At 33.7% G+C, this 125,278-nt stretch overlaps 12 protein-coding genes and 4 pseudogenes across 18 annotated transcripts; 12 read left to right on the top strand and 4 right to left on the bottom strand.

Annotated features, from left to right (window-relative positions):
- Positions 1-1,272: 1,272 nt before the first annotated feature.
- LOC145562931 (UDP-Glycosyltransferase superfamily protein) lies at positions 1,273-2,082 on the top strand. Its single transcript, XM_081623347.1, has one exon. The coding sequence runs from the start codon at positions 1,273-1,275 to the stop codon at positions 2,080-2,082; it is 810 nt and encodes a 269-aa protein (XP_081479473.1).
- A 610-nt stretch (positions 2,083-2,692) lies between these two features.
- Positions 2,693-3,241, top strand: LOC145562930 (gallate 1-beta-glucosyltransferase pseudogene; annotated as a pseudogene).
- Positions 3,242-9,031: 5,790 nt separating this feature from the next.
- On the top strand, positions 9,032-11,451 carry LOC145563066 (cytochrome P450 81Q32-like). Its single transcript, XM_081623475.1, has 2 exons — positions 9,032-10,036; positions 10,647-11,451. Exons 1-2 carry the CDS (start codon positions 9,137-9,139, stop codon positions 11,250-11,252), a joined length of 1,506 nt encoding a protein of 501 aa, XP_081479601.1. The 5' UTR covers positions 9,032-9,136; the 3' UTR covers positions 11,253-11,451.
- Positions 11,452-30,486: 19,035 nt separating this feature from the next.
- On the bottom strand, positions 30,487-31,242 carry LOC145562929 (uncharacterized). Its single transcript, XM_081623345.1, has one exon. The coding sequence runs from the start codon at positions 31,240-31,242 to the stop codon at positions 30,487-30,489; it is 756 nt and encodes a 251-aa protein (XP_081479471.1).
- Positions 31,243-42,648: 11,406 nt separating this feature from the next.
- LOC145561899 (WD40 repeat-containing protein HOS15-like) lies at positions 42,649-53,804 on the top strand. Its single transcript, XM_081622026.1, has 14 exons — positions 42,649-42,810; positions 45,666-45,811; positions 45,905-46,661; positions 48,335-48,429; positions 48,538-48,584; positions 49,022-49,166; positions 49,473-49,536; positions 50,008-50,166; positions 50,266-50,387; positions 50,919-50,993; positions 51,699-51,752; positions 51,852-51,925; positions 52,594-52,668; positions 53,346-53,804. The coding sequence occupies exons 1-14, from the start codon at positions 42,750-42,752 to the stop codon at positions 53,563-53,565; spliced, it is 2,094 nt and encodes a 697-aa protein (XP_081478152.1). The 5' UTR covers positions 42,649-42,749; the 3' UTR covers positions 53,566-53,804.
- A 107-nt stretch (positions 53,805-53,911) lies between these two features.
- Positions 53,912-56,033, bottom strand: LOC145561901 (pentatricopeptide repeat-containing protein ELI1, chloroplastic-like). The gene has a single exon (XM_081622027.1). The coding sequence runs from the start codon at positions 56,031-56,033 to the stop codon at positions 54,132-54,134; it is 1,902 nt and encodes a 633-aa protein (XP_081478153.1). The 3' UTR covers positions 53,912-54,131.
- A 6,410-nt stretch (positions 56,034-62,443) lies between these two features.
- Positions 62,444-63,169, top strand: LOC145563065 (zinc finger protein 7-like). The gene has a single exon (XM_081623474.1). It carries the CDS (start codon positions 62,555-62,557, stop codon positions 63,095-63,097), a length of 543 nt encoding a protein of 180 aa, XP_081479600.1. The 5' UTR covers positions 62,444-62,554; the 3' UTR covers positions 63,098-63,169.
- A 7,224-nt stretch (positions 63,170-70,393) lies between these two features.
- On the top strand, positions 70,394-75,099 carry LOC145561898 (putative indole-3-acetic acid-amido synthetase GH3.1). The gene is made up of 4 exons (XM_081622025.1): positions 70,394-70,817; positions 71,284-71,385; positions 73,455-74,243; positions 74,374-75,099. The coding sequence occupies exons 1-4, from the start codon at positions 70,534-70,536 to the stop codon at positions 74,939-74,941; spliced, it is 1,743 nt and encodes a 580-aa protein (XP_081478151.1). The 5' UTR covers positions 70,394-70,533; the 3' UTR covers positions 74,942-75,099.
- Positions 75,100-76,540: 1,441 nt separating this feature from the next.
- LOC145563064 (putative indole-3-acetic acid-amido synthetase GH3.1) lies at positions 76,541-79,311 on the top strand (annotated as a pseudogene). The gene is made up of 4 exons (XR_014094503.1): positions 76,541-76,960; positions 77,536-77,637; positions 77,761-78,548; positions 78,640-79,311. The product of XR_014094503.1 is annotated as a putative indole-3-acetic acid-amido synthetase GH3.1 (transcript).
- A 1,849-nt stretch (positions 79,312-81,160) lies between these two features.
- On the top strand, positions 81,161-83,814 carry LOC145563063 (putative indole-3-acetic acid-amido synthetase GH3.1; annotated as a pseudogene). Its single transcript, XR_014094502.1, has 4 exons — positions 81,161-81,481; positions 81,981-82,082; positions 82,314-83,102; positions 83,232-83,814. The product of XR_014094502.1 is annotated as a putative indole-3-acetic acid-amido synthetase GH3.1 (transcript).
- A 1,624-nt stretch (positions 83,815-85,438) lies between these two features.
- LOC145563062 (uncharacterized) lies at positions 85,439-89,804 on the top strand. Of its 3 annotated transcripts, none has more exons than XR_014094501.1 (6): positions 85,439-85,839; positions 87,819-87,886; positions 88,720-88,845; positions 89,053-89,123; positions 89,232-89,541; positions 89,695-89,804. XR_014094501.1 is itself a non-coding variant. In XM_081623472.1 (6 exons), the coding sequence occupies exons 3-6, from the start codon at positions 88,843-88,845 to the stop codon at positions 89,780-89,782; spliced, it is 486 nt and encodes a 161-aa protein (XP_081479598.1). In that variant the 5' UTR covers positions 85,451-85,839; positions 87,819-87,886; positions 88,720-88,842; the 3' UTR covers positions 89,783-89,804. The 3 variants fall into 3 exon arrangements, 1 of the variants encoding a protein (XP_081479598.1); XM_081623472.1 differs by having other exon boundaries at positions 85,451-85,839; positions 88,720-88,859; XR_014094500.1 differs by lacking the exon at positions 88,720-88,845 and having other exon boundaries at positions 85,448-85,839.
- Positions 89,805-92,921: 3,117 nt separating this feature from the next.
- Positions 92,922-97,523, top strand: LOC145561897 (metal transporter Nramp3-like). The gene is made up of 4 exons (XM_081622024.1): positions 92,922-93,565; positions 95,320-95,456; positions 95,568-96,220; positions 96,695-97,523. Exons 1-4 carry the CDS (start codon positions 93,045-93,047, stop codon positions 96,914-96,916), a joined length of 1,533 nt encoding a protein of 510 aa, XP_081478150.1. The 5' UTR covers positions 92,922-93,044; the 3' UTR covers positions 96,917-97,523.
- Positions 97,524-98,481: 958 nt separating this feature from the next.
- Positions 98,482-113,585, top strand: LOC145562927 (uncharacterized; annotated as a pseudogene). The gene is made up of 6 exons (XR_014094473.1): positions 98,482-98,705; positions 100,104-101,153; positions 101,365-101,525; positions 101,637-102,137; positions 111,914-112,984; positions 113,196-113,585. The product of XR_014094473.1 is annotated as an uncharacterized LOC145562927 (transcript).
- Positions 103,560-109,922, top strand: LOC145561896 (aspartic proteinase 36-like). The gene is made up of 12 exons (XM_081622023.1): positions 103,560-104,066; positions 104,155-104,275; positions 105,755-106,182; positions 106,274-106,430; positions 107,103-107,185; positions 107,275-107,371; positions 107,590-107,662; positions 107,786-108,025; positions 108,197-108,321; positions 108,639-108,740; positions 108,826-108,923; positions 109,522-109,922. Exons 1-12 carry the CDS (start codon positions 103,798-103,800, stop codon positions 109,697-109,699), a joined length of 1,971 nt encoding a protein of 656 aa, XP_081478149.1. The 5' UTR covers positions 103,560-103,797; the 3' UTR covers positions 109,700-109,922.
- Positions 113,586-115,393: 1,808 nt separating the features above from the next.
- LOC145563061 (peamaclein-like) lies at positions 115,394-116,698 on the bottom strand. The gene is made up of 2 exons (XM_081623471.1): positions 116,418-116,698; positions 115,394-115,775 (listed from the first exon to the last, which is right to left on the bottom strand). The coding sequence occupies exons 1-2, from the start codon at positions 116,518-116,520 to the stop codon at positions 115,591-115,593; spliced, it is 288 nt and encodes a 95-aa protein (XP_081479597.1). The 5' UTR covers positions 116,521-116,698; the 3' UTR covers positions 115,394-115,590.
- Positions 116,699-118,921: 2,223 nt separating this feature from the next.
- LOC145563059 (protein DWD HYPERSENSITIVE TO UV-B 1-like) lies at positions 118,922-124,831 on the bottom strand. 2 transcript variants are annotated; one of them, XM_081623470.1, is made up of 10 exons: positions 124,701-124,831; positions 123,624-123,690; positions 122,778-123,031; positions 121,946-122,384; positions 121,206-121,850; positions 120,357-120,743; positions 119,956-120,150; positions 119,550-119,606; positions 119,351-119,413; positions 118,922-119,256 (listed from the first exon to the last, which is right to left on the bottom strand). In XM_081623470.1, exons 1-10 carry the CDS (start codon positions 124,718-124,720, stop codon positions 119,173-119,175), a joined length of 2,211 nt encoding a protein of 736 aa, XP_081479596.1. In that variant the 5' UTR covers positions 124,721-124,831; the 3' UTR covers positions 118,922-119,172. The 2 variants fall into 2 exon arrangements, with proteins under 2 accessions (XP_081479596.1, XP_081479595.1); XM_081623469.1 differs by having other exon boundaries at positions 120,303-120,743; positions 124,701-124,830.
- Positions 124,832-125,278: the final 447 nt, after the last annotated feature.

Below are 125,278 nucleotides of genomic sequence, written 5' to 3'. Positions count from 1 at the left end.
TCCCCTGGCCGTCGTGTCCCCTTCACCGCCCTTGTTCAATTTCGATCTAGGGTTTTTTTCGGGGATGAGGAAGGTTTTGCGAGGGGGGGGGGGACCGCCGGAGAAGGGAGGCGCAGGGTGAGGGAGGTGGGGCGACTGGTTTGGTGGTGGGAACGTTGGAGAGTGAATGTCACAAGTGGTTGTGTGGTGGTGGTGTGGTGGTGGGACTGGTGGGACTCATTCCCTTTGTTTTTAAAACAAACAACACCCCAAATTTTAGGTATTTTCATTCCATTCCTTCTCTTTCCCTTTATTCATTCCATTCCGATTACCCCGTGCGAACCAAACGGCCCCTTAATCTATTCCTCACTTCTTTTTTTTTCTCTTTTTTGGTGTCCTTAGTGACAAAGATACAAAAGGATGATCTATAGAAGTGATCCTACACAAGTGTGGTCATTCTATTTATTAATGATTATGGAAAAGTATCTTTTTTATTTCCAATTATATTAGAAGATAATTTCTGAAATTGATTCAATCTGTTTCCTTTAGACCTTTAGTTCAATTATCATTTAACTCATGTTAGCATAACATGACAACATATGTAACTCATGTTAGCACTATCCACATATGTATAGACTATGGTGTGGCAAAATTATCTAACTTAACAACTTGTAACAAACTCATGAATTTTTTACAAAATAAATGAAATAAATTATGCATATATTATGGTATATTTTTTTTTGATACAATGATGTAGATGACTAGACAGAATTTGATCCAATCTTAAATAACTTGAAAGTTTACATCCACACTATGGCATATATGAATATATGATATATGTTGCTCTAAGGTTTAGATATAAATGGTAAATTAAGTACAAATTTTTTTCCTACATAAAATCCTATCAAAATTTATTATTTGATACCTTAATAGTCTTGATACATGATATTTTGATTTTATAGTTTGGATACGTAATTTATTTTGTCCAATTATTTCATATATAATTTTGGTATAATTCTTTAATACCAAATCTCTTAGAATTAAATGTGATATGTTACCCTTGTTATTCATATATACATAGTAACATATCCCCTGATTAAATAAAATTATATGAATTATTACCTCAGTTCACATGCAAAGCAAGGTGCATTTTTCCTAACATGTTTTCCTAAGCAAAGGATCACTAATGTCATTACTAGTATATAATTTCAAGTAGTCCCCAACTTGCTTCTATACTAAACCACCTTGCTTTAGTCCTCTCATTGTTGTTTTATGTTGTTATTTGAGAAAAAAATGGTTCATATCCATGATACTCATGTTTTAATGGTTTCCTTGTTCTACCATGGTCACATAAACCCCATGGTTCGCTTTGCCAAACTCCTCACATCAAGAGGTATCCATGTAACCATAGCCACAACTAACCATGCTCGAGACCAAATTTTAAATGGGCTAGCCAAACAAAACAATTTCATCGATTTTGAGTTTTTTGATGATGGCCTTGATGCTGAACTTGATCGTGACAAGAATTTGGGTATCCTCCTAGAAGAGTACCTTCCAAGGGACGGGGTGAAAAATTTTTCAAATCTCATTTATGCTCTTGAAGGCAAAGGTAAAAAATTTGAGTGCATCATTGTCAATTGTTTCGTGCCATGGGTTACAAATGTTGCAATCATGCACAACATTCCTTGTGCCATGTTATGGGTTCAATCTTGTGCAACATATGGCATATACTATCATTATTTTCACCAAAAATTATCTCAAGTATTTGCATTAAATGATCCAAATCATGTTTTCACAATACCCGGATTACCATTACTTAAGGCAGCAGACCTTCCAACCTTTGTCCTTCCCTCAAGCCCTCCCCATTTCCTAAACGTTGTCATGACAACCATAAGTATCCTTGATCGATTTCAATGGATATTTGGAAGTTCTTTTTGTGATATAGAAGAAACTTTGGTGCATTCCATGATGCAATTAAAACCCATTCTGCCCATTGGTCCTTTGGTGTCACCGTACATGCTAAATGTTGGAGAAGCGCTAGAGCATGAGGAAGAAAACGACTTGTGCCTAGATTGGCTGGATAAGCAAGGTATTGATATATAGCTGAGTATTGTTTTTCAATCATGCAGTTAATTTATTATTGCCCCATTTTTTTTTTACTCTTATAGTCCTTATTTATTTGTTGACACTTATTTTTATTTTATGAGATGGCCTCATTGCCCAATAGTTGCAACAAACCTCATTATTGATAAGAGGGTTTTTTTTTTTTTTTTTCCAGTTATTCACCCCAAAAAATTTCTCTTATCTTTTTACTTTTGTCAAACCTATGTGTCAAAAAGTATTTGCAACAAGTATATACATCGGGACAAAACCAAGCAAACTTGGTGGAGTTGTTAGGAAACTCACTTTGTAACTTTGAGACTTTGAGGCCACGAGTTTGAATCTCACCAACCACATTTGTTTGGAAGTAAGGAGATTGCCCAAATCCAGATACTATACTACTCAGTATGTATATACTTCGCAAAATAAAGATTTTGATTTTATATGATTAGGACCATGATATGTGCAAAATTTGATGTGACTAATCAACTAATCACGTTATGTTATTTTATGTTATCGGCTCTTATTTACGTTGGGGATACGCTTATATAACTTTAGAAAATTATTAGGCGCATCATCGGTGATATACGTTGCTTTGGGGAGTATATCCATCATGTCACAAAGTGAGACAGAAGCACTAGCAATGGCCTTGGAGAGTGATAGCAATAGGCGATTTTTATGGGTGAGGAAGGAAGGCGAAAATGGTTGGGGAGGAAAAACAGGAGAGCTTCCAAAAGGATTTCTAGAGAATACCAAAGATAGAGGACTAATAGTTCCGTGGTGTCGTCAAGATAAAGTGTTAATGCACCCGGCTATCAAGTGTTTTCTGACTCATTGTGGATGGAACTCGACATTAGAAACTATCTCAGCAGGTGTTCCGGTTATAGCTTACCCCGATTGGACCGACCAACCAACAAATGCTAAACTTCTAGTAGATGTGTTTAAGGTGGGCGTAAGGATGAAGAAGATTAAGGACGGCGAGCTTGGGAAAGACGAGATTGAAAGGTGTATTGTAGAGGTGACCACAGGACCAAGGGCGTTAGCTATGAAGGAACAAGCCAATAAGTGGAAGGTGGCGGCTAAGAAAGCAACATCAAGTGGTGGTTCCTCCAACATGAATATTGAGAATTTCATCGATGCAATTAGAGGCAAATTTGTCTAGTACAAGTGTAGGATCCATTTTTGTGCTGTTTATTTCTTTTGCAATTTCCTTTTCAAAGTTTGTGTTCAATATAAGTACTCTAGAATGCATGTAGCAAATAAAAAATGTAAGACATTAGACTTTATTTTCTGTAAATGCAAGAAATTCGACTTTATCTATTATGTTATGTTATGGTGTATGTTATTATTTTTATTTTTCAGTTTTCATGTGTGTAGACATTGATAAATTTGATATAAGTTTTCATATGTCAAAACAATTACTTGCATTTTACATTAGTTTATAAACATAAATAGATTTTAGGTAAATATAAACTAAGCTACTACTATGATTATCATAATCATCATAGACTATGCTAGAATTAATTAAATCCTAGAAAAATTTGCAAGGTACAACAATCTTCAACATTTACAATTTCAATTAGAACAAAACATACGAAGTACATAATGAAGCTCACTTAGATTAGAAAGAAAGCTGAGAAAAAAAAAATGGATGAACGTTAGTTTTATGTGACACTATATCCCTATCATTTGTGAGACATTAAAGGTTATTCTATACGATGTAAAAGTTACTTCTCAATAAAGTAAAGTCACGTTGCTCTCACAAAAAATTGCATGATAATTGTATATGAACTTGCCTCGTACAATTCACAAATCGAGACATTATTGTCGAAAATTGGAGGGATAACTAGCACTAGGTGTCGCAATTAGTGTGGTAGTCTTAACAGCAAAGATTAAAATGGGAGACAAATCATTGTGCAACATCAGACCTATGTCCAGCCATTTCAGCAAGGTGCAAAAGCATGAAATTACATAAAGAACAACTTATGTTCCAATCCAAGGAAACAGTGGATATCCATGTGTAAAAAAAAATAAAGTATGATTGGTAAAAAAAGCCAAAAAAACCACATTCAAAAACCCTTATATAAACCTCTTTAAGATTAATTCTTATAATATGTCATAAACCTTGTTTCTAGCTTTTTTAACAACAGAAAGTTCTGATAATAAGCTAGGGATCGGAGATGAAGTATAACTTCAAGAGTAACATTATTTCTACTGCCTATGTTATAGCAATGTTGTTAATTGCAAGCTCAATCGACCTGGTTGTAGCATACGAGGAAACTGGGAATCGGAGCAATAATGTCGTCGAAATATCTAAACCTATGGTTAAGGTTATGGTGGTTAATCCTTCAACCTCGGCTCAACGGACGGCTCGATCGTGGTCTACTTCAAGAGGTCGAATGTTTACATTTTCTTCTGGACCTAGTAGAGAAGGTTCGGGTCATTAGTAACTACCTTTCATACAAGTGTCTAATTTTTCTAGTTATTTTTTTCATTGTTGTGTTTGATGAGAACCTAAATGTAAAATAATGTTAATTTGCTATAAATGTAATTCCACTAAACATCCTCGTTTGACATTATTATCATGCATTTTGCTAATTACCAATTGTTTGATATTCATGGTTTGTTGTTATGTTTAGCTTTTTTTCTTTTTCCGCACAAAACATGCAATTTTTCTTCTTCACGTATTAAACTTTTTGGCTATACCCTTTTTCTAAGGTTTCGTGGCTTAATTAAAGCGTTCGGCCATTATGCATGCATTAAGATTTGATTGTTTTTTATTATATGCATCTTTCTACTTTCGTGGGGTTTTATCCTACTTTAATGTGGTTGTTAGACCATTTAAACCAATATCACAATCACTTTATAATACTTTGTATATAATACGTACTTTAATTGAGCTTTTGAAAAGTTCGATAAAAAAAATACAAAATCTAATCTATATCGATAATAGAGTACTTACAACTTTTTTAATTAATGTTCCATGGCAACAATAAAAATGAAGCCATTGTAACTATTTTAAATCTTGACCCTTAAAATTTTAAAGATAAATCTAGTTCATCTATTTAATTGTTTGACATAAAAATATAACCGAAAAAAACTATTTGTATTTCTTACACAAAATATGGTTTTCTGCCATTTATAGTTTCTCTACCTGCAGGACATCTCCATCGATCAAATATGCATAAACACAGATAATTATGTAATTAGAATTAATAAAGCATAATTGGATTTTTCCCCACCCAAATTGAACATTCATCGTTATCAAGCATCATCCCGCCTTAAAAAATAAATCACCCAACTCCCATCATCCCATGTAGTACATGTGACTATGTAAGGAATGGTAATCTATTGTCATAAGATAGTATTCGCAAATGAATGAATGATAAAGCCAGCGAACTAGATCTTAGCCCTATTTGTTTTTTCTGGGAAAATCTTGAAAAAAGATGCAATTGCTAAGAAGAAGGGAGCAAAGCAATGTACAGAGTAAGATAGAATGATGGAAACTAAAAGAACGTGCAGCAGTTTTTTTTTGTCAAACTATTTTTTTTTTTTAAACCACAAAGTCATCCAATTAAAGGTTTGGATTAGTCAAAAATTAATAAATGGTTAAGATTTGATCTAATATAATAACTACAATTTTATTGTAGCCATTTGAAAACTATCCCATAAGATATATTAATAAGGAGTACTAAATAGTTATTAGAAATATCATACGTAACAAGATCAAGATTGAAGAATTTAAAATGAGTAATTTGGGCCCCAATTACTTTCTTCAATTTTTGATACTTTGATCTAAAAATAATATCTCAAACATACTTTATTATTTGGTCCAAAAATCTATAACTTTATACTAAAGGCGAAACCATGAATGACACATGTCATCTCCTGGTTAAAAATTTTCCCTCCAAAAGTTTTTTTATTTTTATTTATTTTTTTATTTTTTGGCCAAAGCTTTTTAGAGAAGTTTTTAATACAAACTATTCAATAATATTTCACTTCCTATTTTATAAGTATAAGATCTCCTGGAACCGGGAGGGAGCTCTAACCACTTGAGCTACCCCTCACTCGCATTCTCTCTGTTTTCTTTAGTGTGATCAATTTTTTAAAAATTTTTTATAATTACAGAACTTTTATCCTATTTTGCAATTAGGTTTAATTTTTTATAATTTGCTAAATTAATGATAAGTATTAAGTTTTAAAATTACCGTGTATGGCACGGGACTTAACCTAGTAATATTCTATACTTGAACAATAAGCGTAATCGAAAAAAAAAAACAAACAGATTGAAGGATGCAGTTGCACAAGTCTATGATGGTTCCTCAAGGCATCTCTGTGTAATCATACAACTATACAAGTAATACTTGTCTATTATTTTTATTTTTAATTAAAATTATTTTATCATCTCTCGCTTGCCAACCCTATCTGGAAATTTGCATTTCTATTTACAAAATTAATGAATCCCTACCTTATCCATCCATCCATACCTTATAAAAAAGTATAAGATTACTCTTATGAATAGTGTGTTGCCAATTATACCCTTAAAAATGTGTATTTACATATACACCCTCATTAATACATTCGAGTTTGTTATAATCAATAGTGTTTGGACAATAATACTCTCTAAAATGTTTATTTACTTATTTAACCTCATTAATGATAATTATCTTCTTTTTTTTTTTAACTGTTAAAAATAGTGTGAGGATATTTATACCCCTAAACATATTTGCTTACATATTTTCTCTCAATAATACTGCTAATAACTAAAGTTGAGATGTAACGCTACACCGAAAGAGTTTCGGACATGGCTAGCTATGGCGCGCGTATTGCGCGTGTTTGCTGCCGTAGTTAGAAAAATAAGGGGGGTGTTAAATACCGCCATCCAAATAATCAAAACCGCCAACATTTAGTGTGAATGGACAACCATGTCCTTAGTACTTCACTACTATCTTCCCTCTTGCCACCAATCATTAATACTTTGACACCACCACCCTAATTGACGACTAACACCACCACCACCACACTGATCAGCGACGATCACCGCCGCTGCCACCCTGATCGGTGACCCACCACCTTCCCTCCTTTTTTTTAATTTTTATTTCAGGCAACCGCGGTAACCAAAACCCAAAATCAATTACCGTGTGTGGTAACTGGAGCCCAAAACCAGTTACCTCTGGTTACCATAGAATCGATTAAGGTACACGGTAACCGGAGCCCAAAATCGGTTGTCGTGCATGGTAATCGGAGCCCAAAACCGGTTACCATCCACGGTAACCGATTTTGGGCTTCGGTTACCACGCATGGTAACCGGTTTTGGGCTCCGGTTACCGCGGTTGCCTGAAATAAAAAATAAAAAAAAAACCACCACCTTCCCGCACGGCCAGGGAAGGTGGTGGGTTGTCATAGTGGGGGGTGTGGTGGGTCATCGGTCAAAAGGGGTTGTGGGTTGCCGGGAGGATGAATGGATGGTGAAGTAGTAAGGGTACGATTGTCCATTCACACCAAATGTTGGCGGTGGTAATCATTTTAATTGGCGGTGTTTAACAATCCACATTTAAAGAAGTTCATCAATCCATGTTTAGTTGTTAATTTGGCCAAGGCTAGTGTGGAAAAAAAAAAAAACAAAATCTAAAGCAAAAAAGGCGTCAATCAGTCCAGCCCAAAGAAAAGAAAGTAGCCCAGCACTAGATGAAACTCGGTCATAATTGGTAAGTTCATCATTCATCAACACCTAAATACCTAATAATCTACTAGTTGTCGTCTATACGACCAACCCAAAGTTTATAAACATATGATTGGTCAAACATAATTAAATTGACCCTGAGATTATACTTCTGCCCCTGCAAATTCCAAATCTTTCCAATGTTTGTGTGTTGTGTCTCCATTATTAAGTGTCTCTATTTTAAGCTACACAACTTTTGATTTCAATTCTTTTGCTTCCTCTCCTAGATATATTAGCCTACAAAATCTCATTAAACTTTTTGAATGAATCCCTTTAATCTAAATAATTCCCATTCATTTGGCTTATTGTGATTTGATTGATCAAGTTTTCACCGGTACTAGATGAGATTCTGAGTATACCGAGGCTCAACTTATTTTTGCTGAACTTGTTAAACTTCTTATTAGTCTATTTATTCAAAGAAAAAATATATTTTACAAATCGCCTCATAACTCATAAATTCATACATGCATAAAAAATCTCAGTTAGACAAGACTTATTTGATCTAGGCACCATAATTATTATATAATATTAAATTTTACTCCCTTTATTTCATTGAAATTGATCCATTTAATCCAAATAGCTCTTATAAAGAATAATCAACTGGGATCTATAATAATAATAATAATAATAATAATAATAATAATAATCTATACTAAAGTAATCACCGAGATGGGACACTTGGCATAATTCTGTGAAATATTTTCCCTCCAAAACGCTATTTATTGATTTTTTTATAAAAAAAAAATCTGAAATTCTTTTAATAATTATTTTTATATGTAATATATATATGAATTTAAAGTTTAGACATTAAATAAATCAAAATTTCAAAAAAAAAAAAAAATGTTACATAAGTCATTTAATTTAAATTAACTCCATTTCAATTGACTCCCATAATTTTAAATCTTATTATTATTATGAATTCGTGCATTACACGAGCCAAAACTAGTAATTCTAACGACGGAGAAACTATATTTACACGAGTCACGTGTAGATCATGCGGCAAGTTTACGATAACTGTTATGCGGACCATATAGCGCTGCATCAGCCAACATGCGCAACAACTAACATTAAGCTAAGGTAGTGTGTGTCCCACTGCCAAGCAACACCCAACCTCTTTTCTATTATTGTTTAGCCTTTGTTAGTTTGTTAATGTTAATTGTTACTCCATAGTCCATATATTTGACCATATGCAAATGGATAATATTATATCAATTCAGTCCAATAAGAAGTGAAAGCAGGTAAAATCACTGAAACTTTCAAAGGCCAAAAATTCATCACTTTGTTTGTATTGTCGTATAGCGTTGACATTATTACATACCTTCAAAAATAACATCAATGGAATACAAATGGTTATACACATTTCTATGTATATTACCATTATTTACCATACTAATCTTCAAATTCTTGTTTCAAAAAAATAGAAGATCAATTAATCTTCCTCCAAGTCCACCAAGTCTCCCATTTATAGGACATCTACACCTTATAAGAGAACCAATTTACCAATCTTTGCAAAAAATTTCACAAAAATATGGGCCTATAATTTCTCTTAAATTTGGGGTTCGCCTTGTAGTTATAATCACTTCACCATCTGCTGTAGAAGAATGTTTTTCCAAGAACGACATAATCTTGGCCGTTCGACCTTTACTTCTTGCAGGAAAGTACCTTGCCTATAATGGTAACACATTGGTTACTGCCCCTTATGGTGATCATTGGCGTAACCTTCGGAAAATTTGTTTACTCGGAGTACTTTCGACGAATTGCCTTAGAGAGTCTGTTGGGATCAGGAGCGATGAAGTCAAGCAAATGCTTAGTAAACTTTATAAAAGTTCGAGTGAAGGATATGGGAAGGTGGAGATGAAATCGATTTTTCGAGATTTGGTGTTTAATGTATTATTGAGAATGCTTGCTGGGAAAAGATACTTTGGTGAAGGTGTGAAGAATATTGAAGAGGCAAAGCGGTTTACTGATATAATTAGAGATGTTCTTGAAGTTGCTACAGCGTCAAACCCTGCAGATTTTCTACCAATAATGAGATGGATTGATTATGGTGGATATATAAAGAAGATCAAAGGGTTGGCGAAAAAGAGTGATGATTTCTTACAAGGTCTAATTGATGAGCAGAGAAAGGGGCTATCCAATACAGAAGATGAAGAAACTATGATAAGCCGTCTGCTTTCTTTGCAGAAATCAGATCCTGAGTACTACACTGATGAAACTATTAAAGGACTTATATTGGTAAGTACTTTTCTGTCACTCCTTTAAATTATTTCGATTTTACTCCCTCTGCCCAAAATTAGTTACATTGTCTCTAAGACAGTAAGATGCCACCCCTCGTAATTAAGGATTCACAGTAATTTTACTTTACTAAAGCTGAGTAGCTGCTGACTGATGTAGCTTGAAACATGTATGTCTTTATTAGATACTACTGAGATGCCAGACAGCTTACTAAATTTCTGTTCAGATACTACAAGTACTGATGGTTCATTATTTGACTGATTAATTAATTTTGTTAGTGTGGCTTACAGCTTCCTATGAGTATTGTCAGTAGATTATATCATCTGTTGCTGCTGCCTTTTGATCAATGTAACCGATTTGCAGAGTGAAAATGAGACCAATAGTGAATCTTCACAAGTTGGTCGATTAGTTAATCTTTGTTCTTCATTAATTTGCTTCATAGGATCACAAATTATACAACAAAACCACATTAAAATCTATCAGAACATATTCTTTAACACTTGGCTTAGTCTGGTTCATCTAGAAAATCTAGCAGAAGCAAGATTTATTTTTAGGATTCTGAAACTCATTCTTGCTTTTATCTATATATCCCCTTCTTTCTTGTGTGCAGGTATTGCTTGTTGCGGGGACAGACACTACATCAGCAACAATGGAGTGGGCAATGTCACTACTGCTTAACAATCCTAACGCTATGGACAAGGTTAAATCTGAAATAGACAGTCGGGTTGGACAAGATAATTTGATAAACGAGTTGGATATTTCAAGATTACCATATCTTCAAAATGTCATATTAGAGACTCTACGGATGTTTCCGGCAGTCCCACTTCTACTGCCACATATGTCATCCCAGGAGCGTCAGATAGGCGGGTTTGATGTACCGCGTGGAACCATGTTATTGGTCAATGCTTGGGCCATTCATCGAGACCCTAATGTGTGGGATGAGCCTACAAAATTCAAGCCAGAGCGTTTTCAGAATATGGATGTTGATCAGTATAAGTTGCTGCCTTTTGGCACAGGAAGGAGAGGTTGCCCTGGGGCAACATTGGGTAATCGAATCATCAGTTTGGTTTTAGGATCGTTGATTCAGTGTTACTATTGGAAAAGGATTAGTGATGAGGAAGTAGATATGAAAGAAGGAACAGGGCTTAATATGCCAAAAGCACATCCTCTTGAAGCAGTATGTAAAGCACGGACAATTCTAAGCAAAATCCTTTGATCTCCCTATTTAATTCAATTGGCTATACATGCAAAGCTCATACAATCAATACTGTCAAACTATGATTACTTTTGCCCACTTGTAAAATGTAACTAGTGGGTAGCCCGGGCGTTGTCCCGGGTTACTACTTTTAATTACTTGCAACAGCTAATTTTTAAGAGCATCTAATAGTTTGTATGTAGTATGTCTCTTCAATACTTTGTACTATAATATTATTTATTGTGCAAGGTTAAAGCATAATTGATAGTTAGGGCCTGTTCATATTTACTTAATTTCAGTTCAGTTCAGTTCAGTTCAGCTCCAATCAGTTCAGTTCAGTTCCAATCAGTTCAGTTCAGTTCAGTTCAGTTCAGTTCCAATCAGTTCAGTTCAGTTCAGTTTAGCTCTTAATTTCCCTCTCACATAAAATATTCATTTCAGCTTAATTCAGTTCAGTTCAGTTCCAATCAGTTCAGTTCAGTTCCAATCAGTTCAGTTCCAATCAGTTCAGTTCAGTTCAGTTCAGCTCAGTTCAGTAAATACGAACAGGCCCTTAGCCTAAATGGTTAAGTAATAACCTTTCTTCTAAGAGGTTAAGTGTTCAAACCTTCTCATCCATACATTCTTTTTAACATAGTTGAGACAACATGAAGTATTGTTGGTAGTGCTTGTTGTAAGTTGTAACACAAGGGCATAATGTTTGAATACTCATATGACAATTTTTTCTAATTGTAAGAAATAGACTGTTCACATTTACTTAATTTCAGTTCAGGCAAATTAGTCTGTTCACATTTACTTAATTTCAAACATTTCGATTAAAAAAATTGAATGAAGTGTGTTGAATCAATCCTCATTTAGTTGTTTTTTAAACTAAGGCCAATGTGGAAAGAAAAAAAAAAAAAAAAAAAAAAAACAGTAAAGCGTCAATCAGTCCAGCCCAAAGAAAAGAAAGTAGTCCAGCTCTAGATGAAACACGGTTTGTACATATATGATTGGTCAAACATAATTAAATTGATCCTGAGATTATACTTGTACCTGCAAATTTCACATAAATATTTCAAAAAAACAAAAAAGCAAATAAAATCGTTTTACTACAAAGTTGCAACAATTACAACCAAAATATTTAAAATATCCATCAAATTAAATAAAGTTAAAAGTATACACTAATCTCTTTGTTGAGAAACTAGAATTCTCAACGGTTAAATTAATAACTCCATCTTCCGGTACCCGAAACACCTCCTTAAACATATTGCCGGGAAAATGACCCTCATTTATCAACTTTCTCCTAGATAAAATGACCGAAAAAGAATCGGCATTCCGGGGTACAAAATCGGCGGTGAAAGTCACCTGCCACCCCGTCATAACATACACTCGTAAGGCTACCGTCGAATCCTACAATCACCACATTATTGTAATTTAGATTTTATTAGATTATATTAATGTATAATATATTAAATTACAAATTTTACAATAATTGTATAAGTGAGTAGTGTATAATTACCCTTGCACACTGAATTTGGACGGTTTTTATCTTCGCATGCGGCACATCCACATTTCCCGAATGTGGAATAAAATGATTATCTTCCACCATATAGCTTAGATGGATACGACTCAGGCCCTGTTCTTTTGAGCTTCTAGACAGAGCAGAGCAGATTTCAGCAAAGCAGAGCAGAGCAGAGCAGATTGAAGCAAAGCAGAGCCGAGCAGAGCAGAGCAGATTTCATTATTATTATTATTATTATTATTATTACTAATATTATTATTATTATTACTATTATTATTATTACTACTACTATTACTATTACTATTATTATTATTATTATTATTACTACTACTACTACTACTACTATTACTATTATTATAATCATTAAATTTTATTATTAAATATTAATTATTATTAATAATATTAATATTATTAAATATTAATTATATTATTATTATTTTTATTATTATTAAATATTAATTATATTATTGTTATTATTAAATATTAATTATTATTATTAAATATTAATTATTATTATTAAATATTAATTTTTAATATTATTATTATTAAATATTGATTATTATTAAATATTAATTATATATTATTGTTATTAAATATTAATTATATATTATTATTAAATATTAATTATTATTATTAAATATTATTTATTTATTATTATTATTAAATATTAATTATTATTATCATTAAGTATTAATTATTTATTATTATTATTAAATATACATTATTATTATAATAATTCAATATTAAGTATTAATTTTAAGCAAAGCAGAGCAGGGCAGGGCAGAGCATAGCATAGCAGTGCAGATTGAAGCAGAGCAGAGCAGATTTCAGCAGAGCAGAGCAAAGCAGAGCAGATTTTAACAGAGCAGAGCAGAGCAAAGCAGAGCAGATTTTAACAGAGCAGAGCAGAGCAGAGCAAAGCAGCTCTAAAGAACGGGGCCTCACTTGTTCATTATGAACAAGTTGTGGGTAATGTAGCAGCCTAATAACACCAAAGTATATCATTACTATCAAATTAGCGCAACATTGCATTTTACTTAGATTAAAAATGACGAAGTATCTTTCCGCTATCAACTAATTGTTCCTAACATAGAAATTAATTATTCCTAATTTCCTCTTCATTTTTTTAACATAAAAATTAATTGTTACATTAATTTTGAATTTCCTCATTATTTTTTTTAACATAGAAATTAATTGTTCCTAAGTTCCTCGTCATTTTTTTACGAGATTGAATTTAAGTTAAAAATCAATTTTTAACACTAAATAGTACAGAGTATCAATTAAATTTTAAACACATACTTGGACAAATTCTTATATGCATACTTTGGAGTTACTTAGATAAAAAATAACGAAATACGGAGTATCTTTTTAACATAGAAATTAATTGTTCCTAACGTAGAAATTAATTGTTCCTAATTACCTCATCATTTTTTAAACATAGAAATTAATTATTCCTAAGTTCCTCGTCATTTTTTTTTTTTGACAAAGATCGAATTTAAGTTAAAAATCAGTTTTTAACACTAAATAATACGGAGAACGAGTTAACTACACAAACAGGCCCTATCTTTTTAGTTTTTTCACTGTTTAGATACTAAGATTTTTTTTTCACCATTTGGATATTCAACTCAATTTTCCAGTCAAAATAAATTAAATTACCTTAAAAAAAACTTAATCCCTTTAGTTAAAAAGATAAGGCCTTTGGTTAACATTAATTATTGAATTACAACTCATCATGTGCACGCAAAACAATGGAAGAGCATAGATTACATGGCATAGGAAATAGAAAATCATACTTCTGATAAAATTTGTGCAATTGCTAGAAAATGTATAGAAAAATATTTCTTACAGTAATTTCATATACCTTTGGCTTCTGATGTACATGGTTGCAAAATTCTTTTGAAATTAGAATACTTATTTTTATATTTGTATAGGAGTTTTTTTTTATTTGTAATAGGAATTTCCCAATTTACAGATATTTTTCTTTGTAATTTTAATTAGAAGTGGTGCAACTTTTTTTTTTTCATGCAAAACGAAGCAACAAGCTAATTAACAATCAAATTTATCAAACTTAATCTAATTTTTAAAAAGCTAAATAAACCATACGAGTAGTAGAATTAAACTAAATCATTGGATCAACTGATAAATATGTAATTCTACACAAAAATTAAAACAAAAAATAAAACACATAATTCTGAATGCAATATGCATGTAAAGCAAACCCAGTTCATAAATTTGGGAAATAATTTATACATTAGATTACAAAATAAAATATGTAATAAGGACCCAGAAATCTAAATGCATAGTAAATCAAACCCATTTCACCGAATTTCTAAACTCCATTTCCTTGCAAATTTTAAATCGAAGCAAAACACAGAAAATAAACAATCCTAACCAAATTAAACTAACCTAATCCAATTAATTTAGCAACGACAAAGGTGAAGGACTTATGCTACTACTTATTAATATCAGTAGGTAGAGTTAGAAGAGAGAGAAGAAATGTTTGTAAGAGAATTAGAGCTAGCCATGTTTCTGAAGAAAGAAGAGTTTTTTTTTTTTTAAAAAAAAAATTTAATGATTTGCTATGGACAACGGTGAGTTTAAGTGTGGTTAATTTGATGAACATTTGGTTGAGTACTCAAATGGTGGAAAAAAAAAAAAAATAATACTCAAAAGGTGAAAAAACCAAGAAGATAGGGCCCTTTTATTAGCTTAACTCAAATAGTACATAGTATCAATTAAATTTTAAATACATACCTAAACAAATGCTTGTATGCATTCTTTGTAGTTGTAAAATTTTTGCCCTTCCCATTCCAGTGAGTGATTAACCAATCACCGCATCCACCAATGAAAACCTTACAAAAAGAAAATTAAAAAACAGTACAAACACAATTTATTCCAAAAAAATTAAAGTAATATTCTTTTTAAAAATTGAATATACCTCATCTAAAAGAGTGTTTGGATAATATAATTTGGTTTAGTTGATAGCATCCAACAATTGTTTCTTTTTCAGAAGAGAAGTTCTTTTCTTTTGTTTTGAAAAATCAAATACAATTACCAAATTTGGCTGGTAATTCTCAGAAGAAGTTAAAATTTTACGGACAACTCTTTCAAAACATGAAAACCAATTTTGTTGAATAGAAAGTAGAGTTGCTTCATTATCAAGTAATCGATCAAAGTCGATATAACAACTCGATTTTTCAAATATACTAAAAATATTCCCGCAATAACCCTCTCCCACATTCCCCGTTAAATTTTTCTCTCCCCTCCATTGCATTGTTTTTAAAAAAATTTGAACAGCTAATAGACAATTAAAATCAGAAAAATGTAGCAATTTATTCAAAACAAAATCAGATTTGATAGAATTTTCATCAAAAATATCAACACCCCAAAATTCAACTACTTGATCATCTTCAAAACCTTTACGTAACTCAGATCTGAATTGTGCTAATTGATCACTCGATTCACCACCACTACCTTGTGGATTTTCAGACATTTCAACCTTTGTGTCACAAAAAAATAAAGGTTATTTTAGAGTGAACTTTTTCGAGTTACGGTGAAGAAGAGATGAGGAAAAGGGTTTTTTTTCAAGAAATTACGGTGAAGAAGGAATGAGGAGGAGAGGGGTTTTTTTTCAGAGCAAAACTAGACAGAGAATGGTCAAGGTGAGAAGAATTGAGGAGAAGGAAAGGGTTTCTTTTTCAGAGTAAAGAGAGCAAATGCAAGCCTTTATATTTATAGGAAGAAAAAATAAAACAAGTGATAGACTTATTACAATTTAACGTACGAGTACTTTATTGCACATATGGACTTCACCACTAAGCTACAAGTTCATTAACAAACATTTAATGAAACAAAAATTATTTATACAAATAGCCTTTTTATTGACCACTAAGCTACAATTTCAACTTCACATTGCACAAAGTTAACCTTTTGTTGTCTTTGTTAATTGTTACTGTATTTACCTTATTATAAGTTTGTGACGATATGGCATCATCACGTAACTCATAAATAGTTAAAAACGCTTGTCCCAACTCACGTAGACATGAAAATTGAGGAATCTCATTCGTATATTATTACAAACAATGATATGGTGTATTATGTACGAAGTATGTTTTTATCATAGATTTTTTTTTTTAGGAAATTAATTGTTCCTAAATGTTTCTATTTACAAATTTCCTCGTCATTTACCATTAAAGACTAATGAATGTTACATCTATTTCTCTTTTATTCTTTATTGGGCCTCTTTAACCCCTGATTAACTCTAACATTCAAAATAGGCATTTTTAGCACGGAATTGAGGTAATTTTGATAATATGTTGTCATTTTTTTTTTATCTCAAACTGGATTTTTATGAGCTACTCCGTAGAATAACTCCAAAAATCAATATCGAGCAATTTTCTCATCAGCATGCAAATAATAAAGATTTTTAGTTCACATAATTAGATTTAACATAAATTATTAATTGGACTCCACCTAAAAATAATGAAAATTAAACTTTTAAAGAGTTAAGCTTAAAGGAATGACCTCACTTTTTACATTTTTCACTTTTAAGGACCTCCTACTTATTTTTTCACCTTTAAGGACCTGTGGTTAGTTTTCCGGTTAGTTAACCCACCTGAGCTCCAACCAAAAAGTGAAGTCCTTCAAATTGAAAACTTAAGTCCTTCAAATACAAATGTTAAGTCCTTGGAGCATTTAAATTCATCAAAAACTTAATACTTTGGTTTCAATATATTGTAACTTTCAAGTTAATAATCCATGCGTGATTGAAATTAATCGAAATTAATCATATTTGACTCAAATTTTCAGCTGATTAATTTGCATTATTTTTTTTTTGAGATAGAAAAATCAATTACAAATAAAAAAAATTAGTACTAAGCAACACTCTCAAATATACACACAGATCCATCAAAACAACACTCAATTCAATCCAAAATTAACCTCAAAGTAATAACACGAATTTAAAAAATAAAATCTAATTTTCAAAATCAAAGAAAGAAACAGAATGTTAACCCATTACTAATTGAATCAAATTAAATAACAAAAACATAAACTAAAAAAAAAAATACAAATTTGAGTTTTAGATCCTAAAAACAAAATCAAAATTGAATAACAAAAACAAAAACAAACCTCAAAATCGATCGAAGAAACCAAATTATGGAAAACAGAATACAAAAATTTCGACCTAAATTAAGATCGGATAAATAAAGCTTGAACTAAATTCTACCAGTTATTGATTGAAGAAGAACAACAAGGACCTCGACGACTACGCCTTTGAAAGTATTTATAAATCGAAAATTATAAATAAAAATAAAAAAAATCCGAGGAACAAAAAAAATAAACAGAGGAGAAGGGATTTAATTTGTAATTATATACCATACAACCTTTAAAAAATCATCAACGAACTTGAATCATACCACTACGACACTACTTATAATTAATTTTTTTTCAATTAGTTTACAAACGGTCGAAAGAATTGCAAAGTTATTAATGAAGATTGAAGAATCAAAGACGGGCAATAAATTCTGCTACCCATAAATAAAGCAATGAAAGATTGAAAGTTAAAATGAAAAACAAAGTTGTGAATTAAAAATAAATAAATAAATAATAATTAAAAAATAAAAAAATAATAATAAAAAAAAAACAGAGGAGAAGGGGTTTAGGAAGAGGAGGAAGAAATAGTGAGGAAGAAAAACGTGGGGTATATGTGTTCAATTAAGCAAGGCTTAACTCAACTTGGGTTAATTGTTGTTAATTGTTATCGAAAAGTAAATATTAGGTTCTTAAAGGTGGAAAAAAAAAAAAAAAAAAAAAAAGTAAGAGATCCTTAACCGTAAAAAATATGAAAAGTGAGGTTATTCTTTTATGTTTAACTCAACTTTTAAAGCTTTGAAAGTAACTTACGACTGTGGACTTGTTGTAACTTGTAAGGTTAATCACAATTCACAATATTGAAAGCTACAAATTAAAACCTAGGCATTATTAATGATTTTCTCATAGAGAGAGGTTCTAGGCTTCTAGCTTGTGTATGTTGCTTTAATAAATGTGGAATACGAAAAAAGTTTTTTTTTTTTTTATTTTTTTTATGGGCATTTACTCCGTATTACTGCAAAGATTATATTTATAGTTTTTTTTTGGTTAAAGAGGAAAAAAAAAAAAAAAAAACTAGCGATTTGCACTTGACCACTGTGCTACAATTTTAGGTGCTTTAGTTAATTGCACATTTGCACTCGACCACTGTGCTACCAATTTCATTAACTCATAATACTCCTTCATTCTGATCTATTTTTCGGTCTTATTTTTTCTTCGCATTGTACAATGTCAACTTACTGTTGTCTTTATTTATTTATTTTTTTTTTTAAATAACTTATTGTTCTCTTTGTTATTGACCAATTGTGAGTTTGCGACGAATCACGTCACTCATAATACCCCTAAGTTTTACTAAAATACAATTGTTTCTGGAAACAGAATACTCCTCGGGGTTAGGGTAATAATATCAAGATATCCTAAGGTTAAGTCCAATAATTGTCCAAACGTCCTTCGGCTCCGCCTTGCTGTCCGAGAACTCGGCTTGCAAAAGAGAAAAGGTTAACTGCCCTAGGGGTGTGACCCGGAAAAGCCCCTCCGATGCTTAAGTCAACGAATGTACTTTCTAGAGAGAGAGAGAGTACTTTAGAGAGAGAAAGTAGAGAGAGAGAGTACTTTAGAGAGAGAAAGTAGAGAGAAAGAGAGTACTTTAGAGAGAGAAAGTAGAGATAGAAGGTTAGAGAATTAGAAAAAAGTTACCATCATTAGTGATTGGAGAGCTATTTATAGATGTACTTTCAGGTGGCAGAAGTTGTACTTAGTTGGATAGATTAAGGGTAAATCTGTACTTTGCTCTGATTAATGATGGGCTGGATCATGAAGGGGTATTTTCGTAATTCCAGATCAATGGACTTAAGACAATGGACTTGGCCCAAACAACAATATATACCATTAAGGACTAATAAACATTATTTTTTACTCGTTTTTTTTTTTTTTTAATATCCTTTAACCAACCTATTAACCCTATTTAACCCGAGATAAACATTGGCACACTAATAGAGGCCTTTTTTGAGTTTTTCCAAAGAACCCAATGATTGTTCCTACCAAAACATAACCAAGTAATTTTTGGCCATGCAAATCGAGAGGATTTTATGTTTGTCACAAGATTTTATGTTGATCATTAGATTTAATATGAATTTTCTAATCAACTTTTACTTTTAGATATGACCAAACTTTAATGTCATTAAATTCGTATTAGTATGATAATTTGTGGAGCTATTTTAATTTGTACGTAGAACTTGGATTAATTCCCTATTCATAAGAATGGAACCTTTTTTTTTTTTTTTTTTTTTTTTTTTTTTTTTTTTTGAAAGAGAATGGAGCCTGAGAACAATTATTCTCCATGATTCAAAAATAAGATTGCACAATAAATTAAAAAAAAAAAAAATTTGCACAAGAAAGCCGATGAGATAATATACGAGACTCAATAATGGAGTGTAATAAAAGCTAAACTTTGCTTGGAGAAGAAAGAGCAGTACTCCATAGTGTAGGATAATTGATCTTCTGCAGATATTGAAGATTTTTAAGACCAAAAGTTGCTTTACTTTTGCATGCTACAGTTGGAGTACTAAATGTCTTTGTTCTGGTTAGTTTCTTGGACTTTGTAAGTTTGTATACAACTATACATGGTCTTTGACTGAATTGGCTTTTTGCATAAGAAATGTTGTAGCTATAAATTTGCTATTTCTTGGTTGAGAAAATTTGAGATGCAATTACTAATGGAGATCAATAGTTAGGTACCAAGTTGTCCCCAATTTTATTACAGTTTACAGTACGTGTTTGTTCATGAAAGCTATTATGCATGCTTTACAAGCTAAAATAATTAGTTCACCTTTGAGAATAATGTACCTAATTTATACTGATAATCTGAAATTAGTAACTTTGAGATTGTTTGCTACTTTGCTAGCACTTTGTGAAATTAGTACATTACTCCGTAATAAAGTTGATCTAAAGTCTAAACAATGTCGGGAAATAGAGTATAAAAATTGTGCTTTACAAAATAAGCTAAGGAGTAAAAATACTACTCGTAAAATAAAAAAATAGTTGAATTGGATTGTGAATAAATAAATTGTGCTTTACAAAATAAGCTAAGGAGTAAAAATACTACTCCTGGAACACCTGTCCCCCTATTTTCTAATTTTTTGTTTTAGTTTGTACAGATAAAATAATAAGGTTTAATAAATTACATATTACAGATTTACTTTGCTTCACAAGGTAAAGATGGTATAGACAAGGGGTGAGCATGGGACGGGTACCCGTACCGTTAGTACTAACGGTTTGGGTACCCGATAACCAAAATCCCTAAAAGTGATATCCATAACCCGAACCGATAAGTTGGGTCCGGGTACCCGGATTTTTGGATCGGTTATCGGGTACCCAATAATATATCCAATAATGATAATTAAACTTAATTATGTAGTTATTATGATATAGTTTACCACTAATTAACAACAATATCTTATGATTTTGACCAAATTATTAATAATATTACTAATCATTTATATTATAGAGTAATTATGAAGTAAAGTAAGAGTTTAGATTTTTAAAAAATAGATTTAAGTAGGGAAAAAAAGCAAAAAAATGCTTATCGAATCGGATCGGGTAACCATTAATTTTAAAATGATACCCAATAATCATACCCGATAACAAATTATCGGAACGGGTACCCGAACCGTTATGGTTATCGGATCGGGTATCCTAATTTTTGGAACGGTTACAGATCGATTTTTCGGGTTTTCGGTTTTTCGGGTGGTTTTGCCAGCCCTAGGTCAATGGTTATAGTGAATAAAATTTTAACTCCCTCCTCACTTAGACCCAGGTTCGAGCCTTAACACTCATGTTTTATAAACCTTGTTTTTTTCTACAATGTAATCCAAACCCTTTCATATCTATTAATAATTTGTTTAAATATTATATATTTTATTTTATGATAAGATAATTGATTAAAATTTATTCATGAGTTGGGTAATTTTCGTTATATTAAATGGAACTTTTAACAAATTTTTTGTCATATAGGAATAATTGTCATATATGAAGTATATGCAATTTCAATATTAAACAATAATTTATGTGACCAACTTTTCTCTTGAGCTATGAGATTTTAGTCAAATTATTAAACATTCGATATTTATCCCCCTGAATTAAAATTTTGGACTAATGAACGTTATTTTTGTTTGTCAATATACGAGTATATCCTTTAACCAACTACCAACCTATGAAGCCTATATAACCCATAATTAACGTTGGCACACAAATAAAGGCCTTTTTGGCATGTAAACGAGGTGTTGTTAATTTCTTTTTTTTTTTTTTTTTTTTCTCAAATTTGATCTCAATTTAGATTTACAGGGACCAAGCTTTACAAACTACGGAGTACAATAGAAAGAACCCAATGACTGATCCTACCAAAACCATAAGCGATTAAAATTGTTCAATATGCAAATCGAGAAGATTTTCGGTTCACAAGATTATTAGATTTGATATGAATTTTCTTATCATATTTGATTTTAAGATTTGACCAAACTTTAAGGTCATTAGATTTGAATTAGTATGAGCTTTTAGAATGTGACATATTCATAATGTTTAAGTTACGGGAATATAAAAATTAATGTGCGTGTTTTTGAGTTACATTTCGAAATCAATACTACATCACATAGTACGAGTACCATTTTATAAACGAAAATGATTAATTAAGGTCACAAGTTGTGGCAAAATAAATATAAATTCTTCGTATTATAAGAGTTCTACTCCGTATAAATTATCATCTAATGCCACATCACGCTCGTAAGTAAGATCCAAAACCATACTCCAATCCGTACTTGTGTAGTACTCAAAAGAATGGTTATCCTCAATTATATTCACAAATAGACTAATCGAGTTTAGCAGACCAGTGTATGTACTAACTACGAGTACAATAGTGCTTAATACAATCACACCGTTCCCACGCCAAATACCACATATTAATGTTTTTTCACACCATAAAAGAGTAGAATACCAGTTAGCAGAATAAGTACCAACATTATGATGCTATTTTTGTTATGCAAAGAAAGGATAAAATTAAGTCAGCCAAAGAAGTTGAGTCTAAGAAAGTATGTCCTGCAACATACCCCATATTGTACATTATGTTGGAGCTTGGAGTTCCAAACTTCCAATGCTATTTTTGAAACTCTTTTTTTTTTTTAAAAAAAAAAAAAAAAAAAAAAAAAAAATCTTAGATAAAATTAGTGGTTTCAAACTTTCAATAGCTGTATTTCATTATTTAGTTGTTTTTTTTTTCTTTTTCGTTTTGGTCTTGATTTGTTTGATTGTCTAGATTTCAATTCATATGCTCGAATTTTTGCTTGAAACGATATGCTCGTATTGATCGAGTTTTTCACAAATAAAAAACAAACGAAATAAATAAATAAATATAGAATTGATTGAACTTATTCACAAATCAAGACCAAAACGAAATAAATAAATATAGAACTAGTTTTACTCCTTAGCTTATTTCGTAAAGCATAATTTTTGTACTCCGTACTCTTTTTTTCGACGTTGTTTAGATCAACTTTATCAACGTACTAATTCACAAAGAACTAGCAAACAATCTCAATATCTCAAAGTTGCTATTTTCAGATTATTAGTATAAATTAGGTACATTCTTAAAGGTGAACTAACTATTTTAGCTAGTAAAGCATGTATAAGAGCTTTCATGAACAAACACGTACTCAACATTTCGTATGCAAAAAGCCAATTCAGACAAAGACCATGCATAGTTGTATACAAAGTCCAAGAAACTAACCAAAACAAAGATATTTAGTACGCTTATAAGAAAAATGTAGTTGCACAGGAGTACTCCGTACTATTTTGACAAAAATTCACAAAAAACAAAAGACAAGAGTCTTGCTTGGTAAATTTCTTGGGATGTTTCTAAAATTAATACGAGTACATCATAAAGCATTAACACTTAATCAAAGACCTTTTACTTTTTTTATAACAAGAACTGCTACCATAGTTAACCACAGAACTAACCCAATTCCATGCCCTAATCCACCTTTAAAGTGCCGAATGACCGTATCTTTCCATAAAGCCTGCTGCTGCGGGAGCGGTACATGTTCCGACCAATCTTCATTTTGTCGCTCTGGAGGCCTACCATCTTCAATAGTGAAACCATCATCAACGCAAGTGACTGGTATCGTGAGCCAATGGTGAATAGATAAAATCAACACTGTGAGTAGTGCAGTGAGGAATACCCATAAAATTCTTAAATGCTTTTTTTTTTTTTTTTTTTTTTTTATGGCTGATTCCCAAGACGATCGTACTCAGAATGATGTGTGAACAAACATGTAATCAAAATGGGGGAGCACCGCCATGTGTAAACAGAAGAATTCAAAAGTGAAGCAGATTGTGGTTTTGAAAGCCCACCAATCTAAATTCTCATCCCCCAAGGCTACCATCAACGGCGCAAACCACGGGTATATAAGCTAATACTGTAGCACCAAGAGCCATGACTACGGGTATAGGTTGGGCTCTCACATAACGGAATGTCCTAATTTGAGGCCCCAAAATTAACACACCCAGATGCATGATGGTGAAAACGATAACAAGAATTATGAAGTATATGTCGCCACTTCGTGCCTACAATTTACTCCAAATCAGGACACTCCGTGAATCAAGAGCAACACACAATAATTTGACTTCGCTTATTATGTCATTAATGATTAATCTATCTGTCATTACTGATAGAGTATAAAACATATTCATGGGCCTTAACCATAAGCTTAAGCTTTTGGTTGAGTTGGTCCACTAACATGGTGTCAGAGCCAGCGTGACACAAAGGTCACGAGTTCAAATCTCATCCACCCCTCCTTTAAAGTGGAATTAATTCGCACCAGGTATGGGTGGGCCTGTGTTGCATCCACATTTCAAGCCCAAATGGCTTTTCATGTGAGGGGGAGTGATAGAGTATAAAACATATTCATGGGCCTCAACCATCAGCTTAAGCTTTTGGTTGAGATGGTCCACTAACAATTACTTCTAAGATGATACAAATTTATACCACAACGGACATATCACATATGTACAAATAAGATTAACCCTAACAAGGTGGGCTATTAATTTTAGTTAATTTGTTAGAGCTTAATTTAAATTCAACATAAATAACTCCAAATCACCAAAAAATACTTTTCTTGTGTAAGAAGAATAAGATATTTAGGGCAATAATATACTCCGTATTAATACAGTACTGTATGATTTTTTGTTTTCAATCTCCATATTTAATTCATACAAGTTTTTTTTTTTTTTTTTTTTTTGAAACAAATTCATACAGGTATTTTTTATTTCAAAAAAAAAACATTCATACAGGTATTTAGTTTAACTATACTACTCCGTAAATGCTATAGTAGTACTGTAAATATTTGAACAAAACCTTTTGCATGCACCCGGTTTACAATAATTTTATTGTACATCGAACATTTTGCGAAAAGTGACCCTTTTTTCTTATAAAAGTGACCCTTTTTTTTACAAAAGTGACCCATATTTTTATAAAAGTGACCCTTTTTCAGAAAAGTTACCCTTTTTTCACAAAAGTGACCCTTTTTTTTTTTACAAAAGTGACCTATATTTTCACAAAAGTTACCCTTTTTTTTCACAAAAGTGACCCTTTTTTTTTTTACAAAAGTTACCCTTTTTTTCACAAAAACAGAGTATCAAAATCAAAAAAATAAACACAAAATGCAAAAGTTTTTTGTTCTATATCAGTCATCACCTCTCACTTTCGAAGTCTACTAAACCTTTTGTTTTTGAAGTTGCAATTTCAGTGCAATACAACTACATAAGTCCAGAAGCCAACTTGATTTCACAAAACACAAAATCAAAAACACCCACCGCCAAACCACCAACCGGAATCCCACCCACTCACCCAGCCAACCCAAAACCCCATTAACCCCATTAACCCCATTAATATTTTTTGATTTGAGCTTGTTTTTGTTTCAATTTTTGGATCATTTTTGGGATTTGATGAATGAATTTGATTGTTTTTTTTTTTTTTTTTTTTGTGTTGGATGTTGATTCGGATTTTGTGTAGTTGTGTTCATAGGAAGCGATATTAGAATTTGGGGGAAAGATAGTTGTAGTTGTTAGTGGATTGATTTGAAGGAAGAGAGAGAAAGAAAGTGTGAAAACCCACCAAACCCGACACTGGGTTCGACGCGAAATCGGGGCAGGGATTGAAGTTCGACACGAATCAGGGGATGGAGGAGGTCAGCGACGCCGGAATCGGGGGATGGGGGAGGTCAGCGGCGCTGGAATCCGACAGGGTTGGTGGTTTGGTGGTGGGTGTTTTTCTCGGTGATGAAGTTGCCCACCCCGATTTACACTAATTTAGTGTAAACCGGGTGTTTTTAAGAGTTTGTGATATTTGAAAGAGAGAAAAAAAAATACTGTACCTCTTTAATATTAGGAAATCTATGAAAGTTGAACCTCTTAGTAAATGAAAGACACCATAAGGCACCAACGGCAAATCCCATAGCAATTAATGCCCAAACTCTAGCAAATCGTTTCTTCTGTAGCACCCTCTTAAATGCTTCAAAACCACCCAATTTTTGTTTTTCCTTCCTAAATTCTCCAATACCATTTATTATTGACGTCCAACCCTTGTCAATAATGATGGTGCTCATAAAAACCCATAAATGAACAAAGAAATCCCATAAATGAACTAAGAAATTCCATATATGAGATAAGAAATTCATTTATGAAGTAGAAGACTTTGAAATCGTGCTCAGAGAGAGACTACTATGAAAATGGAGGTATATTTGGTGAATGAAGGTGAAGACTAATAAGTAATGACCGGCTATATAATGTCACTTTGATAATTTTGCTTCAAGAACAAAATTATATGATCTCAAGTAAATCTGAGATTGAATGTAAAAAGAAAACCAGAAGAAAACAGAGAGAATTTGGGAGAAAATTTAGATGATTTTATTGATTGTTTGATATTCTTACAACAAAAAATACAGCTATAAACAATATATATAGCAAGTAAGAAGATTCCAGAAAAGAGAATAACAGAATTATGTGTATATAGTAACAGAATTCTGACGTGGCTAACTAACTTAGTATAATAATACTATCACTCAACACCCCCTCCTCAAGCGAAAACTAGGATGGAGAAACCATCCCGAGCTTGACAGACAGAAAATGGTGCTGAGCAGCACCCAAAGGCTTGGTGAAGATATCTGCTAATTGCTTCTGAGAGCTGACATGATGTGTGATAATAAAACCAGCCACCACATTTTCCCTAACATAGTAACAATCCAACTTCAGATGCTTCACTTTGTCATGGAAAACAGGATTCTTAGCAATATGCTGAGCTGCCTTGTTATCACAAAACAAAGGTATAGGATAATGAATAGGAACCTCCAAATCATCCAAAATACCAGTAATCCAAGCAAGTTCATCAGTAGTCTTGCTCATACTTCTAAGTTCAGCTTCAGTAGAGCTTTTGGAAACCACAGTTTGCTTCTTGGTTTTCCAAGAAACCAAACAATCACCAATGAAAACAGCAAAACCAGTGAGAGATCGACCTGAATACTCACAAGTCCCCCAATCAGCATCACAATATGTTGATAAACCAAGAGAAAAAGAAGAAGAATAAAACAGACCATGATCAATAGTAGTCTTTAAGTATCTGAGGACATGTTGTGCAGTAAGAAAATGAGAAACTCTAGGATCCCCAAGAAACTGACTGAGCTGTTGAACAGCATAAGAAATGTCAGGCCTAGTCATGTTAAGGTATAACAACTTCCCAATGATTCTTCTATACATCTCAGGATCATCAAATTTGTCACCATCATCAGTACTCAAATGTAGACCCTTAGGAAGAGGAAAACTAGCATCCTTGCAGTTTTCCATATGAGTATTCTTGAGTAAATCAAGAATATATTTTCTCTGATTAAGTAAAATACCAGATTCAGACCTGGTCACCTCAATTCCCAAAAAATACTTCATAGGACCCAAATCCTTGATAGTAAATTGCTGATGCAGAGCTGCCTTAACAGAATCAATAGTAGACAAGGAATTACCAGCCACCAATAAGTCATCAACATAAGCAACAATGACTGTAAAAGACACTTCAGTCTTCATGATAAACATGGAATTATCATTCTGAGATTGAGTAAAACCATAATGCTTCAGAAAAGAGGTTAACTCCAGATTCCATTGTCTACTAGCCTGCTTCAACCCATAAAGAGATCTCCTAAGTTTGCAAACCTGTCCTGGTCCAGCTTTTGTATAACCAGGAGGTGGAAGCATGTATAATTCTTCATCAATAAAACCATGAAGAAATGCATTATTTATATCCAACTGATGCAAATGCAAGCCACAAACAGCAGCCAAACCCATGATCAATCTGACAGTAGTAAACTTAGCAACTCGACTAAAAGTATGCTTATAGTCCTTGCCCTTAATTTGTCTGTCTCCTCGAGCAACCAATCTGCCCTTGCACCTTTCTAAATCACCATTAGGCAAAAATTTGGCTTTATAGACCCACTTACAGCCAATAGCCTTTTTACCCTTGGGCAAATCAACAACATCCCAGGTTTCATTCTTCTCAAGAGCTTCAAGCTCCTTATTCATAGATTCTACCCATCTAGGATCTTTAGAAGCTTGATTATAAGTAGCAGGCTCAACAATAGTTAAAACTTTAGCCAAACTAACAGAATGCTCAGAAGATTCACCAAAAAGAACAGCAGAATTCTCAGAAACAGCAGCAGAAACAGAATGAATATTTGGAATTTTCACCACAAAATCTTTGAACTTATTTGGAAAAGACCTGAGTCTTGTAGAGGTTCTAGACACAACAGGTATGTCAAGAACAGTATCAGAAGGAGAACTAGTAGTAGAATCATTTGAGAGATTAAGAGGAAGAATAGAAGAATGTTGTAAGGGAGAAGAAACAGGAAAAGAATGAGAATTAGAAGAAGAATTTGATGTGATAGTGACAGGAGAATGATTTTGTGGAGAAGAATTATGTGAAAAATTTTCACCGGGAATAAAATCAGGAAGAGAATCATGTAAAGCAGGATTCACCAAAGGAATAGGATCAAGATCCTTCAAGTTATCACAACTACCATCCTTAAAAGGAAATTTGTCCTCAAAAAAATGTACATCCCTGCTTAAAATCACCTTATGAGTGCCCAAGTCATACAACTTATAACCTTTTTGAGCAAAAGGATATCCTAGAAAAACACATTTCTTAGCCCTAGCATCAAACTTATCCCCAGATTTATAGGCTGCATAACACAAACAACCCAAAACCCTTAAATGAGTATACTCTGGAGGTTTCTTCATAAGCATTTCATAAGGAGTTTTCCACCCCAAAACTGAACTAGGCATCAAGTTGATGAGATAAGTAGCTGCCAGAAAACAATCACCCCAAAATTTCTTAGGTAAACCAGCATGAAACCTAATAGCCCTAGCACACTCAGCAAGATGTTTATGCTTTCTTTCCACCCTTCCATTCTGCTGAGGATTTTCAGGGATGCTTTTCTGATGTACAATGCCTTTAGAAGCAAACAACAAACTACATTGTTGTTGAAAAATTTCAGTACCATTATCACTTCTGAGATTTTTAACACAAACACCAAAATGATTCTCAATATAGGCCAAAAAATGAGAAACAATATCAAGAACTTGAGTTTTATTATGAACCAAATGAGTCCAAGTGGTTCTAGAGAAATCATCTACAATAGTGAGCATATAAGTTGCTCCACCAATAGCTGGTTGCCTATATGGACCCCAGAGATCAATGTGAACCAAAACAAAAGGATCACAAGCATGAGAAGTAGAAATAGGAAAAGGAAGTTTATGCATCTTGCCAAGAATGCAAGATTCACAATGAAAATTCTATATTACTGTCATCAACAAAAGGAATAGACAGTCTAGGAATATTATAAACAGACATATGACCTAACCTAGCATGTAAAACACTAAGGCTAGGATGATTATTTTGAACAATAGAAGCAGAATGTGAAGAATTTGTAGAAGAAATAGCTGACACTGGAGAAAATCTGTATAATCCACCATGTCTGAAACCAACTGCCTTGATCAGACTAGTTGTAGAGTCCTGAAAGAACATTTAGCTCTCTCAAAATTAGCAGTCAAATTGTTATTGTCTAACAATTTTCCTACTGACAGCAAATTATGTTTGAATTGAGGGATGAACAGGACATTAGACAGAACAATATCATAATTAAGTCTGACAGATCCCATATGTGTCACCAAACTAACAGAACCATCTGGCAACCCAACCTTAATAGGTATCTCCAACATATAAGATGAATCAAACATATTTTGATCACAAATAATATGATCAGTAGCACCTGTGTCTATAATCCGGTCATTTTTCAATAAAATAGTGGATATAGAATCAACATTAGAAGCAGATAGTATACCTGCAAAATTGACATTATGATCTGTAAGAACAGATTCCTTGCCTTTCCAAGCTTTCATAACCTCCTTGCAAACAGCATTGACCAAATCAGCATCAACACCAGATGAATTCTCAGCATAATCTAAGGGAGTATCAGCATAAGGATCAGAAATATCTTGAACATTAGCTGCCAAACGACCTCCAGAAGACCTAGCAGCTTGCTTATTTTTCATGTTTGTCCACCATTCTGGAAAACCATGTTACTTGAAGCATCCTTCAATAGTATGACCATTTCTCTTACAGTAATCACACTTCCTATCATGCTTATCAGTCTTATGATCATCAAACCTAGGTTTCTTGAACTCCTTTCTACCAGAATTCACAGAAGAAGAATGAGATTGCTGAGAGTACCTCATTGAATTAAAGGCACTAATCTGAGTAGTATCAGCAGATTTCTCATTCAATTTATTCTGCCTCTCAACTTGAAGCAAAATATAGTAAGCTCTATTAACTGTAGGCAAAACATCCATACTAAGAATATTAGTCTTAGTACCATCAAATTTGCCATTCAATCCAGCTAACAACTGAATCAATTTCTGCTTCTGATCTGCAGCAAGAACTTTCTTCAACAAACCACAAGTACATGCAGCAAGTGCACCACAATCACAATCAGGAAATCCTTCAAGCAATTGGATCTCATCCCAAACTCTTTTCATTTTCGAGTAATATTCAGTAACAGAATCATCTCCTTGTTCTAATGACATGATTTTCTTGTGTAAATCAAAGAGTAATGGAGCATTAGATTGACCATACCTCTCAAGAATTTCTTCATACAGTTGGTGTGCAGACTGTTGAAGAATGAAGCTCTCAGAGATATGCTTATCCATGGAGTTAATCAGCCATGATTGTACCATGTAATCATTTCTAATCCACTTCTGTAAATCATCAGAATCAGATGCAGGCCTCAAACAGGTTCCATCAATGAAGCAGAGTTTGTTCTTCGCACCAAGTGCCATACGAATCAATCGATTCCAGGTCAAAAATTATCGCCATTAAAACGATGAAGACTCAAGCTCTGTTCTAGATTATCGCCATTAGAGAGGTAGTATTTGTCATTATAACCAGAAACAGAAGATTGAACTGCTTCGTTTTCAGCCGCCATTGATGAAACAAAGAAAAAACTTCAAGAAAATCGAATTCGATCGAAAAATTGCGGAAAACAGAACTAATCAATCAACAAGTGATCGATTAAAGCAAAAGAAATCGATTCCTATTGCTCTGATACCATGATAATTTTGCTTCAAGAACAAAATTATATGATCTCAAGTAAATCTGAGATTGAATGTAAGAAGAAAACCAGAAGAAAACAGAGAGAATTTGGGAGAAAATTTAGATGATTTTATTGATTGTTTGATATTCTTACAACAGAAAATACAGCTATAAATAATATATATAGCAAGTAAGAAGATTCCAGAAAAGAGAATAACAAAATTCTGTGTATATAGTAACAGAATTCTGACGTGGCTAACTAACTTAGTATAATAATACTATCACTCAACACACTTGTCAAGTTGTCAGTGGACAGTTGTTTGTTTTGCTTTTTTACTACTCTGTTTTGCTTTTTTATTACTCATATAAGAGTTGCAGAGTTAAACTTTTAAAACATTGATGAAAGTGCATTGTTACACTAAATAAGGCAAGGCATTTTTAATGAATACCAAAAGCTAGTTTGAAAAGATGAAAAAAAAAAGCATCAATTAAGGATTATCGCTATTTTTTGATTTAAAGAAACAAAAAATAACAGTGACTTTTGATAAACATTTAGGGGTCGTTTGGTTGACAAGGGAAATAATTTCCCATAGGAATTGACAAATTATGGGAATTAACTTCTCACATTAGAAATCCCATGAATTGTTTGAAAGTTGTTTGTTATTCATGGAGGAATTTGCAAATCATGGGAATTTCAAGTTACCAAGGGGGCACTTGGTAATTTAATTCCCATGTTTTGTAGGAATTGAAAATTCCCATGAATTTGAAATTCCCACATTTTTATGTTTTGTGGTCAACCAAACAAAGCCTCAATATTTAAATTCCCATGATTTTCTATTTCTCCCATTTCTTTTGTTCAACCAAACAACACCTTAATTTAATCAAAAAAATTAGTTGTACAAATTTAACCCTTGGCCTTGAATAGTATTAGTGGAAATGTGGAAGTATTTGTACATTTGTACTCCACAGTCCATACTCGGGCAGTCGGACCTAAGCAATCAATATTCAATAATTAATGAGTTTATCACTGTAACGATGACCTAAAGTCTTAGGGCCTATTCTGATTTACTAATTGAGCCGAATTGAATTGAATATTTTATGGGAGGATGATATTAAGAACTGAACATAAGCTGAAGATAACAGACCCTTAAACTAATAAAACTAGGGGTGAGTATGGGACGGGTACCCGATAACCAAAATCCTTAAAAGTGATATCCATAACCCAAACTGATAAGTTCAGGTACCCGGACTTCGGGTATCCGTATTTTCAGATCGGTTATCGAATACACAATAAGATATCCAATAATGATAATTAAACTTAATTATGTAGTTATTATGATATAATTTACCACTAATTAACAACAATATCATATGATTTTGACCAAATTATTAATAATATTACTAATCATTGATATTATAAAGTAATTATGTTGTAAAGTAAGAGTTTAGATTTTTAAAAAATAGATTTAAGTAGGGGAAAAAAAGCAAAAAAATGCTTATCGGATCGGATTGAATAACCGTTAATTTTAAAATGATACCAAATAGCCATACCCGATAACAAATTATCGGAACGGGTACCCAAACTGTTATAGTTATCGGACCGGGTACCCTAATTTTCGAAACGATTACGAATCGATTTTTCGAATTTTCGGATAATTTTGCTCAGCCCTAAATAAAACTATCCAATTTTGCAGTATTAAGGACCTCAATTAGTGGTTTTAGAATGAGTCACTAATAAGATGTTTGTGAGTAAATACTAAGGAGTATTCCACATACATAATAATTAAGGATATACATATTAGGAGTATTATGATATACTCCCTTCATTTCTTTTTCTATTTTTACCATGTATCTATATTAAGGGCCTGTTCTGATTTAATGAATTGAGCTGAACTAAGCTGAACTGAACTTATTGGAGCTAAACTGAACTGAACTGAATATTTTATGAGAGGAGGAAATTAGGAACTAGACATAACTGAACTGATTGGAGCTAAAATGAACTGAATGAAAATAAGTTGAATAGAACAGGCCCTAATTATATACTTCCTCCGTTCTTTTTTATTTGACATGTTTCCTTTATCACGCTTGCCGATGTACAACTTTAATCATCATCAATAACTTTAATTCTCTCTAAGTAAAAATTATCAAAGTTATATATTGTGATAAAACTTATTTAGACGATTCTAACAAAATCCCACATGAATATATTTTTCCTTACATATAATATACAAAAGACGGTCAAAGGTGTATTGGTGAATAGTGTAAAAGTCAAAGCGAGTCAAGTAAAAAAGAACGGGGGAAGTACTCTGGTATGAGTAAATTTCTTAAAAATAAGTATTGTACTTATTTAGAAACATTTTTCAAATTCAATGTAACAAATTCTTACGTGATGATATATTGATATCTGATCGATATGAGTGTCTTTAAGTGCTTCATTATCAAAATTAAAATGAAAACCCTACTCACATAATATATTATTTCTCTCTCTTCTGACGCAAATTAAGGGTAAGGGGAAGGTGGGTGGGCTGGCGATAGAAGGGGTTGGGCTGGGCGATGGAGTGGGGGTTAAGGTGGTCCGGTGGGGAAAGGGGAGGGGCTAGGTTGGTTATCCTCAATTTATTCAAAACAAAATACTCAAAAAGATTGGTCATCCTCAGCTACGAGTACAGTAGTGCTTAATAGTTACTGTAATACAATCACATACACCATTTATTCGCCTAATACCAGTAGGCAGTAGCAGTAGTATCCCAGTTAGCAGAAAAAGTACCAACATTACTCCGTATGAATGGTATGATAGTACTATTTTTGTTATGCAAATAAAGGATAAAATCAAGTTAGGCAACCAAAAAAGTCGAGTCTTCCCTCCAAAAAAAAAAAAAAAAAAGTTTATGAATAAAGTATCTTAAGTATGTCCTTTAATAGTTTCTCAAAAAAAGTATGTCCTTTAATAGGTTTCAAAAAAAAAAAAAAAAAAAAAAAACAAATGTATGTCCTTTAAATTGGCAATTTGGCATATTGTACATCAGTTATTAATGCCATTATACTCCAAATTTAGGAAAAATACACTTTATTGATCCTAACTTTAACCAATTTACTTTTAATATTGCTCTACTCACTAATGCTGCTCTAGTGTCTTTGTTTTATTCTACTCCATACAATTTAATTTATCAGTATAGATTTATTTTATTGAATTGAATTAATTTTTACTGAATTGGATTTATTTTTATTGAATTTAAATTATTTTTACTAAATATGTTATTTAAGGTGAAGTGAATAGGTAATTTTTTTTTTTAAAGAAGTGAATAGGTACTTACAAGAACAAATTAAAATGCAAAATTTTAATAAAGTTGAGTAATAATTAAATCATACTTTGTTTCATGATTCAACATTTATATTTCACTTATTAATATGCAAAAACTATAAAAGTTTCATATTTGAAAAAAATTCATTAAACAAAATCTAACAAAATAGATCAGATGCTTCAGTTATCAAATATCCAATATTAATTAAAATTAATTATGACTATTTTCTTAATTTCACTATTTTATCATCGCTAAATTAAAATGTACAACATTTTTATTAAAATTTAATAAAATATATTAAGAATATTATAAATTTATAATAAGTTAATAACACATGATTATTTTCTTATGGAAATTTTAAAATTTTATACATCATATATTTTTCTATTTTCAGCTTTTATATTTTGGATATCGATTCATCAGATATCAAAAATCTATCTGAAATTTGGAAAATCAAAATCCGATTTTGTATCCGATTTTTCAAATTGGATATTCGATCCGAATTAAAGATTTGAATCGGATATCCAAAAATTCAAATCAGTTGCGGATCAGATTTTCGAATAGGTTTGTACAGACATACTCAATACTCTCTTGTACAATATTTATGGACCGACATTTGCTAATGAAGTGGGAGGCAATTAAACAATTTCAATAATTTACATGAGTACTGAGTAGTGTTGAAATCAAAACGTGTCTATTACTCGTATAAGTTGTATTATTAAGAAAAAGTATAAATTCAAACCTTGTACTATACTAAAAGAAATTAAAAAAATAAAATAAAAAGAGAAATACGGTAAGTACTCTATTAGCTCCGCTTCTACTCCGAATTTTTATTCTTCTACCAAAAAAGTAGTTACATTTATCTCTAAATTTTAGGCTTTTAAATTTTAATCAGGAGATAAATTGCATTCGTATCCCTTCTATATTCTAGGACCCTTAGGTTAACAAAGTTGTTCATAGTTACATTAGGATTGAAAACTAAGTTATATAGGGTTTAATTTGGAGCATATATAGCTTCAATCTGTCATTCTTAGGTTAACAAAACTGTTCATAGTTTCCATTCTCTATCATCATGGTAGGCTTGGTAGCACCTATACGTCGTGTTGCGGATGCGGAGGACACCACTGACGACGGGCCTTATGTTTATGCTTGGTCTGAGCGAAATGTTGACTATAACATTAATACTTGTTCAATGCCTGGTGCTAAATACTTATGCTATGGTATTATGTACGGTATTCCTGCTGCACTTGGTTTCTTGTTGATCTTTCTTGTATGTGAAGATATCATATGGAGTAGAGTTCAAGGGAATATAGTAAACGGTGTGAAAATTAATACGAGTAGTATTATTAATAATAAGGTGAAGCAGAGTGATATATTGTTAGTGCATTGCGCCCATAGATTCAACGAAACAAAAGTACGTGATCTTGGCTGGAATGAAGTGTTACCCTCTACCACATATAAATTTTTATTTCACTTAGATGATAACATTTATATGTCCGACTTCATTAGGTGTGACATGAAATGGAATGGAGAGCCAAATGTTAGTGCCACCGTAATTTGGAACCTCAATTGTTATAATGAAGTCTATTTTGGATGGTCTTCTGCAGGTGATACAACTTACTTTAACAATCTCAATGTCAAATACAAACTTGTTAGAGCTAAGTTAGCCAGAAAATTCTAATCCTATCTACTTTATTTTAAGATAATGTTAGGACTTTTTTTTTTTTTTTTAATTATTTTTTTATGTTTTTTTTTGTTTAAAAAATTGTTATTGCTTTATCATATATTAGTATGTACTCCGTTCAAAAAAAAATATTACTAGTATGTAATTTTTTATTTATTTTTTTTTATTTCGACTATCCTATACGTACTCAAATAATCTACTTATAAGTGGATCTCAACCATCAAGTAGGAATATGTTTTATGGAGTATGTTCTATCATATTGCTCTACTCACTCTGCTACGCAAGTGTCTTTGTTTGAGTAGCAATTCTATAGATGTATGATTATATACTTGAAAATTCTATTTATCCTTTGATCCGGTTTTTAAGATATGGTCTCGTGTTAGGTGTGATCAAGTTCATGGTCAATGCCTCTCTATATTCCCAACTTTGTGAAAATCTTTATGAATAAACTATTAATATGCCCCTGAAAGCAATCAAATTATGTATTTGGTGAAGATACAGGACACAAATTATTGTTAAGTGGTTAGATAAATTTTAATAATGGTACTTAAAAAAAAAGTTTAGAACGGATTAGCTCTTGACAACAAACTACTCCAAACATTAGTGAGTTTCAATGATTTTTGTGGAGCCCTACTTCAGATGTTAAACCCTGATTTTTCACCATCTATTTTAAATTAAGTACTCCGTGATTGTCATTCCAACATAGTTGTTGAACACTTGAACATGTTCGCTGCCGCACTGGCCTATTGAATTGACAATGAACCATATACTCCGACACTCCGTAGTAGAGTAATAATTTGACGCTGAACGCAACCGTTGTTAGCTGGGGGAGTAAAAGTTAACTCAAGCTTTGTTCAAATTAAAGTAGTCTCTGTTAGTTGAAGCATTCTGTTTTTAATACAGTCTCTGTTTTGTCCATACATTTTTTGACAAATTTGGGGTAAAGAGTTAATAGAATGACAACCTTTCTTTTCATCAATCGATAGAGGACAAGTCTTGTATGTGGTCAACTACACAGTGTGGTCACGTTGATTATAAGAGTAATCTTCATTTACATATAGGAAAAATACACTTTATTAATCTCAACTTTGTCCAATTTACTTTGAATAAACCCAACTATCGATTATTCTACAATAATCCCAACTTTTACCTTCGTTTTCTTCCAACAATCCCAAAAACCGGTTATCTGCTAAAATGGTTTTTTTTTTAAAAAATAATGTAAATGACACGTGTCATACTATGATTGGTCCAATTAAATAAAAACAAAAAATTTTAAACTACTAGAGTCGCCCTGTTTACCATTTTTGGTAAGCAGTCTTGATTCCAGGTGTGGAGTTGTTCGTGCGCATACTAGAGTCGGGATTGGGATCACATAGTTAGGAGTTAATTTTATTTATGTGTGGACAAGTTTTTATTGGATTATTTTGAAATAATATTATGGTTATTCATATTTTTATTAATAAAAGTTGTTATTTTTCCGCTGCAATTTGAGTAATTAAATAAGCCTTACGTTTTCACGTGGCGATAATATGCCCAAGTCTATCTCTACGATATTTGTATACATATAAATATAGCACTTATGTAGAGGGAGATTTGGGGGTATTACAACCACCCCTTGTCGCACCGTCGCAAGCCGCAACCACTCCCTTCAACGACCTCGAATTTCAGTTTAGATTTCACTCCCCTCCTCCTCCCCTCTCTCTCTTCCCTAACCACCACCACCAACGACTTCGACGCCCTTGACGAAGATCTCATTCATCGACGCCTACGAATACACCGACAACGTTGCCTCTCCCCTACAAACCCGAATATCACGAACACGCCCAAACTCAAACACGGGGTTGGGGGTGGTTTTAAGGGCAAGAGTTTAGGATTTTAGCCGGTTTTGGTGGTAGGTGTTAGTGGACCATTTGCAACCAAAAGTTTAAGATGATGGTTGACGCCCATGAATATGTTTTATACTCTATCACACCCCCTCACACAAAAGCCCGTTGGGCTAGAATTGTGGATGCAGCATGGGCCCTCCTCATACCATGCGTTTAATATTCCACTTAAAAGTGAGGGGTGGATGAGATTCGAACCCGTAACCTTTGTGTCACGCTGGCTTTGATACCATGTTAGTGGACCATTTGCAACCAATCAAAAGTTTAAGCTAATGGTTGATGCCCATGAATATGTTTTATACTCTATTAGTAGGGATGGGGGATGGGGTTGTTTCCGGTTGGGTGGTCAGGGAAGGGGGTGGTTTGGGGAGTGTGGCTGCGCGGTAGTGGGTAGGAGGTGGCGGTTGGGGCTGGACAACTGGGCTGAGTTATTAGTTTATTTTTCCTTTTTTTTTAAAATTTTTGTATTTTTAACATTTTTTAAAAAAATATTTGTTTTGGACCACTTACATGCTAACACGTGTCCAACAACCTACAATAAAAAGTTGTTGATTTTTGTTGACCAGTTTGGGATTGCTGAGAAGAAAACAGAGGTGAAATTTGGGATTATTGCAAAATAATCGATAGTTGGGATTATTTAAAGTAAATTGGACAAAGTTGGGATTAATAAAGTGTATTTTTCATATGAAATATATGAGTAACCTCATTTTTTCATAAGAGTAACCCAATATTGTCCATAAAAGTAACTCAAATTCATTATACAAGTAAAATCAAGTAGTTTAGAAATAAGTAACCCCGTTTGTTCATTCGAGTAACCCCTATTCTTTTGTTTTAAAAAATGAAAGAATAATTCCACTTATTTCAGAGAGTAACCTCGTTTTCTAATTTAAGTAACCTACATACGTTAAGGTAACCCCATTTATTCATCACCGTAACCCCTTATTACTTAAATAATTGCCTTATATGTGACTAGTTTTGTGCCCAGGTTGTTTATTGAATTTTAAGATAAATTTTTAATCTATATGTCAAATTTTAAAATATATCATTGATACAAAATTAGTTAGGAATTGATGTGTTTTTTTGACGATTTAAACTATATAGTAGACATGTAATGACTAATAATAATAATATTGGTGAAAAATATTTCTTGACCCGTAACCTGAAATAATGACCCTGTCCGAAATGACTTGTGACCAAACCTGATTGACAGGTCTACACACAATAATAAAATTATATTAGATTGTGAAGTATATATTATTTAAATTGATTAAAATATATTATAAATAATGGATGTGGTGCGTTTTGAACTAATTCATTCGCTTCAAAAAATATTATGATACAAAAAATAAATTTATATGATAATTTATGGGAGTTATAATCTAATTATTTTTTGAATAAAATAATAATTCAATTTGTACATATGAAATATTGGTACTTTATCGAAAATAAAACTCTAAATTAACAATTTTATCCTAAAATTCTATCCAAATTTGATTGAAAATAGAATTATAAACTAATTTTTTTATCCTACAAATTGAATTCTATATAACTCTATCCCACGTGGCTCGACACTTGGAGAAAAGTTGAAACGCCAAGTGTCGTTGTCTCGTCGCCTGGCTAAAAGTTTAGCTTTATATATTAGTTATATGATTATGTGAAGTGGTCACATCATGTGGCTAGCCACATATATAACTTTGTGTTTGATAAAGTATTTATACAAAACAACAATATTTCTAAAAGATATGGTATACTATCATAATTATATATCCTAAAATTATATTCACTAAATAATATCTTAACATAAATAATCATAAATATTCTTTCAAAAAAAAAAAAAAGAATATCCTAAATATATTATTCTCCTAATGATATTTACGGAAAATATATCACACATGTATTTTCTGAAATTTCATATTTTTAGCATTTTTCGATAAATAATATAGACCAATTTATATATAATTATATATTTTTCACCTGAATTTGGACTCGATATAACAAGAAAGCAATCTATAAATATTACTACAGTAGAAACCGCTGACATCATATTGTCCACGTGGCAGCTTTATAAGAAAATTTTTCCCGCCTAAATAAAACTTGATGTCATTATATTTTCTTTGGATTTAAATTTCAAATTTAATTTCTCATCCTCTCAATTTATCTATATTCTTTAATTTATTTATTTTTCTTCTATCACCAACTATTGATATCTAATGCATCTTTCCCCTATGCTTCATGGAACAAAATACTTTGATGTACATATTTATTTTTTCTATTTTCCTTTATGTATTTCAAGTTTAAAATCATATTTGCTTAATTAAAATCGTATAGTACAAATCTAACTTTTTTTGTATATGCTCTAATTTTCATATTCGGTTTGTTCTTCTTCAAATTTAATTTTATAAAATTGGCATTTACAACTAATGGTTATGTCTCTATAATTTTTCTAATACGAGATAAAAATGTATAAAATATATACTCTATATATCTAAGAAATCCGTGCATCGCACGGGACTAATCTAGTAACTATCCTAAAAAATACCCCATAACTAATTATCATACAATAAAATAAACAGTTATTTAATTTGCCAAAAACCTTGTACCATATTGATCAATTTCATATCGGCATGTTCTAATTGATTAGTTTAACCCAAAACGGTGAGGAAAAAAAGATTAAAAACCTTAAAAAATCGTTAAAAAACGTAAAATTTCAAACATTAGTCTGTCCAGCTAGACTCTTCTCCGTGTTATTGAATTTATATTGAAAAATGCTGGGGAAGGTGGTTTTCAGATTTTCCCAAGAAACCCCTAGTATTTCTTTTGTTACTCCTAAGCCCCACCATTTTTCAAGTATGTCATTTTTTTTGCCTTTTCCCTCGAGCTTAAATAAATTGACCTTTGTTTCAATAAAAGGCCACTTCAAAAACAAATCACATAATCTATTAGCTAATACTAAAACAAAATGTTGTTGACATTATTCCTTCCGCAAATTGTACACATGTCACTCTAATGTAAATTTTTTTTTTCTCGCCAACTTACTATGATGATGTCATTAGTGTTTATTTTATATTTTTTTACTTATACTTTTGTTTTTTTTATCTAATAAACCTTTCATATGCTTTATCCTTTGTCCCTGTCGAGTCCTTTTTTTACAAGTATATTAATGTTTCAATGTTTAAAAGTGTTTATTGTGATTTTTTTGCTTTTTGTATATTTTACAAGTAATATGCTACAGTATAAATTACTTGCCATGTATATATACAACAAATTAACGGAGTAGAAAACTTTCCGTATTATACACAAATCTCAGAATGTGTTTGTTAAAAGCGTGCATCGTACGAAAACTAAACTAGTATACAAATATATATGAGTATAGAACACAAACAAAATTATCGAAGATGGTAGCACATATACTACCAACGATGAACAAACCAAGCCGTAGCGATGTTGTAGTAGATCCACAACAGCTGCTCCAATTCACTCATGAGGTTAGAGCCCAATTTGATTCCATGGCTACAAAAAGGCCCATCAAGCCCATCCGAAGTGAGCCCGATCCTGATGCCTCTGCGGCCCATCAACCTCACTCCAAGAGTCCGAGCCCATTCCAAGAAACTCCTCTCCCTTAAATCCGAACAGGGCGAACATCATCAAGTTCTAATGAGCCCATGAGCAAACTCACATACAATTAAAAGTGTTGTCCCACATTAAAAGTGTTAAAAAGTATTGTTTTACATTGAAAATCCATATATTTATTTCATTACATTTTATTTGTTAAGTCTTTTGCATCAATAATAATTTTAACATCTTTGGCATGAGTATATATTAAAATTCTATCTAATTTGTTTCCTTTAAAAATATATTTAGTAATACTACTCAAAACGCACGGGACTTAACCTAATAAATGTATATTTACAAAAACTTCTTGATTATTATTTACTAAAATACCATGTGGATGAGAGTGAGGGGTATCTCATGGTTAGAGCTTTCCTCCTGATTCCAGAGATTCTGAGATCGATTCTCACCCTCACTCTTGTGGCTCTCTAAACACCGAAAAAAAAAAACCATGTAGATGTAGTCATATACTCATATCTTATAAATCAACTTGTATTTTCTCGTAAAACCGGTGAATCCGTGACCGTATTTACCTTCTGCATTACGCCTCGAACCATTTGCGGCCCGTTTCTCTAACTAATTAACGGGCCCACTTAAAATTTACCATATACCAAAAATGGGTAAAAAAAAAACCTTCAACAGCGCACAGCATCAAATAATCTCTGAACTCCGTAACTTCCTTTCCTGTAAATCAGCAGCTCTCTCACTCTCTCTTTCTCTCTCTTCACGGAATTCATGGCTGCCTAATTCCACCAGTCACCGGTGAATTCGCAACGATGTCTTCCATATCTTCCGGTGAATTAAACTTCCTCATTTTTCGTTATCTTCAAGAATCAGGTATGTTTACCTTTTCTCTTCCCATCCTTTTTTTTCTATTTATTTTGAAAAATTATTTCAATAATCTTAATTTTTCAATTTAAGCGACCAATTTATGCGGTTGATTTTCGGTTTTTGAAATGTTTTTTAGTCAAATTATTGCCGAATTTCAGTAATTCGAAGATTTTGATTGTGTTTGTGAGTATTCCTGTTTGCATTTTTGTTGATTTTATTATTTTGTGTTTGAATCGAGGATTTGTGAGTAATTAGGGTTTTGATTGGTTTTATATAGGCTAGAATTAAATTCTGGAATTGTATTGTTGATGATTTCTTCAGATTTGTGGTTTATGATTTTGGTGCTTACTTGTTAGGTTAATTATTTGTTAGAGTGAATTTTCTGCAAATTTACATGATAATTGATAGTTTAGAGACATGCATGTTTAAGATTAATTTATGAGATGCAAATCCTGAAGCTTTTGTCTGTAATTTAGGGTTGTGACTTGTGAGTGAGGGAACTGTAGGAGTGTAGAGTGGATTTAACTGCCGTGGAAAGTGAGTGGTCAACTTTGAGGAAATTGAATTTTGCCGTGGAATTTTACGAGATAAAACGAGCAATCTACGTGGAGTAGATTTTTTTTTGGATTGGGAAACTTAGGGCCTGTTCATATTTACTTAATTTCAGTTCAGTTCAGTTCAGCTCCAATCAGTTCAGTTCAGTTCCAATCAGTTCAGTTCAGTTCAGCTCTTAATTTCCCTCTCACATAAAATATTCATTTCAGCTCAATTCAGTTCAGTTCAGTTCCAATCAGTTCAGCTCCAATCAGTTCAGCTCAGCTCAGTTCAGTAAATATGAATAGGCCCTTAATTGACAATTTATTGAATCCGGTAATATTGATGTACGATTGGTTCAGCTTTAATTTGAGACACTTCTCGAGATCAGACAACTGGAATGGTATAGGTATGAAGTAATGGGAGCTATAAGTAAATTGTTGGAGAATCATGTGTGACCGTTGAAGTGTTGATTCATCTAGTTTGATATATTCTCAATTTTGTAGGATATAGAAGCTGTTGTGGCTCATTAAATCTCCTAAGAAAACCTGTCTACTTGAGTGCTTGTTGCTTAATGGCAAGACTCAATCCCACAAAGCTGTATTGCGCTAGAATGACCACAATTATTTAGTTAAGATTACTAGAGGGTACCTCATCTGCTTAAGGCAACCTCCTAGTGAAGGTCCATAATTAATTTTGTACAATGTGCTCTAGAATTTTAAGAACCAACAATCCAAGCTTATATTTTCCTCTCTACTACTTGCCTATCTTATCATTATTGTTTTTATCAGAACCTTATAGACTTGTAGATTATTGTTTCCTGAGAATCGAAAACCAGGAAGATTTTTACGGCCCAACTATCATGTGTAATGTTGTAGATATCTAGGGTATTTGAATTATTGGTAATTTCTTTGTTTTTTGGATGGAATCTTTGCTGTCTTGCACCATTTCTTCATCATTAATATAGAATGCTTCAGTATTGAGTTACACATTACCTATTTGGCCTTGCTCATGTTCATCGACTGAAGAGGACTGTAAAGTCTATGGGATTCTTTAAAGGTTTTTAGCTTTTTACTAGTCACGATGTTAATTACAATGCTTTTGTCAAAATAAATAAAAAAAAAAATAATAATAAAATTACAATGCTGATGATGAGAGATGTGCCTCTTTTGGTAGTTTCTATTGTTAATTAATGGCTTGATGCATTTTATACTTTTTTTCACAACATGCCTTGCTCAGATTGCCTCATTGTTTTTTTCAAATGTGCTCAACTTAGATGGCATGCGATGATCTTTTCCATTTATTGAGGGTGATTTATTTCATTAAAACTGTTGTTAATTGTTTTTTGGAGCTATTTTGGCATTCAGGTTAATTACCTTATGATAGAGATCAGTAGTAATTGAGTGCCTCCTTTTTTTGTGCGAAATTAGAAGACTGGTTGTGAAATATGGGGAATATTGTAATGGGTCATATTTAAGAGTCTTGGCCATAGAGTTAGCTTAAATTATAAATTTAATGGGTGGAATTAATGCTTTTGGTTTCAACATTGTTAGGAGACCAAAATGGTGTTTTTATAGGTAAGATTGCTGTGATCTCTTTATGGATTGGTCAAGATTGATTGCTTTTCTATTATTTGATCATGATTGAACCAAACTTGAATTGTACATCTCATTCTCAGTCTCGATATTTAAAGTTATATTTTCTCTTGCCCACTTAATAAGTCTAGTCTCTTTTGTGTGTTTATGCCTTCCCTGTAAGTTTTATAACTCGCTATGTTGCTTCTTTTAATGACGTTTACCCATCTAATTTAGATCAACTTTTGCTCAATAAGATATTTTAAGCTGTATATGCTCTTGCCCCTTTCTTAGTCCTTTGTCTTTATTATGTTTAAATGCTTTTCCAAGTGATATAACTCTCCATGTTGCTTCTTTTTAATAAAGTTTACCCTTCTACTTTATATCCACTTCTGTTCACTAAGATATTGTTCACTAAGATATTTCTAGACCTTGCCAATGATGATTTTAGTTTTTTCTTGTAATCAGAGCTTCAATTGTTAGGAATAGTAGGTTGTTATATACTTTGATTGATTCTTTTTGAGTGATAAATGGTGATATAAATTAGAGGACTCCCTTTACTTTGAAAGGAAATGCTTTACTCTTCATGTTTGTTACTAGTTTATGTATTGCTTTATTCTTAATTGAGCATTTCATGTTTAAATGTGCTCGTGACCAAAGATATGGAAGAATTGGGACCATATGTTTATATTCTAGTGATGTATAAGATAACAACCTTGAAATATGCATTTTTTGACGTATTTCCCATCACAGGGTTTACACACTCTGCCTTTGCTTTAGGATACGAAGCAGGAATCAATAAGTGCACCATTGATGGCAATTTAGTTCCACCGGGTGCTCTGATCACCTTTGTGCAGAAAGGGCTACAATACTTGGAAATGGAAGCTAACGTGAATAATGTTAGCAAAAAATGCAACCTTCATCTTTAATGTATTGATTGTCCTTTTTATGGTTTTGATGTTGACATTGGTTGCTTTTCTTTGGTGCTGCAGAGTGATGCAGATATGGATGAAGATTTTTCATTTATACAGCCTTTGGATCTTATCACTAAGGATGTGAATGAATTGCGCCGAATGGTTAAAGAGAAGAGGAGAAGTTCAAGGAAAGATAAGGAGAAAGAATCTGAAAAGGATCGTGATAGGGAACGAAAGCGAGGAAGAGATAACAGGAGGCTTGATAGGGAAAAAGATCACGTTAAGGATGGAGAGGGTAAAGAGAAGGATGAAAAAGCTGTGAGAGAAAAGGATGAAAAAGCTGCGAGAGAAAAGGAAGAAAAAGTTTTGAGAGAAAAGGACGAAAAAGCTCTGAGAGAAAAGGATGAAAAAGCTGCGAGGGAGAAGGATGAAAAGGCTGCAAGAGAGAAGGAAGAAAAAGCTTTGAGAGAGAAGGACGAAAAAGCTGCGAGAGAGATGGTCGGAAAAGCTGCAAAAGAGAAGGAAGAAAAGTTTGGGAAAGAGAGGGAAGATAAGGCAGGGAAGGAGAAGGAAGAGAAAACTGGAAGAGACAAAGAAGAAAAGTCTGGAAAAGAGAGGGATGAAAAAGCTGTGAAGGAGAGGGAAGATAAAGCTTGGAGAGAGAAGGAAGAAAAAGCTGGGAAAGAAAAGGATGAAAAAATTGGGAAAGAAAAGGAAGAAAAAGCTATTAAGGAGGAGGAAAAGCCTAAGATACAAGATGGGCCTTCTGATAAAGAAAATGTTGAGTGTGAAGAGAAGCCTGCCATCAAAGACGAAGAGCTTGCAGTTTGTCCTGGTAATTATATTAGTGTGTTCATTATGTGCTTTGATGTGAATTCTGTTTCCTGTCCTATTTAATTCTGTATTTGAGTAGCATAGGTAAACACTCAAAGTCAACATCATTTTTGAGTCATCCGGTAGTTGGGTGGTAGAGGACATTTGGCGTTCAAGGAATTACTAGGATTAATCTTAGTCCAATTAGCCAATTAGGATAAGTCATATCATTTTAATCTAATTATATATATATTCTAGTTTTGTGGTAGGGTGATGCTCGAATTGTTGATAAATTTTAGGATGAACTTTTTGGATTGAATATTAAATTTTATCGAGTACTCTCTTAAGAGCATATAATCCCTTTGATTTTAAATTTACATGTATTAGTATCTTATTATGTTTAGGATTCAAAAATCATTATAAATTTAGGTTGGAATGTATGTAGTTAAAAAATTGTTAGTTAGAAATTAGAAAAATAATAAGTTTTTTAAAATTGAAAAAAAGTACACATAATTGGTTAAAATATATCATAAATGCATCCTATTTTAAAGCATTTTTTAAAACGAATTTTATTAGGTATGTTTTAAATTATAAATTATTTACGTATTTAAAGTATTAAAAGTTATTCGAAAATAAAACGTTAAAATAACTTTTTTATCCTAAAACATGTATCCTATATTGCTTACCTGTCATCAAACGCTGTAGCTGTGGGATCCTACTTGATTTATTAGTGACATATATGATATGATATAATATGATATTGTTAAATCCTAGTCCAGTCAATATTAGTTTATCTTTTTTTTTTTTTTTTTTTTTTTTTAAGGGCTTAAATATATCTTTTTAATCCTAGTGCAGTTAGGATACATCCACGGTTTTAGTACTCCCTTAAGAACTTGATTTACGTATATAAAAAAGAGTTTTATTCTTTTTAGTAGTCCTGATTATTTTATTTCTTATCTTATTTAGATATCTTTGTTAGATTATTCTAAAATTTATATTGGCATTAGGGTTTTAAGTTTATTTTTGTGTGATTAAGATTTATAAAGTTTAAAGCTTTGAGATAAAACCTATGGGAGTAGGTCTAGTCTGGTTTATTCTTTGGTAAGTTTGATCAAATTGTTCAGTGTTGCTCCTCTTGACTCTAAATTAATTACTTAGATTTTGTGAAGTTTCTTTGACGTAGCAAAATCATATCAATGGATGTGGACTTTATTCCGAGTAAGTAATATTTCTCTGCACCCTTATTTATTGTCATATTCAAAATAGTACCAGTGAGGGCAATATCTTGTTACAGAGTATCATGCTGTTGCCATCCATATTTTGTCTTCTTTGGTGGAGGAAACAATGAAGAAACCAATGCATATTGATACTCTTGCTGATTAGCCGTTTTTTATTTTTTTTATTTTTTTTATTTTTTATTTTTTTTTATTTTTTTTTTATTTAATGTCTCAGTTTCTTGGTAACTAAGTGTTGGAAACCAATGCAACTTAGTCAACAAATATCTGCAATTTAATGTTATAGTAGACACTAATCCTGAAGGATGTGTCGGGCTCTAGTGATATAACTGACATCCATGAACGTCTGTGCTTTGAACTTTTTGCATGTTTTGCCTGCTGTTTCCTTCAATGCTGTATATTTATGGTTAAAATATTTGTCTGACTAGTCATCTGAAGCTCATTTTGTCATGGTTTACAGATCCTGAGCCCATGGATATCTCTCCATCGTCGCCTTCTGTGGGGTGTGAAATTTCTGCATCTGACGTGACAATATTAGAGGGCCACACATCTGAGGTTTAATAGCAAACTATTTCCTTTTGCCTTTAGACAGCTACATTTTATGGTATTACTCCCTTTGTAGACCAAATATGATGAAGCTATATGGACTCATATATTGTCTAGGTTTGCGCTTGTGCATGGAGCCCTTCTGGTTCACTTCTTGCATCTGGGTGAGTACTTTTGCTACTTGATTGGTTGCTTCTAAGCTTTCTTTCAAGTGTTATATTTAATTCTTTTCTCATACTAAAATACTCCTGTTTGATTGTAATAGTGGAGCCTGCTTACCAAGCTATAATTATTAATTAACATTGCTCTAGAACTCAGACTATGTATTGCATCAAATCTTATCCATACTTAAATGTTGAGGACTTGATCTTTGAATAGTTCTCTTATGTTTTGGCTGTTTGAAGACTATACAATTGGCTGGATAGTTGTTTATAAGAAGTAATATTTGCTTCTGTAGTTTTTTTAATCAGTCAGGTGCTCTGAGTTATTTACCTTATATCTTTGTAGGCTTTAGCATATCTGCCTTATTCTACCTCTGACACTGCGGAAGGTTAAAATTTCTTCTCTTTTGATTTTGTCTCTTTATTTCTGTATTTTTTAGTTCTGGGGATTCAACGGCTCGGATTTGGACAATGCCTGAGAAAGGTTCTAGATCGCACAACGGATCCACAAATGTTGTTGTGTTGAAGCATGTTAAGGGGAAAACAAATGAGAAAAGCAAGGACGTTACTACTCTTGATTGGAATGTAAGTCGTACTAGAGCTATTTCCCAAATTGCTTAATCATGTATGCCATCTCTAGTCTTTTAGTTATGCATCATATATGTTGCTTAGTAATAATCAATAAAGTTCACAAGTTCGACACGACCTCTACGGTGGGTGAAGTAGTTTACTAATGTATGGAACAGGATCAAAATGTGTTAGTTGCCTGTTATAGTGATCTAGCTTGCAGGTCAAAAGAAAATTCCTTTCGTTACCTGCTTTTTATATGAACATAAGTTTACTGCTGCAACTTATTTGCTCTAAGTTCCTTTTCTGCTGCTTTCTTTGCAGGGGGATGGTACCCTTCTTGCTACAGGATCTTATGATGGCCAGGCAAGAATTTGGAACACAAATGGTATGTCTATATCTGGTTCTTATCTTTGCTAGCAATGCTAGGTGACTGATGGAAAAACTGGAGAGCCTATTGGTCTTTACTGGTTAACAGGCATGACCGCATGACTGCTGCCTTCCAAAGTTTCCCTTAAGCTCACTGACTACAGACTATAGTATTGGTTGTTTTTTTTTTTTTTTTTTTTTTTCTTTTCGTTTTTTTTTTTTTTTGGGGGGTTTGAATCTAAGCTTTTTGAGAGTGGCTATTAAGAAAGCAAACTGAACCATATATAATTGGAAGGATTTGTTATGGTGTGCAATGGCTAATCAGATTTCTTCTGGTCATTGATAATTGTGGGAAATTGTATCTTCTGATCAGCAGGGCTTTTTGAGAGTAAGGTAGTCATTATTAAGCTGATTAATGCATGAGATGTGTGTAGTAGATTGTTGTCTTGATACTATGGCTCCTTTTCATTTATTTTTTGTTGATGACCAGGTGACCTCAAGAGTACATTAAGTAGACACAAGGGGCCAATATTTTCCTTAAAGTGGAACAAGAAGGGCGATTATCTTCTTACTGGTAGCTGTGATAAAACAGCCATTGTGTGGGATGTGAAGGCAGAAGAGCCAAAGCAACAGTTTGAGTTTCATTCAGGTGTTTTTAAAAGGGGCTGTTATTGATTTTTCAATGGAATGATTTTAGCTTTTAAGATAGTTTTATATGTGCATTATACTCGAGCTCTGTTTTTTGTAGGTCCGACCTTGGATGTCGACTGGCGGAACAATGTTTCTTTTGCAACAAGCTCTACAGATAACATGATTTATGTATGTAAAGTCGGGGAAAGCAGCCCTGTTAAAACCTTTGCAGGTCATAAGGTTTGTTTTCTTCTTCTTTGTTATTTTTACATGCATGTCTCCTATTCTCCCATTGGCCATAGCACTTGCTGGATAAAATGGCTTAATATGTGTGAATAAGTGTTATGGATTCTTGCATACTGTCTTATTATAGCCTGGCCTATTGATAACAACTTTTGGATATTTCTCTGTTATTGTCATGCTATTTACTTTACAGTTGAGAATATGAGATTGACTACAATTCAGAATTTTGTGGGCATTTAGTTTTTTGTCCATTGTTTGTTATGTTTGAGAACTGAATGCATCAATTCAAAGTATTCTTAGTTGTATTTAGTTAAGTGACTCAAATTTCTGGTTGTTCTTTGAGTAGCTTTTTTGTGGAGGGTGGGGGATCAGGGCTTTATGGGTTTGGATGCAGCTGAGTAATGTGTTCTTTGAATACTTTGATTTCGTTTTTCCTGGTTATTATTGTTCTTTGAATGCTACATGATGTTTCAACTATTGTTAGTTTTATAGTTTTTTTCTTTTGTATATATATTTTTGCAATTTCAGGGTGAAGTTAACTGTGTGAAATGGGACCCAACTGGGACATTATTGGCCTCTTGCTCGGATGATAGCACTGCAAAGGTTTTTCTTTTTCTTGTTAGCTTTAGTTGTGTGTAATATCTGTTGCTGGCCTGATCTATTTATTATTTTCTCTGTTCTCTACGCTGATATCTTCAATACTGTGTTAGTTGATTTCCTAAGGTGTAGGAGAATAACTTCTTTTAGGTATGAAAGCTTGAATACTTTCCAAACTAAGAATAAGAGGAAATGAAAACTTGATAAATTGATCTGAAACGCTTGATGAGCAGCTACTAAGATTCTTTAATGTGATATGAAGTATTCTTATGAAATGTATGCAATCTTTTCTTTGTCCATATTCCTAACAAGAGTTTGTGACAAATTATGGTTGTGGACTTAAGGCTGCATATGGTTTTTACTTTATCAAATTTTGTCAGTAGGATTCATACTGGGTTGTCATTGACTCATTGTAGTTGACTAATAGATTGTCAGGCTTTAAGACCAAGTAGAGAAACTTAGGTATTAGATCTCCCATAATTTTCATTGTGAATTCTTTAATTTATTGAGTTATATTTATAGTAATGATTTGCAAAATTAATCCCAGAAGGGATATGAACACCCTTTATCTCTCCTATTACGATGAAGTATTTCCCGTCATATTTGTGTAAATGTGGTGTGCTTTATCTTTCTCTGCGGTATTAGTTTTTCATAGGTTAATTTTCCATATTATATGCTGATTTGTAATTTTTATGTGTAATGGATGTGCAGGTATGGAGTATGAAGCATGATGTTTTTGTTCATGATTTAAGAGATCATTCAAAGGTTTGCTTTGATCTTTTCTTGATTACAAATTTAGTTTCTGCTATGGAATCTTACTAATATCGCCAATCTCAAATCTATATATTATATATTTTATTTTAGGAGATATACACTATAAGGTGGAGCCCTACAGGTTCTGGCACTAACAATCCCAATCAACAATTGGTTCTTGCCAGGTAATATTCTTCTTTACTGGCTCTAATGCAATTAATGATGTATCACGGATTGACAGGATTGTCAATTATTGTTTTGCTGTAGACTTGTAGTTATAGATCATTGTACTTTTGGCATCTTCATGGCATACATGTACTATTTATTCTCACTTATTATACTCAATTCTTAAAGAATAGCCTGTAGCTAGTATGAACAAATTCTCTCTGCTTGCATGTTGAAGGCTTATTTATTTTATATATTGTTGGTTTAAATCTTCATATTCTAACCATGCAAGTCTTGTGGTTTTACCATCTTTTGTATTGCTGTAGTATCTGGTTCCTACTTCTTGATGTAGACTTTGCTTACAGCCTACCTTGTTATTGAGGCGCCTAGCACTTGAAAGAAGCTATAGTACTCATATAATTTTTTTTAAATTTTTTTTTTTTCCATTTATCTGGAAAATGAGATTAAAAAGGAGCTAAATTCACAATACAATCATGGCTATAATTTTCTTAAGGATATCTATTGGCTGACTTTGCTAGAATGTAGGCTGACTTCTCTTATGAGTCATGACACATGTTACATTGTTACGCATACCTTGCTTAAAGAGAAGACAATTTTACCTCCCATATGCCATTCCATCTAATTTGTTTTGCTGATTTATGCACTTCTATGATTATTTTTCTTGCAGTGCATCTTTTGATTCCACTGTGAAACTATGGGATGTGGAGCTTGGAAAATTACTGCATAACTTGAATGGTCACAGGTAAGTTTATCATTTGAGAAGTTGTTGGTTTATGATTGATGGCTTTTTTGATATGATGCGGTTTGTAAACATGGATTATGTTAGGCCTCTCATTATGATGGGAGAGGAAGATATGAAAAAATGGTTTTTATTTCTTTTATTGTTTTTTATTTTCTTTTTATTTTAATAACTACTACGCCTTTTGCTCTGCTCACAGTTCATTAAAAATATAATTAAGATTTAGATAATCAGTAAATTAGCTTTTCTGTCTTGTACTTGTAGTGCATCATAAGCACTACTCTAAATGAGCAGAAATGTCAGCAAAAAAATGTTTAAAACTGAAATAGGAAACAATATGATCACATAATAAGCCTTCTAGATATATGATGATCCAGAGTCCGAACTTGCCCAGAAATGAGGCTGACTCGCTGAGTAAGAATACAAGTTACATTGGGTTGGGGATTGAAAAGGAGGGGGTCTCTGATACTGCGTCATGTGTCCTGTTGGATAAGTAGAAGAAAAGCATTATTAATCATTTTCGTAGGTTGTGGAAGGGGTGTATTGTTGAGGTTAGAAGTTTATAATCTGTATGATTCTTGGATTGTATATGATCTATTGATCTCCATCTTCGTTGTTTCATTACATATGAAGTAGCTGCTTATGTTTTTCTACGAAGCCTGATCTTGTTCCATTTACAGGGAAGCTGTATACTCACTTGCATTCAGTCCTGATGGTGAATATTTGGCTAGCGGGTCTTTGGATAGATCGTTGCATGTGTGGTCCCTGAAGGAGGGAAAGATTGTGAAGACGTACTCTGGAAACGGGGGCATATTCGAAGTATGTTGGAATAAGGAAGGCGACAAAATTGCTGCATGTTTTGCCAATAATACTGTATGCGTTCTGGATTTCAGAATGTAGCAGTCAGGGGCACAGAACATGCATGAGAACTAGATGATGCCGAGCTTAAACGTTTTGGCTTAGCTTAGAAAGACTTGGAATTCTTTCTGTAGTTTGGGTTAGGATTAGCTGTTCATTAGTGATGTAGATTTGGTCCGCAATGTACAATTATGCTATTTGATAACCGTAATTAAATATTTAAATTACAATTGTACAGATTACACTTTATCAAATTTTATGGCCCTTCTAATTTTCTATTATTAGTCTCCAGTTGCTTTGGATCTACAGGTTATCGGCATACGCGTTTTACATGTCCTGTTTCATCCTGCCTTAGCTTTATTTGTGTCAGTAGGGAATGAGGGCTTCATGATTTTTCTAGCTGCTTGTTGCTGAAGTTTTCTTGGCTGTTTGCGTTGTTTTCTTCATCCAATTTAAAGCTTATATTTTTGCCTGTTTGCTTGGATGCTGCGTGAGGGATTGATTTTGGAGATTTGTATTTAGTATCATATTTTGGTATATACTAGTAATTTCATACATTGGACAACAACTCTGCATAATTTGAACTCTTCAAACATGGTCTTTCTTAATTACCAATAATCTCCACAAGAACACATGCCATTTTCGAAATGGTGGAATCGGTTCCTATCCCTCACAATTATCTTGCGTCCTGTAATCTTTGAGATCAACTTCGTAACTACATGACAATCTGAACATACGCGAAGGTTCTTCACAATCTTGATTGTAGTTCCTGGAGAAGTGCTAATTAAGCCAAAGGCAATAGCAAGTCTCTCACTATGAACTCCCAAAGATTGCTCTTTCTCCTCCTCCGCACCGTCACGTAGTACAGTCTCTGTCTGAGGGGAGTAACCATGATCTTTTAACCACTTATACATCTCTTCTAGCATCTTATAGATGTCTTTGCTCTTCGGATGTCTCAAATCTCCAGCAAGAAACTCATGTACCTTGTTATTTACCTCAATAGAACTACAACCAGGTTCCTTCTGTATCCCCCTCTCTTTCATCATGGCCCTCACATTGGCTACACCATCCCAGTCCCCTACTCCTGCATATATGTTCGATAGAAGAACATATGTCCCGTCACTTGCTAGGTTTCTGCTGACAAGAAACTTGGCAATTTCCTCTCCTAGAGAATTATTTCCATGTAGACGGCAAGCACCTAGCAATGTTCCCCAAAGAACAGGATCAGGATCGGCATTCATGCATTTGATAAGGTTATAAGCTTCCTCTAAATGCCCAGCACGCCCAAGAAGATTTACCATACATCCATAATGCTCGACCTTCGGTTCAAGATTGTAAGCATCCTTCATCAGAGAAAAAAACTCCTTTCCTTCAGACACCAAGCCAGCATGAGCACAAGCATTCAGGACACCGATAAAGGTGATATCAGTAGGGTGAAATCCCTTCTCGCGCAGCTCATCAAATAACTGCAATGCCTCTTGGCTAAACCCGTGCATTGCATACCCTACAAGCATCGAATTCCATACAACAACATCCTTCCCTGTTATACCATCAAACACAAGTCTCGCATCCTCCAAACTACCACATTTAGCATACATATCAACAAGAGCCGTACCCACATGAACATTAACTTGAATTCTGTTATTGACAATGTAAGAATGAACCCATCTACCCAACTCAAGTGCCCCAAGTTGCCCACAGGCAGATAATACTGATAAAACAGTTATTTCGGTAGGCTTCAATTTCGCCTTCAACATTTTCCGAAAAAGCACCAATGCATCATTAGGCCTTCCATGTTGAGCATACCCATCAATCATCACATTCCAACACACCACATCCTTCTCCACCATCCCATCAAACAGCACTCTAGCATCATCTAGATGCCCGTGCTTTGCATAACAAGTTAGCATCGTGGTCACTGCGACCAAACTTCTCTCAGGCATTGTGTCGAACAGTTGGCGTGCAGAAACCAAATCCCCACCTTTAGCATACACATCCAAAATCCCAGTTCTTACAAACAAATCCCCATCAATTCCAAACCTAATTGCTTGCGAATGGAGTAAAACCCCATCTTTAATCAAGCAAGATTTCAAAAGGGAAGAGAAAGTGAAGACATTGGGTTCAACACCTTGAGTTAACATCTGAACATATAATTCAAAAGCCTGAAGATGCAATCCGCGAGAAGAATGAGCATTGATGATGGCAGTATATAAATATACATCTGGGTTTGCAGTCTTTTTGAAGAGAGAGAAAGATCGCTCAAGATGGCCAATAGAAGAGTAAGTCTTTTGAAGCTTGAAGTTCAAAATGGGGTTGTTTTCGTGCCCGTGCCGGATAATTACGGCGTGGATTTGGAGTAAATGGGTGAGATTCCTGCATTTGTCGAGTAAAAATGCGAGTTTTTCCGGCGGTGGGCGGTGGCTTGATGGTGGAGATAGGTTGTTAGCATGGGCCGTGCGGCTGGTTAGGGGTGGTGATGATTGGGATGTGAACAGAGGAGAGGAGGACATGGCGTTTGTTACAAGTGGATTAGTTGATTTTTACCAGTTATTCAAAAATAAAGCGCCATTTGTAACGAAATATTTGAGAAAAGACTTGTTAATATGGCATATTAACCAGTCTCGTTTATATGAGGGCGCAACGGTCATTTTCACCTTCTTAGTAAGGGCAAAATTATAAATATGTGAGAGGATCGTTAACTTCCAAAATGCCGGCGTTTAAATGGGGGTTGTAATAGTACAATGATAGTGTGTTCTTCATCGTTTTTCGTCGTCCAGTTTCAGTGGAATTTTGAAGCTCACACACATGTTCAATGGAGAAGAAAGACAAATCCTACCATTTGAGGTTAACCGTACCCTTTCTTTCTCCATATTTGTTAGGGTTTTTTCGCTTAATATTGCGGCGAAGCCGCCGAAACGGCAAACGATGACAAAGAAGATGGTGGGGTGTGAGCAGAACGCGACGAAGAAGATAGTGGGGTGTGAGAGGAAGAAGATGATGTTTCTACAACGAGGTTCAATTGACTTTGTAAATACAAAATAATAGGCAGATCAAGAATTAAAAAGAATAGTTAACTTTTGTTAATAACGTGAAATTATCTGCCAACTCAGCAGCAAAATAAATTAGCAATAAAATAATAGCAGCAACCTCTCAAAATTGCAATATTGCCAATATATTAACATATTTTGTTAATATGAAATATTAACTGGGCATTGCCCGAAATATTTTGGTATCAAACTAAATTGTTGGTTGATTTAATGACAATGAGTATGGAAGGTTTGTGAGCCATTGCCAAATTCTGCTCACTTCGATTAGATAAGGCATTCATGTAGCGGGGTGAAACGGGTTAGGTCAATTCTATGCAGAGGTTACAAAAATTTCTCATTTTTATAATATGATATGACTCACGTATTTTATAAGTTTTATGGATTACGAGTACATAAATTGGCCTTTAATATGGAGTATTGTATTTGTTAATTACCCATAATCCCAATACTCCATACTAACTTAAGCTGGAGTATGAAAAATGTAATTTCGAATGCAATTAGAAAATCGCGAAATATTAAGATGTTATTTTGCTTGTTAAATTATCCCCTCCCCTCCTTTTTTTTTTGAAACAACTAATATGTCACCTTGTAACAGTCTCCGTCCATTAGATAGAGTTATGCAAATGTTTATTGATCAAGTACTTGAATAAACATCGATATCGGTATTGAATATATCCAATACGAAGTATACCACTAACATTAATATTCGGTATTTATAGGTGTGATATGATATAGTTCAACTGCTCGCACTTTCAAATATCACATAATTTATTAAATACCCAAAAAGATTTCATAGTAGAAAATTAGGAGTTTGAACCCTATTAAGCATTAAGAATTTAGGAGTTTAAACCCTATCAACTTGTCTAATTATCAACATTTTAATGTAGTTTTGACTCTATTTAGTCCGATATCACCTAATAAAGTCATTAGCAAACATTTTACCAATTTACAGTAGATTAATGAGAAAAATAATTAGGAAGGAAACTATCGAAGATAACTTTGATCTAAAATATAGTTTTGGACCTTTTGGTTAGCCCTTGACTTGGTTATTACCATATCTGATATCCCCATAAACCCTACATTTGAGTAAACCCTCCTCACTCAACTCTGAGCAAGCAATTCAGCACCCAAAACTGAAAACAAACAACAATGGCGTGGAGAAGTGGATCCTTCTCAAGGTCTTTCCTCAACGCAACCAGATCTCCTTCCATCCGCCCTTCCACCGCCTTCCGCCGCCCTCCTTCGCCTCTTCTCCCTAATTCCGCTCGCAATTCTCGCCGTCTCTCTTTCACCAACCCTAGGTACCAATTTTCCGCTCAATTTTTTCAATTCAATGCTTTTTCATTCTAATTTCTGCAAAATTTGATGAATTCCTTCATCAATTGTTCAGGAGCGTTGAAGTGTTGGGATGCGCGCAATCGTTGATGCCGATGCATTCAATGGTGGTCGATACTCGATTGACGTCTTACATTGCAGTCGACGCTAGGGCTTTTTGCGAGTTGTCTCAGGGTACCTTCTGTCGCACTTGTCAAGATCGCTAATTTTCTCTCTCCTTTCCCCTCTCTCTATTTCTCTCACACTTAGTGAGTCTCAATTTTTTGTGCTCGTTTTGCTTTTCCTTTATTGTTCATTTCAATTGCTTTTATGCTGTTGAGATTTGCTGCATTTTTGTACGGTTCCATTTTGTAGTAATTGGATTAGCTTAGATTAGATTGACATTGGATGAATTTAGATTAGAATGACATTAGGATGAACTTAGATTAGAAGGACATTGGATGAATTTAGATTAGAATGACATTGGCTGAACTTAAAATTACATTATGTTTAGAAGTTTGGGAATCGGGACTTAGTTGATGTTAAAGCTCTTTGCATCTTTGAATTTGGTGATTTATTTGTAATTTTCAGCTGTTAAGAGCAACTCCAATGGCAAGCTAATTTGACAATTAGCTTGGCATGCTACATAAGCTTTTAAGCTAATTGTCATTATAGCTACTTTGAACTCCAATGACTAGCTATTAGCTTACAATTTAAATGAATTTCACCTCCTTAATTAACTTTTTATATTTCATTTTATTGATTCTGTTTTTTATTTTCTTTGGTAAGTTTTGACAAAGCTAATTTGTTTAGCCAAACTAATTGCATTTTCTAGCTTCAATGGTCAAGGTAATACCTAGGGATTATTTAATATTGCAAGCAAGTCCCTAGCTACAACCATTGGAGTTGCTCTAAGTGAATGGGATATAAGATATATTTGGACATTATACCAGATACAATTGAAGTGTTTGGATTTGTTTAGTTGACCAAGAATATTGACAGGTTTCTGTGTGCCTTGATCTTTGATATTTCCATTACTTGTAAAAACAATTTCTTTTGGGCCAATTGGAAGACAACTTGCATTGTTTTGACTTGCTAGATGCCAAATTGCATCCAATGTCTTTATTGAGAAAGGAGTGAGAAGTCTAAGATGCAGAGGTTTTTTGGAGCTCAGGAACGACTGTATTAGGTCATGGGCGACATGGCACTGGCATGTGCATCAGTTGCACAAGATGCACTGTTTTTTAAGAGAAAAAATGCCTGTCATTATTTTCTTTTTAGATGGCACATCTGTAAGGAATTCTAGTATGAGAATAGGGAAATGAAGAACAATAATGTGATTTTTTTTTTTTAGTTATGGTCGTCACGCCTTCACATGCCCCTCATAGATCCAAAGAAAGGCTAGATGCTAAGCCTTTAGCCCTTAGCCTTTAAGTACAACTGATTACCATAAGAATGCATATCGGGGTTTGTATTTGATATAAATTAGTTTGAACTCTTGTCACTTCTTTTGTTCTCCAAGCGAGGGAGATTTGTCAAGAAAAGAATTGAGATCTTAGGTTCTTTTGCTCCCCCTCCTTTCTCTCTTGATGTGTAAGTACTGTAAGGGACAGATTTGCTTTTCTTGAAAATAGGAAGGTGTTTTTGTGTTATAGTTATTGTGATTTTTCATTTCACATTAAGTATATATGTTGTACCCAAAATACACCGATGTGTACTTGAGTCCTAGTAAGTAGTAACATAGGTAACAATAACAACGACGACAATAGCCAAAACAAAGCCTTATTCCCAAAAGGTTGGGTTTGGCCGCATAAACCCAAAACTTATCTCTCTTGGTAATCCAAGGAAATTCTTTTCCTCAATTCGCATCTACTTCATGCTTTTGCAAACCCGTAATCGTCTTGTCGTTCTTTTTTCCTCTATCCAAGTCTAAAGGTGTTAATTCGGGTGTTCGAATTAGACACTTGGGTTCGGTGAGGTTAGGTCGCATGAGGTCCACTTTTAAATTTAAGGCATGCTAAATTATTGTGTCCATACAAGTCAAAATCTGATTTTTTTTTTTTTTTTTTTTTTTTTTTTTTTGTGTCGGGTTTGGGTTGGGTCTGCCTGATTTGCTTTTGACACCTCTATACAAGTCATGTTTGGCCATGGATTTCTTTTGAGATATAACATAGGTAATAACCATTGATGTGTATTCCTTGGATATTTAGATTGTATAGTTGTAAATATTTGTTGATTGTTGTTTTTGCTAGCACTTTGTTGGATTAGGATAAGGCTTCTCTCCCTAGGGACATGGGCATTTGTTGAACTTCAAAGAACACAATACTGAATGTAGTAACCATTAAGCAACGTGGAACAAAAGAAGCATAATTTTGTATTATGAACTGAGTTACTGAACAAGAAACCTATATAGAGTTCCTTTCCAAAATAAAATAAGGTACAAGAAATGTGATGTCAGATTCTAGTGTATTTGAGCTGTGAAGATCATCTTAATTCTTAATTCTGCTGACATTCTTGTCTTCCAGATTATGTTTATAACCGTTTGACTCATGTTGTGCGCATGCACCATGCACTTTTACATTATTGTAGATGATTTTTTTCTTAATATATTTTGTTAACCTTTTAGGTACTTAAATTGCCTAGTTGGTGAAGGGGAAAAAAAAAAGGAATTCTCTCAGTTGATGGCAGTTGAATTGGTGCATGGAACACTCCAACTTGCAGTAGGCTGCTGGATTAACTATAAGTAGGTTTCATCTATACTTTCCTAGGTTCTGTTGGGAAGTTTACTTTCAATAACCTTATGAACTTGTGAAAATCAAGTTAGATTTTTCTTGAATACTTATATAAATAATCTTTTTAACATTACTTTATGTAGGTGATTTTTTTTTTTAAATTAAAATTATTGAAGGGATTGATGGTACGGAGTACCCCATTTAGTCAGTTTTTTGTTGCTTGCTTCCGCTTGCATTTATACTTTTTTACCCCATTTGTGTATACTGTGGCTCAAGATTTTTATATTCCCTCCTTCCCTCCCTTCCCATATCTGGGATGAAGATCGTTCTATGACTCTTATCACTCTGTTAGATTTATGATTAGTTCTTCAAGTAGTATTAACCTAGGAATCATATTACTTGATTACTGGAGATGCTACTGTGAGTCAGTCTTTAATTTGCTGTGATATGCAAAGGATTATTTATTTATTTATTTATTATTTTTTTTTTAAAAAAAAGAAAGGAATGGTTTTTATAGTGTCTCTTTCAGAATGAAGGGTGTGTTAAGGGATAAGAAAAAGACTCTGGAAGCTGGACTCTAGCTGCATTAGCTATGGGACACCATTTTGTGTTAATATGTTGTCTCATGTAATAATACTCGTATAAATATAGAATTTATTGTAATGTAGACCAGACACAGTGCTGACCAAGGAGCCTTAGAAACTTTGATCTTATCTTGCTACCCTGTTTGATTAGGTTAGTTATCAGATAGTTCCTTTTTGATCAAATTCAAAGAATTTATTGATCAAAACTAGAATACACAGTGGTAATTTGGGGGGCTCCAATTGGGGAAGAACCGAAGAATAGACATCCATCTTGAAGTATATGCTATGCAAGTTTTCAACTTGCTAACTTTACTAGGATGCCATACAAAATTTGAAGCACAAAAGCAGCTATAGCAATAGGAATATTCTTCTTTAAAATTGAAACACTTGTACTGTATTTTTTGAGTAATTTATGTTTTTCTGTAGGGTGAATTTCCAGTGTTTTATTATTATTATTATTATTATTATTATTATTATTATTATTATTATTATTATTATTATTATTATTATTATTATTATTATTATTATTATTATTATTATTATATTTTTATTTTTATTTATTTATTTTTTTTGGTCAATAGGAGGTCAGATTTAAAAATTAGTAATGTGTTGCATTTACTGAATGAAAATGTTAAGCGCGGTCTTTAAGGATTATGGGTCAGAATTTTAATGGAGTAATACTGAACTCTTTCTCATAAGTACAAAATGTATGAGGCAGAGCTGCAAGATGGAATAAAGAACTGCAGATGATTGGTAAACAATGCCGATATTTTCTGGCTGTGATTCCAAGTATCTTATTAGAATGAACTCAAGAATATAAGACCATAAAGATCTATTAATTTCTGTACATGTAAATGTGGGGCTGTCCAAATTATAGCAATTTGCCCTCATTCTTAACAGGCTTACAGAAACTATGGGGCAGAAGCAGGAAGCTGCTTTTGCAACACATCTTTCTCCTTGGAAAGAAGAATCTTGATCAACTGTAGTTACTCCAAAACATTTGAAAAGGTTAGGAAAAGCAGTATGAATAAATCCCACCATCCCAACTACCAAAGAATCTTATTCTTCAATAATTATAGTCCTACTTGATTTGGGATATAAAGAGGGAGTTGATGATGGAACCAAAATCCTGACACAAACCTGCTGCACTTAAAGTTGAGATAAGGTATTTTTTGATGATAATATTCAGAAAGTTATATATATATATATATATATATATATATATATATATATATATATATATATAGAAGCATCCTTTCCACTAGGATCTTTAAGATGCTTCATCTTTCCTACTCTTATTTAAGAGTACGCATGTCTAGTCCTCCCTGCAAGAAGAAAAATTGTCGGATTTAAAATGGTTTTAGAGAGGGAAGATGGTCGAAACCAAACTGTCAACAATGATCAAAACGAGATCAATGTTGAGATAGGTAATTGGTTAAGCCTAAGCTTTATTACAGCTGAGGCAGATTCAGATTGTGGTGGTACGATTAAGACTTTTAATTGCAGTTTTTGCCAAAGGAAGTTTTTTAATTCACAAGCGCTTGGTGGCCATCAGAATGCACACAAGAGAGAAAGAGATGAAGCTAGGAGGCATAGACTATTGATGAAAGAAATTAGGTCAGTGTCACCTGTTTGCAGTGTTCGAGTCGTTAGGTCACTTGGTATTCAGCCGCATTCACTCATTCAAAAGTCGGTCAGCAGACAGAGATTGATGTCGAGTGAATCTCGGTATAATGAGTTCAGCTGTGGGTTTGGAACCACATGGAGTGGTAATCTATACAGGCCTGAAGAAGATATGGCGGCGTTGGTTTGGCCTAGAAGTTTTCGGATTCCAAAACAGCAGCCTTGCAAGAAATTCATGAATCATAATGAGATTGACTTGAATCTTAGCTTATGATCATGGTTTGTTCTTCTTCAAGCTGTAGGCATAAATAGAAACTTCAATTCTGGTGCTAAGCCGTAAGTTAATGTAGTCTTTTTTTTTTTTTTTTTTTTTTTTTTTTTCCTTTTTTCAAGATGGGATGATCTCTAGAGCCAAACAAACCTAATTAACCTGACCCAAAACATGTGCCTCTTAATACTTGGTTATTCTACGCTATACTTTCTTCTAAGCAATACTGGTGATCGTACTTGAGTTTGGTTACTTTAAGATAATCTCAGGGTAAATAATAACTAGCTTAATTATTGTAGCCTTTGAGGCTTTGAACAGTTGTACTGGCTTACCTCAGTTCAGAACATTTACAGTATTCATCTTGTTACTTACCGAAATTACAAGTTTACAACTCTACCCCACCTTAATGCTTTTTTTTTTTTTTTTTTTTTTTTTTTTTTTTTTTTTTTTTTTTTTTTTTTTGTGACAAACGCTGTGGCAGCTAAGAATGTGAATTTAACTTTTAACTTTAAGGTTGTAGCAATTAAAACTATAGTGCTTATTATTGTGACCTTTGTTATGATTATGAATAGTAGATGATTTTGTTTCTCTGATTACCGACTAATCGGTTACTGGTCTAGGCAAAAGAGGTTATTCTTTAGCTTTCTTTGCATTTTGTAATTTTAGAGTTATATGTATCAAACATGTATGAGTTAGAAGAGTACTCCTTAAACTGGAATTTTTTGGTGATTTTTTTTTTTTTTTTAAAAAAATTTTAATTTATCAATTTCTCATAGAGGTGATAAGTCTTGTAACGATACCTAACTTTCTCGTGAGCCACCTAAACTAGACCTAGAAAACCACATCTTGAGTGAACTAGACATGACTTCAAGGTTTGCTCGAGACTTAAATGAGCCGATTTTTTAAGGGCATGTTATTTGATGGCTCTCTGATCAATCTTGTTACTCCGTAAATCCGTAATTTGATGGGTACGCAACAACAAGTCTTTGACAATAAATTATGTGCTTGTGCATTATGATGATGGCTCGGAACTTCAGAGTCCTTTCTGAAGGAGTAAAAGGACTTCATAGCTCAAGTTGAAGCAATAGGTTACGTATATGTGTTGTTGCCCATTTTTGGTTGTTTTGCTTCTCGAAAAAAAAAAAAAAAAACATTTTCATTCTTTTTTAAGCTGTAGTGTTTGGTGATTCGTTCATTTTTTGCTTAAATGTGTGGATTTGTCTCCTAAAAGCATGAATGAAATAGATAAACTGCCCCTACAACTTTGGTTGACAAAATATTATATTTGGTGGAATCCAGGGAAGGATCAAACTTCTTGCAATCTTGCAAAATACATGCTTTGTGAAAATTTCTTTTTAATATTCAACACCCTATTTTTTCAAGTAAGAACAAATCCCTCGAAACAAGGAAAAATTCTACAAATATCCTACTTTTTTTAATTTTGAAATGTATAGTGTGGAATATCTGCTTTCTAGTCTCTACCACCAAACAAGGAAAGAAAAACGATACAAATGAAGGAAAATTACAATCTCATACAAGATGTTATTTTTGTTTTTTCCTCCAACTAAAATAATATTTGTTGTATTTTTTGAGATTTCAAAAAAAAATAATTTTATTTCTTAACATTGAATAATATACATCTAAATTTATAGATGTGTTATCACCTGATCAAAGTTATTGAGAGAATATAAAAGACAACAATTAAGATAGAACGACCTTTATGCTAGTTCCTCGACCGGTCCAAATAATTTTTAGCCTCTATTCTACAGTGCAATTTGTCATTCAAAGCCGTAAACATCCTTGACCTAATTAAGGCTCCTCTAATTAAAAATGATAGCTGTAGCAATTGCCCATAATATAATTTGCAAAGCTAAGTAGCTTGGCAGTATTTAATTAAGAGTCTAATGGTAGATTGTATCACGTGAAACTTGTTGGAACCACAACTACATGGCTAGAGTACAAATGACAGCTTGATCGCAAAATTTAGCACTCCAAGAATGATTCGAAATGTCCTCATTTATGCAGGCATACTGAATCCAATAACCACTACTTTTTGCTCACATACCTCGTTGTACATATGTACATACCTCTTATAATAAAAATTAAAAATAATAACAAGAATTACTTGTACTATAACATTATCGATGCTTTTATAAATAAAATAATGGCTAGGTAGCCTAAATTCCCAACAAATTACATTTAGCTTCACTTTATTAGCTGGAAAATACAAGTATATACAATAAATAGTGTTCATTTTAGCTAATTAATTTTGCTTGAGTTTTGTTTATTAACTTCGAGATTTATGAGCATTGTCAGAGTATCAAGTGGTTAGGATTATGAGGGGAGAAAAAAAAAAAAAAAAAAAAAGGCAAAGCAGTAGTATGTAGAGAATGCTAGAGACAGTAGAGAGTGCTAGAGCAGTGTGTTAAGTCTGATTAAGGCTTTGTGACTGGAGTCATATTTAGGCTCATAACGATCCTTAGCACTAAAGCTTACAAGTTTAAGTACTTCAAATACTTTATACCTACTATCGAACATGTCTATACATACTTAATACAAATATAATATAGTAAGCGGGTGGATGCCAATTACTATTGGTGGTATAAAATTTGGATCGGGGTTGATAGTCAAGATCTATGATCAATCTTGTATACCAAATACATCATTTGTCATTCGTGACATTATATATACTATAAGAATGATGTGAAATTGTGGATTTTGATTCTTCCTACACAATATTTTGTCAAAACTCAAAACAACAAATCAACACCCAGGAGGCTAATGTGGTCTAAGACTATGACTTTTAAAAAAAAAAAAAATTATTATGAAGTACTCATATTATTTATATTAAAGGTTCAAATTACAAAGTAAATTGTGCATCTAGCAAAGACGCATTATTTTTTCTCTCTTAACTTTTTTTTTTTTTTTCCCTGAAGAACTTCTTAATGATATTATGATTTTTTTTCCCCCCACAAAATACTTATCAAGACAGTTGCCAAATATCATATAAAAATAAATAAATCATACAACTATATTATTAATGATTAAATAAAAATCCTATTCAGAGAAAGGCAACGCAAAGAGATTCCCCTTTTTTGATAATTGATATAACCTTCCGGTAGTAAAATCTCATCCAAGTGCTTTAACATGTTACATAATCAGCAAAAAACAACCAAGACATGCACAAGTTAATTGGACCATTTTTGTTTAGCGTCATACCTAATTAGCCAATCACTTTCACTAAATGTAATAATCATTTATAATAAAATGTCATTAGGGGCGGCTTAAGCCGAGTTAGTAGGAGACATTAAGAATAAATTAAGCTTATTTTATACTCCGTGTAGTAGATTACTATGTATATAGCTATACATTATTGTTCAATTTTTATATATCGTCTATGTATATGCCTTGACGCCTTGTAGTCTTTGGACACTACTACTTTTTACAATTCAAATGCTACATTGAGTGGTTATATGTAGTTTTAAGTTGAAAACTTGATAATATAATGTACCATATTGAAGGAATCTTTTGAAAAATGCTAGCACTAAACATAGACCACGATAATAATTCTAAGAATTTGGTAAAGTTGTCTAGGTTAGAATAGTTAGATAAACAGTCCATTTACGTGATACGAAAATGTCGAAACATGGACTTTTTTTCAACCACAAATACATGATGATAGCATGTTTCATGCTGCATGCCAGTCAACAAAGGACTTATTCATTGAAAGTTGTTACTTGCAAGAAACAATTAATCTCTGGTGAATTTGTGGATTGATCAAAGCCAAATACGAAGTACTTCATAACATACAAAAATAACTAATTGGAAAATAATTGAGGCACTGTTCTTTTGTTTAGTGATTATGATGAGGATTTATTTTAGTGATAGAGATTCAGAGATACAAGTCATATGTTTGGTAGTAAGCCAATAGCTTTTAGACTATCGATCTTTTAATGTTTAGACTATGTCAAAACACTAATAACCCACATACACATATTCGGCAATGAAGCGTGTAAGGGGAGTAATAAATGTTGTTGTAGCATTAGTGAAACATTATCGCTTTTGAGCTTTGACCTTAATCGTAACTTACATCTGACAAAAATTATATGGATAAATGACCTCTGGCACGTTGCTAATCAAGTATATATGTTGGGTTGCAGCGATGAGATTATACCATAAATTCTTCGGATTGCAGCGATGAGATTATACCTTAATCAAGTATATATGTTGGGTTGCAGCGATGATATAATGACTTCCAATAACGCATTTTGCTAATGCGTTATTGGAAGTCATTATATCATATTTACAATAGAAATATTAAACAAAAATATTCTCCTCAATAAATTCTTCGGATCTCCTCATCGAGTTTAATCAATCAAAACATAGGTTTACTAAAAAAAAAAACCTACAAATTTGCTTCTTTATGAATTCAAGTTTAAAATTCATTCATGTCATAGTACATAATTACTGTAGTAAGTAAACTCTTACATACTGCAACAACCTAACACATGCAGACCAGGGTTACAAAAAAACCTAGACTGGACATTTAAAGGCAAACACAACTTTAATAAATGATGAAGATGTTGGTTGAAAGTATGGGATGTGAAAAATAAAAGAGCTATCCACTAACAAAAATGGTCACGTTGTGTTGACAGTTTAAATGTATGATTTCGATCAGTCGGTTTCCATTTTCAGGTTCAATGTTTTTAATCTTGCATGGGTCTAATATCAACAGTATAACACATTGTGACAACTGAACTTTGTCCCAACACATTTAAACATTCTGAACGGTCTTTCAGAAATTAAAGTTTTTATTCTGCTACATGCAATTACATGCAACTTTGCTTTGCCCTTATCTATCAGTCACTCACAAAAAATAAAAAAGGTAGAAATAATTTAATTTACGTGTCTTTTTGTTTGGTATGGGAGTCGCCTGGCACAAAATAGATCATACACCTTATAAAAAAACTACCTATAGTTCTACATGCAAATGTGCAAAGTGCAATAGATGTATCACCTTATAAAAAAACATATTATAATAACATGATAAAAACACTATACGTTTCATACATCTTAGTATTTTACCCAGATATATGTAAAGCTATATACAAGTGATACAACCAGGCTTTCTACCAATTGGCATGCGGAGCAATAAGAATATAGACAATATTCGATTTTATGTATAATACATTTGAATTAAGGTTAGTTTTAATCAACTAGCTAGACTATGGAGCAATTGACAAGCATTTACATTATTTTGACATTGATTAGTAAACACTTACAATATTACTAAAAGTAAAGGTATTACAAGTAGCATTGGTTGAAAAAATATTATTGAACTTGATAATTTGTAATTAGATTATGGATAAGTTTTAAATTTTATTTGTCATTTTAAAACAATATGACTAGTTTTCACTTGTATTATTGATGCGCAAGAGAATCACTTGTAATTTTGTGTTTATATTATATTATGTATTAATGCAGATTATATGTGATGTATTTAACAAATAAATGGAATTATTATAAACGAATCTTTCAAATAGTGAGTTTGTTCTAATGATTAATCATATATGTAATTTTTTTTATCACGGAGTAAGCATATATGTAACTAAATTGAATTAATCTAAATTTTACTTAAATAACATTAGTTGAATTATTGTTACTGCTTCAGTGGTGCTATTATTGATAAGCGTTACTTTAGGTTTTAAATAATATTATGAACTTCTAAATAATGACATTCAACGTGAAATAACAATAAAACATGATCGTTTAAAGATTTTATAATAAATGCATATTCAATTCCTCGAATAAGATTAAACATATAGTCTGTACGTAAATCAAAGATGACGAATTTATAAGGCCATTATACACATTTCAATATAGTTTATTTTGTAAAGATTTTTATCATACATACATTTTAATTAATTATGTAACAATAAAATGACGAATGGATAACTTTGTACCCGTAGTATATAATTACCAAAAATGGCGAACAACTCACGTAAGAATAGAAAAGTCACAACTCAAAACAAAGGGTTGTAATGTACAAAATACACAAGAGCTGAACGTAGCAAAATGGTACATTGGTACTAATACAATGCCTGTCTTATGTGCCGTTTCCGCCGGCAGGCCATCGTTGTCGTTGGTCAGCAGCCTCTTCTGAGGTTTCCCAACTCTTATCCTTTGAAAGCTTCGTGGTCCGTTCAACTCGTATGCCCGACAAAATCAACTGACTTGACCCCTTCAATGGTCCCACATGTCCCCTTAACCTTACGCCTAGTGGGCCCTCATGCCCCCCTCTTAGCCCTACAATCTTTGCATAAAATAATATAGAGAAACAAAGATATTCATCATCTCTTCGAGAATATTATCACGGATATCGAAAAAAAAAACAAAAGTTTTGTAAATTTTAGCAGTACACTCAATGCTAAAGGTCAAGGATTTGAATTTTGGAATTTATAGAAGATTCTTATCAAGACAATTACAATTACTTAATCATGCATGCTACACAAATAGTACTGTTAACCATAAGATAATAAGGTTTTGGATCTATATTAATTTAGTCAATGAATAAATAAACATTGGATAATGACTAATGATCTTTGGTTGTTAAATTTCAAACGTAGTAGTTTTTGTTGATTCTGTAAAATCAGTAAGGGTTTGAAATTTTACACGATGAATTTTCCAAGATGTATCATGAACATTACATTAGTCAATACTCATACTATTAAAGCCAAAATTAACTTTTCTTAAGTTGCATAACATCTTAAAAGTCAGAAAAACATTTACAAACAAGCCCATATACTAATTAAGTTGTCCAAAAGACAACAACACACAAAAATGACAAAACTTGGAATTAAAAAAAACATATACTCAAAATCTATAATTACAGTTTTGTTTAATAATTTTCCTAGTACGGAGTTATTTTATTTGAAGGACGGCTAGAATAGCTTTACAAAAAAAAAAAAATTTAAACATGCAGGAAAAAAAAAAAAAAAAAAATCAATGTCATATCATTTGGGCTTATTGTTCCAAAATCTTCATTGACTACTATTATGGCAACTATTATTATGATTAATTGATTATAACTCTAATATCAACCAATCAAAAAAATTAAAAATAGATGTCACTGTAATTAAAAATGGAATTAGTACATAGGTATTTTAGTCAAGTGCCACAATTCACAAGTAACAAGTTTACTTGTCCCTCTTCCTTGTGGCAACTTTTTACGTGTACCATGACGTCTTTTATCTTACGTTATAGCCTTTTTGGCCCTATATAAACTCCTTCGCTCTTTTCATTCTCCCATACTCACTTCAACCAATATTCACAAGAACTTCCCAATTTACTTGGCTAAAAAAAAAAAAAACTCAGCTTTCAGCAATATTTTTATTACATTAAATTTCTTTTATTTTGCAACATTATTTTTACGACGATAAACAATGGCGAGAAGAGAGAAAGATTTGGCTGCGTTGCAGTTCATTGAAGAGGTGACGAGCCAATGTGAGGAGGTGCAAAGGGAGGTTTTGGCTCATATTTTGAGCCGAAACGCCGACACCGAGTACTTGAAACGATATGGGATGAAAGGGTGTGTTGATGTTGAGACATTTAAGAATAAGGTTCCAGTGGTGACGTACGAGGATATTCAGCCTGATATCCAACGTATTGCGAATGGGGATTTTTCTCCTATTCTTTGCGCTCAACCAATCACCGAATTTCTTACAAGGTAACATCCTTTAATTGATCAATAATACGGAGTATGTTTTATTCGCAACTTTTTACTACTAGTATAGAAAGTCTATGACGACAATTATCTTATGTTGTTAAAAAACTTATTTTTATTTTACACTTATTTTCTAAAATGATTGCCTAATCACAGTTCGCTAACAAAAGAAAAGAAAATTTTAATTGAGTACGTACCTTATACATACAGGAGGAGAGTATGATATATTGATACACTCATTAATGTAATGTAAAGTCAAAAAATGTGGTGATTTGACTTTCAATTCCTTTATTGAACGTAGTCAATAATTAAGAACTGATAGATTCTGGTCGAAATTGACCAACTTAAATGAAATAACCTACGGCAGAAGAAAAAAAAAAAAAAAACTGCATTAATATAATTACCAAGTAGTTGATGTTTAATTATCCAAATAATTAGTAATTAGAGATTAATTGGGCGATTATTGCAGCTCTGGAACTTCAGCAGGAGAGAGAAAATTGATGCCAACAACTGCTGAGGAGATGGATAGGAGGCAGCTGCTTTACAGCCTTCTCATGCCTGTTATGAACCAGTAAGTCCTTTTAATTTCCTCCACTACTCAAATATGGACTAATTTATTCATTCACTTAAATTTTGATTATATATATTAATATATCAGTACAACTTTATTATAAAATCATACATTTACTACTAATAGAAATTTGCTAATTCAATTTATTGCATTAATTAAAGAACACGCTTCTGAAATTAGCTAAAAATATATCCTTTTTTCTTGGAAAATTTATTGAAAACCATTTTATAAAAACCAATTTTTGTTGAAAAACATCTTGTAAATTTTTTTTTGTCAAAACACACCTGTTTTAAATTTTTTTGTTGAATCCCACCACTTTTCGGATTTTGACTATTAATTGACATTTCCGGCGTTAATTAGCATGTCCACCTCACGTGACCCACTTAACCCTATTTTTTTATTATTTTCCCCCTTTCCCTCCATTCATTCCCCCTTCGTCACTTACATATTCCGTGCAATTGTATAAAAGGCTATAAAAACCAAATTATGATGAAGAGGAGTGACGAAGAGGGGAATGAATGGAGGGAAAGGGGGGAAAATAAAAGAAAAGTGGAGTTAAGTGAGTCACTTGAGGTGCACATGTTAGTCAACACCGAAAATGAAAGTAATTATTTGGAACCCGGGGAAATGATAGGACTTAACAAAAAAAAAAATTAAAACAGATGTGCCTTGATAAAAATTTTTTTAAAACAGATGTGTTTTGACAAAAAAAAATAAAATTATAAGATGGTTTTCAACAAAATTTGGTTTTTATAAAATGGTTTTCAACAAATTTTCCTTCTTCTTTATACTTTTTCACCTTGTGTTTTCCGGAAAGAGACTACTAAATTTTACAAATAAAATGCTCTTTTACACCATACTTCAGATATATAACTGTGCTTTTTTCTTTGTTGTTTGCTTTTGTTTTTCCTTATTGTATATATTTGGTATTTTCTTTCACATATAGTTAAGTAGGACGTGATATGCCCAATAAAAGGCTATTTTGTTTTTTACCACCTCACAAAAACACGAAAATCTCTTTTACCACCTCCCAAAAAAAGTATTTTACTTTACCACCTCATAAAAAACACGAATATAGGTTTTACCACCACTTAACTGATTCCGTTTAAGAATTCGTTAAGTGGGCCCATAAAGCCACGTGTCGTGCTATTATTGGCCAAAAAAAGAAAAAAATAAAAAAAAAAGAAAAAAAAATTAAAAAACTCTAAAGCTACCCAGCCACCGCCACAGCGCCACCACCACGCCACCACCTAACCCACAACTACCCCCCGAACCTACCACTGGCGGCGCAACTCCACCCCCTCCCTCTTCCAACCCACCTGAACGCCCCCTTCCATCTCCCGCAACCGCAATCGACCCAAAAACCACCAACCCACAACCCTCAATGACCACGAATCCCCCCAAAATAGCCACGATTTCGGCCACAAATGGCCGAAATCGGCCGGTTAAGGCCACTCAGCCTTAAAACCGGCCGATTTCGGCCATTTGTGGCCGAAATCGTGACCGTATTAGGGAAGGAGGGTTTTGGGTTTGGTGGTTTTTGGGGGTGTTACGGTTGCGGGAAAGGGAGGGGGAGGGTTTAGGTGGGTTGGGGCTGGTGGTGCGACGCAGGTGGTGGTTTCGGGGAGTGCTGTGGTGAGTTGGGGGGGAAGGCGGCGGTGGCGCGGGGGTGGTGCCGCGGTGGTGGCCGGAGTAGTTTTAGGTTTTTTTTTGTTTTTTTTTTTAATTTCTCTTTTTTTTTTAACAAATAAAATGCTGACACGTGTTACTGTGGGCCACACTTAACGGAATTTTTGGATGGAAACCGTTAAGTGGTGGTAAAACCTATATTCGTGTTTTTTATGAGGTGGTAAAGTAAAATACTTTTTTTGGGAGGTGGTAAAAGAGATTTTCGTGTTTTTGTGAGGTGGTAAAAAACAAAATTTCCTATTACACACAAATTCATACTTTTGTAAGTTTGTATTAAGAATTTATATTCAATCACCATTCTGCCTTTTTATATTATATAATATAATGCAAAGTAATAATACTCTGACCATAATTATTATTTGATTAATTTGTATCAACAGATACATGCCAGGGCTAGACAAAGGAAAAGGCCTTTACTTCTTATTCATCAAGTCCGAAACAAAAACTCCAGGAGGCCTAGTGGCTCGACCAGTTCTCACAAGCTACTACAAAAGTAGCCACTTCAAGAACCGGCCTTACGATCCTTACAACGTTTATACTAGTCCTAACGAGGCGATACTTTGCCCCGACTCTTTCCAGTCCATGTACACACAAATGTTATGTGGGCTATATGAGCGCCACGAGGTGCTCCGTGTGGGAGCAGTGTTTGCATCCGGCCTCCTCCGGGCCATCCGCTTCCTCCAAGTCCATTTCCACGACCTTTGCCACGACATCACCAATGGAACCCTTAGCTCGATGATCACTAACTCGGGCCTACGAGCTTGCATGAGTAAGATCATGAGGCCCGACCCGGAACTTGCGGAATTCATTATCCATGCATGTGAGGGTGAGAATTGGGAGGGGATAATAAAAAGGATTTGGCCTAATACAAAGTACTTGGAAGTGATTGTGACGGGTGCCATGGCCCAATATATACCAACATTGGATTATTATAGTGGTGGCCTACCTAAGGCATGTACTATGTATGCTTCCTCGGAGTGTTTCTTTGGACTCAACTTGAACCCAATGTGTGCCCCCTCAGAGGTTTCCTACACTATACTACCTAATATGGCGTATTTCGAGTTCATCCCACTCGACGACAACTCGGGCTCTCGGCTTGTAAACTTGGCTGATTTAGAGGTCGGAAAGGAGTATGAGCTTGTAGTCACCACACACTCAGGATTGTACAGGTACTTGAACTTAAATCAATACTCTTAATTAGTTAATGTATTTATAAAGTAGTAATTTTTACTATTATGTTTTTTTTTTCCCAAAGTTCTAATCAGAATTTCTATTTTTCTTTTGCTACCTTACGTATAGGTACCAAGTTGGGGATGTGCTATATGTGACAGGGTTCTACAACTCAGCACCGCAATTCAAGTTTGTTAGGAGGAAGAACGTTTTACTCAGTATCGATTCGGATAAAACTGACGAGTCGGAGTTGCAAAGCGCGATTGAAAGCGCATCAGCTTTGCTCAAACCCTTCAACACAAGCGTTGTTGAGTACACAAGCTATGCGGACACCAAGTCTATACCAGGACATTATGTCCTTTATTGGGAGCTTTTAACAAAAGATCCCACAAATGGGCCAGATCACGAGGTATTGGGCCAGTGTTGTCTAGCCATTGAGGAGGCCCTTAACTCGGTCTACCGACAATGTCGGGTTTCAGATCGGTCAATTGGACCGCTTGAGATCCGAGTGGTGAAGAATGGAACATTTGAGGAGTTGATGGACTATGCAATATCAAGAGGAGCATCAATTAACCAGTACAAAGCACCTAGATGTGTGAATGTCAAGCCCATTGTTGAGTTACTGGACTCTAGAGTAGTTTCGGCCCATTTCAGCCCTTCTATGCCTCATTGGAGCCTACAAAGAGGCCCCATTTAAGCCCATTAAAATGTATCTGTTAGTTTGTTAGCGGACACTGGGCTATAGATAGCAGTATTGTAGCACGTTGTTTGACTTGTACCAGGTGACAGGTGTACATTGTGTTTAATTATCTGTTTTTACAAAAAATAAATTACTTTGTTGTTAATTTTCTTTCATTTTAAGTCTTAATATGTATCATTGTATCACTCAGAATTCCAAAAAGTCGTTACCTTAACATATTGCTTGGTACTACTTGTTTTAGCGCTATAGAATGTCCTAATTGTTATGTGCCTTAATACTAATATATTACAGAATATATCGAGAAAATACAAGTTACGGAGTAATATTTTATATAAACAAAAGTTGTTAATATAAGGGTATAAAACCATTTTCGTTAGTGATTTACGGACAAGATTGTAAATTCAGCAACATTAGAGCTTCTTGGTTGAAGGCTTGAACACTACTATATGTCTTGTTTATAAACAAAAAACAAAAATATTTTGACAGATCATGACATGAAGGCATCCCAAGTCAAAACTACGAGTACTTTTTATTCCGTTGTTGTTTAGAGACTAGAGAGAGAGCTCATACAAGTACTCCATCCGTTTTTTTTAAATGCATTACTTTGACTTTTGTACTATTCAGTATTCACATACTATGATTGACTTAATTTTTTCATTTCTATAACATAAATAAATATTATTATATAATGTATCATTTGATTAGTCATAATGTCTAGTTTTATAATACAATTTTGTTATAATTTTTACTCATAAAAAATTAAAAATATTAATGGTTAAAGTTACGTCTCGGTAAATGTGTCGATCAAAGTAATGCATTTTTTTTAAAAAGAGGAGTATTAAAAATTGCAAAAAATAAATACTTTATTTAAACATAGTAGTTTAGTACTAAGTACATTATTATATAACATCATCTATAATTATATATTAAAAAGCGTTCCTAAAACAGAATATGTTTCACGCGACCAACAAGTCTTAAGTTACAAGTCTTACCACCTTAGCCATCTATTAATTGTGTTTTTTATCCAACAAAATTATAGTTAACTTAGATAAGTTAATCTATGTCTTATTATACTATTTGTTTCCATTATATAATGATTGAGTTTGACAACTAAAAAATGTTTATAGCAAGACTTAAACTCGAAACTAACAAGTCTTTCTATCTAAACCATCAAACTAGATTAGCAAACTAAACAAATACAAACTAGCAACCCAAGGTATCACTCGCGCCACACACTAGTTTTACAATTATAACTGGGTAATAATGTATATACGTGTCACATGGCAATTTATTATTATTATTATTATTATCTTACAACATTGACAACTTATTATTAGTGGTATGCATTTGTTTATGCATGTGTGCTGACGTCCATTTAAAAAAAAAAAAAAAAGTAATAAGATGCCAATCTGCACATCACAATTAGAAAACGACCCCGCAACCAAGTGATTTCCTAATAATGTAGTAGCACACTCAATGCATGAGGTGAATTAACAATCATTAATCAAAAATGCATGGTTTTATAGATTAATATTATTAATCATCTACTCGTAACTTCAAACGTGTATCACGACTTCTTTTGCCCAGCCTATTTTGCCCTGGTCATATTACTTATGAAGTATATACAATATATAATCCTCTTTCCAATCTCCCATTTTCAACCAAAACAACAACAAGAGCTTCTAAATTAAGCTACTATCACAAACTTACAACATTTTTACTACGATTGACGATGGCGAGGAAAGAGAAAGATGTGGCTGCGTTGGAATTCATTGAGGAGGTGACGAGGAAGTGTGAAGAGGAGTAAAGGAAGGTTTTGGCTCATATTTTGAGCCAAAACGCCGACACCGAGTACTTGAAACGACATGGTATGAAGGGGTGTGTCGATGTTGAGACATTCAAGAAGAAGATTCCGGTGGTAACATACGAAGATATTCAACCTGATATTCAACGTATTGCTAATGGGGATTTTTCCCCTACTCTTTGTGTCCAACCAATCACTGAATTTCTTATTAGGTAATTCTATCTTTGAAAGGTGTCTATTATCTACACCGCTAGCCATTTGCATAAAAATCCAAACTAAGTCCAGTCCAATATCGGTAAACTCCTGCGAATTGAATTAGCAATTTGAATTGAATTGGATTTAATTTTTTAAAACACTCGGATTTTCAAATCGAATTTAAAGGGGTTTAGATTTATCCAAATAGAGTAAACCAAAACTTAGTTTTAAACTACTAGCTAGAAATCTTGAATTATACTCTGTGCAACATATATAAAGCACAGTACAATAGGCTAATTCAAATTCCTCAATTAAACTACTTTATCCAAATAGAGTAAACCAAAACTTAGTTTTATCCTCCTTAAGGCATATTTTAAAAATAAATTGTTATTCAACAACTTTAATCGGAATTTGATCGTTTTGACCCACTATTCCAACATTAACCACCTCACCACTACACCACACCACCTTTTCCGCCCAAACCACCCACCCAATCCAACCCAAAACCGCCCCTACTCACCAGCCTATGACAAAGCTATAATTACTCGCACTCAAAACTTAAACTAATTAACTTATTTGGTTATTATTGTAGCTCGGGAACTTCAGCAGGAGAGAGAAAACTGATACCAATGACTTCTGAAGAGATTGAACGGAGGTTGCTGTTTTCAAGCTTTTGCACACCTATTATGAACCAGTAAGTTGATATTCTTAATTGGTCAACGATAGCGTTTTAGGTATCGATTAACAATAATAATATGACAAAATCGAAATACTAAAACTAATATATATTTTTATTTGGTTAAATATGTATTAACAGATATATGCCAGGCCTAGACAAAGGAAAAGGCATGTACTTCCAATTCATCAAAGCAGAAACAAAAACTCCAGGAGGTCTTGTGGCTCATCCACTTCTCACATGCTACTACAAAAGTAGCTACTTTAGAAACCGGCCTTATGATCCTTATAACGTTATAACTAGCCCCCACGAGGCGGTACTTTGCCTTGACTCTTTCCAGTCCATGTACGCCCAATTGTTATGTGGCCTTTATGAACGTCATGAGGTCCTCCGTATAGGAGCTGTCTTTGCTTCTGGCCTCCTCCGGGCCATCCGTTTCCTCCAAGATCACTTCCACAACCTTTGCCATGATATCAAAACTGGCACTCTAAGCTCAACTATCACTGACTCGGACCTACGAACCTGCATGAGTAAGATCATGAGGCCCGATCCGGAGCTTGCGGAATTTATTATCAATACATGTCAAGTTGAGAATTGGGAAGGGATAATCAAAAGGATTTGGCCCAATACTAAATACTTGGAAGTGATTGTGACGGGTACAATGGCCCAATATATACCTACATTGGACTATTATAGTAATGAGTTACCTAAGGTATGTATTATGTATGCTTCCTCGGAGGTTACTTTGGGCTCAACTTGAACCCAATGTGTGCCCCCTCGGAGGTTTCCTACGCTATAATGCCTAATTTGGCATATTTCGAGTTCATCCCACTTGGGGACAACTTGGCCCCTAAACTGGTAAACTTGGCTGATGTAGAAGTTGGAAAGGAGTATGAGGTTGTAGTCACCACCCATTCAGGATTGTATAGGTAATTGATTTTAATAATTCATGTTTCTAGATGATAATGTAAATAGAAAGCTTTTGATTTATTTGTTGACTAGTTACTTCAATTTGTATAGGTACGAAGTTGGGGATGTGTTACAAGTGACAGGGTTCTATAACTCTACCCCACAATTCAAGTTCATTAGGAGGAAAAACGTGCAACTAAGTATTGACTCGGATAAGACGGATGAATCAGAGTTGCTAAATGCGATAGAGAGTGCATCAGCTTTGCTCAAACCTTTTAACACAAGAGTTGTTGAGTACACAAGCTATGCAGATACCAAAACTATACCGGGACATTACGTCATTTATTGGGAGCTTTTAACTAATGACACCACAATTGGGCTAGATCATGAGGTATTGGGCCAGTGTTGTTTAGCCATTGAGGAGGCCCTTAACTCGGTATACCGACAATGTCGGGTTGCTGACCGATCAGTTGGTTCGCTTGAGATCCGAGTAGTGAAGAATGGAACATTTGAGAAGTTGATGGACTATGCAATATCAAGAGGAGCATCTATCAACCAGTATAAAGTGCCTAGGTGTGTGAATGTCATGCCTATTGTGGAGTTGCTGGACTCTAATGTAGTTATGGCCCAATTCAGCCCATCTATGCCCCATTGGAGCCCATAAAAAGGCTCCATTTAAGCCCATTAAAATGTAACGGTTAGTTTGTTAGCGGACACTGGGCTATCAATAGCTGTATAGCACCACGTTGTTTGACTTGTATGAGTTGTACACGGTGGCCGGTAGTACATTGTGTTTAATTATCTGTTTTTTCAAAAAAAAATACTTTAGTTAATTGTATTTTTTAATTTTATTTTCAGTCGTGATAAAAAAATTCCAAGAATCTTTGGCATGATGGTTTTGAGAATTACAATCTTAGAATTCAATCTTTTAATTCCAAAAAAAAAAAAAAAAAAAAAAAAAAGTGAATAAATAAATTCAAAACATGGTTTTGTCTTTGTTAGAGAACAATTTTTTTTTTGTTCTCTAACAAAACCATGTTTTTATTGTTAGAGAACAATTAGGGTGCGTTCTATTCACCTGATTTTTACTTATCTGATCTTTTCTGATCTTATCTGATCTTATTTGAACTTATTTTAGATATAAATTAAACTTGAGTAACCCTGACTAACCCTTATCACAACTTATCTAAACTTATTTGAACTTATTTTTCCTGAACTTATCTTATCTGAACTTATCTTATCTGAACTTATCTAAACTTATTAACCCTTATATGAACTTATATGAATTTTATTAACTCTAAAATAAGTGGAAATAAGGTGAACAGAACAGGGCCTTAAACTATACGAATAGTAGTCTAGAGAAATAAATAGATAGTTAAGAGAAAAAAAAAGTATATAATTCTTATACTTCCTCGTTCTCAAAGTACTTGCAATACTTTACCTAAAAAAGAAATACTTGCAATATTATGAATTTTACATTGGTCAATTCACAAATTATTCATTACTTGTAACCTTTTTGAGAGAGAAAGGAAATAAATAATTAAACTTAATTGTAATTCTTAAAATTACAATAAAATATATTTTTTAAAATATGCATAAATTTAACAATTTTACAAAGTATTTGTTATAAGGACTAGCAACTAATTCCCTCCATTGTGTAATATCATGAAATTTTATCATACATATACTTTTCGATATTGATTATATCTCATATGGTTAATAGCTTGATTATCCATATGAACTTGTAGCTAATTAGAAACTTCTTACCACGTTGCTAACACCAAACCATATAGCACAACTCTAACCTCTGCTTTGAAAGAGTTACATGAGCCAAGATTAAAGAATATGCATACTGAACTTACCTATGCAGACCTTGAATATTTGATTTATTAGGGTGGATTTATATTTAAGCTATGATATCTTTGTAGATTTTATTAGCTTATGTATACATATATATAGTGATGTTAGTAGTCAATTTATTCATTATTGGAGATTTGGAGATAAAATAAAATATAGTTTATTTAGAATTATTGTTTAGTTGAGGAGACAAGCATTTATTATGCATTAAAAGATAAAGACAAGTAAATCTTAGTTGAGTATTGATCGGGGAAAGATGAATATGGAGTAGTCTTCATATCCTTGTGTTACTAGCAAATCAAACTGAACAACCACCGCATTACACAGTGTTAAGCCTTTCACAACTTCACGCAAGAAATGCATTAAAAGTCCTCTTTATTTTCAAATATTTCTTCCTTGTTTATGGAAAACTCATCAATTCCCTAAAACAAAAAACAAAAACCAAAAACCAAAAAAAAAGAAAAAAAAAAAAAAAAAGGGCATAAGTTTAAAAACTTGATCAATAACAAATTAAGTAGTTTAATTAACAAACATTAGTCGATTTTTCATTATAAAAAGTGAATGGAGTTTTACTTAAAAATTAGTTAGGTTATCCATAAATTGTTAAATGATTGGTCATGATACTCATGAATGTCCTCCTTATTGACTCATCACGTACGTAACTTCCAATCAACGTGTATCATGACATTGTTTTGCCTAGCTTATTCTGCGTGGCCTAGCTGGCTATATAAACTTCTCTTTCCAATCTACCATTTGCAACCCAAACAACAACAACAACAAGAGCTTCCAATTAATTGATATTATAGACAATGGCAGCGAGGATAGAAAAAGACACGGCGGTGTTGGAATTCATTGAGGAGGTGACGAGCAAGTGTGAGGAGGAGCAAAGGAAGGTTTTGGCTCATATTTTGAGCCAAAACGCCAACACTGAGTACTTGAAACGACATGGGATGAAGGGGTGTGTTGATGTTAAGACATTTAAGAACAATGTTCCAGTGGTGACATACGAGGATATTCAACCTGATATCCAACGTATTGCTAATGGGGATTTCTCCCCTATTCTTTGTGCCCAACCAATCACTGAATTTTTCACTAGGTAATTCTCTTAGAATTGTTTTTTATTTACTCTGTGTTTACATACGAAGTACTACATACGTATGTTGTACGGAGTAACTTTAACAGTTCTCAATGCTTGAATTTGTTAATTTTTGTTTTTACATTTTTTACTCTTGTTCTTTAATCTTGTGGCGTTGTGCTCATATCAAATGGTGCAATAAAAAAAAAAATAAAAAAAAAATGGAGTGAAGTATACTTTTAAACATTTTATTAAATGGAGTAAAATAGTCATTGAAGTCAAAGTTTATTACAAGTGCACTATCAGTCTATCATCTTTACCTTTATTTATTTTTGGCAAACACATTATACAATATTTTCCTTCTCACACCATATTGTTTATAATTTTTACTTGATTTTTTTTCTTACTCTTTCCGTTTAAAATACATCGCTTGAATTTTACACTATTAATATTACTATATCTTTGACTTAGTTTTTTTTACTAATATATGAGTATAATAAATACTTGGTTATTACTGCAGCTCGGGTACTTCAGCAGGAGAGAAAAAACTAATACCAATGACTTCTGAGGAGATGGAACGTCGGTTGTTGTATTCCAGCATGTTCATGCCTATTATGAACCAGTAAGTTGGTATCCTTTATTGTTTGGCAGGAACTGTAAATATTATGATTACGTCAAAATACAAGCTTAGATTAAAAAAATAATAAATAATAATAATAATAATAATAATAATAATAATAATAATAACAATAACACACACACAGTACACAACTTCATTAGGTGTGTAAACTTCGTATATAAAAAAACTTTTGATCATATATAGTTATTTATTTGGTTGAATTTGTATTAACAGATTTATGTCAGACCTTGAAAAAGGAAAAGTTCTTTACTTCAAATTCATTAGGCCGGAAACAAAAACTCCAGGAGGTCTAGTGGTTCAATCAGTTCTCACAAGCTACTACAAAAACAACTACCTTAAGAACCAACGTTATGATGACCCTTATAACATCAATACTAGCCCTCATGAGGCGATAGTTTGCCTCGACTCTTTCCAGTCTATGTACACACAAATGTTATGTGGGCTATATAATCGCCACGAGGTGCTCCGTATAGGAGCCGCCTTTGCGTCAGGCCTCCTCCGAGCCATCCGCTTCCTCCAAGTTCACTTCACTTACCTTTGTCACGACATCACCACTGGAACCCTAAGCTCGGTAATCACTAACTTGGGCATACGGGCTTGCATGAGTAAAATCATGAGGCCTGACCCGAAACTTGCGGAATTCATTATCCATGCATGTAAGGATGATAATTGGGAAGGGATAATCAAAAGGATTTGGCCAAATACAAAGTACTTAGACGTGATTGTGACGGGTTCCATGGCTCAATATATACCTACATTGGATTATTATAGTGGTGGCCTACATAAGGTAAGTAATAGGTACATTTCCTCCGAGTGTTTCTTTGGACCTAACTTAAACCCAATGTGTGCCCCATCGGAAGTGTCCTACACTATATTGCCTAACACATCATTTTTTGAGTTTATCCCACTTGATAACGCGGCTAATCAAATCGTGGACTTGGCTGACGTGGAGGTCGGAAAGGAGTATGAGATTGTAGTCACCACACAAGCAGGATTGTATAGGTATTTGTTGGTATTGATCGATACTGTTGGATAGTATACTAATAATGGTAGTCTTTTCAGGATGTTATTTTTATTTTTTTGGCAACATATTGTTTGAAATTTCTATATCTACTACTTTTGAAATTATAGGTACAAAGTTGGGGACGTGCTATACGTGACAGGGTTCCACAACTCAACTCCACAATTAAGATTTATTAGGAGGAAAAACGTTCTACTAAGTATTGACATGGATAAGACAGATGAATTCGAGTTGCAAAATGCAGTTGAGAATGCATCAACTTTGCTTAAACCTTTCAATACAAGAGTTGTTGACTACACAAGTTATGCAGACACCAAAACCATACCAGGACATTATGTCATTTATTGGGAGCTTTTAAATTATGACACTTCTACTGGGGTAGATCATGAGGTATTGGGTCAATGCGCTCTAGCAATAGAGGAAGCCCTTAACTCCGTATACCGACAGATTCGCGCTGATGACCGGTCAATTGGGCCACTTGAGATACGAGTAGTGAAGAACGGAACATTTGAGAAGTTGATGGACTATGCAATATCAAGAGGAGCATCTATTGACCAGTATAAAGTACCTAGGTGTGTGAATGTCATGCCTATTGTGAAGTTGTTGGACTCCAACGTAGTTATGGCTCAATTTAGCCCTTCTATGCCCCACTGGAGCCCATAAAAATGATCCCTTTAAGCCCATTGAAATTATGATGTTAGTGGATTGGGCTATCGGTTGCACGCGTTGTGTAACTTGTACCCAGTGTACATTGTTTTGATGGGTCATAGTCAACTCACGGCCTCATGGGAAGTTGAAAGCTGAAATACTCACTAAACACTATAAATTTCTTTGTAATGGTGTCTTATTCACATTTTCTTTGTACTTTTAGATAAAATAAAATTGATTTGTTAAAACTTGAAACCCATAACATTTTTTTTTAACAATGTATGTTATTAGATGAATCTTGAAACTATTGAAAAATCAAAACCAATACATCTATTGAGTAAAGAAATTTAGACATTTATATTGTTTGGTGTATGCATAATACATATAGCCAAAAACCTCACAATAGGATATTGGGATAGAAGTGTCCATTGTCCATACAGTGATTTAGGACATGTTCTCTTTAGATTATTATTAAAATACGGTCAAAGTTTAGTCAAATTATTAAATTAGATTATACTAGATCAGATAATAAAAAATTCAGATTAGACCAAATCAGACCTTATTAAAATCAGATATGGTTTAAATTTTGCTTAATCTTGAAGACTTGTACTTAGCCCAACATGATAAAGATGCCCAGTTATCTTTTTTATTGGCAGGCCCAAAAAATGATCCATGAGAAGTTTTATCCAATTTAATGCGCTTAGAAAGCCCAAGATGCAAATATGCCCAGCTGCTATGATTTTGTTGTTAATCCAGTCCATCAAATTTGTTAAAATATGCCTTTAAATCAATTTGATGAATCAATTTGCTCTCTACAAACGATCCAAGTAGTCCATCCAACATATTATTTGTTATTTCATATGTTTGAGCTATGATTTTCTAATTGTTCTTGTTCCAGGTATGGATCCAAGGGTTCCGGCTGGCACGAGCTGGGTTTAGTACCTGCGCAAGGCAACACACGTGAACTGCCCTCGGGAGTGGCTCGAGGAAACCCCTCTGATGCCTAAGTTAGAATGTGTTTAAAAGAGAGAAAGTGTACTTAGAGAGATAAGTGATGTAATAGAATGTTTGTCTAACCTCTTTTCCGTTGTACTTTATCCCTTATTTATAGGTGTACGATCTCCTTTGTGGAGAATTCTACTTGGTCAGCCTACTGGCTGACTCTGCCAGGCTGGTGAACCCTTCTGATTGTTCTTCCAGCGATGAGTGCGTATCCCGAGAATGGAGCCAGGAGCCTGGTGTGGGAGCTATCCCGTACAGTACTTATTTTCGAAGCCTCTTTCATCTTTGTTTCGGGAGTATTGTGCCTAATCTAATTTGTGCGAGAACAATAAAAATTCCACTCATTTGCAATTGCTAGTAAAAATGTTTCTTAATTACACAGTGAATTACATAAACATGGGTTTTAATTTGATTATTTAAAATGTTTTTCATTAATTTTTCTTGTACTGGTCACAACAATTTTTTATTTAAAGGTAAACTTAACCAAGTGCGACACTCTGACTAATTGACATTTCTCTTCAACAAAAATGAAATAGATTGTACAGCTCCGGGCTCGCCCACAATGATTGTATTTTAGTAATCTCGTATTATCGTATATGTATAATTTTTTTTTTTATTTTATTTTTTTATAATTGTATTACAGCAACATATAATGTTTTGTAGTGTCGCTATAACAACAAGAGTTGGATTGCAAAAGGTGGGACCAAGGTTGCCCTGGATAATTAAGGAGGCTCCAATTATAAGAAGCCATGTGCAAATGCAACCTACCATTCCTATGAAATACAAAATCAAATCAATTTCTTCTCTTAATAATTATTCTCTTAACCGCCCGCCATTATGCCTTGATAACATACTTGAAATTATATCAACTACCAGTCTTACCCACCTCAACTATCTTTCTTCTACACCTTTCTCTCTCTTTCTTTCTTTCTTTTTCTTTTTTTCTTTCTTTTTTTTTTTCTTCTCTTGAATCTTCATAAGTTTATCATTGTGAAAATTACACAAATTATTAACGGATTAATTTTAAGACGCTAATCTTGAGATGATTCCCCTCATCTTTTGTTTAAGGTATGTATTTTTTTTTTTTTAATTTGATTCTTCTAGTTAATCCACTTTTCTTTGTTATATTTCTTTTCTTGTAGTGGTTTTTACTTGATAATGTGACTTTACATGACCTAATTGTTCGTATCGATTATTTCATCAGTTATGTAAGTATTTGTTTGGGTGATATAAATGTATAGATACTAGAGATTTATAGGTAGCAAATACATGTGTGAATTGTAAGTGTTTAGTTGATAAGAATATACTTAATGTTCAGAAGAAGTTTGAAGCGAGATAAGTGGAAGTTCTACTACCCAAGTTCAATCAAACAATTTTATTGCACTTGTTAACGGGAAAAAAATATTAGTATGCGATATAATGCGTTATGCCAATCAAACCATAAAAATAACATTTGTATATATATTGGATAGCAGAGTTGGATTGAAATCGTTGAAATACAGTGTGTATATTTATAATTAAAAAAAAAAAGTGATTCGATTAAGGTAAAAAGTGAATGACGTAAAGTAAATTGTTATCGTAATGGAGCATACTTAATGGTCCCTAAATATACTTATTACTCTCTGTGATGATGTTTGCTTGACGTTGAAGACAGGAGCTGAAAATTAAAGCAAGATTTATGCTCCGTAAAAGAAAAGAAAAGTAAAAAAAATGGAAAATAAGCATTTTTTTTTAGGCAATTAAGGAAATATAAGCAACTGTTTTAAAAAAAATAATAATAATTGCTTTTATTTCAATCCCTAAAAGAAATGTTCATATTTCTATTTTTTTGGGCTTTAAAAATCTGGCAAGATGGACAAAATTGAGCGATTTCCTCAAATGATACTTATTTTTTTTAATAAGCATACATGTGTACATCACTTCAAAAATATTGCGTGCTCTGCTTATCTTCCATGTTTAAAGTGGTTCACAATTTTTATTTATTTATATTTTTTTTCTTCTTTTTTTTTGGGTTCAACACAAAATTTAAATCAGTTGAGCTAGTAACTTTGTCTCCTTGTTCTCAAGGAAAATTTCAAACCTCTTACTCTATCAAGGCATGTATATTGTATCCATAAGTTTTACACTTTAACGTGTTATGATTAGGGTTAATAAGAAGATGAAGAAATGCAGAAGCTAAGGTCAATTTGTAACTTTTTTCATTTTAAATTGTCTCAACTCCCATAGTAGTTAATACGGATTGCATTATTATCATTGGTAATATACACTTTACAATTTTTTTATAAAAGAGTGTTCTAGTACAGTGATTTATATGAGTTCGGAGTAAGGGTCTATTAAATTCAACTTATCTATACTTCTATATTAAAAGGCATTCCTAAAACAAAATATGTTTCACGTGTCACCTTTTTCAAGTTCGACATGTCAGTAATATGCGCCACATGTGATTATAAACATAACATGTATTAGGTTTACATCTGAAAAATGCTTATAACAAGACTTGAACTCAAGACCAACAAATTTTAAATTAAGAGTCTTACCATCTTAGCCATTTATTAATTGTGTTTTTTTATCCAACAAAATTATAGTTAACTTAGATAAGTTAATTTGTGTCTTATTATATTTCCATTATGTAATGATTGAGTTCGACAACTAAAATATGTTTAATTATAGCAAGACTTAAACTCAAAATCAATGAGTCTTACTATCTAAACAGTCGAATTTGATTAGCAAATTAAACAAGTACAAACTAGCAATCCGGGGCATCGCCTGGGCCACACACTAGTTTTTACTTATTTCAAGTCTAATAAATTTCGATAAGTTTAGTCACGAAAAATAACTTTTGTTAAGGGTTAACAATTCAAATTACAACTAAAATAACTTTTAGAAACATACCATAATATTTACGAAATATTATTCAAGTAATAAATAACATACTCCATAGGTGTACCTTGAGCAGGGCATTTATTACAAAATAATGGAGTACGTGTTTTATATTTATGATTTAACTGTAATTTTTATGATTATCTTTTTCATATGCATGTTTCCAGGACAATCCTTGGACTGTGACATTAATACGAAGCAAACATAAGAAGTTATGTGGGACTGTTCTATTGAGGTAAGCAGTCTTCTTGGCAATATGCTCGCCTCATATACTCCGTACAAATTAAGGTTTTAATTTGGGCATGTCCATAGATAAAATATCTGATAGTAAAATATCTGAGAGATTTTTCTATACAGTTCATCTAAAAGATTTTTCACATACTTCTTAACAATTACGCCATGTGAGTGATGTGACTATGAAGTATGAACCCTTCACAAGATTCGTAACCCAAAAAATTAGAGAGTTTAGGAAATTTAATTAAATAAAAAAGAATAGGAGAATTTTAAAACTTAATTTATCTACAACATTATGAATATCAAAATTCCAATGTTACTGTACATCGAGACAACTTTTACAAGTATTAAATTTATGGTAACTTTTGGGCTTTTTTTGGTTAACTTTTATCAATAAAGTATAAATATTTTTTATTTATATCAGGGTAACTTTCATTCATTACAAGGTATTCCATAACTTTTAATCATTTTAAGATAACTTTATAACAAATGTACAATATTTTTTGTATTTCATCTCTTATTTTTCTCCTTTTTAAAAAAAAAAGAGTAAACTAAATTCATTTTTCTTTCCTCGAACATCTTCATTTATGTTACCATATCCAAAGTATTTATATATTCATCTGACCATCCAGTCAAAAAAAAAAAAAAAAATCATCTGAGCATGTCAGACTGGAGGTGGGGTAATAACTTTGATAACTTTAAGACACAAATCTTTTGGTTTGTTTAGTAATTAGTATGGAGTATCCTTATCAGTTTGTAAAATAAGGTAAAAACAAAGTATAATGAATTTCATTCAACTTCGCATGCATGACCTTAAATATTATGTGAATGCAGCATACTGTTGTACACCTAACGCATCAAATAAATTTGGTGGCACGTGCACGACAACTACACACGCGCACCATGCCCATGCCCTTACCTATCGCAAGAATTGGATTTAAAAAGTACACGGCATAAATGGTACAATTATACAAGTACGGAATACTGTATTATTTTGAACTGATGTGTAATTTACAAGTATTTAGAATGAGATAAAATAAATACAACGTAAATTTATATAAACCTTTTTTTTTTTTTTTTTTTTTTGTAATCCGTATTCATGTACCCCTTCATTCCCTTTTTAATTTTTTGTTAAAGTCTCCATGACTCTCTATTTTGGATGAACAGGACTATGGCTTGTGCTACTTGCTTCGTCTATTATTTCATGATCCGATTGATTGCATATTTTGCAGTTTTAGGTAAATTAATTTGTACAATTAGGATGATTCCTGATAAACTAAATCATTAAAGTTCATACACTATTAGTTATTATTTAAAATCTAATAATTTAATTGCAATTTCGGCAGCGTTGTTGGTAATAATAACTGTTGCAGTCCTTAAGCTTATAGGAGAATGGACTAGAGATACAGAAGAAAGTGAAAGTAACCCTTTGATGTCCCAATGTAACATCAATAAGATAGTAACAACAAGCTATGGAACATATGAGCGCGATCTCGAGTCCGAAAATTGCAGCAATAATGATAACATTAGTAGCAACTCTAGCAAATGTTCAGCATTATATGATGCTAATATATGCATAATTTGCTACGACGAGCACAGAGATTGCTTCTTTGTACCTTGCGGTCATTGTGCTACTTGTTTTGCGTGTGCTCAAAGGTAATGTACACTACAAGTTCCTTATCATAGTTTTTCTTTCATTTTTGGCTTTATTGTCTCAAAGTTTTTTTTCCCCTTAAAAGATTGAACTAGTTTTGCTATGGTGGTACTGGTTGCGTCTTTGTCTAATTGTACGTTTATATACATTTGCAGGATATTTTATGAAGAGAATAGGCATTGTCCTGTATGCCGAAGATTCATTGGAAAAATTAGAAAATTGATAAGTTTTTATGATAATTGACAAATTGATTGGTGTTCATTCATTTTCAAGGTGTACACATCAGAACCTATCGTCATTTTTCAAAGAATTGTGTATATCCCTACAAAATAATTGACGTACATATATCTTTTTTAAAAGTTAAAAGTACTTATTATGTGCATTTAGATCTAGTAACCATATACTTTGTATTTATGATTTATCAGTAGTTAACTTGAAGAAGTAATGGTCGTAAACTATATGCTAATCTTTCTTCCCCTCTTTTTACGAGTGCTTGACTTGAGAAGAACAAGGCCCTTGATAAACATGGCTTAATGGCCCATACGATGGATCTCCAGGCCCAATCTCAATAAACAATAGCAGCCCAGTGCTCAAAATTTCAAATGTGTTGTAAAGCCCTTACCACAAAATTTACAGTAGTTAATGGGTGAGCTCATTGCCAAATTTAAACATTTAGTGTAATAAAAATGAACATTTTTATAGCAGAACATATTGTACAATAATTTTGTATTTTTTAATAATCAAATGTTTATTTTCCTGCAGTATAATGTTCATTTTTATAAAATAAATACGGAGTATTCATTTTCATGCCATATGATATTCATAATTATAAAAATAAATGTTTATTTTTTTTAATTAATACAAATTTTGTGTTTGTTCAGTTGTATAAAATATTCGTTTTTATAATATAGGATGTTCAATGAACATTAGCATTAATAATTTTAGCTCAATTGCATGATATCCATTCAAGAGAATAAAACAAATCAAGGTATTTAATTTGAAGCTTACAAAAATGTTGATGAATAAACAATAACATCATAGGTTCATTTTTATTTACAACTGAAATGATCAGTAATATAATAGCAAATGTACAATTTTTTTTTTTCCAGTTTCATAGTCTCTTTATTTTACTCTTATATTATAAATGTTTATTTATATATAATGCAATGTTCAAAAATAAATGTTTATTTTTTTTCTAGTAGATGTTCATTAGCTGGGCGCATAACCAAGAATTTATACAAAATTTAGGCAGTTAGGCCCAAAGCCTGGGCATAGATGATAAACCATTTGAATTTTGAAATTAAAGTCCAATAAACTTTGTGGTGGTCTCTTTGACAAACTCGTGTGAGATGAAAATGTACAACCATAAACCATAGTCATTTCTTAATCATTTGTCTATTAGAATTTAATTTGTTCATTAGAATTTTAATATGTTCATTACAATCTTTGGCACACTTAACAAGTTACAAAACTAACAACAACCTACAAAGGACAAACATGTACATTTATTTTATGGGGTCATGGACTCATGGTTTATGACAAAATCACAATTTGTAGTCGTATTATCTTCACGTTTGGATGGTGATAACGTAATAACGACTGTTGACATATAGTTTTAGCTTGCCCTACCAAATTATGGCATTAGCTCCGTACAAATGTTGAGCGTTATTCCAGATTTCTCGCTCAAATGGCGTTCTTCTCTATATATTTTATAAAATGTGCGTTAAAACTTTTGTATATTCTACTATCTATATCTTTCAAAGTTGCAACTAATATGAAACGGAGGTACTATTAATGGTGGGCTTATTATCAATAACTTTTTTCCATTTAGGTTTAATCGTTTAGATGAAATTTACATTATTGCATTTTGTAACTCTATGGACGAGGAAATGACGCTCCTTACCCCCTAGGCCCTAGCTAACCAAGAATGAGCAAGATGTGTGTAGAAGTGGGAGGTAAGTAGCGAAAGCGCGAGCCTCACACAAGCCATTGATAAGACAACGACGTAGAGCATCTTGTGTACTTGTGGTGGCCCTGCACACTTGGCGGCTTCCTTCTCCGCTCACTTTCTTTACACTTTCGTTTTCTTGGACTCAATCAAATCTTTTTATCTTTCCTCACTTCAACACAAAAATTGAACATAAGAAAAAAATAATAATAGCAGCCAATATGATTCCTGTTTTCTTAGAATTTGTCAGAACATATCTTTTTCAATATAATGAAGTTCGCTTTAGTGATTGGAGTAAAAGAAATATGCCATGGAATGAACCAAAGTGCGGTTTAAAATAAACACGCATCAGGCATCACCTTCAATTACTCCAAAGTCCAAACGAAAGGTATCAGTCGTATTTACACTTCAGTTCTTATCAAGGAATAAAGTTTGTACATATATACAAATAAATGTTATGATATTGTTGCTAGGTATCTTCAAGTTCACACCATCTATTATTCTCTGTAATGTCATTATCATTAATGATCATTGTGTATTATCATATAAAAAAATGGACTTGTATATTTGAATGTACAATAAATTTCAATTAAGTTTGGATAAATACGGATAAGATACTATTCAATTTTATTTTACACACAAATTTTTATATTTGTCAAGTGTTACTTGAGTTTCTCGGTCAGGGGTTACTTGAGTTTTCGGAGTTACCTGAGTTTCTCGGTCAGGAGTTACTCGAGTTTCCTAGGTTACTTGAGTTTTTGGGGTTACTTGAGTTTCTCGGTCAGGTGTTACTCAAGTTTTTCGGTCATGGTTACTCGAGTTTCTTGGGCAGGGTTACTCGAGTCACAATTTTTTGTATGTGGCCTGATTGAGAAATTCGAGTAATCCCTAACTGAGAAACTCGAGTAACCCCTGACTGAGTAACCCTTAACTGAGTGAACCCCTCGAGTAACCTCTATTCAAACCCCTCAAGTAACCCCTGACTGAAAAACTCAAATAACCACTGATTAAAAAACTCAGGTAAACCCTAACAAAAAAACTTGGGTAACTCCTGCCACATTGTGTGGCCTACTGCACCAAAAAATTGCTGCTTATGTATTCTATTCTTTAAGATTCTATTTTTCTTACCTCATTTTAGCTATTTGTATTAGGTTAAAAGTTAATTACTGTTTGGTAATTTTTTGTAGGCAAACGGTATAACATACTATTATATTTTTTTTGGTGTGTGTGACATGGCAATTTGCATGCCACATATGATCATATTATGACAAAACATCCACATTTCCCATGAGCTTGAGAATTTCAAATAGACTTGGTTAGTTGGTTAGTAACGCAAAATAGTCAAATAGAATATAGACCACTTCCTCAAACAAGGTCAATTTTCCACTTTCACCTTAAAAAAAAAAAAAAAAAAAAAAAAAAAAAAAAAAAAAAAAAAAGTAAAATCTGCAAAACCGGTAGTTAACTTTCTCTTCCCGCATCTATTTATTCGCCATTTCTTGATTTCTTATTATCTCAATCCTTCATCCAACCACCTTTTTCTCTCTCCCCGAAAAAATGGCTGACCCTCACGAACCACTCCTCTCCGCCGCCACAAACTCCGACGAGGGAGAATTCGAACCAACAGAAAAAGTCCACGTGGTAGGAATCAACGAAAACGACGCCGCATTAGACGACTCCAAAACGCCGCCGTTTTCATGGAAAAAACTCTGGTTATTCACTGGACCAGGGTTTCTGATGAGCATAGCATTCTTAGACCCAGGTAACTTGGAAGGTGATTTACAGGCTGGTGCTATTGCGGGCTACTCTCTTCTATGGCTACTGTTTTGGGCCACTGCTATGGGCCTCTTGATCCAGCTCCTTTCGGCCCGTCTTGGTGTTGTAACGGGCCGGCACTTGGCTGAGCTTTGTCGTGATGAATACCCGAATTGGGCCAGGTATCTGTTGTGGGTTATGGCGGAATTGGCGTTGATTGGGTCTGATATTCAGGAAGTTATTGGAAGTGCTATTGCTCTTAAGATTTTGAGTCATGGTTTTTTGCCCCTTTGGTGCGGAGTTCTCATTACTGCTTCTGACTGGTAATTTAATGCTTCATTTTATTTTCCAATCTCTATTTAGTTGTCATGTTACTAATTATATGAGTATGATATTATCAATGTGACAATTAATTTCGTACCAAGCAAATATCTTTTATTGAGTATATTTTGCTAATTCATATTTAATTTGGCTGATTTTTTTTATTTTTTTTTTATTTTTTTTCATATAATTAAAATGTTGTTGTCAAGCGAGGGTTGCATGAGTCATGACTCATGAATGAGGCATATTCCCTATTAATTTTGTTTGATGGATAAAATGATGGAAATTTTGTTTTTTACCACCTCACAAAAACACGAAAATCTCTTTTACCACTTCCCAAAAAAAGTATTTTACTTTACCACCTCATAAAAAACACGAAAATAGGTTTTACCACCACTGAACTGATTCCGTTTAGGAATCCGTTAAGTGGGCCATAAAGCCACGTGTCGTGTTATTATTGGCCAAAAAAAAGAAAAAAATTAAAAAAAAAAATTAAAAAAAAAGAAAAACCTAAAACTACCCAGCCACCACCACAGCGCCACCACCCCCTTCCCCCCAATTCACCACAACCCTCCCCGAAACCACCACCCGCGTCGCACCACCAGCCCCAACCCACCTGAACCCTCCCCCTCCCTTTCCCACAACTGCGTCGCCCCCAAAAACAACCAAACCCAAAACCCTAGATCCCCACCACGGCCATGAATCTAGCCACAAATGGCCGAAATCGGCCGGTTTTGGGGCTCAGTGGCCTTGATCGGCCGATTTCGGCCTTTTAAGGCCAAATTCGTGGTCGTTTTTAGGGGGGATGAGTTTTGGGTTTGGTGGTTTTTGGAGGCGATACGGTTGTGGGGAAGGGAGGGGGAGGATTCAGGTGGGTTGGGGCTGGTGGTGCGACGCGGGTGGTGGTTTCGGGGAGGGGTGCGGTGAGTTGGGGGGAAGGCGGCGGTGGCGCGGGGGTGGTGCTGCGGTGGTGGCTGGAGTAGTTTTAAGATTTTTTGTTTTTTTTTTTTTAATTTCTCTTTTTTTTTAACAAATAAAATGCTGACACATGTTACTGTGGGCCACACTTAACGGAATTTTTGGATGGAAACCGTTAAGTGGTGGTAAAACCTATTTTCGTGTTTTTTATGAGGTGGTAAAGTAAAATATTTTTTTTGGGAGGTGGTAAAAGAGATTTTCGTGTTTTTGTGAGGTGGTAAAAAACAAAATTTCCTAAAATGATATTCAGAATTTTACGTTTGCTATATTTAATTTGGTGGGCTAAAAGAAAGGGAATGAAAAGAAAATTAAAAATTGTCAATAATCTCATTCATATTTGGAGTACAATTGTACAAAGATATAACTGTACAATTGTTGCAAACACTGAAGGGTCAATGTAACAGTGTAATAGAATTATGTTAATCAGTTAATGCAGTTAAAATAAGTGCAGTAGAAAATCTCTGCTTTATTACCCTGTAATCGACTTTACTAGTTAAGTAGATTTTGAGTCTACTTGACTGGTTGAAACAGACTAAAACAATTCCTACTTTAGTGATAAAGTCCACTCTCACAGTCTCACTTACTAACTGTTGTGTTGAATTTGTTATACAAACTAAGGTCTCTCTAATATGCACCAAAAAATTGAAAATTTTGGCCTCAGTTTTATTGGCATGGCTTGGCTTAACGTTGGGACGTGTACACGATGCCTTAGGGGCTGATATTTCGCGCTCAATCTAGCTAGTACTTGTGTAACTTACTGTGAGTATTTCTATTGCAGTTTCATGTTTCTATTTCTTGAAAGCTATGGTGTTAGGAAGCTTGAAGCAGTGTTTGCTGTCCTTATTGCGACAATGGGTCTCTCTTTTGCATGGATGTTTGGTGACACAAAGCCTAGTGGTTCAGAGCTCCTTGTTGGTGAGCGAATTCCCCCTGGAACACCACATACCTTTTTAGCAGCGTTTAGTGACGGTGGGATATATTTCCTGTTTCTTTGCTAAACTGTCGAATGGCTTTTCATTCTTGCAGGTATTGTTGTTCCGAAGCTGAGCTCAAAAACAATTCAACAAGCTGTAGGTGTTGTGGGCTGCATTATTATGCCTCATAATGTGTTCTTGCATTCTGCCTTGGTACAATCAAGAGATATTGACAAAACCAAGCGAGGGCGGGTTCAAGAAGCTCTCAATTACTATTCAATTGAGTCCACTCTTGCCCTCATTGTCTCTTTCATCATCAACCTGTTTGTCATGACCGTTTTTGCTAAGTCATTTTATGGCACACCGGAGGCAGAGACTATAGGTCTTGTGAATGCTGGTTATTATCTGCAAGAGAAGTATGGGGGAGGGTTGTTCCCAATTCTATACATATGGGCCATTGGTTTGTTGGCCGCTGGCCAAAGCAGCACTTTAACTGGAACATATGCCGGGCAATTTATCATGGGTGGATTTTTAAACCTTCGGCTGAAGAAATGGATAAGGGCATTGATCACACGAAGTTGTGCAATCATCCCGACTATCATTGTTGCTCTTTTATTTGATACGTCTGATGACATGCTAGATGTCCTGAATGAATGGCTAAATGTGCTGCAGTCTATCCAGATACCATTTGCTGTCATTCCACTCCTTTACTTGGTTTCCAAAGAGGATGTCATGGGTGATTTTAAAATTGGTCCTGTTCTCAAGGTATGCTAAATCTAGCTTTACTCTGCTTGGCAGCCGGAATTTTGGTTTTTTATATTTCACGTGCTTTTCTGGACATATATGCTTGATTTAACTGTATAGATTTGCTATTTATGAAAACAACACACTTCACTTAAAACAATTATCCATTTTTAAATATTTGTTCTGCTACCAACAGTCATTTAACATATTCTGCAGACCCTGCTTGCTGAGGTGTCGGCGAGACCTGTGATAATTTTAGCATAAGTGAGTTAAAATTAATGAGAATGAAGTGAATCTGAGAAAATAGCATAATCATCTAATAATTACATTTATATTCTTGTTGCCATATTCTTTATATGTAAGGATCACTATAACTGTTTCTAGAGCTTTTTAAGGTTTTTATTTTTGTCTCTCAAAAAGTCAGAATCATATCAGGTGGTTCTTCATGTTTTGTTCAAAAGCTAAGCATGTATACATTTGTTTTTCTGTTTACAGACACTGGCTTGGCTTGTAGCAGCCCTGGTGATTGTGATCAATGGGTATCTGATGGTGGAATTTTTCTCCGGGGAAGCAAGAGGATTGTTGTTTGGCTCCATAGTAAGTGTTTTCACTGCTGCATATATCGCATTTGTCGTATATTTGATTTGGAGAAGTGTTACCTTCCCATCCTGGTTTAGCTCCAATAATTCGAAGAATGTTGTGACCGTTGTAAACTAATTACATGTTTACTGTGCACCACCCCCATTGATTAGCAAAGGGCCAAAATAAAAGGGGATACCAATTACCTAACAGAAGAACTAATCTACTGTCATCTCGCGTTCCATGTATGTTCATCTTCCAGGCTGAGTGTGATTCATTTTTTTAGATTTCCACCCTAATTATTATTGAAGGCCAGATTTGTACAAAGCTAAGGAGCTGGCCTACTGCATTTCTCTCTTTCTTCTATTTTTGAAGGTATGAAACCGAATTCAGGCCTTCCTTCTCTCGAGGCCTATTTGTATTTCGTTGTGCCATATGAAGTCAAGTAGAGCATATTGTTTCACCTGACACTGGTCATGCACTTCCTTACTTATTATGAGAAAAAAAAAGAGGGAGTTCTATGTTTCAGCAAATTTGTAATACAAGTAGTTTATCAGCAATATGTACAGTGAGAACAATATTATTACAATGTACTGCAACTCTGCAAGGGTTGCTGCAGGTGGTATGACCATCATTGCCAACCAGCAGATAACTCCTCTCTGTATACCTGTGGAAGTTGTTTATCTCAGAAGACTAAAGTGGAAGCAAGTGTGCTTTTTATTCACAAGCTTAGCTTCAATTTTTACTCATTATTTAGGTTCAATACTTCTCTTCTTTTTAAAGTGTGATGAATGCTGAGTAATTTGAAAATATATAGCATTTGCATATACCGAGAACTTAATCTACCGTGCTCACTTAGCATCAACGTAAAATGTAAACTCTCAACACTAGAAAATGAGAACATTTTACGGAATAATACAAAGTAATAATTTTTTTTTTTCAATTTAATCCCTTCAAGTTTGCTCCATACTATTTTTGGTTGTAAGGGATCATACAATTACTCTCATAATCTTTACATTTGGTTTCACTACTACTCTCTCTCATCAATTTTTTTTTAAAAAGAAAAAAAAAAACAACTTTTACCCTATGGAGCAAACAAAAGGGGAGAGAGAGAATACTATGCAATTATTTTTACGTCCTTTAGAATAAGTCATTTTATTCGGTCCTTACTAAACCCTAACAACAAAATATTTTCTAAAAAACAGGAATTTTTGGATCTAGTACAAGTACATGTCTCTTATGTTGAATGATAATCTACCCATCACGACCCAAAAGCAATGTGATGGCTAGGTGGCTCGTGTACAAGTACAATTGTGTCGGGCAGGGCCAAGCCAACGTGCCTTAGGTTAGAAATATGTGACTTGATGATTTGATATGAAGACATAATGTTTGTACTTGTACCGTACTTATGCTAAATTTTAAAATTAATATACTCATATATGAATGGCATATGTAAGCCTCTCGTGTTACTACGAGCTTGTGATGAGTGATGGGCCAAACCTTTTTTTTATGCTATGCTTGATAGGCCTTTATGTTCGCCCGATGCCCCGATGAGCCCGATCCATACCTAGCTCTATGCCTCTATCTACAATTGAAGCACATAAGAAATTCTTACGCCTAGACCAAGGGAAACGTGGAAGGAGGGAGAAGTATCATTTAGATATTGCACAAAGGTACAAAACTGACAAAATTAGCTTAGTTGGAGAGCGGTGGCTGTTTGGCGAGGGTTTAAACATGTTGTTCTAGTTCTACACTTCTACTGTTCGAGCGAAACGCAAAACAAACAATAACGATAGTTCGTGAATCGTGATATTTCTAGGAACCACAAACTTCTCTCTGTTTTGCCTCATCGAAAATTCAAAACCTTATCTCTCTCTATTCGCTCAACCTTGAATCTCTGCTCATTTCACTTTTCTCTTATTTCTGGGTACGATTTTCTAATTAATCCTCTTTCTTGATTTTTTATTTTTTATTTATTTATTTATTAATTTTTAAATTTTATCAGATAATCTGTTTCTGGCTTTCTGCTTAATCGCTTTGTCAAATTTGATTGTTTGAGGGAGTTTCATGGGGTTGGGTTGGATGCTAATTTGTTTAACAATGTATGAAATTAGAGAACTTTTTTGAAGAATTGAAGTAATACCTCTTTTAAATTTCAACTAAATTGAACATTAAAGTTTGTGATTCTTGTAATTTTGAAGCTTATATATGTTTTAGGTTTAACATTTCTAATGATTGTAAATTAGAAAACGAGCAAATGCTTTTGGCAATCATGAAGGTGTTGAGTTCTACAATTGATGAATGTTGGAACATGTAGGTGTAGGTTTTACAATCTGCTAAGAAACTGCTCTATCTAGAAGTTATTTTACCGCTATGTATAAATATCGTGATCGATTGGTGAGGCGAAGAGGATTTACTAGTTAATCTCTGTGATTTTTGGAATGATGCAAGTCTCAATCCAAAAATCACTAATGCACTCCTACAAAACCCCTTTAGAATTCTGTGACTTCAAGCTATTCTATTGAGATATTCATATATTGAAATTAGCCTATCATTGTATCATTTGTTGCACGGCAACAAACCTTGAACCTCCCCTTTCCTGCCTCGCCCTAAAAGAATCCCTTTTAGAGGTATGTATGGCCATGGTAGTGGTTTATCAGGTTGAATATAGAGAAACACCTTGGTAATGACTTAGTGTGAATAAGGATTGTGGAGGTGAAATTTTATTTTTCTTCCTAAAATTTTTGATGGCTAGTTTGGTAGCATAGAAATGGCCTAGGTGTTCATTTGTCTAGTTAGGCCAATATCATTATATTTTTATATTATACTTAGGGTAATTAAAATGTGATTCAAATAGGCATATAAGTGGTTAAAGAGTGGTGAAAATGAGGATAGAGATTTTTGAAGAATCAATGTTTTCTGACAATAGTTGCACCAACTTCCATTAATGATCCTTGGCTTCTTTGCACACATATAGACGATGTAGTTTAAAAAAAAGTTAGTTAATTACTTTGTTCCTCATTGTTAAAACTATATAGGCTCAACATAAAATAAACAAGTTAAACGATAGAACCATAACCTTGCCTATTTAGAGGGAATAGCGATGGTTCATGCTTTAGTGATCAAGTAGAATACAATCAACGGCCAATTAAGCCTAAATGTAGGTGTTTAGTACTCAGCTGGAAATAAATTTCTTTCTAGTTTAATGATGTGACATCTGATGAAGCAATGAAAGTTATGGTGTGTAAGGAAAATATATTTGCATTCTTGTATTTAATCTGTTCATGCATCTTGTGTTTTTATATGGATTATCTTCATATTGCAGCCCTGGCTAACGGTTACACAGAAATGGGTGATAGGGATGAAATGGTTGAGATCAATATGACATCCTCTGTTGAGTTGAGCTCATCTCTGCTAGAACAACTAGGGGAGGCATTAATTGAGCTGGAAACTCATAACGCTGCTTTCAGCACTCAGGTTCCATGGAATGATGTTGAAGCACATTTCCGTAACTTGGAGTCAAGGACAAAGAAGACATTTGAAGAACTTGAAGCCAAAGAAAAGGATTTCACAGCTAGGGAATCTCACTATCACATGCTTTTTGCTGAGAAAGAGGCAGAAGTTGTGGCTAAGGAGCAAGATTTGTTAGATCAGGTGCAGGAACTAAAAGATGCTGCTGTGGCTGCCATCACTAAAGCTAGGGAAAACCATAAGGTAAGCAGCTTTGTTGATGATGAAAATGCATCAATTGACACCCATGAACGGAAACCTCCTCATAAAATGGGGGGAAATGTTGAAGGTGTTGCTGCCGAGGTTAATCCTTGTGCAGAGCTGACACAATTTTGTGAGCAGATGGATTCCATAGGACTTTTGAAATTTGTCATGGAGAACCTAGAAAACCTTTCCTCTCTTTGGAAGGAACAGCTGTCAGTCGCACTCGGTATTGCGACTGAGCCAGCACGTTTGGTGCTTGATGCACTGGCGGGATTTTTCCCTCCCAAAGAAATGACCCAAGAAGTGGATATTAGAGATGCTGCCCTTCATGGCATGCTTCAGTCTTGTCTAATCCTTATGGAAGCCTTGTCTGCCTTTCTGTCTAAGGCTGACTGTGCCACTGATAGCTTTCTTAACCCTGAAACCCAGCAGCAGGCGAAAGTTATTGCCAATGAGTGGAAACTTAAATTGGCTGGGGAAAGCATTAATGCTGCCAATGAAAATTCATTGGAAGCAGAGGGGTTTTTGCAGCTGCTTGCAACCTTTAGAATTGCCTCTGAGTTTGATGAAGGAGAACTCTGCAAGTATTTTCTTGCAGTTGCTCATCACAGGCAGGCAACTGAGCTCTGCCGCTATCTTGGTTTGACACAAAAGATACCAGGTTGGTATTCTTTCAACCGTCCTGTCTCTGAAGATTGGACCTGATATGCGTCAATGCTCTTTATAGGTTTATTCCCCCAAGTAATGTAGTCTGTTTTGTAGGTATATGGCATATTTATTGTTTAAAGTGCCTATCTATTGTTTAACTGTTAAAAATTGCTACTCTTCAGAACTCAGAAGAGTACCCATTTGAGCTCTTAAATCTTTTGCAGGTTTGGTTGATACTCTGATAAGTAATGGGAGACAAATTGATGCAGTACATTTTATTCATGCTTTCAAGCTCTCTGAGGCTTTCCCTCCTGTTCCTCTTTTGAGAGCATATTTAAAAGAGCTAAGGAGAAACTCACAAGGAAATGGCAGTGCTGCCTTACAGGTATTAACACATTGATAAAAAGAAGTGTTTTATCATTATAGCTTATTTAGAACCATCTATGAGGTTTTCGTTGGCAGCTTCTGATTGCTGAAATTTCTGTGTCATATTCAGAATGACTACAATGCTCGAGAACTTGAAGCATTGAGGGCAGTCATTGCGTGTGTGGAACAATATAGACTTGAAGCTGACTACCCTCTTGATCCACTCCATAAAAGGGTTGCTCAGCTAGACAAATCTGTCAGAGGTGATACTAAGAGGACAGCTGAAACCGGTTATCACCAACATCAAAAAAAGCCGCGAGGTGATAGAGGATTCCAAGGCCAACGAGCTCGGGGCTTTGGTCGTGGGAGACATGGCCCACCACCAAGGGCATCGTATACGGGAGTAACTGGACGACCAGAGAGGTACAATCCTGCTTTCCCAACTCCTCATAGCTTTACCGTTACTGCTCAACTTCCTTATGCTGCTCAAGCCACTGATCAAAGGTTATATTATCCGCAAGATACCGGGCCCAGAGGCCCGTATTCTCCTGCTGCCCCTAGCTATGGCTCTAATTTGCAACCATCACACCAACCATATGCCTAAGATTCAAATGGCATTAGATCCAACTTAGTCTAGCTTTAATTGATTATCAAAGGATTTTAGGCAAGCAGTTACGTGGTGTTAGGAAGGTACATTTTGTATCAGATCACTGCTGAGCCATTACTCTAAGGGTTGTGGTTCACTGCTGCGCAAGCAGTAACGTGTTGTTAGGGGGCTACAGTTTGTGTTATTTACTTATTTTCATCTATGTTAAAAGGTTTTTACATATTGCCTTTTATATAAAAATTATACCCTCAGATTGTTATTACAGCCCCTGTATCTTCTTGTAAGTTTGCTAGTTGCAAATTCTCTCTGTTGAGTGTTCATTATTTTTTTTACAACTGAAGCATTTATATCGTGAAGTTGCAATTTCCATGTGAAAAGGAGCTTTGTGCGCAAAGGCACATGCTCTTTTACAAACTTCCTGAAATGAAGTGGGTAATAAATATTGGGGTATATCAATATATATCATCGCCTAATTTTTATTTTTTTTTTATTTTGGGGTTGTTCATTACTGGCTTCAGTTTCCACTTATTGAAAGATTTTTTGTCATTCGAACCAGAGTAATATACTAGTATCGAGTTGGAGTTTGCGATGTTATTCTACAAGGTTATATCCTAACATGCACAAATGCAAAATGTAGTGTCGGGTTGTATCTGCTTTGTGCTATTGTCTGGTGAGCCATTTTCGAGTTCATATATCAGGCTGATATGACCTAGTACCATATCTAATCGTAGAATTACTCTACATAGTAAATTATTTAACCAAGATCCTGTAACTATAGGCAATAAGTAGATATCTCCTTTAACTACTATCACTACACACTGTTATTCCCTCTAATACAACAAAAGCATGGTACTTCATTAATAATGATTGCAAAAAGGGCAAACACAATATTTAAAGTCGTGTGATAAGGTGAAAGATATCAAGAATTCAAGATGGATAAAAGTTCATAAGGCAACCAAACACTTTGTTTGATCAAAGGAAATTGAGGGAAAAGAAGGGAAAGGAAATGGAGGGATTAATTATCTTTCATTTGGATAATAAATTAAGGAAAGAAGGGAAATGGAGGGTAGAAAAATGAAAGAATTAAATTGTAAGAAATTAATTTTCCCAACAATGAAGAGATTTAGTAGGAAAACTCACCATTTTTCTCTCCCTTTCCTTACTCTTCCCTCCCTCTCCCCTTCACCTCCCTTTATTTTCTTTTCCATTATATATCCAAATACACCGAAATAGTATAATCACATAAAGTAATCTCAAAATGAAGATATCTATACTTCTATCTTCAATAAATTATTTTTTAAAATGAAAGTGTTGTAGTAGTGCTTTTTTTTTTTTTTTTATAATCCCCCAGTCAAACCTCCAAATCTTGCACTTGTACAATCATTAATTAAAAAAAGGAAAAAAAAAAACAACTACTCGTATATAAAAAAATTAAAAAAAAAAAAAATACTCGTACATATAACCCAAAAAAAAAAAAAATACAAAGTGTACTCGTATATAAAAAATGCCGCGTCAACCACCCAACTTTATACTTTAATCCGCAACCGTCCAACAAATATAAGTACATCTCTTTCTTTCTCATTTCTCTCTCCAAGTTTTGTTGAAGCTTCAACATCCTTCCAATTCCCCTGATTCAAAGTGAATCTCCCGCATTGCACTCACTCCAACACCGATTCAACTCACCATGAATCGGCGACGACTCCGATTCGCCGCCATTACCACCACCACCACCATCTTCTCCCTCCTAATCTCTCTCCTCACCTTGACATTTCCGGTTTCCTCCGCCGTCAATTCCACCTCCGACAATCTCAATCTCCGCCGTACATCGCCGCTTGTTCTGCCTCTCTCACTCTCCCGGAAAATTCCTAGCGCTAAACTCCGGCGTCTTCTTCAAGCTAAACGTTTTCCTATTAATGCTCGCATGAATCTCTTCGACGATCTCCTCTCTAATGGGTATGTATGAGTATAAATTGTGAAAATCTCCCATTTTGTTTGCTCTTCAATTTTAGGGGAAATTCAATAATTTTGGGGGTTTTTTTAGGTATTATACGACGAGATTGTATATAGGAACTCCGCCGCAAGAATTTGCGTTGATTGTAGATACAGGAAGTACTGTTACTTATGTTCCTTGTTCTGATTGTGATCAATGTGGAAATCATCAGGTATTTTACTGTTTTTTTTTTTTTTTTTTTTTTTTTTAATTTAATATTGTACTTTATTTGTTGATTATGATTATTAATTCATGAATGCGAGTGATTTGATTGGGAGGAACTTAGTAGAATTTGGATTAACTTTGTTAGTGATGGTTGGTGGATCTGAAAAGGATAGATTGATAATGTATAAATTAATCTGATTCAGTGTTTTACAAGCAATACTTTATTTATTTTTTAGTTATTATTATAATAAACGTGAAATTGAAGTTTCATTGTTCTACATTGTGTTGACACTATGTGATTATCCGGAGGCAAACCCGAAATGAATTTAAATTCGGATTATGGAGTGATGTCAGGTGTCGTTTAAGCTTGAAAGTGGACATAGTAGCTGATGGTCTAACTTGATGATTGCATACTTTGTCCATTGTGGAATTCGTCTTGATAATGATATTGAATACATGTAATGTGAGATTTATAAATTATTACTTTATACTTATTTGCATTCTACTCAATTACTCATGCAACATTTCAACAATTCCACATACAGGTTTTAATTTTAAAAGTTATCCAGCTTTTCTGCTAATTTGGTTTCCAAGAATGCAAGCTATAGTTCCATTGATATGATGATATCTTAGTGTGCAATATCTGGATGTGGATGTGGCTGTGGCTGTTGTTTTCTGGAATTTTTTAACTATTGGAGGGTGTAGACTTATGTTTGGGAAAATATGTGTAATGATCCTCTAGTTTGGAAAACGAGTTGCTTTATCTAACCGTTCTTGCAGAAAGATTGGATTTTGGGGTTGAAACTAACCAAAATTGGAGAATGGGTGTAGGCCTATGTACGGTTAAATATGGGTAATGATCTTCTAGTTGGGGAAACAAGTTGCTTTTAATGAAACTATATTACCATACTTGCCAAAAGATAGGATTTTTGGATTGAAACTATCCAGTTGTAATCTTGAAGCTTATAAAAAATATAGTCATCCTAGAGTATGGTTGTCAAAACTGGACATAATGTGCTGAGGCAAGAGGAAATTAATTTATGCATTTACTTTGTTGAATTTTAGATACTTTGCTTGAATTCATTCTGTAGGAATATATATACTATATTTTTTTTTGTCTGTTCTCATATGAATTACATGCTTGGGTGTTGCATCCTCCTAGGGTTTCTCCCTGTAATACCTGTGTGTGCTTTCCTAGTAGTATAAGATGAATTCCAGCGGACATTCGGAGTATATTATTTGTTTTCTTTCTTTTCTTATTTATTTACTTTTGTAATACATGCCTAGGTGTTGCATTCTCCAATTGTTTACTTTTTCCATCCTGCGAACTCTGTATGAAACAGAACTAGATGATTTTACTTCCTCCTGGTTCTATAAAGGGTGTGTGAGATAAATTTGTTTCCTTTCTTCTTAATTTTTTTTACCTGTTTACCACTGGTTCTTTGCTAAATTGTTTTACCTCTTTTTTCTAATTTTTTAAATGTAGGACCCAAAGTTCCAACCAGATCTTTCATCCACCTACCATCCCGTAAAATGCAATCCTGATTGTACATGTGATGCTGAGAATGCTCAGTGTGTTTATGAGAGACAGTATGCTGAAATGAGTTCTAGCAGTGGCGTTCTTGGTGAAGATATTATATCATTTGGCAACCAGAGTGAGCTTAAACCCCAGCGTGCAGTTTTTGGTTGTGAAAATGCAGAAACTGGTGACCTGTACAGTCAGCATGCTGATGGTATAATGGGTTTGGGTCGGGGTGATCTAAGCATTGTGGATCAACTTGTTGATAAAAGTGTTATTGGTGATTCCTTCTCACTTTGTTATGGCGGGATGGGTATTGGTGGTGGTGCTATGATTCTTGGCTCTTTGTCAGCCCCCTCCGACATGGTCTTCAGCCATTCTGACCCTGACCGCAGGTATGAGCTGAAAGGATTAATTAATTGTATAATACTTTATATACTTTCCTTAATATCTGACACATTTACTCTAGTTTCTGGATGCCAACAGTCCATATTACAATATTGAGCTGAAGGAATTACATATTGCTGGGAAGAAGCTGGCTATTGATCCGAAGGTTTTTGATGGTAAACATGGAACTGTTTTGGATAGCGGTACAACATATGCATATCTACCAGAAGCAGCATTTGTGGCATTTAAGCGTGCGGTTAGTTTTTTTTTTTTTCTTTTTATTACTAAGGACTTCTCTGTTAGCATATTACTATTTCTGATTCTAGATGAGATGATAAAGTAAGTTTGCAACTGTAGAATCTATTCCCCCCCCCCCCCCCCCCCCCCCCCTTCTGTTGTTATGCTTTAATTTATGTTCTATTCATATATCTTGCTTTAATTTGACTAAACCCGTTTATTACAGAGTATTATATAAAAACAAATAGTATTATGTATTTATATTTTTTTTCTACTTTGTAATAGACATGCAAGGATATCAATCATTAAAGTTCTGTGTTGGGGAAACTGAAAGTAGAAGGTAGAACAATTTAAAAAACGTAGGATTATTATTTTAAGTCATGTTTTTGTTGCAATTCGACTATATGAGCAATTAAACAAGAATGTCATAGAGCGAAAGAGAGTGAGGAGTGTCTTAGGTTTATTGATCACTCAATTACGCAAAGAATAGGTTTAGATTCTGATTTGTAATTGAATGACATAGAGAAAGTGAGGAGAAGAGTGTCTTAGGTTTATTAACTATAAATAATGCAAAGAATTGGTTTGAATTGTGATTTGGAACTATGATCCTTTTCTTAACCATGTAAGCATAGATGATGCTGTATTTTCCACAATATATGCCAATTAACTATTATGCATGTTGTTAATGCAGTTAATTAGTGAACTCCATGGCCTTAAGCAAATTCGTGGACCTGACCCCAATTATAATGATATTTGCTTTTCTGGTGCTGGAAGGTAAGTTTATACCACTGATAACTTGTACTCCGACTTAGCAGTTGTTCTGTCCCAAATTGTAAATTTCTGTCATGCTTGTGTTTCTGCAGAAAGGTTTCTGAACTATCAAAGACATTCCCTGCTGTTGATATGGTCTTTGAAAATGGTCTAAAATATTCACTATCACCGGAAAACTATTTATTTAAGGTGATTTTGGTGGCTTATTCCTTGTTTTTGTTGGCTAGTTTCTCTTTTTTTTTTTTTTTTTTTAAATAAATAAATAAAATAAAAACAAAAACTCCTGACAACTTTCAATGTTAGGCTAACTTCAGGGTTACATAGTAAGATGGGGATAGTATGACATAATTAAACTTCTGATTTATATTAGAATATATCTCATGCTCACATGTTACCTCCTTATTCAGCATTCAAAGGTGCCTGGTGCGTATTGCCTTGGAGTTTTTCAGAATGGGAAAGATCCCACAACTCTTTTAGGAGGTATTGTATGCTTAACTATTTATCTGATCTTCTAATTTAAGACTTTTTCTGGTTTTTTTCGAGTTTAGATGTTTTGTTTAATTTGTGCTAACAGTCTCGCGATGTTCTTTTGCTTAATTATAGGAATTGTTGTCCGTAATACTCTCGTGACATATGACCGTGAACACTTGAAAGTTGGATTTTGGAAGACGAATTGCTCTGAGTTATGGGAGGGTCTTCGTGTGACTGATAATTCACCCACGCCCGCACCTGCACCTGCCCCATTAAATGGGGAGGTTTCCACTCCAGGATTGTCACCAGCATCAGCATCAGCATCAGCTCCAGGACCAGCACTTAAGGGAGTGCCAAGTTATGCTATTCCAGGTACATTCACCAACTGTTCCTTCTTTTGTTGCAGTATTAGACTTGAAGAATTTTATTGCATTAGAATGACTTGTTCAATTGTCAATTTTTCACCACCTTTGTAAATTAGAGTTTTTGTTACACGCTTATATGTTTGTTGACGTCTGTTTTCATTGACTTTATTAATCTCAGGAGAGATAAAAGTTGGATTCATTACATTTGATATGTCTTTGAGCATCAAAGACTCGGACTTGAAACCTCGCATATCAGAGCTATCTGGCTTCATTGCTCAAGAGTTGGGAGTCAATACATTACAAGTAAGTTGAGCATAAAGTTGATCTTTCGATAATAATTCTATTGGAGCTAAGAAGTAATCAAAGTTTTGCGACTCCAACTTTCCCCTCTAACTATAGAATGGTTTAAGACTTCTCTTTACATCTTGAGCTCTACTCGGGAAATTCTATATGCAGTCCAATAATATCTTCTTGCTTTTCATCATGTGGGAACAGTCTTCAATGTGTCTAATAGTGGGAGTACCATAAGACATTTAATGCAAACAGCATTTCATTTTTTTTTTTTTTTTTTTTTAAAAAAAAATTTGTTTGGTAAAGAGCTCTTTTGTTGGTTTCTCCAGGTTCATTTACTAAATTTCACTTCGTCCGGAAATGGTTCCCTGATAACATGGGGAATCTATCCAGAAAGATCTGCCAAGTATATAGCAAACACAACTGCAATGGTAGGTTGTTTTTGATGAAAGATTTTAATTTTGGATTAAGCTGAATTGTTATTTCCTAATATTAATTTGATCATTATCATTGCAGCATATTATTGCCCATTTAGCAGAACATAATGTTCAACTTCCAGATACCTTTGGCAGTTATACGCTAGCTAATTGGAAGGTTAAGCCACCTATGAAACGGTAAAGTCATTATTTTAGTTTCCCTAATATCTCGAATATGTTGGTTTATATTTTTCTTGTGTATTTTTCCCCTGCATCCTTAATAATCAGTATGCATGTGTATTATTCTTTCTCTGACCATTCTGTATTTTGCGACTTAACTAGTCTGTGATTTTGTAATATCCTTATTCCATACAATTGGAGAGGTATAGTTTTTGGTCCTTTCTCTGACCATTTATGTATATTTTGTTCTTGATGTTTCAATGAAGTGCTAAGAGCATATGGCTTCGCGGGTAAAGGGGCAGGATTAGCTTCTTCTCTAGTTTCTGTTAATATTGAAGTATGCCCTTTGTCATATTTGACCTCCATGATCTCATGTGTTTACTGTTTAGTGCCATGAGTGTCAATGCAGTGAATGCTCAGAATTCAATTAAAGTTTCGTTTTATTTATTTTTTGGCTTTTGAGGTCACTGCTCAGTATGCAATTGATGATGAAAGAAAGCTATGCATGTAGTTTTTGTGGGAAAAAAAATGTTTTCTTTGTGGGGAAACTGACCTTGTTCTTTCAACCAAGTTTTGTATAATTTCTGCTCTCCTTAATTTGATTCTTTTGATGCAGGAGTTGGTGGCATCAACATTACTTGCTAGTGGTCATGGCAGTTATTGTTTCACTGATGTTGGGTATATCTGTTTATGGGATTTGGTTCATTCGGAAATGGAGGCAGCAAACAACAATACAATACAAGCCTGTTGATAGCGATACTGTTGTTCCTGAGCAAGAACTCCAGCCATTGTAAACGAATAATGAGTTGTTCTCCCATTCTTTTACTTCCAAGATTTTGTTGTTGTAGAGCAAGGTAGAATACATACAAGTTTAATACCTAATTAACGAGGGAGCTGTCCTTGATTAATGCAAAACGCCTAGAAGAGTTAAGCTATTGCCAGTCTTCATTTTGTAGATAAATTCTTAATCTCTAATAGTAATACACTAATACATGATGAAATCAATAGTTTACATTTCTTCTGCTGTTGTTAAATGACTTTTTATTAAATGCATTTCCTTTGTCCTCCCAGCTCTTAAGCATCCTGAATAGTGCGAGTACTCCGTATTACATCTCTTTGGTTTGGGTGTGTGACAAGCTCTAAATACTACTCTGTCGTACTCTATTTGTTTTTGAGCTACTTAAATGTTACCAGACCCCAAGTCGACAAGTTCATATCTTTCAATTTGTTTCTTAGTTCAATAAATGACATAGTAGTACTATTTTGAGACGGGATCACAGAAGTATTATTTGATGTGGTTTAGTGGCTTAGGATGCGGAAGAAGACCTAATAGGCGAAGTCTTTTTTTGGTGGAGAGGACTTCTAGAGAACTTAGAATTTCAATTTTTAAGAGTAGAAAGTTTTGATACTGCCTTTGTATAATGGTGATTATTATGTACTCCGTAATTGATGACGCTGCTTATTAGACCAAACACGCTCTCTGGTAATAACTTACCAGGGAAGCAATTAACTCCCAAGTCATACTGTATTTTGTACGAGTACTCCGCACCCTTATGCCAGACTCCTACAGTTTAACATTTATCACGTACTCCGTATTATGTTAGAATTAAGGTTGGTCTACTGATTGGAAACCCTTGTGACCCCTATGAGAGGAGTTTGATTCTCACCCCAAGCAAGTGGGATCCCTAATAGAGTTTTGAGCTTGATCATCATTGCATCACTTTCTTTGGTGGTAATAAAATTAAATATAATTTCACAAAATAACTATATTTCTTGATGGGTTGACTAATCGTTCAACAAATAAAAATATAATTAAGCTACCTTTGAAAAGATTCAATTATACTTCGTAAATGTTTGATTAACATAGCATATTGTATGAAAAAAAAATAGAAATTTATATAAAAGTTACCTTCGTATGATTGACAAAACCACTAAAAGTCTAAACTCTTATAACTATCTCACTTTGACTATGAAATGTAATTTCTTAATTCCAATCACAATGACGACTAACGACTAATAGTGGAGCATACGTCAACATAGTTGAAATTAGAAAATAATATTTATCAGTTTTCCTACCTTATTTTTATTCCAGCAAATCACACAATTTCCTTGGGAGTTCATTACAAAGATGGGAGAACAACCTAGAAAATTTAAGATTAGTTGTTAAGAGTTGCTTAGCTTGTTGACGTTTTCAGTCAAAGGTCTTCCCACAATAAAAGCACTTGTTATATAAACGGCAAATTTAGTACAACAACAAAAACACGGTTTAAGTATAAGTATAACTCGACGTGTTTGAAAAGTCTTATCTTTCTCTCTTCTTTTGTTTCTTCCGCCATTTTCGCTTTTTTGTTCTTCACTTTCAGGTACTTCTACTTCTTTCTTTATTTACATACTCCTGTAATGGTTGATTAATCTGAGTTAAAAGATTGTTTCTTTGATTATAATTTTGTGTTCTTGTACTTATTGTTTGCTAATTTGACATTTTTAGTTTCACTGTTTGATTGCAAATTAATTTTCTTGTTGCTCAGTTTTGTTTGAACCTTGAATTATTGATTTATTTTCGTAGTATTGGATGCTAGAAATGCGGTTATTTATGAATCTAATTAGTTTCCTAGGTCGAAAATATTCTGCGAATATTCTCTATCAATATGTATAATATGATATTTAATTTTTTGAAACTTGGATCAGTTGCATTATTTCATCTTATGTTTAAATAGTTTTCTAGGTCTCAAGTTCATCAACTTGAATTAGCAGAACTTAAGGGGGAGTTTTGGAGAAATATAACGAGTAGTTTTGAGAATTTGGGGAAAAGTTTTACACAACAATTGCAATTGCATATTCTATTTATTAGGCTTCCTGCATGATTAGTTCTTCTCGCGTGTTGTTTATTGATCATGATTCATGATAGCATATGAAAGATGGTGATATGTGTTGTTTTTGGTACAGAACATGTGCACAAGAAGAATATAGAGGCATTACACTTATAAATAAAATCCTTCAAAAATTAGTCCATCATGGTTTCATACACTGGCTTAGAACAAGATATAGCTGGAGATGTCAATCAGCAGAAATTGCACAACTCATCTGAAGCCGGCGAAATCAATGAAGTAGGCATGATGGCTAAGGATCAAGATCTTCCTGCACCAGCAACAACAGGCACTCAGCAAAAGGAAAGGAGAAGATATAATCCTAAAATTCGAGTTCAGTCTATGGGACTTTCACCCATGATTGTACCTTTGTCTGCAAGGGAAGGTCAAAATGAGGTTGCTGCAAGATTTGAGGCCCATGTTAAGGAATTAGTAGAGAATTTGAAAAGTACAACAATCGAGACTGTAAGGGAAGCCACCTCTGAGCTCCGGATTTTAGCCAAGGACTTGGATAACCAAATCTTGATAGCGAGTTGTGGGGCTATTAGCCCTTTGGTTGACCTCCTTCGTAGTTCAGACATGAAAACTCAAGAAAACGCGGTCACAGCTGTTCTGAACTTGTCTATCAGTAACAACAATAAGGTCAGCATTGTCAAAGCTGAGGTGATTGAGCCTTTGATCCATGTCCTTCAGACGGGGACCTCTGAGGCTCGAGAAAATGCAGCTGCAACTCTTTATAGTTTATCTGTTTTCGAAGAGAATAAGATTAGGATAGGGAATTCAGGAGCTATTGATGCTTTGGTGGATTTGTTAGGGAATGGAACACCCCGTGGTAGGAAGGACGCGGCCACTGCTTTGTTCTACTTGTCTACATGTACTGATAATCGGCTTACAATAGTGAGATCAGGTGCTGTAAAACATCTGATAGACTTGATGGATCCTGCAACTGGGATGGTGGACAGGGCAGTGGTTGTGTTAGCAAATCTTGCCTCGAGTCCTGAAGGAAGAAAGGCTATAGCCGAAGCAGGGGGGATATCTCTTCTTGTTGAGGCGATTGAGCTAGGTTCACCCAGGGGAAAAGAGAATGCTGCTGCAGCACTTGTGCATTTTTGTGCAGACAGTAATAGATACTGCAGAAGGGTGTTAGAAGAAGGAGCTGTGCCACCTTTAGTAATCTTGTCCATGTCCGGGACCTCAAGGGCCAAAGAAAAGGTACGACACAAATTTTTGTGCTCGTTATTTACTCCTTCCGTTCCATATCAAATTTCCACTTTCCATTTCGGGTTGTTTTGTCCATGTCCGGACCACAATGTCTAAAGACAACACTCAAAACGGCGCCTAATAATTTAAAATGGAGCGATTGTGAATTTTTGTGTATCGCGATTTGTTATTAATCAAGTATTTTTCTTTTAATGTATTGCAGGCTAACAGGGTTCTGCAGCACTTGAGAAACCTACAAGCAGCTTATAATGCCAGAGCAGGCGGATTGTATACCTGAAATTTCGCAATGTCATCTGTGGTAACTTTATTTTAATAATCAGTTGAGAAATACATAGTATAAAATTAGTTCTTCTGAATTGTTTGATCTTCTGTGAATATTGTGTAAAAGAAAAGGTATACAAAGTATTTGCCTTGATAATTAGGCAACTAACAGGATGTAAATTGTTCTGTTAGGTCAAGTTGGACAAGTAAGAGCATCTTTGACATTTCACCTCCTGTTATCTGCTTAACTGTAGTAGACAATTAGCCTTACTTCTGTAAACCTGACCTTCTAATTAGAGAATGATACGAAGTACTCCGTATTATTTTGAAATGACATTAACAAATAACAACAGTACTACAAGAAATACGTCGCTATGTAATTGTGCAAATAGAAGTAAAAATGATGTCCATGTTCGTGTGACACCAAAATATTTATTACGGAGTTTAAAGTGAAACATACCTTACATAATTACTATTACTCATAAGAAAATACTTCCCTATGTCCGTTTATAATCTAAAAAATACTAACGTAGTTACAATTATTTCCGGACAAAGGGAGGGGAGACAGAGTCGTAATTCTGTGTAATACAGAGTGATATTTAAGGGCACTTGGGGTTGCCCTTAGAGTTCATCATGTCTCTGTAGCAAGGACATTCATGTTTGTTGCCATAAGTCCCAGATGGTACACAATTACACTTAAGGCAACACTTGAGGCAAAATGTTAGACATCGGTCATGTCCTGATTTACTGCATCTCACCCCACACTTGGAGTCACAGTCCAAACCTGGCATTTCAGAATCAATTAAATTCCAGCATTCGGTCTTTTATTTCAATGGCTAGTTAGGTAAATGAGATAAATTGAAATTCTGAAATATTAATTTAGGAATCAGGTATCCCTTCATTATTTTGTTTTTTAAAAAAATAATTTGGTATTACAACTTTAACTAATACAGTAGCAAAGTAGTCAAACACTACCAAGAAAAAAACAAATAAACTTTGCTTCTTTTGAAGTTAATTTTTTTTTTTTTTTTTTTTTTGAAGGATCTTTTGAAGTTGTTGAAATGTACATCAGTACTTTTTTTTTTTTTTTTTTAATCACACTAGGCATCTCTAGCAAATATGTACATGCATTTAGATTTAGGGTTAAGTGAGAAAGATTTTATACGAAGTATGTATATTTTTTGAACTAAATGTGCATATATTGTTCATGAACAATATATGCAAACTTTTTTTTCTTACTTGTATACTTCTTTTTTCTTTTACTCGTATAGTCGTATATAATGTACAAATCTTTTTAATGGCAATTTTTTCACTTTTTATAAAATAATATATACTTCCTCCGTTTCAAATAACTGGCATCCACTAATTTATAAACCATGACTAATTGTTAGGTCTTTAACAAAATCATTGTTGAAACCTATAATATTTGCTAACTTAAAAAAAAAATAATAAATAAATAAATAAAAACTATCAAGCAAGTCACACAAGTTTTACATAGAGAACTAACTATATAGTATGGACTAGATCTTTGTTAAAAGGAAAATGCATAAAAGTAAGCATATTGTATTTGATGAAAAAGACTTCTTACTTGAGTTAGGCTTGATTGCATCAGAAATAGCCATGCATGGATGAACTAAAGAAGAGGCAAGAACGAGGAAAACAATAGACAGAGTTGCGAAAACAAGCTTCATTTTTCTTTAATTTTATGGGAATTGTAGCTTTACTTCTAATTACTATGGCCTTGATTATATAGCTGAAGAAATACTAAGAAAGCTCAATTTTATTAACACATGTTCGGCTATTTGGCAGTGCTACAGAATTTTTTTTACACAGGACACCGTATGTCGTCTGAGTTGTGACTCATGCAAATACATACAAACGCTACTAAAAGCGCTATTTTATATCGTATATAGTACACTCAAGCAATTAATTGTAGTAAGGTTTGGGCACGTAATATAGTTATGTAAGGCCATTATCGTCCTTTCATCTTTCTGTTAGTTGCCTAATTATTAGAAAATTAAGTTTGTTTGTGTAATAATAAACTTTAGATAAGATATCGGTTGTTGTTACTTATACATATTACTTACACATTATATCACCAATATGATAAGAAATTCATTAATACGCAATGGTACATATGACTAAAATGATGTTGAGAAACACCAATTCATTTATTTCGGAATTTCAAGTGAAACATGCCGTACATAATTTACTCTTAAAAGCATACTAACCTATGCCCGTACATAATTCAAAATAAATATACTATCATAGTGACAACAAATTTCAGACAAAGGAAAAGGTGACGAGCTCTAAATTTATTTATCTTGTGACAAAACTTAAGGGCACTTGGGTTTGCCCTTAGAGTTCCTCATGTCTCTGTAGCAAGGACATTGGTGTTTGTTACCATAGGTCCCTGATGGTACACAATTGCACTTCTGGCAACAAATTTGGCAGAATTTCATACAGCCTTCATGTCCTGCTTTACTGCATCTCGCACCACACATTGAGCCACAGTCCAGATCTACATTCCAAAATCAACAATACTTAAGTTTTCAGCTAATTGAAGAGAGAATATATATTCACAAATTAAACCAGTCAAGGCACTTCCTTTATATAAAACTGGCTTTTTTTTGGGTTACAACTTCAACTTAATGCTTGCAAAATACTCAAACTAGAGTATATTATTTTAAATATCATATTGTCTTATTTGAGTTCTATATAAACTAAGTAATAAAAATTAGCAAATTAGATAAACTAATTTTAAAAAAAAAAAAAAAAAAAAAAAAAAAAAAAAACACAAAACACCCTTTAGTTGTACACGTTAGATATACGGCGTAATGATATTGAGTGTGAAATAATACTTCTTAAGATTTTGTTACTATTGCTAGTCTTGAGTTCAACCTCTATTATAAACGTTTTTATTGTCATTAATACACGAGACATTTTTTTTTTTTGTCCATACAACATTACTAGAAACATAATATATATTTTCATAGAATTATCATGCTTTTAGTGTTAAGACTGTTAACTACTTGTATAAATTAAACATAATAGTGCATATAATGATGAAGATCAAATTGACTTCAAAAGTTATTATTCTAGTCTTGTCTAAGGAAATGCATACAATAATTAAGCATATAGTACTTGATAGAAAACCACTTACTAGTGTTAGGCTTGATTGCATCATTAAGAGACATGGATGGATGAACAAAAGTTGAGGCAAGAACAAGGATAACAATTGACAGAGTTGCAATAACAAGCTTCATTTTTCTTTGATGTCTTTGCAATTTTTACTTAGACTTTGATTTGGTTTCTTGAGTTGGAGTTGTAAGGCTTTATAATGGGGATATATTAGATGAGAGTGAGACAACAGTACGGTGTATAAGATTAGGTCATTCAAAGCATACTACACATGGCCAACCTAAGGACCCCTGTATTTTTAGAGCGTCCAAATGTATACATCATGGTATGAATATGAGATAGACACAACAAGGTCAGGCTCCATACCGATCATGAAAGGGACTATATGTTACATAAATTTTAAATCACTATGTATAATAGAATAACTAGTTTTGGGCTCGGGCAATGCCCCACATTATTACATGGAACTATAGCCGTCAAAAACGACCCGAACTGATAAATCCGAACCGTTTTGAATTGTTCGGAAAAGGAACCAAACCGTTAAGAACTTGTTATTTTAAGACCATAAACCGACCCAACTCGATTTTTTAAAACCTAAAACTGAACCGATCCGAATGTTTGAGAACCGTTAATGAACCATACCCGTTATCAAGCCGAACTGATACAATCCGAAACCGAGAACAACCCGAACCGAGTACTTCCGAACCCGATAGCAACCCGACTCATTGTAAACCGAAACCGTTTAAACCCGACAAAAACCCAATAAACTCAAATCGTTTTCAACCCGTAACTGGTTAAGACCGAACCGTTTACAACCCGTAATAAGTTATGACCGAGCCGTTTACAACCCGTAACTGGTTATAATCGAACCATTATAATCCGTAAGCCGTTATGACCTTAGAGTTTTTTATTTCTTTTTTTTTTTGGTATATTTTATCAATAGTAAAACAAAAGGACTTAATTTTATTTACGAAGTATTTATATTGAAAAGGTTTGGAATTTTGATGTCATTGAAACTCTTATGCTAAAATATTATCGTTCTGTTACGAGTAATGGTTCCGTATTGTATTTAAAAAAATCTAAATCAAAAGCTAACTCTAGATTTGTTATTATTATTTGATATCCCGAAAATCATTATACAAAAAAGGGAAATAAAGCTGAACAACTAATTAATACTCCGTATGATCTATTGGAATAACTAATTAATTTAAAGAATGTTGAGGATATACTAGAAGATTTACGTTAACGAAACCCGTTTAAAACTGGCAAAACCAGTTGTCAAACTGACTGAGTTCAACTCGAACCGATTATGACCTGAACTGATTTCAACCCGACCCGATTAGGACCCGGTATGTTTTGACCCAAAACCCGCTTTAAACTGACAAACCTCGTTTTTAAACCGACCGAATTTAACCCGAACTGATTATGATCCGAACCAATTATAACCTGACCCGATTAGAATCCGACCCGAAAAGAAACTGCAATAAAAATAAACCAAACCGAACCGACTCGGAATTATATACAACCGATCCGAACTGACCCGATAATAATTCCAACCCGTTACAAATCGAAAACCGATAAACCGAATCCAAAACCAAACCGCAAACCCGATTTACACCCCTACATGGAACTGACCATTAATATACGTTGTCATTTACGATTCAATTTTCTTGTAATTAAATTTGTTATTCATATTGTCATTTGTTGCATATTAATATTTTGTATTCAAAAGATTGCATATAAAATCACATAACTTGGTGGTAAGACACTTAATTCTAGAATTAGAGGTTGCATGTTAATAATTACTACCCCTTTATGAACGCGATGCGTGTGTGATTATATATGTTTCGTATACCTTTTCTAAAGGCTCGAACAATTTCAATCGAAATTTTTTTTAAAAAAAAAATTGCAATATGCTCAAGATATACATGGACTTGGGATCACATGCCAAATATGACAACACATAGAAGGGTGGTCCTATGTGTCCCCTTCAGGTTTTTTGGAATTTTGGCCCTAGTTCAGTGAACATTAAATAATCATATGCATGCGTTCGTGCATAAGCCAAATTTTGTAGCGCACATAAGGTTGAATGTAGCATGGGCGTGTCCTTAAATAAGGGAAAATCGTGTATCTTGCACAGAACTTGAAGTGTCTTAATAAACAGCTGCCCTTGCATCCGTGCTGCTGCGCACGTCCTCGCAGTGAGGTTATGGCACCCCTGCATTAAGGGGCAGTTCTTGCGGAATTTGCACTTATGTTTCTGTACTTTAGGGTATGGGGATTATCTCCAAGGACAATCTTTTGACGGTCTAGTTGATATTGTAATTGATGTTTTTAGCTCTAGATACACCCAAATGTATAATTTAGTTTGCAAACAATCGGTTAGTGAGAGATTAATAACTTGGTGGGAAAGGATGTAAACATTGAATTAGTGCCAACATCATCTACAAAGAAAAGATAATGCACATATTGTATGCAATTTTATATGATCAATTACTAATTTCCGCATATCTATAACATACAGAGTAGGAAAAAATACTTCATATATTCATATGGAATAAGGTAATGTACAATAACACACTCATACAGGAAACCTATGTACAAACTATCTCAATTCTTCAGAGGAAGATTTGATCCTGACCTGAGATGCAGAGGCCGTGGTACTAAAAACTGATTCAGCAATGACCTTCGAATATGAAGATGTAATTATGTAGAATTGCAGATAAAATTTATACCATTATACATTACAAACTTCGTATGATATATATTTACTAAGATCAACCACCAAGGCTAAAAGACGGGCAGGACTGCTGTAAGTAAGAATCGTCTTCACCTTCCTCACTAGATGATAACAAATTTACCTGCCAAAGCATGGTAAAAGTTAAGAATGTTTTACAGGCCATGAATCCACAACTCCGCATATACTAGCCAGAGAATTTGCATAAACAAAATTACCTTGATTATTTCACACTTGGAGTTTGATTGCGCATAAGAAGCTAAGATACTCATGTTGAACGGCTGCCATTTACAAAATGATACAAAATCATCAGATATACAGATTCACAATCACCTATACTCCTACAGGCCAATAATATCCTCTCTATTTTTGTTTATCCAAATAGATTAGGTTACAGCGGGAACAGAAAAGATTTACCCTGAAAGGATCACTCCTCAAGGACTGCACGAACATTGCTTTGTCTGAGCCTTTCCCCTGCAAATCATCCAGGAAAAAAAATTGAGTATAGGGATACATAAAGAAACTAAAAGTCTTATGATCTGGAAGAAGTTGTAAGATAGTACCAACTCCCAAGCCCCAACCTCTCACGATTAGGGATATTACATGATCTAACAGAATTCCCCTATATAATAGTAGTTATGCTATCTTCTCTCCATCACTCAATTGAAGAAGAGCTTAATATAAAACCCATTCATAAAGTCATAAAATATTCATGGTAAGATAACATTTCCTGGACATTCTAAAGCACTATATATGATCTTGATATGAATTCTAGACAAATGGAATGCTTTCATGCTTGAAAAATTTGTAATTCAAGAGTTACCTCAAAATAAACATCTCTCAGTCGCCTTCCTGTCTGAGCACAGCAAATGCGGACAACATGTTCATCAGAACTGCCTGTAATAATATAGTCGCTCCCATTCATGTAATATGAACGTGTATAGTTATGTGAACTTCCACTTGAAGCAATACCAAAGTCTGTGTGCAGTCTCCCGTCAGCAGCCAAAAGTTGTCTCACCTGGGCAATCAATTTCAAGAGGTCATAAGTTTGTTCTTTTTACTTATAATAAAGTTTTAGGTTAAATAAGTTTAAATAAGTGTCAACTGTCAAACGCATATAAGATCCATATAGTTCAGATAAGAGCCAGTAAATCCATTTACGAAGATTACCTCATTATCTACAGCTGACACAAGCAGATACTGGTCATCGGGGGAGAAGCAAACCATCACATTGCCTCTTGAGCTAGTAGCAGTATAGCAAGGTCGGACCATTTTTTGTCTAATATCCCACATTTTCACATCATGATCAAATGATGAAGTCGCAAACATAAATGGAGAGAGATGAGAGAACTTGGCAACATTAATGGGCTCTTGATGTAGATCACCGAATAACTGTGAGCGTTTTCCAGTAACCATATCATACATGGCTACGTTTCTTGTGTAACCACTCACAAGAAGCATTTCATCAGTTGAGTTGATATGGACTGAAGTCAACTGCTCAAACTTATCAGAGGCGTTAAAAACACCATCATAACAAGAATCTGCACCCTTTGCCGAAGTGTTACTGATGTCATACAATCTTAGCAAACCGTTATCAGAACCAGCAAGTACCTGTCATACCACACAACTATTAGTTAATCCTATTCGCATTATGCCAAACATTCTGAAATTATGAAGCAGGATAAAAATATAGAGACATTGATTAATATTCCCTATGCCCTATTTTCACACCTTATTCATTTGGCTGAATTATCACAAAAAATTATTCACCAAGGCTATTCCTCTTTACTGTTTTTCTATGCTTTTTCAAGTTAACATCAATATATAGCATCTAATGGAACAGAGGAAGTCCAATGTAAAGGCAATCTTGTCAACTCAATTTTAGAAACTGTCACGAATAATCTATTTACAATTTAATATGCATGCCAGTATTTTACAGTGCTGAAAATGATGCCTCAAAGCCCATAAAATTATGCAAATTTTGTGTGCGTGTGTGGATGGGTGGGGAGAGGGGGGATGCAGAAAGGGTTTACATTATTCAATATGATCTTCATTCTAAAACGTGTGCCATACCTTGGAGGGGTACTTCTTAAGCCAACAGAGACCCAAAATGCTATTCCTTGCTCCCAATGGTGGCATGTAAGCAAATTTCTTGCCATTCTCATGGTTGATCACCACCACTTCTCCATCCAAAGTTCCAAAAGCCATAAGGCTAGAATCTGAAGGATGATATTCAAATTGCCTAGGACGGAACCTCCTGCTCTCTTCATTTGTAGCGAAGCTAATACTAGAGAGGGAATTTAAATGTGGCCACGGTGAGGCACCTAACTTGGCTGCACAAAGAGACCGTGAAAAACTCTGCTGATTCTTCCTATAGAAAGAAGATTGCTTTGACTTAAAGGGAGTTCTACTGGATGCTATTTCACGATTATGAAGGATGCGGGAAACATTCTCTTCTGCATGTCTTTTATATGGCAAGTTTTCAAAATATGTTGAATGTATCACCTGAGCTAGTTTTTTGTCCTTCTTTCCAATAGGTAAATTGTCTAAAACCTCTAATCGCGGCAAGGAAGCAATCATGAACTCCCTATAATCTTTCTCAAAGCATAAAGGTGAAGGATGATGTGAAATGTACTTCTTTCTTGCAGAAGCAACTGTTACACCTTCATTGAGGTCAAAATCATACCCATCTTGTACATTGGACTCATCACGGAAAGTCTGAAATGTATATAGTAAGTGAATTCATTAAAAATTAACAGTGTAACAGTAATTTGGGTGTGAAAATTACCTAGACAAGCATAAGTTATCCTTACCTTTTTCAAACCAGAATGGGGATCAGATGATAAATCCAATAATCTTAAATTTTGTAGATTATCAGAACATGTATTAGGCTGTCCAGTGGGATAATCAGAGTTGCTGATATGAAAACCAAATCTATTGATAGAATATGCAGGGCATGGACCAGTATCTTTGCAGCACAAACAGTTCTGAAATCGAAGTTCTACAAGTGAAGGAAGCTTATACAGGGCAGTGGTAGTAGTCCAGAGATTAGCAACTCTTGTCTCACACATAGAAAGATGCATTAAGTTGGGCATGTTAGAGAAACAATCCTTGTGTAGGGTAGTCAGTGAGGTGCAGAAGTCCAAATTGAGCTTTCGTAATTGCATAAAGCTTCCAACCATGTCAAGCTTCTGAAGACTAGAAGAGCTCAGCGTTAAAACTTGACAACACAAACCACTTCGAAATAGATACCTAACAGGGAAAACGTCATAGTGTTAATCATTAGCTAACCATGAATTACAGTGCCTGACAAGAAAAATGTTATAATCATTTAAAACAAAGAGCGAAAAGAAAAACTGAAAATTGAAGGTCAAAGCTGTTATTTGACTTAGTTCCTATTCTTTCAACTTATGAAAATAAGGTTCAGTAATAATCAGTAGTTCATCAGACAAAAACACAAGTAAAAGGGCAAGTTTTATAAAATCAATAAAAGGAAAAAAAATAAATAAAATTGCAGCACTGAATCAAACAGAATGTTTTGAAGAGAATAGGACTTTATAAGTGGGTTAATGTGATTATTTATGAAAACTGGACTGCCACCATAAGCACACATAATTAAGTAGCTCTCAAAACCACACAACAAACCTCAAGAAGCGTTTTGTAAATGGCAAATCTTGAAGACTAACTGTACGGAGTTTCTGGTTGGCTGCACACATCAGTGAAAGAACCTGATCTTCATTTAGAATGCAAGGTGATTCATTGAGTATATCAACAGCATCAACATCGGAAGAATTCATTGCATTGATCATATCAATAAGAGGCAATAAGTCAGCATCCTTCAGGTGGTCCAGTACAACGACAAGATTACTTAGCCTTTGATAAAATTTCTGACACTCAACCTGCATATGTAGGATATCCAAAATTGTTTCTATGGAATTAGCATAAATCAGTCAAGATACTTGTAAATTGTTTGTGAATCAATTAGTACGAGACCTCTTAGACCTATACAAACAACATGATCAATTTTAAACTGCTCTGCATCCTCAATAAAGAAGTAACTGATCACATGTATACCACAGTTGAATTACAGTTTCTAAGGCTGTGTTCTGTTGGAAGGAAAACATTTACAAGAATTAGATTTGTGACACCTGAACCAAACTAAAGTTTTTTATGGTCAGAAGCTGATTATAGTTGAAAAGTAACAAGAGAGTGTTTGGTTAGGTGCTTTCTAACAGTTTTAACCGTTATGAACAAGCAGTTTCTTGACACACGACGATCTTCAAGCTATAGAATGTGTCAGAACTCAGAAGACTCAGAACTAGCTGATGAAGAATAAATAAGGAGTTGCACTTTTAAATTAAGACCTAATGACTTATACAGTTATACATACCTAAAAATCCCATCTTAATTTGAATGTGGAAATCAATTTCATTGAACTACTGAATTACTTACTACTGATAGACTGATACTAGCTCAGAAGTCAAAACATACCTTGGAAAGAGAGCTCAAAATAGCAGGATTAGGCAGCACCTTGTACCTTTTGCAACAATTTACATACCTAACACCACAAAATTATAACAATTTTATGTCAGTATACTATTAATGGTTGTTACAAAATTAGGCGCTTGAATTACTTGATGATATATATGAAATCTATGCAAAATACAGTTAATCCAGTTATACATGCAGAGCACTTCAAATTGTTAAACTTGCATCATATTCATTCAAACAAAGCTCAAGAAGTCACATTTGATTCCAAAAGTTAGCAATACTTCCTACTAGTAATTCGATATTACTACAGCTTCTAGTTTTCAGTATTAGAAATTCTCAAAGCAACTATAAATGTATTTCTTATGTAGAACTAGTCTCATTTGCACTAAGATATTCATGTTAATTCTGAAGACTGAACGCGAAAAAACTGGAAACTACACTTTCTAGCTCCCATAAACTTGTTCATAGCTTTCAAAAATCCGCAATGATAACCATAAAACCAAGGCTTTGATTCAACAATACAATAAGTGAAATGCTACTTCTTCTTTTACAAATGATCCTTATCCCACATGTCTTGTCCACAATAGACATTAACAAGATTAGGAATTAAGATCAAATGCACAAAATTTAAATTAGTCAACAATCATTAACTTTGCTTCTAGATAATCATATCATAATACTAATACACAAATTTCCACAGTTAAATAATCCATCTCCTGGAAAATGATAATAATTTTGATTTGGAGAGTACATAGAAATTGAAATTGAAGAGAAATTCCTTCCACAAAAAAAAAAAAAAAAAAAAAAAAAAAAAAAAAAAAAAAGAAATTGAAGAGCAAATAAACTGATTTAGAAAGTCAACTTTAAGTAGTAGATCTTACACTTTGGTTGACAATTTTGATAAACAAATCATCTCTGCTTTATTTCTAAATTTAGAAACTGTAAGATATTTCAGCAAATCACTTGAAATTATATAAAATGCCAAATTGAATAATAAACTACTTCAAAATTGTAGAGGAATCTTCGAGAAAAGTATAATACAATTAGAAACTTAAAAAATAAAGAAAAAGTAAGTACCTGAACTCGAAGCTATCCATTGAAATGAAGTATCTTTTTGCCAAAATTGAATCTGAATAATTAATTTGTTAATTACAGATAAAATGGAAAGATAGAATGAAGTAGTAATAGTGTGTAGAGGAACGATAAGCAGAGTGACTTTTCAAAAAGCTCATATCAAAAAACAAGTTAGGCAAAAATATGGTCGTATTTATAAGAGTACTAGGAAATTACTTTGAACTAGTTTACCTGAAAATAATTGAGAAGATAAGATAAAATTTGTAGGAAATTATTTCGTAAAACATGTTTAAGAATAATTTCGGGGTAAAATGAGAAAACCAAATGGAAGACAATCATTTGCAATTTGGCTATTTGCTATCTTTCACAAAAACTACTCTATAAATTAATTGTACGGTTGGCTGTACTAATTTTTTTATTAAATTTCTTTGAATTTGATTGGTAATGTTTTCAACTTTTGATTAATTAGCATTGTCTGTCAACATTGTTGTAATTAACTTTAATTAATTATGGAGTAGGTTACAACCAATTTGGATTGATTTATAGGGATTTTCAATTTTGCTATCATATCCATTGTTGAA

Source organism: Chenopodium album, chromosome 10, assembly GCF_948465745.1.
Source record: "Chenopodium album chromosome 10, dcCheAlbu1.1, whole genome shotgun sequence".
NCBI classification, from domain to species: domain Eukaryota; kingdom Viridiplantae; phylum Streptophyta; class Magnoliopsida; order Caryophyllales; family Amaranthaceae; genus Chenopodium; species Chenopodium album.
This window is presented reverse-complemented; position numbering and strand designations above follow the sequence as displayed.

What these genes read in the sequence shown, in the direction of transcription:
- LOC145561899 (XM_081622026.1), top strand. Translation starts at nt 42,750, where the DNA reads ATGTCTTCCATATCTTCCGGTGAATTAAACTTCCTCATTTTTCGTTAT. An exon ending in TAGAGGGCCACACATCTGAG is followed by an intron (nt 48,430 to 48,537) that starts GTTTAATAGCAA and finishes TATATTGTCTAG; the next exon opens with GTTTGCGCTTGTGCATGGAG. An exon ending in CAACAATTGGTTCTTGCCAG is followed by an intron (nt 51,926 to 52,593) that starts GTAATATTCTTC and finishes TTTTTCTTGCAG; the next exon opens with TGCATCTTTTGATTCCACTG.
- LOC145563059 (XM_081623469.1), bottom strand. Translation starts at nt 124,720, where the DNA reads ATGGATAGCTTCGAGTTCAG. An exon ending in TTTTGAGCTCTCTTTCCAAG is followed by an intron (nt 123,032 to 123,623) that starts GTATGTTTTGAC and finishes CTACATATGCAG; the next exon opens with GTTGAGTGTCAGAAATTTTA. An exon ending in TGAGGAGTGATCCTTTCAGG is followed by an intron (nt 119,414 to 119,549) that starts GTAAATCTTTTC and finishes TGTAAATGGCAG; the next exon opens with CCGTTCAACATGAGTATCTT.
- LOC145561897 (XM_081622024.1), top strand. Translation starts at nt 93,045, where the DNA reads ATGGCTGACCCTCACGAACCACTCCTCTCCGCCGCCACAAACTCCGAC. An exon ending in CTCATTACTGCTTCTGACTG is followed by an intron (nt 93,566 to 95,319) that starts GTAATTTAATGC and finishes TTTCTATTGCAG; the next exon opens with TTTCATGTTTCTATTTCTTG. An exon ending in AAATTGGTCCTGTTCTCAAG is followed by an intron (nt 96,221 to 96,694) that starts GTATGCTAAATC and finishes TTCTGTTTACAG; the next exon opens with ACACTGGCTTGGCTTGTAGC.
- LOC145561898 (XM_081622025.1), top strand. Translation starts at nt 70,534, where the DNA reads ATGGCGAGAAGAGAGAAAGATTTGGCTGCGTTGCAGTTCATTGAAGAG. An exon ending in ATCACCGAATTTCTTACAAG is followed by an intron (nt 70,818 to 71,283) that starts GTAACATCCTTT and finishes CGATTATTGCAG; the next exon opens with CTCTGGAACTTCAGCAGGAG. An exon ending in ACACACTCAGGATTGTACAG is followed by an intron (nt 74,244 to 74,373) that starts GTACTTGAACTT and finishes CCTTACGTATAG; the next exon opens with GTACCAAGTTGGGGATGTGC.
- LOC145563066 (XM_081623475.1), top strand. Translation starts at nt 9,137, where the DNA reads ATGGAATACAAATGGTTATACACATTTCTATGTATATTACCATTATTT. An exon ending in CTATTAAAGGACTTATATTG is followed by an intron (nt 10,037 to 10,646) that starts GTAAGTACTTTT and finishes TCTTGTGTGCAG; the next exon opens with GTATTGCTTGTTGCGGGGAC.
- LOC145562929 (XM_081623345.1), bottom strand. Translation starts at nt 31,242, where the DNA reads ATGGCACTTGGTGCGAAGAACAAACTCTGCTTCATTGATGGAACCTGT.
- LOC145562931 (XM_081623347.1), top strand. Translation starts at nt 1,273, where the DNA reads ATGGTTCATATCCATGATACTCATGTTTTAATGGTTTCCTTGTTCTAC.
- LOC145561896 (XM_081622023.1), top strand. Translation starts at nt 103,798, where the DNA reads ATGAATCGGCGACGACTCCGATTCGCCGCCATTACCACCACCACCACC. An exon ending in GACGATCTCCTCTCTAATGG is followed by an intron (nt 104,067 to 104,154) that starts GTATGTATGAGT and finishes GGGTTTTTTTAG; the next exon opens with GTATTATACGACGAGATTGT. An exon ending in CATTCTGACCCTGACCGCAG is followed by an intron (nt 106,183 to 106,273) that starts GTATGAGCTGAA and finishes GGATGCCAACAG; the next exon opens with TCCATATTACAATATTGAGC.
- LOC145563065 (XM_081623474.1), top strand. Translation starts at nt 62,555, where the DNA reads ATGGTTTTAGAGAGGGAAGATGGTCGAAACCAAACTGTCAACAATGAT.
- LOC145561901 (XM_081622027.1), bottom strand. Translation starts at nt 56,033, where the DNA reads ATGTCCTCCTCTCCTCTGTTCACATCCCAATCATCACCACCCCTAACC.
- LOC145563061 (XM_081623471.1), bottom strand. Translation starts at nt 116,520, where the DNA reads ATGAAGCTTGTTATTGCAACTCTGTCAATTGTTATCCTTGTTCTTGCC. An exon ending in TGCAATCAAGCCTAACACTA is followed by an intron (nt 115,776 to 116,417) that starts GTAAGTGGTTTT and finishes TTTGGAATGTAG; the next exon opens with ATCTGGACTGTGGCTCAATG.
- LOC145563062 (XM_081623472.1), top strand. An exon ending in TGCATATTTTGCAGTTTTAG is followed by an intron (nt 89,124 to 89,231) that starts GTAAATTAATTT and finishes CAATTTCGGCAG; the next exon opens with CGTTGTTGGTAATAATAACT. An exon ending in TGTTTTGCGTGTGCTCAAAG is followed by an intron (nt 89,542 to 89,694) that starts GTAATGTACACT and finishes ATACATTTGCAG; the next exon opens with GATATTTTATGAAGAGAATA.